This window comes from Pongo pygmaeus, chromosome 7 (genome assembly GCF_028885625.2).
Source record: "Pongo pygmaeus isolate AG05252 chromosome 7, NHGRI_mPonPyg2-v2.0_pri, whole genome shotgun sequence".
NCBI classification, from domain to species: domain Eukaryota; kingdom Metazoa; phylum Chordata; class Mammalia; order Primates; family Hominidae; genus Pongo; species Pongo pygmaeus.
The window spans coordinates 55,943,531-56,083,276 of record NC_072380.2 but is presented as its reverse complement, the minus strand read 5'-3'; the positions used below and the strand labels follow the sequence as shown (position 1 = coordinate 56,083,276).

The 139,746-nt window shown below is 37.6% G+C and overlaps 1 protein-coding gene across 1 annotated transcript; it reads right to left on the bottom strand.

The window, feature by feature from the left end:
• Positions 1-44,075: 44,075 nt before the first annotated feature.
• Positions 44,076-98,217, bottom strand: LOC134740106 (carbonic anhydrase 1). The gene is made up of 8 exons (XM_063669460.1): positions 98,157-98,217; positions 57,250-57,310; positions 53,876-54,073; positions 52,570-52,688; positions 49,145-49,240; positions 48,116-48,178; positions 45,317-45,472; positions 44,076-44,379 (listed from the first exon to the last, which is right to left on the bottom strand). Exons 2-8 carry the CDS (start codon positions 57,284-57,286, stop codon positions 44,263-44,265), a joined length of 786 nt encoding a protein of 261 aa, XP_063525530.1. The 5' UTR covers positions 57,287-57,310; positions 98,157-98,217; the 3' UTR covers positions 44,076-44,262.
• Between the last annotated feature and the right edge of the window lie 41,529 nt (positions 98,218-139,746).

Genomic DNA, 139,746 nt, shown 5'->3' with positions numbered 1-139,746 from the left:
AAGTGCTGGGAGGACAGTGTAAGCCACTACACCCGGCCACATTTTACACTTTTAATTTAGAAAATAATTTCAAACTCACAGAAAAAATACACAGCGCAAAAAAACTGTTTTTCCCATTGAATTGTTTGAAAGTAATTTGCCAGTCTGATTCCTCGTCATTTCACAAACTTTAGTGTGTATTTCCTACAAGCTAGGGCATTGTCCTACATAATCATAATACAGCTGAAACAACCATGAGATTAGCATGGCTTTATTATTAACCACCCAATCCATTCAAGAATAACTCGTCCATTTAGTTTGCATGTTTCCTTCAGTTAGGACCTGTTTCCCAGTCTTTCCTTGGTTTTTGTGAGCTTGACACTTTTGAAGATTATAGGTCAGCTATTTTATAGAATGTTTCCATTTTGAGTTTGTTCAGTGTTTTGTGATTAGACTCAGATTTAGTGTTGCTGGCAGGAATATCACAAAAGTGGTGCTGTGCACTTCTCCTTGCATCCATCCAATCAGGCACCCAACTTTGATCTGGCTCTTATGGAGTATGTTCATTTTGCCATTTGATTAAGATGGTGCATTAGTCTATTTTCCCACTGCTGATAAAGACATACTTGAGACTGAGTAATTTCTAAAGAAAAAAAGGTTTAATGGACTCACAGTTCCACGTAACTGGAGAGGCCTCACAATCATGGCAGAAGGCAAAAGGCACATCTTACCTGGTGGCAGGCAAGAGAGAGAATGAAAATCAAGCAAAAGCGGTTTCCCCTTATGAAACCATGAGATCTCCTAAGACTTATTCACTACCGTGAGAACACTATGGGGGAAACCGCCCTCATGATTCAATTACCTCCCACTGGGTCTCTCCCATAACACGTGGGAATCATGGGAGCTACAATTCAAGATGAGGTTTGGGTGGGGACATAGCCAAACTATATCAGATGATGTCTGCTAGATGTCTCTGTTGTAAAGTTATTTTGTCCTTTGTAAATGTTTGTTGGGAAGGGATTCTTTTCAGAGCATGTAAATATTCTGTTCCTCATTATACCTGTAATTTATTCATTTATTTCCAGCATAGATTTAGAGATACCTGTTTTATTTAACAGGCTGTAATCTGTTATTATCATTATTTATTCTGATACTCAAATTTTTTGTTGATTTGCCAAGCAGGAGCACCTTCAAGCTGACTTGTGTGTCCTTTTGTCGTGTCCCTATGTCCTTACTTTCTGGCAGATATCCTATGTTCCTGGCTCATTCTATGCCTTTCTTTCCCCAGCCCTAGAACCAAGGAGCCCTGGTTTTTTTAGTAGAAAATAGTATTGAGGAAACCAAGATTTGGGCGAGCTCATTGCTATTGGAACATTGCTACTCTGAGGCCCTCTTGATAAACAGTGGTTGAGAATGTATACGCACAAGTAAACATCTACATGTCTATACTTATCTATATTAAAACATGATTTCACACTCATATCTCTAATTCTAATCCAAGACTGCAGTGTTCATTCTAGTTTTCTCCATTTCTATATTTGTAATTTCCTTCTCCAACAGTGAGAAACTTGGCTTCCATTATCCCCAACATAGTTTCTGATTTGGCTCATTCTTCTGTGTGTAGCAAATACCTCATTACTACTTCACCTCTTACCCTCACACTGCACATATGCCTGTCTCACTCAGCTTGGGTTCTGGTGTCCTGGGCTAGGCTGCCTTGTCCTTCCTGTCATCCTGCAGTGTCCACCTTGCTTGGCTCTATCTTATAGATATCAGACTAAATTTTCGGGAAGGGTAGGGGAGGGGAGGGGAGGGGAGGAGAAGAGGGGGGAAGAGGGGAGGGGAGGGGTAGGGGAGGGAAGGGGAGGTTGGGGTAAGAGTAAGATTATGCTTTGAAATATTTCCTTTTTTGTTTTTCTAACAAGGTTTCTGAGAATCTAGCTTTACTTATACACATTCTATCAAAAATGGTATTGCAATGAGATATTTTGTGAAAGGGTTTCAGTACCTTGTGAGTGGGGCTACAGAAAATATAGGTCAAGAAATAGTGGTCTTATTTGAGAGGATGGGAAGGCATCCTGGCCCTCAGATAACTACCTCACCAAGCACTTTCACATTTTACTGAAGAAGACTAAATCCTGTATGTTAAGCTTTCAATATCCATTGAAATGCAAACTCCACTCAGGATAATTTTCCAGGTTACCAGCAGTGATTTGCACTTGAGTGTAACTGATCTTCATATGTCAAGTTTTGGTAGGACCGAAGACTCTGACAGAAGGAAAGTTAGCTTGATACAAGAGTGAATGATCTGAGTGTTTGGATAATCAAGGTGAACTTGAACCACTTCAAAGTTTTGCCTATGTGCTTACTGTACTGTAATACCTTACACCATGACTGATGTATAGTAAATACTCAATTTTGGTGAATAGAAATCATTCTTTTTTGAGTCAAATTAATTGGCGATTTCTCTGGTGTGGCTAGAAACCTGCCTTTTCCTTCCTAAAGAGAAATTATACCAACCAAGTACCCCCATCTCTGTCGTGGGCTGAGAGCAGTCTTCCTGCCTGAAGATCTTCAGCATTTTCTTGCTTCACCACTTCTGCCAGAATAAGTTACCCAGCAGAAGAAAGTGGGTACATTAAACTTCCTTGTTTCAAGTGAATTTGCTTCCAATATAGCTCTTCTAGGTGAAGAGAATGGTCAGTTTATCTTAGCTGTGCTCAAAGAGTGAGAGTTGCAGAAACTGTGTGGGTTTGATGAACCATAACTCAGCCGTAAGTTATTTATGGAAGGCATGACTTAGGAAAAATATGTTACACAAAGATTTTGTATTTTAACAAGGACTCCTGGAAATAACTGTGTTATGAAGGAGACACATAACTGTATTATGTGTCTAAAGGCTCCAGACACAAACACATAATGAAATGATACTGGCATTAAAAAAAAATAGATGACATAGTATCAGTCAGCTTCCAAAAAGAAGACAGAAACCACTCAGTATTCCAAACAGAGGGTGTAAATACTTCGGATTAATTATACAAGTGATGAAAGATGCTGAGAAACCAAACAGAGGACAGTGAGGCAACCAAGAGATTAGCAAGAGCAGTAGGCTCCTGCCTTCCATAGGAGGAGGTAGTGTTCCTAGAGCCTAGGAGCTGTGGAACAGCTAATATGAAATGAAAGTATGCCTGAGTAGTAGGATCTGGTTTTTTTTTAAAGACACAGTTATTATCCAAGATCTTACTTGAGGCAGAAAGGAGGGGAGAAATACTCTGGATTCTCCCTTTGTTGTATCCACTAAATTTCCATTAGTACCTATGGATGGAACCTTGCCAGAAGCCAGATACATGAAAGGCCATCCCCTTTGTGATACAGAACAGATGAGTGGAAAAGTCTAGGATTGAATCTGAGAACATATGGGCTTAAAACCAGACAAGACACCAGTGCTGGGAACCTCCATTATTAGGTCAAACAAAAGACTGTGATGCTGGGGTGGAAGTCTCCAGAGAGAGAAAATCAATGTTATACTTCTCTCCCACTCTGTAAATTTTATTTGACCACCATTAATTGGACATGTTAGATGCTAAATATAATGCTAGGGGTTAGATATATAAAGATGATTAAGATGTTATTCCTGCTCTTAAACAGCTGAAAACGTCCAAGGCAAGTATAAAAACAAAATGCCTCAATACAAAATATTAGTTTTCTTAATTTTAAGCATCTATAGAGTGCTGTGGGAACATGAAGAAAGTGAAGAAATTATTAGTTCTGGAAAAAATAACAAAGGCATGAAGATTTCCAAGTGTGCTATATTTAGAAATTGAGTTCTTTGGTTCCCTGTATGGTTTTGTACCTAGTGTCTGGGGACAGGGACATGTATCAGTGAGGACTCTTTTGTTTGAGCATAATAGGAACTCAGCTCAAAATAGCTAAAACAAATAATATAATTTATTTATTTATTCATTTAGAGAAAGGTCTTGCTCTGTCACCCAAGCTGGATTGCAGTGACTCAAACATGGCTCCCTGCAGCCTCAGATTCCTGGGCTCAGGTGATCCTCCCACTCAGCCTCCCAAGTAGCTGGGACTATAGATGTATACCACCATGTCTGGCTAATTTTTTTTCTGATAGAGGTGGGGTCTTGCTATGTTATCTAGACTGGTCTTGAACTCCTGGCCTCAAGCAGTCTTCCTGAATTGGCCTCCCAAAATGCTGGGATTACAGGTGTGAGCCACCATGCCCAACCAATTAATTATACAAGTGATGAAAGATGCTGAGAAACCAAACAGAGGACATTGAGGCAACCAAGAGATTAGCAAGAGCAGGAGGCTCCCGCCTCAATTTATTGATTCACACAACTGAAAAGTCCAGAGGTAAAGCTGGCGTTCATCATGGCAAAGCCAGGGCCTACAATCAGGTCTCAGTCTCTCTACTCCTTGGCTGACCCCCAACTTCTGTGGGCTCCATTAGCAGTGAGACTTCCCCCTCATGTTGTTAGATGGATGCCTCTACCTCTGTACATATACCACCTTCTATAAGACACCTTATAGAAGGTAAAGGAGGGCTTTTATGTCTGAAAACTTCAAAAAATGTCTGGCTTGAATTCTCACTGGCCGGGATGGAGTCACATGCCCATCCTCCATCAAGTCCTCGTGGTCAATGGAGAGAACATTGGCTCAGGGCAGCAGGAGGAGTCAGCTTCTTTAAACACTGAGCAGACTAAGAGTGGTGGGGTTGAGAGAGACACTGCAGTGGAAGAAAATGGGGGCCAGGACCCAAAGATTGGGAAAATATTCTGCACGGCAAAAGCAACAAATATCTATTTAGGCCTGAAAAAGTGGCTTGAAATAGGCCAGAAAAGAATAAAATTCATAAGATAATTCAGAGTTTCCAGGAAATAACTGTCATTCGATTAAGGGATGTTTCTCAAGCCAAAAGTAGAGTCAGCATTTCAATAAGGCACAAGATTTAATGTTTTTTTCCTGCTAATGCTTTGATAAAGTGATTAACTGGCATGAGGGAGAATAGGGATTGTCAGACCTAGGAGCTAAACCTGGAATTGCAAACTTGGCATTTCAGCAGGACAGAGCTACTGGATGACCCAATCCTGTTGGTGTCCCATGTGGGACTCACATGTGGACACTGGGTTCTGAGCATTGTGGCCTGTCTCCTGCTGGCCTCTCTCAAGTTCCAAGATGGCAGAGACACATCTGTTAGATTTCATCCTCATCTCTCTTAGCCTTCTTTGAACTTGTCTAGCAACCAGCACAGAATGATCATGCTTGCTATTCACAGTACCTTGTACTTGCAGGTGGTTCAGGAAGTATTTGTTGAAAACCCTGATGAATGAACACATGGATAAGCACTCTGATCACATGTAAAATGAGCATATTCTGCAACCTATCTGCCTCAATAAATAGCAAGTGTCCATAGATTATTCATCTAAAAACTCAAGCAATTCATTCCCTCAGGACGTGCCAGTTTATCAATTGTGAAATTACTCCAAGATGTGGCAGGGTAGATTGCATTGTGACTAAATAGGTAACCTCTCTCCCCAGGATGATCTCGGTTTTTTTTGGTTTTTTTTTTTGAGAAAGGTTCTCACTCTGTCACCCAGGCTGGAGTGCAATGCCACAATTCAGCTTACAGCAACCTCTGCACCCCAGGTTCAATTAACTGGAACTACAGGCATGCATCACCACACCCAGCTAATTTTTGTATTTTTAGTAGAGATGGGGTTTCACCATGTTGGCAAGGCTGGTCTTGAACTCCTGACCTCAGGTGATCCACCTGCCTCAGCCTCCTGTTGGGATTACAGAAGTGAGGCATGGCACCCATCCTCCCCAGGATTTCTAACCAAGTGTTGCCCTTTTTTGTTCTGGCTAAGGTTATCGCATCTCTCCTCTGAGTAAAATCTTCTGCTGCCATCATCTGGACAACTAGGACAATTTTTTTCACAGCCAGTGCAGTAGACCAGCAGTTCTCAAAGTAGGATTGGCAAATTCCTAGGGGTCCTTAAGACACTTTCACGGAGTCAGTGAGGTCAACACTATTTTATAATAGTACCAAGTGTTATTTGCATTTTTTAATAACTGTTTTGGCATTTGCACTGCTGGTACAAAAGGGTTGATGGTTTCTTACATAAATCAAGGCTGTGGCAGTAAACAATACTAGTAGTCATTATTGTCTTCACCACTGTCCAATCGCAGTTTTAAAATGTTAGTTTCTTTCAAGAATGTTCTTGTTCCTAAGTAAAAATTACTAATTTCATTAAATCCCAACCCTGAGTCTACATTCTTTTAATATTTGGTGTCAAGAAATGGAAAACCCATATGAAGAACTTCTGCTGCATATTGAAGTATAACGATTACCTTTAGGGAAGCACTTCTGTGATTGTCTGAATAGCAAACTGAATTAGCCATTTTTTTTTTTTTGGAGAGCACCCTTTTTATTTGACAGAAAAACTGACAAACTATGGATATTCAGACTTGGGTAACTGGTAAATATTTTCTTGGAAATGAACAAAGTGAGGTTGTCACTTCAAGAAAAACAAGCTAAAGTATTTGTGGGCAGTAGTAAAATAAGATTTTTCAAGATAAAATTTGGATTTTGGAAACTTTGTATCTGCCTCTGTCAGTTTGCCTGCTTTTCAAGGAATAGAGACATTTCTAATTAGACCACTGGTTATTTGAATAAATGTGATCTCTGGGAGATATTTTATAATGTATTGTGTTAGTATTTTGAAGATATGGCCAACTGGGTGGACTGATATTTTCTAAATGACCAGTGCATGATGTTACACAGGCATGCACAGAAAAATCTATCTATCCAAAATTCAATATAGAACAACAGATTTTACTGGAACAAGTATGAAAACTTTATTCCTGTGGTTTATTCATAAAGTTTATTCATATGGTTTTAAGAAACCATCACTTGTGGCCGGGCACTGTGGCTCACGCCTGTAATCCCAGCGCTTTGGGAGGCTGAGGCAGATGGATCACCTGAGGTCAAGAGTTTGAGACCAGCCTGGCCAACATGGTGAAACCCTGTCTCTACTAAAATTCCAAAAATTAGCTGGGTATAGTGGCGGACAGCTGTAATCCCAGCTACTTGGGAGGCTGAGGCAGGAGAATCGCTTGAACCCGGGCGGCGGAGGTTGTAGTGAGCCGTGATCGCGTCATTGCACTCCAGCCTGGGTGACAAGAGCTGAGACTCCTTCTCAAAAAAAAATAAACCGCTACTTGTTAGGTTTTGGTGTAGTACTGAAGACAAATATACACAATTATCTGAAAAAGCTACTAACTTCCTCCTCCATTTTTCAAGCTACATATCTGTGTGAGTCTGGATTTCCTTCATGCAGTGAAACAAAAGAGCCTATCACAGCAGATTGAATGCAGAAACAGCTATAAAAATCCAGCTGTCTTCTATCTAGCCAGACATTAAGGGATTTATAAAAAATGTAAATATCTCTTTTTATAATACCTTTTCTGGTAAAATATTATTTACACAAAATTTGTTGTTTATGCTAATTTATTATTCATTATATGAATTTATTACCTTTAAATGAATTAATAAAGAAATACTTTAAATCTTCTGTTTAAATTTCCAATTCAGTAAATATCAACAGATATAATCCACATAAACAAAAGCTCTTTGGGATCTTCAGTAACTCTTAAGAGTGAAAAGGGTCCTGAGACCAGAAGGATTAAGAACTACTCCCATGGCCAGTCACCGTGGCTCACATCTGTAATCCCAGCACTTTGAGAGGCCAAGGCGGGTGGATCACTTGAGGTCAAGAGTTCGAGACCAGTCTGGCTAACATGGTGAGACCCCATCTCTACTAAAAATACAACAACAACAAAAATTAGCTGGGTGTGGTGGTATGCGCCTGTAATCCCAGCTACTTTTGAGGCTGAGACAGGATAATCGCTTGAACCTGGGAGGCAGAGGTTGCAGTGAGCCAAGATTGTGCCACTGCACTCCAGCCTGGACGACAGAGCAAGACTCCATGTCAAAAAAAAAAAAAAGCAGCACTCCTGTAAAGCAAGCCCCATGATTCAGTGTCCTACCACTTGTTCTTCCCAGCACTCCTTTCCTCTAAAGTAGTGATCAATTCTACTGAGCAGAGTGGCATATGCTGTAATAACACCATGTACACATACACAAATATATTACCCAGATACCAAAAGGTAATAATATTCACACTGTCTCACACTATTAGACACAGCACTCGTCACCCTATTCCAGGCACTCCTAGGTTCCCTCTTCCTTTATGGCCCTTCCTCACTTTTACTGTTATCCCTTCCTTGCCCCTTTACTTCCTCCCATCAAGTCTAAAGCCAAGGGATCTATGTTAATTCCTGTTTAGATGCTGAAGGGACAATATAATTTTCATTGTGTTTGAGTTAATTCCTTGAATTCAAGTCTCAACAACTTATTGTATAGTCTCTTAAGGCCCTGGCCAAGCAGTTCCCTGGGTTCTATCCACAAAAATTCCCTATCTGGTTTTCTTCCTAACAAACTGCCACCCCTCCCATTCTAAGCATTTGGTTTTGAAAACCTGTCCCTAGTGCCTTCTATTTTCTTGCGTATTTCTAAATGATTCTGACCACGAACTTCAAGTTTCTTTGCCACGCTCTTTCCCAGTCTCAACTTTTACACGTATTGGCCTCCCACTTCTTCTCATGCCTTCTCTTCTACCTGTAGGCATTTACATCTCCAAGGCCCTACCTTGCAGTTCTTTCCTCTTCTCTTGGAAAAGAGCAGGAATCTATCTTGACAGATTTGTTACACTTTAGGTTTTTTTTTTTTTTTTTTTTTTTTTTTTTTTTGCTGGATTATAGCACTGCAATAGGCATATGTGGCCAGGAGTAGACCAGATGGCTATTTCCCTAGGGAGTCTCAGGAGTTTGATGAAGTCCTCTAGGTATAGAGTCAAGCCCTCAGCTCTGCAAAATCAGAAACCTAATTTGTCAGCACGATGTCCCTTTCTCATGGGCAGACATACCATAAGTGAGTTCACAAGTCTGAAATATAAGATAAAAAGTCAAGTTATTAATTTATAATGAGTGATATGAGTCTTACATTAGCTGGAACACTAATCAGACATGAACATTCATTCAAAGAATATTTCTTGAGCACCACTAGGAAGTCCACCATACACAGGAAACCAAATTATATAAGACGTTTACTTGGTGAGTATGGATCTCAGAAAAAATAAGACAAATAGGAGAAAGAAATTGTCTGAAACATCCAACCTGTCTAAAGAATGATTTTCAAAGTGGGACATAATAATAGAATTTTGTTGGCTGTACTTCCCAGCATTTTCTCCAAAATATGCATAGTTTTGCTGAAAGGACTAAAATACTTGGCCTGTTGACTAATGTTTTCTTAAACACTGGAATATATTTGGATAAACTAGCAATATGTGCTTCTGTGGTTTTCAGTTTTCTATTGTGTGATAAATCCACCATTTCCCTAGTTGGCACATCCTTATATTGGACATATTAACACATGCACTCAAGTAAGATTTTCAAATCTGAAGCCACTCTGACCTTTGAGGAGTGTGTTTATATTTTGGTTCTTATTCATAAGGTATATATTGCAAAGTCCAACTCTGAGAGAGCAAAAATGTAATATAAAATTTTAAGCTCATTTTACTTATTCTTAAGTTCTTGTGGGAAAGTCTCGGTATAGCCCCCAAGGACTACATAATGATATTTGTTTTTGTGTGTGTGTGTGTGTGATGGAGTCTCGTTCTGTCACCCAGGCTGGAGTGCAGGGACGGGATCTCGGCTCACTGCAAGCTCTGCCTCCCAGGTTCATGCCATTCTCCTGCCTCAGCCTCCTGAGTAGCTGGGACTACAGGTGCCCACCACCACGCCCGGCTAATTTTTTTGTATTTTTAGTAGAGACAGGGTTTCAACATGTTAGCCAGGAAGGTCTCGATCTCCTGATCTCGTGATCTGCCCACCTCAGCCTCCCAAAGTGCTGGGATTACAGGCATGAGCCACCGCGCCCAGCCACAATGATGTTGTTTAAAACTACTTATTGAATATATAAAAAGAAAACAAAGTGTTGTAATTAAAGACGATGAGACAGCATAGCCCCCAAAACTCAATATAATCTGTTTATTTTATCTGGTTTTATTTTTATAGGAATTTTCTTCTAGGAAACCTGTGTTAGCATTTGACACAGGTAGATGCAATGTTTTCTCAGCCAGCTAGGATGAAAAGCAAGAAGAGAAATACAGCGATGCAGACAGAAGGCACTGACTGAGATAAATATAAGTAAGACTAATCATAGTTTTGTCACTAAGTAGAAGTTTTACAGGTATAATGACTTTTAAAGACAATTTTCAGGGTTATTGTATAACAAAAATCTTTGGGATCCATGAAACTCCGGCAGCCCTGGTCCCAAGGGGCCACCCAAATACTGTGTGTCTAGCAGTGCCTCTTTCTCTTGGCATAAAGACTATGCTATGCTGGGTTATTCCATCTGTCACTCAGACATCCTGAGATCAAGTAAAACAACAATTCCTACACCCTCATCTATTTCCTTCTCTTATTTAATGTATAGTGGATATACTTTCTGTGTTTTTCCTCTTAGAGATTGGAGCCTGGATAAACACAAGCTTGAAATGCTCCTTCCCCAGATAATGAAAGGTTCTGTTGTGCTTTGCAGCCATCCAGAAGCATCGAGAAGCTGATCATCCAATGATCAGCTGAGCTTGCTCACTCATCACAAGAATTCGAAATTTGAGCTCCAAATATTCTTTTATGTAAATGAGTTTATTAAGAAAAAGCAAATCCAAATCTGGCTTCTCAACCAACATTAAGGAAGAGAAGAAGAGAGCTCTGTTTGTTTTATTTGTTATGAGAACATGCTTCATTTGTATTCAAGCAAAGACTTTTTGTCATATGTAATGAAAGTGTATGCTTGTTAAAAATCAGTAAGATTGAAAAGGCTAGGAGGACATATTTCATTTTAACCTTTTTTTAAGATAAAGATCTCAGCTATATCTATTTCAGTATGCTTGAATGAGTCTATAGACGGTTCATATTTCTTGTGAATGTGTCAGCTTATCATTAGGTCAGGTAGCATCTTTCAAAGGGTGAAACTTAATTACATACTCTTGTTCTGTAGTAATTTCATGTAGGTAAGCTTACATATGAAATACTTTGTAACTAAGTTATAAATCAAAACAAAAATTTATCTATGCTTTTTCACCCTTGCCCATTTCCATTCCTCTTCAGTGCTTGACACAGAATCAGAGAAATAGTGAATGCCTAATCATGAATTTAATTATTTACTAGACATGGATGTATGTCATGTTTCTATCTCTTCACTTGCCTTCTGAGATGAATGTCCTGGTTTCCTCCCTCCTCACCAGCTGTTCCTTTCCGGTCTGTTCTCTCTCTACTTCACTCACTTCCTGGGTAATATTTTTTTCTAGCCCCATGACTTTAAATGACATTTAAAAACATGGTTGATATATATATGTGTGTGTGTGTGTGTGTATATGTATATCATATATATGTATATATATATTCAGATATATATACTATATATCATATATGTGTATGTATTCATATACATGTATATATTCAAATATATATACTATATATATGTGTGTGTGTGTGCGTATCAGCGTATGTCAGATATATATATCCATTCCCAATCTTTCCCCTGAACTTGGAACTCATATACCCAACTGCCTATAAGACTGCTCCATGGAATGTCTGACAGACACGTCAACATTAGCATGTCCAGATCCCCCATTTCTGCTTCCCATCCCCTTGTTGTGTCTGCAAACTTCCCTTCCCAAGGATGCTCCATCTCAGTAAATGGCACCACTAGCTACACAAAACTCACAGTCATCTCCATACTCTCTTTCGCTCACACCCAGATTGAATCTGCTAGCAAGTCCTGTGGATGCTACTCTTAAAATATGGCTCTCAACTGGTCTCTCTGCTCCACTCTTTACCCCCTACATTGTTCACACAGCAGCCAGGGTGATTCTTTGAAAAAGCAGGTCAGAGTGCTTCAGTCCATTGAGCTCCACACTGCAGTGACTTCCCATGACTCAGAACAAAATCTGCTGTGCCTATGATGGCATATAGAGTACTCTGTGATCTGTGCTCTTGTGGCTCCTGCCCCCATTCTCTCCCGCTGTCCCACCCACCACTCTTCAGTCTTGACACCCTCCTTGTTCTTCCTCTGCCAGGCCTGTTCAAGTCTTTACAGTGGATATTCTCTTTGCCTGCAATGATCTTCCTCAGATACTCACGTGAATCACTTGCTCATTCATTCAAATGTCACCTCTTCAAAGAGCCCTTCCCTGACCATACTTTCTAAGTAGCAGCCCTGTTACTTTCTTTCCCCTTACTCTGATTTATTATTTTTCATGGCATTTACAACATCATTAACATAATATTATTTATTTTTAAACATCAGTCTCTCTTAGAAGAATGTAAACTCCTTAAGGTTGTGGTATTCATTTTCTTAATCAGAGTTTCTAGCAACTAAACCATGTTTGATTCATGATAGACATCAATAGGTGTTTATTTAATTAACCAATAAATATTTTTTCATGCACATTTGAACTAACATATACATTGACAATATAATCCTTAATTTTCCGGATAAGTTGTGTGCATCTATAGAAGATTGGGTGTAAATCTATAATTATATGTCAGCTTTCATGTTATATTGAGTTCATGGGTGTTCCTTAAAAAAACGCTTAAAAGATATTGCAGTTTTTAAGACGTTAATGCACCTATGCACATGCATATATTCACAAACTGTTTTCAGTAGTACTTTGAAATCTTCCTAAAAGTTTTCATGCAATGTTCAACAATATAAATCTTACTTTCAAGTAACTGATTCATAGTGAAGATCCTTACTCACAATATGATAGATGCCATATTTCCCAATACTCAGGTAGTCTCTTCATTATGGGCATCTTATCTTCCAGAACAACATGCTAGGTTGAGAAACAGAGAAAGGGAGTGAGGGAGAGGATGGAGAGAATAAAATAAAATGTTCTTGCAGTAACTAGTCAGTACTTGAAAGGGAGAATATGCAGTAAAGGAGAAGGAGTATTTAACAGGAATTAAAGAAGACTTAAGAGGAAACAATTATGTGAGCATTAATCTCTCTAAAAAGGAAAAAGGAAGGTGCAGAGACAGCAGTGACTTGTACCTCATCTTAACCACCAGGTGGTGGTGTCGCATCAGAAAGGCTGATTTGCACTACCTGGTAGTGGATGAGGCAATGGGGCACCATGACCATTACTTTACTCCCACCTGCTAGTGCAAGATTTCAGCCTCTTCCGAAGTCTCCTTCTCCTAATTATTTCTAAATATTCCCAAAGAGTGTCTCATTTGTGGTGATGAGTGAGTCAAGTCAGTTTGCAGTTGGTGTCTCATAATTTCTTCTCTTTTGTCCTCACCTCCCTCTCTCCTCCTCCTACCTTCCAGGTGCATCACTTGGCCACCATTCCCTGTGGGAGCAACTCTAACACCTGCTCTGGGCACTGTTAATCCTCTGGGTCCCAAACTGAATCCACTGGGCCTTGCTTTTGCTGCTGCTAGGGAAGAGAAGGCAGAGAAGTATTCATTAGCAGTAAACATTTGATGTGCTCAGCCCTTTGCAGTCTACCTCTGCTAGGCATAAAATAAGAAGTGGCCTCGGGTGAAAGCAGGTTTGGATTAAAATTTCCTAATGCCAAGGCTGCTTGAACATTGGATTACTCTTCACCTATACTTCTATAAATGTGTAATCTTGTTCTAAGTTTTCCACAAGTGGCATAGAGTCTCTTCTGTGAACACTGTTCTTCTGTGCAGGTGGGATGGACTAGATCAAGGGTCTTCAGCAGTTTTGATCAGCCAGTGGATTTCAAAGACCCATTAATTAAAAGCTTTTTAATCAAAAGCTTTCTTACAAAGGGCCCCTGTGTTAATCTTTCCTCCCTGACTTTCTCTTTGGCATGCTCCATTCTTGTCGAGATTCCCAGTGAAGTTGGGATTCTTTGAAGTTTAGCTCGTGTTCTTTCTTCATTCCTTATTCAACTCCAGGTTTTCTGCTGGGTCAAGACCACATCCCTGCCTTGAAGCCTCAAAGATTTCATTAAAAGCAATCTACAACCTTGCCCAGTCTAGCTTTTTCCCCTGTGGTACCTTATCTACCCAGTCATCCACACAAGACTCCATTCTTCAGAGAATATTCCTAGCATTAGAGAAAGTAAAACACTTATTTTGTTCATGAAAAGTTATGGGAATGTGATTAGAATTTTCTAGCCTTGAGTTTCTAGAGAACTCAGGTTATTGCTTTTTCATATAAGAAAAAATTTGGATACACCTTTGGGATTGCTGGCCCTACCCACCCACAACTGAATCACCTAAGGCCCAATATGAGCATGACTTTCCACATATTTTTAGATTTAGATTAAGGACAGTGGCCATGAGGGAAGTACTAATTCTCACCTGAATGACAGAGGATAAAGTGCGATGGCTTGTTAGAATGGAAAAGTTTCTTCTTTTCCTTTCCTTTTTTTTTTTTTTTTTTTATAAGGTCTTGCTCTGTCACCCAGGCAGGAGTGCAGTGGCACAACCTTGGCTCATTGCAGCCTCGACCTGCTAGGCTCAAGTGATCCTCCCACATCAGTCTCCCGAGCAGCTGGGACCACAGCTGCCCACTGCTACACTAGACTAATTGTTTTTTGAAGTGACAGGGTTTTGCCATGTTGCCCAGGCTGGAGGGCAAGTTTCTTAACATCTTGAGGTCTTGCTTATCTAACTCATAAAAACGAGAATAATAATAGTATCCATATAATAAATTTGTTGTGCATCTTATACAGGATGAGACACCTAAAGGAATTATCGTAGTGCCTGGCACACTCAATAAGTGTTAGCTGCTATTGTTTGAATGTGCATAATCTATCAACAGGGGAGATATAAGTAAGAACAATCTAGTAGTTCCAGATTCCTTTTCTCGGTCCAGACACTAGGTGTCACTGCTGATGTTTAGTACTTTTCAAACAGAGGGTAGAAAAAGTTCTAGCAGTTGCAACAAAAGCAAAAATTGACAACTGGGATCTAACTGAACTAAAGAGCTTCTGCACAGCAAAAGAAACTATCATCAGAGCGAACAGACAACCTACAGAATGGGAGAAAATTTTTGCAATCTATCCGTCTTACAAAGGTCGAATATCCAGAATCTACAAGGAACTTAAACAAATTTGCAAGGAAAAAACAACCCCATTAAAAAGTGGACAAAGAACATGAACAGATACTTCTCTAAAGAAGACATTTATGCAGCCAGCAAACATATGAGGAAAAGCTCAACATCACTGATCATTAGGTAAATGCAAATCAAAACTACAATGAGATACCATCTCACGCCAGTCAGAATGGCAATTATTAAAAAGCCAAGAAACAACAGATGCTGGTGAGGTTGCAGAGAAATAGGAACGCTTTTACACTGTTGGTGGGAATGTAAATTAGTTCAACCATTGCGGAAGAAGGTGTGGTAATTCCTCAAAGACCTAGAACCAGAAATATCATTTGGCCCAGCAATCCCATTATATACCCATTTGGGTATATAGCCAAAGGAATAGAAATCATTCTGTTACAAAGATACATGCACACATATGTTCATTGCAGCACTATTCACAATAGCAAAGACATGGAATCAACCCAAATGCCCATCAGTGATAGACTGGATAAAGAAAATATATGGTACATATACATCATGGAATACTACGCAGCCATAAAAAGGAACGAGATCCTGTCCTTTGGAGGGACGTGGATGGAGCTGGAAGCCATCATCCTCAGCAAACTAATACAGGAACAGAAAACCAAACACTGCATGTTCTCACTTATAAGTGGGAGCTGAATGATGAGAACACATGGACACAGGGAAGGGAACAACACACATTGGGGCCTGTCAGTGGGGGATGGGGTAGGGGGAGGGAGAGCATTAGGAAAAATAGCTAATGCAAGCTGGGCTTAATACCTAGGTGATGGGTTGACAGTTGCAGCAAACCACCATGGCACACATTTACCTATGTAACAAACCTGCACATCCTGCACATATACCCTGGAACTTAAAATTAAATTTTAAAAAAAGTTCTAATAAAAACAAGGTGGTGGGGGTGGGAGAAAAAGGGAAAGTAGAGATTACCTTCTTAAGAACACAAGCCTTGATGCATTTCTTTAAATGTTATATTAAAAGTGAGTTAACCTTAGAGAAATTGTAAGGCTTAAATCAATGTACTTAGACATCAATTAAGCCAGTATGATCTGCTGATTTAACCAATTAAAGTTGATACAAAAATAAGTAGTGATACTATATTTAAAAAGATTCTGCTTCTGCTGTAAGGCTGAAACAATGGAGTCAGCCCAGAAATTAGAGTATGGAGGAGGAGATGGAAAAGGGTTGTTAACCAACAGCTAAATAACAGGAGGAAGAAAAACAGTAAGAGACAAAACAGCCTACAGATCTTGTGTTCACATGACGGATAACATTAGGTAAATATGGATCTTTTTCCTCCCATGAAATATTTAGTCAGTTTATTCAAATGTTGAAGCCTTCTTTGAAATATTTCCCCCAGTCTCTATGTGTATAGAACATCAGATTAATAAAAATATATAGCTAAAAGTCAAAATTCCCATATTCAGGATATATGCAGGAGAAATGCAATTTCAAATTTTACTGATTTATTTAATTGCATTAGAAGTTTGAGACGAGAAATACTACTTTTTATCAAGTATTGAAAAGAGAGGTGATGGTGGGGATTTAGAAGCACACATACTCGCCGTTCACCGTAGTTAACTGACTGCTGCAGAGAGTCTTAGCCCAGGAGCAGGGCAGGCATTTACTTTGCTGAGCAAAAAGAGTAAAGAGATGGGCAGCTAAATAAATCTAAATTTTTCTCTTGTTTCCCCACTTTACTTCAAACATTTGCAAGTGAGTGTAAGACAATGATCATGTTACTAATGACAGCTAAAATTTGTGGAGGCACTCTTTTAAGCACTGTTCACAAATCAATTCATTTGAGGCTCACTATAACCCCATGATACAGGTACTACAGTTATTCCCATTTTACAGATGAGAATGCTGACAAAGGCCAGGTTAATTACCTAAAGCATTTGGGCTAGTTAATGGGTTTGATAAAACTAGTTTTCATTAAGTAGAGTGATATGTTTCTAAAACAACATAGTAAGATAAGGCTAATTATGTTCATCTAGCCAATGTCTTTCTGATCTTCTTAATTATGCATATTTTATATAGTTTTATGTATGTATAGTACACATGTTCCACTCTTCTCATTTAGCATAACTTTATGAATGTTGTCTTGTAAATACTTTTTTAATGTGACTGAACACTTATTTTTAGTGACAACAGGAATTATGTTGTGCTCCACAGTGCCCTCAGAATTCTCAGAGCTGGTTTGGAGCCAGGAGGGATACAGGTCAAGAGCACAAACAGGCCAGTCTTGGTTCTTAACCCTACCCTCTTGCTTTGTCTAGAGCAATTGCTCTTTAAACAATAAAGCAGTTAAAATCAATTTGCATATTTAGTGTATGCATACTATTCATTAAAGAAAGGATCCCATCATCAAAATAGTTTAAATATCATGAGTTAGACTGTAATTTAGAATTATTTTAATGAACCACTAGGTTAGTTCCATTTTTTATTGTTATGGAAAATATCTCTATGGGCAGCTTCGTACACACACTATTTTTGTTTCTCCTTTCAATTGTTTCCTTACTTTAAATTTCCGGGCACTGATTTAGGCCCAGAGAGTATGAACATTTATAAGCATGTTAAGCAGCATTGACAAATCGCCCTGGCTAAGTCAATTTACAATTGCAATGCACGTGTATTTGCTGTTTATCGCAACCCAACAGTGATGGCTTTGAAAAAACAAACCAAAAAACCCTACACAAATAAAAGACAAAAAATAAAACAATATAAAACCTAGCAGTGTAAATTAGTGTATTTGGATCATCCTAATTTAAAGGTAGCTTGTCTACCGTGTTCCAGGTGAGGCTGACTGGCCAAGCCCAATTGTTGGCACCAAATTTTAGCTCACAGAATGTGCTATAGTAGGTGGCTGGAAAATTAGTGAGAAAAAAAGGTTAGTTGTGAATGAGAAGCCTGTCAAGATAAAAACAAACAAACAAACAAACAAAAACAAAAAACTTCAAGAGCCAATTTAAAAAGCTATTCAGGGATCACAGAAAAGGGAAGAGACACTGGTCCTCTTGGAATCTTGAGAGCCATCCTTGAGGGGCTGCAATTTGGGGAACTAGACTTTTTCAGAGGATTTCTTCACTCTGAAATTTAAATAGGGCAGAATTTAATTAGTGCTGCTTATTCACAAGGCTGTGTTGGAGGAAATGGTAATGTATTTATTTTCTGCAGGTAATGGTTTTAAAATATCACATTACCAAGGACAAAGAAAAAACGAAAGAGAAAAAAACTCACTCATATTTTCACCCTTTACCAGCAATAACTCTTACTATTTTGCTTTTTGGAAAATAAAGAAATTAGTCTCTAATGTATGTTGCTCTAATACAATTTTGGTAATTAGTATCACTTTTTATAAGTTGGATAATGCATTAGTAAATTGTGCTTGTAAATCTCAGATATGTGTAATTTTTTTTTTTTTTTTTTTTTTTTTTTGGTGACGGGGTCTTGCTCTGTCACCCAGGCTGGAGTGCAGTGGCGGAATCTTGGCTCACTGCAACCTCTGCTGCCCAGGTTCAAGCGATTCTCCTGCCTCGGCCTCCCAAGTAGCTGGGATTACAGGCGCCTGCCACCACGCCTGGCTAATTTTTACAGTTTTAGTAGAGATAGGGTTCACCACCTTGGCGAGACTGGTCTTGAACTCCTAACCTCGTGATCCACCTGCCTTGGCCTCCCAAAGTGATGGGATTACAGGCGTGAGCCACTGCGCCTGGCCAGATTTGAGTAATTTATAATGTCCTTTATATTATGAAGGCTAAGGCTACTTTCTATCCAAAAGTGCTAGTTTGCTTAGTCAAACATATAAACCCGCCTGCAAGCTCAGCAGAGAGGACAAGGAGCAATTGTACAAATTTCTCACCTCCACATGACATCACCCATGGCAGGGTGGTGGCGAATGGTTGAAGGATGTCACACACTGCCCTGCTAGTGCTAATCTCTCTTCTCATGAAGCAGAGACATTCAGTCTATGGTGTCACATGGATGCCAACATTAAGGTTGGAGCAAACAAGGTCAGAATACGTCTGTCTTTATTAAATATGGGTTCAAGAAGACACTAGGATTTTAACTGTTAAAAGTCATAGTTTACCTTTTAGCACAGAAAAGTTGGCTTTTAGGCCTGGCTCTATAGTCAGTAGGGATTGGATTAATGAGGCCATAGGATACCCTGAATTCACACATTCACACTCAGGTCCTATGAAGGAACCTGGAAATTGTCTATGCGATATGAGGGTCTCTTTGGAAGAAGAAACTCTTCTTCACACCCATCACCCTAGTTCAGGCCTTTATTGTCATAACCTTCCCACTCTCTTGCTTCATTCAGTCTGACTCCCTCATCACTATACTCATCATTGCTAGAACGCAGAGCTGGTGGTATTTTTCCCTGGCCACATTCCTTTGATGAGGGTTACATTGACAACAGAGCAGAGTCCAAACCCTTTACTCCTGCCTTCAAGAGCTTTCTTTCACTCTCTAGCTCCAACCCCATTTTCCACCTCATTTCTTCCCATTCCCTGGCCAGCCCCCTTTGCTCTGATCTCTCCAGACAACCTTGCCATTCTCTAAGCCAGCTCTGTTTTTCTCTTCCTTTGCTCTTGTGCGTGCTTTCTTCCCTTCTATGAAATTCCCTTTCCTGAAAGAAAGCAGATTGCTCTCTCCTTTAAGGACCAGCATAAAGATAGCATCTGAATCTTCTTTGGCCATCTCTCCATTGAGCAGAATGAAGAGCTTTTTCAACTCTGCTCTGTTGTGTTTTGTTCATAGCACTGCCCACCTTGTTATGCAGTTCTTTGTATTTGCGTCCCCCATTGCTGGTAGACCGGGGTTCCTTAGAACAAGGGGGTGTCTATTACATGTTTGTATCCCCAGAAATAGCAGTGCCAGACACATAAGAGATGCTTGTTTAATACTTTGGAATAAACTCATTCATTTATAAATGGATATGGTCACTGTTAAATTAATAAAAAAAGTAAATAATAGTTGCTTCACCATATTTGTTATTTATTTATTCGACCACCCTTTACTGAGTTCCTACTACACACAAGACACTGTTATGGGCACTGGTATCGAAGATGAATAAGACATTGTCCTTGACTTGAAGCGGCCCACAGTCTCGTGAGGGAGATAGATATATAGTATGGAAATATTCATCAATTTATTTTATAAAATAGAAAACTATGCTTACATTTGGATTTCTTTCTGCATGAAATTAAGGTGGAGAGTGGTATTTTAAAAGCAAAAGTAGAAAAACATATAAAGTATATCTAATTTCTGGTTTGTACTATTCAGAAAAAATAGGTTTAAGAATAAGTCATCTTTCCTCTACTGCAAGGGTATAAATCCTGGGTGTTTCTGATAGATGTGTTGGAATTTAGACTTTTTTTTTCTACCAGAGACAGCCACTCCCACAGTAGACTGCACTGCCAGGGAAAAGAACAGTGGGCTAGGAATACACATAAATGCAGAGAAGCTGCTCCCTTTCCTGCCAGAACTCGGCTGAGATTCTCTGCTATTCCAGGAATCCACAGTACTAGCAGCAAAGCAATGGTATCTCCATAAACATCCTTGGCCTTCTGATAAAGTGAGAAGATAAAGAAGAGTTTGGCAAGATAACCAAGAAAGAGTTTTGTATCAATCTTTGATTTCAGGCTTGGAGTGAGTGCTTGCTACAGCCTTCCTCTAGTCTGGCCAAGTGAGACAAGGAGTCCCAGTTATTAATGAACCATGACATGTAAAGAGAAAACCTGAGGTAGTCAACTGAGATTTTATAAAGGTCAGAGGTTACTGTAAAAGAATGTGTGCAGAGACAACAATCATTCTTCTATTATACAAGGAGGAAAATGCAGATGCAAAGAATGGTAAGACTAGAGGAGACATCAAGAGGTCAGGTAGTTCAGCCCTTGCCTCCAGGCAGGAAGACATTCAACCATCCGGAAAAAAAAAAAAAAAAAAAGAAAAGAAAAAAGCCGAGAGGAAATAAAATGAATTCAACTCAAAACACTGGATCCTATTTTGGAAATCAAATGTTTTTCTCACAAATGGCATCAGTTAACACCTGCATTCTGTAGAGCTGATGCTCTAAAATAGCATGGAACCCTGGAGACATTTTAGAATTTTTAAAATCTGTATTATTAGTTTTCTTTACTCATTTCTTGAGAGTGAGTTATTTTTAAGATTATGAAGATAATACAGCATTGAATTTAATGAATAATGATGTATCCTGTAAGATGGGTGGCCTTCAAGATATCATGGAAACAAATGTCAGCCCTATGATAGGAGAAGGTGTGCTATTTGTCTCTTTTGGGATATGAGAGTGAGTATTGACTCCAGTTATAGAAATGCAAAACTACTAGATACATGATGTAGTGGAGAATCAGAGGAGTTTCTTATGAATATTTTTAGCAAAGCAATGATGAGCTATTCAAAGCATAAAAATAGTATTTATCAATATATCAGTCCTCCTATGATATTAATTTGAACCATTTAAATTAATGTATTATCTCTCTTCTCTTTCCTCTCAGCTTTCCAGAAGTTCAGTACAACTTCTGGAAAAAAATCTGATGCCTTTTGCTATCATTTAGCACAGAAGAGTAATAGGCACATTGAAAAATTAGTCTGTTCATCTATGATGTACATGTCTATAGAAGTTGACCTGAGTAATGACAATAAAGATAAGTTTTGGCTTGATAATTAAAGACTGTGACTTACACTAAGAGTTATATAAACTAGGTGTTATGTCTGAGATGAGAGAGCTTTTTGGAATGGATATAGGACAAAGGCCCCAAGAAACACGCTCAGAATGGGCATTGCACAAAGGTGGATATCCTCCCTTTTATAAAAGATCTTTGAACTGTTTGAAATTGTGGGGGACAGAATAATGGCCCTGAAAGATGCTGACATTCGAATCCCCAGAACCTGTGACTATATTACCTAACATGGCAACAGGAACTTCAGAGATGTGAATAAAGGTATAGACTTAGAGATGGGAGATTATCCTGGATCATCCAGGCAGACTCAATGTAATCACATACATCTTTAAATGCAGAGAATCTTTCCTGGCTGGGATTGGAGAAAGGAATGGTGATAACACAAGTGAGGTCACAGAGAGTGTGCACTTTGAAGATGGAAGAAGTGGGCCATGACCCAAAGAATGTGAGTGGCCTTTCTAAAGCTGAAAAAGTCAGAGAAACAGATTTGATCTCAGAGCCACCTTTTTGGTGGCAGGACCTGAGCCCTGCTGACAGTTGCTTTTCATGCAGTAAGAGCCAAGCCATGTAGAACTTCTCACCTAGGGAACTATAAGATAATAAAGTTGTGTTGTTTTAAGCCACTAAGTTTGTAGTAAACTGTTATGGAAGCAATAGAAAACATACAACAATGCATTGTGATAATAATTAAAAAGCCCTGACCAGACATCTTGAGTCTAACTTATAGAACAAGGATGCAATGAACAGCTGGTTGTGGCTCTTCATGGGAATGATCTGTTTGTAGGCAACTCCCATTCAGTAGTGGGCCTTAATAGAAGGGAATTAATAGTTCTTCTGGAATAAGGAGAAAATAAAATCTTCAGCCTCTCCCTGGAAAATCTTGAAAAGATCACACAAATTCTCATGGTGGAAGTTGATTCGCACTGTTTCAGTTAATTGCTTAGAATTAACATTTACTGATCACTTTATGAAATATTTCAGTTAATCTTCACACCAATCCTGATTTGTATTCTCTCATTTTACATAAGAAAAACTGCAGGTAAGAAGTTAAGGCAACTACAGGTAAGAAGTTAAGAAACATTTTTACAACTCCAAACAGAAACTCCGTAATCATTTAGCAGTTATTCCCCATTCCACCCTTCCTTCAGCCCATGGTAACCTCTAATCTACTTTTTGCCTTTATGAATTTCTCTATTTTAGATATTTCATATAAGTGGAGTCATACAATATTTGTCCTTTTGTGTTTGGCTTGTTTATTTGGTTCGTTTTCAAGGTCCATCCACGTTGTAGCTAGCATGTGCCAGAACTTCCTTCCTTTTTATGGCTGTATTATGATATTCCTTTGTATGCACATAGCGTATTTTGTTTATCCATTCATCTGTTAATGGACCCGTAGGGTTTTTTCCCCGTTTTGGCTATTGTGAATAATGCTGCTTTCAATTCTTTGGCTAGCTAGGAGTGGAATTGCCGAGTCATATGGTAGTGTTTACTTTTTGAGGGACTACCAAACCATTTTCCTATGGCTGCATTATTTTTAATTCCCACCAGCAACGTATGAGGGTTCCACTTTCTCCACATCCTTCCCAACACCATCATACTAGTTGTTAATATCTAATGGTATCTTATTGTGGTTTTGTGTAAATGAACTTACACATTTATAGCAGTTGCTGAGAATTTCGGTTACAATGAATAAAAACCATTCACATCATCTTTCTATAACATTGAAGTTGGACCCTTTCTATCTTTTAATTTTCCCTAGTTTTGTGCATGTAAAATCACTTTTGGATGTTTACTACCACTCCCCAATCACTAGTGTTCTAGCTCTTGTCCTAGTTTAGATAACCAGGTCATCTAGGAAGAGACTCAGGAACAGGGAAGAAACTATAGATGGAGAAATTTTGTGCAATAGGGAAATGCATGTGGTATATAAAAGAAGGCAAGATAGCAGTGTACATAAGGAGTTATATGGCTATAAAGGAATGTAAAAATTATGTAAGGGAAAGAAAACATGGGCGTATGGATGGAAAAGTAATGGAGGAAATGATAACAGCAAAGCAGGTACACTCTGAATATCAGCCAAGACTGGAGGAGCCATGCTTCAAAGTCATCATATCTCTGTCTTGTGGCCTCATTATCGAGAGAAAATAGATTTGGATTCCCTAAACCCCATTTGAGGTAGGGTGATCATGCCCCCTCTTTTTTTCTCTAGGGCAGAGAGGTAGCTCCTGCAACCCTGATAAGGATGGGAAATCCACTTCCCCAGCCCGCCTTGAACTGCCACAGTAGATCAGACATAATTACACAGTACATTGGCCCAGTGGATCTGGTAAAACTAGCCTGTGAGATTTAGGAAACCTGAAGTTCCACTCAAAAAGAAAAAAAAATCGTGTTTTTTTTCCCAAGGAGATGCTCTTTATTAAAATCTTAGATCCTATATTTGATTGGTTATCCCTGAGCAACAGCAAAAGTGACCCCATGATGGGAGAGCATACTTCACTGTCTCTGTGACACCAGATTTAACTTTCAAAAGAAATTATGCACCAGTAGCTTGACAATATGCATGCCATTTCACCTTCTGTAATTTATGTCAAGAGAAAAAATCAAAGCAATGTGCCAATATTTATGTGCATATTATGCAAGATGATTACTATGAAGTTGTCTATCAAAAAAATTGACAACCATCTAAATGTCCAACAGAAAGAGATTTGTTAAATAAATTATGGCTTACCCATTTACTAGAATACTATTTTCTCATTAAATTGTAAATTTAATGTAAGTAAAAATTTTCATTACATTGTAGAAATTATTAATTCACATGAAAGAATATTCACAAATTATTGACAAAAGAAGTGAATTACAGAAGAATAAGGTCTCAATTTGTAATTATCTATCTATATATTTTTATCAATCTGTATATCTCTCTATATATCTATCTGTATCTATATATCTACCTCTGTATCTTCAACTGTCTCTCTATCTCTATCTATACATCCATACATATATGTCTGGAAGATTATATATCAATATCTCAGTAGTGGTCTTTGGACAGAAGGATTGAGGGAGATCTTTATTCATTCTTAAGCATTATTTGTATTTTCTAATTTTCATACAATAAACTCACATTCTTCACCCACACTTCCTGGAAAATATCAGATGGTGGCAACTTCACAATTCTGGTAATAAAGAGGGCTCCTTCCCCTGTACAAATGCAGAATCATACCCCCTATCTTCACATTTTCAGAACAGTAACATGACATTCTGGGAGTCCTTTAAAAAAAAGTATTCTAAATTCTCCTTAGAGAAGACCAGCAAGATACAATTCTATGAGGCAGCAAATGCTGATGTGAGACTAGAGATGAAGATGGTTCAGCAATGACACATCTTACTGGTTTGGTCACAGAGAGGATCATGTTGGCAGTTCCTGCCGTCGGGATGCCTTTTGTGTTCTGGGTCTTTTTTTTAGCTCGGGGATTATCAGGGCAGTGTTTCCATGCCAGAGCATTCAATGCAACAATGACCACCTAAATTCAGAGCTCAGTGTGATTACTACCAGCTTTTAACAACTTTGCTAGATAAGAATTTATCTCTTGCCAACAGAATTTGTTCTTATGGATGACTTATTCATTCAGGAAGTAAGCAAATAATGCTACGGTGACTTTAATGCACTACAAAAGCATTTGCTCGGTGTTAATTTGAGTAGGGTATAATCTTTCAGTTGCTTTGTCAATAAAACATCCAAATTTTATTTTCCACACTGACACTTTACATACTTGGCTCCCATAGTCTATAGGCATCATGGGGACTCACAGGAGCAGATGACTAACACCAATTATGCCGTCAATAATGCTCTGTGGTAAGGATGGAACTCAATATTCCTTAGTTCATCTATACATTCATTTTTAAGATATAAATAAAATAATAATACTGTATTTTCAAATTGTTATACTACAGAGTGAAATACAGATTTTTAAAAATCAACGAATTTCTTTTAGAGATGGAATCTTGCTATGGCACCCATGGTGGAGTGCAGTAGCTATTCACAGGCATGTTCATGCCTCAGTACAGCCTCAAACTCCTGGGACCAAGTGATCCTCCTGCCTTAGCCTCCTGAGTAGCTGGGACTACAGCCGCACACCACCATGCCTGGATCAAAAGTTAATTTTTGAAGTTACTTCTGAAACATCATCCCATGACAGGCAAGGCTGAGCAGTTGTTCCACCCCTAAGTCTGTTTCTCTGGAGACTCCCACTAACAAGATCCTGAAAGAAATTAGAACAGATCTAAAAAGCATTGGGTCACAGATTGAGAAATATGTTTAAAAATTGAAACCACAGGCCAGGCCAGATGGCTCACATCTGTAATCTCAGCACTTTGGGAGGCCGAGGCAGGCAGATTACCTGAGGTCAGGAGTTTCAGACCAGCCTGACAAACATGGTGAAACCCCATCTCTACTAAAAATACAAAAAATTTGCTGGGCATGGTGGTGGGCACCTGTAATCCCAAACTTGGGAGGCTGAGGCAGGAGAATCACTTGAACCCAGGAGGCAGACGTTGCAGTGAGCCAAGACGGCGCCATTGCACTCCAGCCTGGGCAACAAGTGTGAAACTCTGTCTCAAAATAAATAAATACAAGTGAAAAATTGAAACCATGCACAAAGAATTGGGTTGTTTACTCAGTCAGGTTAAGAGTATGCAAGAATATCTTCAACCCAGTAAATAGAAAATCAATTGAACTACTTTTTTCAGGTAGAGGGATTTGGGAAATCCCTTAGCAATATCTTTTAAGTGGGTTCTTGAAGTTTCCTATACCCTAGTTCTCATCTAAACCTGAAACAACTTTCTCGTTTTCTCTTAAAAGTACCTCTTCTAAAAGACAATATTTTTTTCTTTTCTTTCCTTCTTTCTTTCTTTTTCTTTCTTTCTCTCTTTCTTTCTTTTTTTTTTTTTTTTTTTGATGGAGTCTCGTTCTGTTGCCCATGCTGAAGTACAGTGGCATGGTCTTGGCTCACTGCAACCTCTGCATTCTGGGTTCAAGTGATTCTCTTGCCTCAGCCTCCCGAGTAGCTGTTACTACAGGTGTGCACCACCACTACCTGGCTGATTTTTGTATTTTTCGTAGAGACAAGGTTTCACCATGTTGGCCAGGCTGGTCTCAAACTCCTGACCTCAAGTGATCCACCTGTCTCGGCCTTCTAAAATGCTGGGATTACAGTCATGAGTCACTGTGCCTGGCCAGACAATATTTCTATTTAATAGATTCAACAAACATTTGTTGGATATAAACTCTGCATCTGGTCTTTTATATGTGGTCCCTCAAAATATTCTGTAAAAAACAATGTTGCTCCAGAATACTTCAAAAAGTATCACCAATTTGCACATAGGAAAATGATGTTCAGAACGCACTAACCTTTAAAACTGGTCAGCCTTTGCACTAACCAGTTTTTCCTCCTCCCATCTTGTCCAACTCTTATCTATCCTTTTCTTTGCTGGTCATGTTACTTTAAGTGGACTTGTTCCACAAATACAGGTTAGGAAGTGGAAGATTTTATAAGTTAATAATAATAAAAAATCCAGTGCATTGTCTATGTAAGCCTTGCATTCTGATTTTATAATTCTGGTTGACATTGTTTATATTATTCTCATAAGTCTGCTTCTTTTTCCTTCCTCTAAGAACAACAAAATTTCACTCAGAACAAAAACAAAACAAGCTTGTCTTATTGACAAATGAATTGTCTGTATCAGTGAACAAATGTTTATTGAGTAGCTACTATATGTAAAGCAGTTAGAATATGATAATAAAATGATGAAGTCCCTGACCTCATGGGAATCTCAAACATCAATTAGTAATTATTAGTGTTATACATGCTGGGAAGCAGAGTAACATAGGAACATCTATTGCTTTCTTTTTTTCTTTTTCTTTTTAATAGCTCACCCTAAAAGTTAATGTTTCTATTTGTGCTTATGTGCATCAAATGAATTATTAAGAACTATATAATGCATTTATATAAAGAGTACAAAGTATGTGCAGAGAATACAAAGGCAACAGCTTGAGGCAGGAAGAATATATTACATTTCAGGAACTGTGATCTTGGAATCTCTCTGTCCATGTTATCTATTCTTTGAATGCTAGCAGCCCGTTGCCTGTTTAATTTTTTTCTTTTCTTTTCTTTTTCTTTCTTTTTTTTTTTTTGGAACAGAGTTTGGCTCTTGTTGCCTAGGCTAGAGTGTAATGGCCTGATCTTGGCTCACTGCAACGTCTGCCTCCTGAGTTCAAGCGATTCTGCTGCCTCAGCCTCCTGAGTAGCTGGAATTACTGGCGCCCACCAGCATGCCCAGCTGATTTTTGTATTTTTAGTAGAGACGGGGTTTTACCATGTTGGCCAGGCTGGTCTCGAACTCCTGACCTCAGGTGATCTGCTCGCCTTGGCCTTCCAAAGTGCTGGGATTACAGGCATGAGCCACCACACCTGGCCTTGTTTCATTTTTTCCTGTTGGTTAATTATCTCTGTATGGATTTAGTAGAGATCTATGACATTTCTAGTATGACATTGCCGTCTTGATCAAATTTACTTATAAGTACTGTTCTTGCTTCAGCAGAGCAAGAGATTTACCATCTTTCTTTACATGCTGATTCCTCCATTACCATTTAATCTATTTCTTAGTATGTTTTTCTGACTATACTGTCGAGTTTAAGCTGCCTAGGTAAACACAGAATTACACAACATCCCGAGGTTTGTAAACTTAAATCTCTGTCATTTCTGGCCTTGTTAACAGTGTGGCTTATGAAACTGTGCTTGTTAATTTTATTTTATTAGATTACACAGTTCTTGAAGGTAGAGATCATCTCATGAAACATTGATAAACTTGATAACATAAAATACAGTGGAAATACCCTCAAGTCCTGTGAAGTCATTTAGTAATATTTTATTCCAGGAAGAAAGAAGTATTATTGTTTCTGCTCCAAAAATGACCAGAGATAAGTGATTTAATTTCAATATTTAAAATCAGGCAGGTATCTATAATTCTCATGTACTTTCTGTACCATAGAATAAATATGAGTGCTTATAAAATGCTGCAATATCTGAGGAGCATATTGTATTTCTAACAGCTAGTGACATACATATTTATGCTCATTGCTTTTAGACATATTAAGCAATCAAATATATACTCTTTATTGACTTATTGCTCATCTACAGTTTTGCTGTTTAGATGCAAAACACATTTTTCTTCAAAATTTTAGAACATTATGACAACTTCGGAAAAATTAAACATAATTTGGCTCTAGGAAAGAGTACTATGTTTTAATAATTTATTTATTTTTGAGACTGAGTCTTGCTGTTTTGCTCAAGCTGGAGTGCAGTCACCCAATCTTTGTGCATTGCAACCTCTGCCTCCCAGGTTCAAGCTATTCTCCTGCCTCAGCCTCCTGAGTAGCTGGAATTACAGGCACATACCACCACATCCAGCTAATTTTTGTCATTTTAGTGGAGACGGGGTTTCACCATGTTGGCCAGGCTAATCTCGAACTCCTGACCTCAAGTGATCCACGCACCTCAGCCTCCCAAAGTGTTGGGATTACAGGCATGAGCCACTGTGCCTGTTTTAATAATTTATAGATACATATATATCTTTAAAGTGTATCTTGAAAGAAAGTTTTTTTGGCAGTTAAGGGTTCAAACACCACCTCCACAAATATTGGAATTCTCATTCTGGCTTTGCTACTCTCCAGCTATGTGGCCTTCTACAGAAGCAGCTAGAGCTCTCTGAACCTCAATTTTCTCATCTGTAAAATAAGGATAAGAATTGTACATAATTCACAGGGTTGGTGTGATGATGAAATAAGATATGATTTCTAGTTAAGCCTAAACAAATATTGCTTGATTTCATTTAGGTATTTATTTAGAAAATACTACCCAATGTGCAGTCACAGTTCTAAGTCTTTGTAAATATTAATTAACTAATTTTTTCATTTAATACTTCAATCTTCATAACCTTGTAAGGTAGGCAATTTTATTACATCTCTTTTATAGATGAGGAAACCAAGGGGCTGAGAGTTTAAGATAACTATTCGAGGTTAAAAGACAATACCAGAGCCAGGCTAGCAACCTGAGCCATTAGGCTCAATAACTCATTTTTAATTTTTTGAGACGGAGTTTTGCTCTTGTTTCTCAGGCTGGAGTGTAATGGCATAATCTCAGCTCACTGGAACCTCCGCCTCCTGGGTTCAAGTGATTATCCTGCCTCAGCCTCCCGAGTAGCTAGGATTACAAGCAGGCGTCACCAAGCCTGGCTAATTTTGTATTTTTGGTAGAGATGGGGTTTCTCCATTTTGGTCAGGCTGGTCTTGAACTCCTGACCTCAGGTAATCTGCCTGTCTCAGCCTACCAAAGTGCTGAGATTACAGGCATGAGCCACCGTGCCCAGCCAATAATTCATATTCTTAAACAATGCTCCTTGTTTTATTTATATATTAATTCAACCAATGTATTTAACTCCTACCATGTGTCAGAAAATGTCCTAGGCACTTGTATTATAAAGATAAAGATGTCTCCACCCTTGACAAGATCATAGTTTAGTGGTAAAAAAAAACTTGTGAACAAATAACTATAATACAATGTAGAAGAAATGTGCAGTGGGCTATGTAAGCACAGTGGAGAGAAAGTTTATTGGAAGTTCTAACCTCCACATTTGAGGGACTGTGGGAGAGGTACACATGGACACACGCATTACATATGCCCAATAACTTAAACATTATAAATCAACTTTTACACAGCTACTCTTATAATGACAAAATTAAAAGTACATGTAAAGTTATGTTTTTTTGTGACCAAAAGTCAGTACAGTGTCAAATACAACTGATTTAAATATTCGTGGATAAATCTGTGTATTCAATTGAATATTTGGTAATGTTTAGGTGAGTAATAAAATAATTCATAAATAAATTTTATTTATTTCACAAATATATTTTTCTGGCCTTAATTTTAGCAAAATAGTGAATTATAATTTATAATCGAGATTTTTACATAATTTGTGTACTGTTGACAGTAATAATGTAAATACCTAAAATATACTTGTGTTCACAATGCATATAATTTTAACATTTTAAAATCAAATTTTGCCAGATGTGGTGGCTCACGCCTATAATCACAGCACTTTGGAAGGCTGAGGAGGGCAGATCACTTGAGGACAGGAGTTCGAGGCCAGCCTGGCCAACATGGTGAAACCCTGTTTCAACTAAAAATACAAAAATTAGCTGGGCGTGGTGGTTGCATACCTGTTATCCCAGCTACTCAGGAGGCTGAGGCACGAGACTTGCTTGAACATGGGAGACAGAGGTTGCAGTGAGCCAAGATCATGCCAGTGGAACCCAGCCTGGGCAACAGAGACTTTGTCTCAATAAATATATAAAGTAAAATAAAACAATACACAAAATTAAAAATTTGTCATTTTCATATTTTTTAAAAAATTTATTTTTATATCATCTATTAAAAATAAAATGTATGATATAAAAGTATTAAATAAGAAATTTAGAAAAATTAGTTAAACCTGAAATTTATAATTCAATTTTTTGAAAATTTAATTCCTTAGTATTTTTATAAAAATAAAACAATTCCTAATTCTAGCAATCAATGTCCATCTAGTTGCCAATTGGATTGATGTGTCACACATGTTACATCTAGACCAACTTACATGCACATTTAAGAGTAATACGAATTGCTTAAAATTTCAAAATATTCCTCAGCTGCCATATGCAACTGCTATGAATACTCATTCATTTTTGAGTATCTCTGGAACCATAAATTTGAGCACATAGACAAGAAAATGTGTACTTGGCTCTCTCTTCTGAGAACTGGGAATAACAGTTTATTTTGTAAGAATCTATTGCACATATGCTGTTTGAGGAAAATGATTACTGTGTCCTCTCTCTTGCCTAAGTGCTATTACTGCTTAAATCCTCCCCATACCCTGCAGCAGTCTCCATCTCCAGTATTGGCAGTGGCAGAACCCACAAAACCTTGCCTTGTTCAGACACAGTGGCCTTTTGTTTCAAGGACATAGGACTAAAGACTTGGAGAGAGGTATTTCCTTGGGACTGAATCATTTTAGTCATGACAACAGATATTTAGGGTTATGAGTTCTGCTGTGCCAGTCTGAGCATCAGATCCAAAAAGACAGTTATGTTTATATGTTCCTCAAGAAATTTATTTTTGTTTGTTTATGATGTGTGAGGTCCTCTGAAGTGCAGGGTTAGGTCTAAGGGTCTGTGTAACTATTTCTTATGGGACCAAGGAATTTTTTAGAATGAGACAGATATTTAGTTGCGTCTTGAAGAAGATATAGCACCGTGAGACATGTTACTGACTGTGCAAAGGCACTGAGGTATGTAGTGATGTAATCTGTTAAAGGAACTGCAGACATATCTGTGTGGCTGGAGCACAGGTTGCTTGAGGGAAGTACTGCGAGGTGAAGCAGGAGAGATAAGTTAGGACACATCCCAGAGGTCTCAAGAGCCATTTTAAGGAACTCGGAGTTTGTCCTAAATCAAAGAGGAACATAAAGGGTTTTATACAGGGAAATAGTTGATTATATTGAACCCTGGATGGGGGAGTATAATTAAGAGAAGGGCAACCATAGAGGCAGAGGCACCAATTAGGGTGGTGATTATCCCTGCAAGAAGCAAGGATGACTTTAATAATGATGTGTTAGTGGACTTGGAAATGATGAGGGAAGTTAAGAGGGATCCGGGATAAGTTGAGAGGCTGGGTGTCTGCATGAGGGTGGCACATTTTAGTTGTTTAATAAATGTTGTTTGGGTGAAGTTTGCTCGTTTCCAGTGCCTCCAGCATTTTAACTACACTATCACATACCCTTGTTAACTGTGGTTGATTTGCATACATTGTTTCAATACTTTGAATTGCAAAGTGGGTACATTCTTACCACTAAGAAAAGATTCATTCCAACAGAGTGGTGCCACAAAGTTCTCAGTGAAGCTGGTCTGTTACTGTTACACAGCTGTGTTCATTCCCATTATGAGCTCCTCGGGTCCAAGTTCATCTCACGGGTCCGTCAGGTCATAGATAACTGTGATATAATGTACAATGCTCATCAACAAGTTTTCTGTACACAGAAAAAAACCTGCCGTTCAGTTACCTTTCATAAGATTCTTTGTCCACATTGCCCAGTGGGGAACATTTGGAATCCTTTTAAAATTTTCCAAATAGACTGTAACTTCACAGAATGTTTCCTTTGTTCTTTAAAGTGCTGAATCATTTATTTTAAAATCAGGTTTAACCTAACACAACTTTAGATTTGGTTTGCTCTATTTGATTTCAAATAACCTTTCAAAACAGGTTGGGGGCAGATTTATAATAAATGTAGCTTGAACTTGGCTTGGAAATCTGATAATGGAAGGAAAAGGGACTATGTGGTTCTTATATCTCTTTTTAAAAGCCCTCCTTATTTACGCCTTTTCATAGCTGGGTCGACTACACTACTTGATGCAAACTCAATCCAAAATATAACCTGAGCTTAAACAAAGGGATTTGAGAAGCCTACCCTAACAACTAGGAACTCCACACCTAGCCAACCCTCCTACTGCTATTGACCATGTGATCTGGTTCTAATAACTGCTTCTGTCCAATTCTGTGTATCTGAGTCCAGGAATTGTTAACCAAGGTTGTCTAAAATATGGACAATAACACACTTTTATCTATTTTTTTTTAAATACAGCAATTGAAGTCTGGTTCCTCAATCCCAACTTTGGGACTGGGACTCGATTTTGTGTCTACATTCTGTATTATCCAGCTGGTCTTGGCTTTTTTTCCAGGGCACACCATTATCTTGTGTCTGAATTTTTAACATGGACTTACCACTTTTTGTCTGTTGCATTATCTTTTACATATTTTAGTTTGTATGACAAGATGGTTTTTCTTCAATGGTATCTAATCTTCTTAAGTTAGGCCTATTCTTCTTGTGTATTCCTCATCCCAGGAGAAACGGCTGACAACAGCTTTCAAACCCTTCTATAGCATTCCAATTTGTTGAGCAGATTGATTGTATCCTGGAAGAGAGGCAAATTTGTAGCTCATACACCAGTAGAAAAACCTTGCTGGATAAATAGCAACAGGAAGTCGAAGTTAAATAATTATTCCTCTGCCTTCCTAGCATTTGGTTGTGTACATATTATAGTATGCATTTAATTCCAATTTGACTTACAGTTATTTAAGTCTCCCCCAATAGGATTGTAAGGTCCTTTATGACAGGGTCTATTCTTATTTGTTGCTGTATGCCCTGCAGCATGAGGGTAGTGCTTTCTAGGTGGTAAATGCATAGTAAATGGTTGAAAAAATAAAGACATAGAATAAAATTAGAATGTGTAAGATTCTCATTAGTAGGATCAGGGTCTTATTCATTTACCTGCTATATATTAATGTAATGTTTTCCACATGGTGAAATACCTAGTAAATGTTTGAATAGTAAAGACAGAATTAGAGTATCACTTTTCTAATGCATATTTACTCTTAAATTTTTTTCCTGCATAGAAATCAGCTGTCATATTGGCTTTCTGTGCTTGTTTCTTCACACAATGTATTATTCTGTTTTTTTTCTTGAAACGGAGTGTCACTCCGTCACCCGGGCTGGAGTGCAGTGGCACGATCTCCGCTCACTGCAACCTCTGCCTCCTGGATTCAAGTGATTCTCCTGCCTCAGCCTCCTGAGTAACTGGGATAACAGGCAACCACCATCACACCCAGCTTTTTTTTTTGTATTTTTTAGTAGAGACAGGGTTTCACCATGTTGGCCAGGCTGGTCTTGAACTCCTGACCTCGTGATCCGCCTGCCTTGGCCTCCCAAAGTGTTGAGATTACAGTCATGAGCCACCGTGCCCAGCCCGTATTATTCTTTTTTTATGGTGAGAACAGCTACATCTCTGTTCAAGTCAAATACATTGAGTGCCCACTGTATGCTTTAACTTCTCAAGTTCTTCAAGAGATACAAACATGAATGATAAGATGAATCACTGCCTTCCTTAATTTTTTCCTCTCATCTGCTCTTTTTGCATTCTATTATCTAAAAGAAGAGATATAGCTATTTGGGAAGTAGTGGCAGGAGGATCTCTTGAACCCAGGTTTGATGCTGCAGTGAGCTACGATCGCACCACTGCATTCCAGCCTGGGTGACAGAGTGAGACCCTATCTCTAAAAGAAGATAGGGTCTTTTTATATGTTTATCATATGCCTTATTATAGCTAGATCAACTACACTGCTTGATGCAAATTCAATCCTGCTGGTCTCCAAAACAAGAAAAAAAGAAGAGAGAAATCAAGTGCATCAAAATTATGAAACATGAGAAAGGGAAAAAGCTTAGGTAGATGCTCATCTGATGTCCTGGGGGGAGTGCTATGCTGGGAAAGGCTTTTATCCAGCTGTGGGAACTTTCTAGAGGAGTGGCATTTGAAATCAACATGAAAGTATGGCCAGGATTTTGACTGAAGAAGTAAGAGACCATTGGAGAAGAGAAGAACATGAGTAGAGACAGAGAAGCAAAATATGTCTAGAGAATGTCAAATGGGTTTGTCAGGCTTAATGTACAAATAGCAAATAAGTGGGAGATTAGTCTTACAAGGTCAAGGTAGATGGAATACATATTATGAAATTTAGGGAACCTGTACTTAACTTGGGAAGACAGTGGAGAGCCATAACCATGTGTGCGTGCATGCATGAGAGTATGTGTATGTGTGTGTGTATGTGTGTGAGTAAGGAGAGAAAGAGAAAGATGGGGGTGAGGGGAGGGCTCCAAACCATAGCAGGTTATTAAAACCACTTGAGTATCTTGGAGAAAGATACCGAATCAGCCCAGATCTCTAGAGTGAGAATATTAAGGTGACTTCGGAAACTGTACTTAACAAAACCCCCAAAATTCCTCAGGTAATTTTTATTTCCCAGGTTTGGGAGTCAATTGTGGATTATAGATTACTGGCCAGGAGATTCTGTTCACTCATTTGTCAAAAGTCTATTGAGGCCAGGCTTGCAGTGGCTCATGCCTGTAATCCCAGCAATTTGGGAGGCCGAGGCAAGTGGATCACCTGAGGTCAGGAGTTCGAGACCAGCCTGGCCAATATGGAGAAACCCTGTTTCTACTAAATATACAAAAATTAGCTTGGCATGGTGGTGAGCACCTGTAGTCTCAGCTACTCCAGAGGCTGAGGCAGGAGAATTGCTTGAACCCGAGAGGCGGAGGTTGTCCTGAGCTGAGATTGCACCACTACACTCCAGCCTAGCGACAGGGTGAGACTTTGTCTCAAAAAATTAAAATTAAAATTAAAAAAAGTCTGTTGAACACCTACTGTGTATCAGACATTGTGTAATTACTGGAAATATAGAAAGGAAGACAACAGGCACCATCACTGATCTCATAGAATTTACAGCCTAGCAGGATTAACCAACACTAAATGAGTAATTACACAAATTATAACTGTACTAAGTACCATTGAGGAGAAGCACAGGGTACTGTGAGAAAACATAATGATGGGCCTGACAACTCTGGTTAGGGGAGATGACCCTGAGGAGGTAAAATTTTAATCAAAAGCTCAGGGGCTCAGTTAGGTGAAAGGTTTCAGAGTCACTGTAAGTAATTCAGAGTGAAATAATGACTTGAAATAGGGATGAGAGTGAATGGGGAGATGGATGAGCTTCCGTTTCTGTTTGCTTTGTCCAGTAAAATCAAGGGGAAAAATATGCCAAAGAAAATCATCAGAAAGTAAAGCAAAACGTGAGCTATCCTTTTGGCAGAACTATGGATTTCCCAAGTTTTTAATAAAATTGGTGCCATTTCCCAAGCACTTAATGCTTGGCTTGTGGGTGGTCTCTGGAATTGAGTCTTTGTTAACTTCTCCTTCAGTGCAACAGAAAATTATATTTCTGCTGAAATAAGGAATTTAAAGTTTATATACTCTTCTTGAACATTGCCAATGTACAAAAATACAAAAAAAAAAAATCTTTTCTCAATTTTAGAAAGAAAATAAATACCTGAGAGATCTCTCAACTCTAAAATATTTCTCTAGGTACAACTTCTTTATCTCTTGTTGAATCTTAGCTATCTAAGGAAGCAATAAATGTTTCCAGGAACTTCCATTTATATTCTTTTACATGTTATTTAAGCTGCAGAGCTTTCTGAGACTCTTCGTTTCTGCAGAAGTAACAAATGCTGCTGTTTAATCCATGTTCCACCTGAAAGCTTAGATTTCTTTTTGAGTTGATTTTCTGACTAACACAGTTAATTTTCTGATTAGTATAGGGATTTATTTTCCTGGAAATGGCTTAATGATTAGCTCTAGTATTTACAAAATAAAAATAACTTCCTGACCTGCTATTCAGTTCATATGGTGGGTGGAAGGAAAATGCTGTTTTTGATATTCAATTGACATACTAGGGTTCTACCATTAGAAATTTCAGGGAAAATTCAGATTTCAGAATTGGAAGTGTGTTTCTCAAATGAGCCCAGTTCTAAACTTTATCTAGATTCACCTAACTTTACTCCTAGCCCAATCTTTTTCCTCTCTCATCTTTAAAGAAGTGGTAACACATTTTAAAGTTTCCACCTGGTTCACAATGGCCTGTAAGCTGCATCTGCTCCTGCAACCTATCTTCCTAAATGTCAGTGAATTCAGTGGGATCTCCACCCCATTTCCAACCACAGTTGATAGGACCATAGCTGGGTCCCATCCAAGCCAGCTGGGGTCCTTTTCCTGGGAATATGGAACTGGGACTAGAAATACATCTGTTTCTTCATGTGGTAGGTATCATCATTGCTGTAAAAGAAAAATGTAGGAGGTAGCTTGTGACATAGGAAGTTTAGTCCAAGAACACTGCTCTTGATAATACAAAAAATGAGGAGGATAATGATAAGAAAAATATTATGTTTGAAAAATTAGAAGGAAGGGGTCACATCAGTCTCAGTGGTGACATTGATTAGGGCCATGGTTTATGGATTTCCACCATGACAAGCAGTCCCTGAGCTACAGGAAGCTCCTCCTGCCTCATCATTTCTGTGCACAGTGGGGCTGGTGGGAACCAGCTTTGAGAGAGCATCATGACCCGTGTTTTGAATAGTTTGAGATGTTCTTGTGCCATCTAAATGGAAATATCAAATAGGCATTGGACGTGGGCATTTGAAACAGTCTTGCATAAAAATGTAAATTTAAGATCATAAACCTGATAAAAGGTTACATAGCCTTTGAAGCCAAAGTTATGGATAAGCAAACCTTATTATAGCAAGTTTAAAATTTTGCCACTTAACTCTTTTTTTTTTTACATTGAACCTATGGTTTTTTGTTACATGATTTTTTATAATAAGACTTCTTCTGGAACACACCCTTTGTATTAATAGTGAACAGATGGTACCAATTTATGCTCTTCTCAGCAACTTATGACAGTTCTTATTTCTTTGCATCATTGACAGCACTGTGTATTATTTAAAAATCTTTAGTGATTTAAAGAATGTAAAGATTGATAGAGCATTATTTTAATCTGTACTTCTTTAAGTTGGGTCATTTAAAAATGTATTTATTTATTATTTGTATTTCTTCTTTACTAAATTGCCTCTTTATGTCTTCTTGACATTTTCTCTTGGAAATTCAATTTTTATGTTAAAACTTGTGAAAGCTTTTTACATAGTGAGGACATTGTTCCTGTAGATGCCATTTATATTGAAACATTATTCCCAGTTGTCATTTTCCTTTTTATTGAATTTTTTTATTGTTGCTGCTTTTACCAACATATTTAATTTTTCACAGTTCAATCAATTATTCTGCCATTTCCTGGGTTTGCCTTTGGTGTTTTTGAATAAAATTCTCCTACCAGATATTATTTAAATATTTATGTATTTTCTAGCATATTAATGATTTCCTTGAAAAATTTAACCCGTCTTGGACATATTTTGATATATGAGATCAGGTTCTAACTATTTTTTTTAAGTAGATAAATGTTATTCTAGCAGACTATGATTCTGTTATGCATGTTTGCTTCTGCTGGTGATTTAGATAATCTAATAACATAGTAGAAGGTAACATACCCAAATAGCATAACATGCTTCTACCTGTAAGGGGTATTAAAATATTTATTAATGACTTGGGATAGATATACTCTAGTTTTTGAGAGAAAAAAATAAAGCCATTTAAAGTTTGTTCCTCTGTAACATAACTGCTATTTCTGTCTTCTCATAGTTAGGGGATTAGCATACAAGATGCCATTGTGAGAAAACTCTAGTTATTGGGGGAACCTGCCCCCAATATTTCAACGTAGGTTCTTTCTATTTTCCATAAGTGTCAGCTGGCTGAGAAACAAAGAGAAAGAGTACAAAGAGAGGAATTTTAGGGCTGGGCTGCTGGAGGTGACATCACATATTGGTAGGACTGCAATGCCCACCTGAGCCTCAAACCAGCAAGTTTTTTTATTAAGGGTTTCAAAAGGGGAGGGGATGTAAGAACAGGTAGTAGGTACAAAGATCACATGCTTCAAAGGGCAAAAAGCAGAACTACTAATAAAGGTCTAACAAAGATCACAGGCTTCTGAGGGAACGGGACAAAGGGCAAAAGCACTGATAAGGGTCCAACAAAGATCACAAGGCAAAGGGCAAAAGCAGAACTACTGTTAAGGGTCTATGTTCAGCGGTGCACATATTGTCTTGATAAACATCTTAAACAACAGAAAATAGGGTTTGAGAGAAGAGAACCGGTCTGACCACAAATTTACCAGGGTGGAGATTTTCCCCACCCTAGTAAGCCTGAGGGTACTGCAGTATCTCAGTCCTTATCTCAACTGCACAAGACAGACATTCCCAGAGTGGTCATTTATAGACCTCCCCCCAGGAATGCATTCCTTTCCCAGGGTATTAATATTAATATTCTTTGCTAGGAAAATAGTTTTACGATACCTTCCCTACTTGCACGTCCGTTTATAGGCTGTCTGCAAGAAGAAAAATATGGCTCTTTTTGCCCGATCCTGCAGGCAGTCAGACCTTATGGTTGTCTTCCCTTGTTCCCTAAAAATCGCTGTTATTCTGTTCTTTTTCAAGGTGCACGGATTTCATATTGTTCAAACACACATGTTTTACAATCAGTTTGTACAGTTAACACAATTATCACAGTGGTCATGAGGTGATGTACATCCTCAGTTTATGAAGATAACAGGATTAAGAGATTAAAGTAAAACAAGCGTAAGAAATTATAAAAGTATTATTTGGGAACTGATAAATGTCTGTATTAAAATGAAATCTTCACAATTTATGTTCCTCTGTCATGGCTCCAGCTGGTCCCTCCGTTCGGGGTCCCTGACTTCCCACAACATCTAGGAAGTGCACCTGTGATCTGAGCATTCTAAAGTCTTCAAACACAATCCCTTTGTTCACCAGTTCACTGTTTTGGTACATGGTGATAGTGTGCACATATTTTTAAGACTCTAAGGTTACTCCTTATAACTTACTTCTTTATTGAAAGCAAGATTTTGTACAAGAATCCTATGGCTACTTCTCCACATTTCTTTCAAGCATGTTATATTTCTATTAAAATATTTTTTATTCTGTTTATTTTTTTCCTTAGCTTTAAGTCTAGGAACACAAAATCAGCTACCTTTTGTTAATTGGTTAAATACCCACATCCATAGTTCCATTTTGCTGAAGTAGATATACTCATGTATACAGTAGCTATGTCTGTCTGTCTGCCTATCTCTTTGTGTATCTACTGAGATTAAGAATTGGTAAATCTATTAAGAGTAATAAGAAAATCTGTGCAGTGTCTCATGAAGATGAGTGGGTAAATAAACATTTGGGGTTTACAGATAATCAAGAAGATAATGCTTATAAAATAAGTATTTCCTTATGCTTTCATGGTCTTGGATGCAGAGAATATTGATGGCTTTTAAAATGATTTTGGCCCTTTATTTATCCAATGATATCTTCCTCAATCAAACTTTCTCTTCTATGCCCTTTTATTCTCATTTGTAATCTTTTATTACCTACTAATAAACAATTCACTAAGGTTTGGGTTCTCTTTCTGAAAAAAATCTTTTTATATCTCTTCTACAATGAAACCTTATATTAACCCAAAGTAATATTTTTAGAGGAAAAAGAAAAAAAAAGATAATTCATGAATGATATCAGAAATATACTGTCACTCCATTTGTAGGTATGTGTTATGAAGGATGACACAGAAAAGCAAAAATAAATATTACACTAGGATGCAAGATCAAGAGAGACTTGGAGTCCATTTTTAACTTTTTAAATAGTTTAGAGCAGGTGTCTTTTCCTGAGGTCCAGGAATGACTTTGTGATGGGGAAGGAAGCAAAAGGCTGAGTTTCTAAACATTCTAAGACTCAGTGCAAAATTTTGGCTATATTTGATTATGTAACATTTTTGGTAAGGGAGAGAAGTTTCATAGCTTTAATCACATATTGGTAGGAATCTGCCACCACAAAACAGAGAAGGACCAAGGATAGGGAGTTCCTAGAGTTATAATAAATAGATATCTGCTCTTTTGAGTCATGTAAGGAAATTAAATTTAATGAAAATATTTCTTTTTCTTTCTTTCCTTTGCCCTAATTCCTATTATGATGAATTTAATGTATTTTGAGTCATTTTGCTAAACTTTACTTAAATGAACAAAGTAGAAAATATTTTGGTCTACTTGGACTCACAATTCAGCAGAAGGGTGCCATAGTGATAAGGGTACATCAGGGTGTTTCTGAAGGGCAAGTGAAAAGACAGAAAACAGCATGGAGTAGGAGCACTCTTTATCCTTGAGCCCACGCTGGGCCTCACCAGCTGGCTTATCATTCTAGATGCCAATAGATGTGGTATAAAGAAGGTCAGCTGCCAAACATCATGGAAAAACCAGAGAATCCTTGCAGGATGTTTAAATTCTTTACGTAAGTTGACAAAGGATGAGGACATACAAGAGGAGGGTGAGTCAGTGACACATATGAGTTACACTCTCAGATGATCCAGTGCCTAGTTTTCATACCTTCTCTCAAGAGCTGTTTTTATCAGCTACTTCAGAGAAATTAATAATGCATCTCATGAGTTCTGCCAAATATATGAAATTCTGGCAGAGGCAGTAAGGAGAAACATGCTCCCCATTTGGCATTTGCGTTAGGGATAATGTTTGATGGTCATCATGTATTTTTTGTCACATCTTTGCCCTGTCCATAATAAGACTTACAGACTTATATCTAAATGCTGGAATCCATTTTAACCTTCTTAAAAAATATATGGACCATCAGGTCAATTGTTTTTCAGATCCTTCCTGTGAAACTTATTTCTAAATTGTTTAATTTCTTTTCAGAAAATGTTTTCAAATGAACATCTTTTGCAAATGTGTTTCTCAACTTCAGCTCATATCTCTCTTTCTTTGGGTCTCACCTTTTGAGAGACTTTTATAACTTTGTAATTAAAATCCTATCAATACAACTCATGTGAAGTAATAGGATCCTAGGCCAGGTATAAGTGTTGCAGGCTTTCTCAGTATTTGACAATTACAGAGTATCATACACAGTTGGATTCCTTTGCAAATAAAGTATTTTATATTTAGAGATTGCATTTGGGGGCAGAGCTAATGTGTTAGTTGACTCCATTATATTTGTATTTATTTTTTTCAATTAATAAATTCTAAATTTCCCATCTTTGTGTAGAAAAACAAATCAATTTTGATTAAAAATAAAATAAAAACAAATTACATTTTAATAAAGAGGATTCACCTAAATTCTAGGCCCCAAGTCAAATATTTCAAAAGAAGTCTCTTAGTATGGTTTTTAGGTGTAAAACAAACACAGCCTTTGCAGAAAGGCTTATTAGGGCAGTGAAGAATCTGCTTAATGTTTTTAAAGTAATTTTACTAAAACGTACAGAAATGAACAACTGGGCTTGGTCTCTACTAGTTCAAATGAGATAACTAAAGTAAATCACAAGATTAAACACCGGACACAGGATTTGTAGAATTCTGGATGTAGATATGGCTTCGGCAAAATAGGAGGAATAAGTTCTAGTGTTTTACAGCATAATAGGGTGACTATAATAAACAATACTTTATTGTATATTTTAAAATAGCTGGAGGAAAGGATTTTGAATATTCTCAACACAAAGAAATGATAAATGTTTAAGGTGATGGATATGCTAATTACCCTGATTTGATCATTACACATTGTATACATGAATCAAAATATCACACTTCTAGCCTGGGCAACATAGAGAGACCATGTCTCTACAAAAAAAATTTAAAAATTAGGCTGGCATGGTGACATGCATCTCTAGTCCCAGCTACTCAAGAGGCTGAGGTGAGAGGATCCCTTGAGCCCAGGGGTTTGAGGCTGCAGTGAGCTATGATCCCACCATCGCATTCCCCCTGACTGGCAGAGTGAGACCTTGTCTCAAAAAACAAACAAACAAAAAACACCACACTGTACTCCATAAACATGTACAATTATTGTGTGTCAATTAAAGATAAAAATAGCATAAGGTGAAGTGCACATCTGACTAAAAGATTGCATGATGTTTCTATAGGATTCTAAGCACAAATGACTTCTTTAGCATTTTTATAAACCATTCACTTGTGACTTTTCTTCCAATTTTAAAGTAAGGATTCTCCATGCAATCTAACTAGTTGTAATAATGGCAGAGAAGCATTGTCCTTGCTAACGTGGGGAGAAGAAGTGAAAGCAATATCTAGAAGCATCATCTTCCTATATAAAAGATAATCATTTTGATCACAGACAACACAAATGGTGGCAATGTTGGGCCAGCATAACGATATTAAATCCAGTTGTCATCTCAGCTGTATTTTTGTCTTCAGGAGTAAGCAAACTAATTTCTCAATATTTCATCTCCAGCTGCTCCTAGGTTGTTATATTTGAGGCAAAATACTCTTGCAAGTAAAGTATTTAAGATTTTTGAATGTAAATGGAGTAGAAACTTAATGGTTTTAGAAACTGCACAATAGAAAGAAAGAGATAAAATTATTTTATTGGTTCAAATAAACTGGAAAAAATAGACATACAAATCACTTAGTTGTAATTTTAAAGAATTCCTCAAACTAAACTTGAATTTAAGCATAAGCTTATGCTTACAGATTACTGTTTGCTAGCTTACTAATTATTATTTGAATTAAGCAGTAAGAACTAAAATTTAAGTTTCTTAGTTTTACAGATTGATTTGAAGGCATGCTGTCTTGCTAATATTGAAATAAATTTATTTCTTAAAAATTATTATTTTACTGGATTATGTCAGAAGCAGGGCTGTGTTCTTGAGGAAGGACAAGCTTCTTCTCAGACTCATCAGAATGAAGCTCTCACTGTTCTGCCCTTCAGAGGTTGGGTTGGGCGGTTGTTGTGCTGAATGGGGACAGCATTATCACCTTCAACATTTGATAGAAGACTGCGGAATTGTGCCAGCTGGAAGGATAAAATATTTTTAAAATACAAAGTTTTTAAAGTTACATAAAGCATTTTATTTACAGGATTACCAACCACTGATATTTAGAAAACTGAGTTAGAAATTGCAGTAATATCACTAATAGGAAGAGAGTAAGCCCCAAATCCTTTATATTCATTCCTTTGAACCAGGCATTTTGCTTTAATTATTGATAACTGGGTTAAAGTATCAACTTTTCAATTTCAGCTGGGGGTACATTGGGTGAGTGACTTATTAGCTTGGTACCTTAGTTTCCATATAGTACTTACTTCACTGTGTTGTTGTGAAGATTAAATGGGTTAATACACGCAAAGCCCTTAGAATGTTGCTTGACATATAGCATGTGCTCATTAAATGTCAGTTAGCAACAGGCTGCAATGCTTGTCCTGTAGGTTTGTTATGAGAATCGGCTAATAAAATATATGTAAGGCACCTAATAAACGTGGTTGAGCAATGAATGATACTATAATCACCATTATAAACAACAGTTAATGAGATATTTTGTTGAATATTTAAAAGTTTAAACTCCACAAAAGGAATAAAAATATTTTGCCAACTATCAAGGTATGCCAGCTGGGAGCCACAATTCCCCAAAGTCTTATTGAAATGTCCAGTCACAGTTTTTCCTTTATTTCTGAAATGCTTAAGAAGATATTTAACAAGGTTGGACTTTTCCTTATTAAGGAGGAAAGAGTGGTGGGAGTCATTTTTTTTTTTCTGCCAAAGGCAAAAAAAAGTATTATAATGCATTTTTGGATAGTTTAATAAACCTATGTCCCCAAATTAATATTTTTAAGTTGGGAGGAAAAATGAACTTCTCACAAAGCTGACTGAAATAATAATCTCTCTCACTGATACTATCAATTAAAGTAATATTCCTGCTACGCATTCCCAGTTCCCATTCATTCATAGCTCTACCTGCTCTGAGCTGACACTGATGCTCTCCTTAAAGATGATCCAAGTTACACTCTCATAAAGAGGAGGATGAGTCAGAGAGCCAGGGTAGGTCCAGAAATCCAGGGATGAAGGAAGGAGAGTAGAGGGGTCAAAATTTGTGAATGGGGCTCGTTTGCCCTGGAAGAAAAGAATACATCATTACAGCATGATATAAAATACTTAATATGAATATATGTGACATATATATGCTATATTATCTTGTTATACATTATTTAGAGATTTTAGCTAAGAGTCATTGATTTTTCTACTATTTAGTATTTAATGACTGGTGTGTTTGTGGATATAAACAACAATATCAACAGAAGAAAAAAAGATGAAAAATGTGTTATATGTAAGTTTTTGACCAAGACGTTTCCTTCTTCATTTGGTTGCAGATAAGCAAAGATTCAAAAACCTTTTTTACAATCTATATCTTTAAAACATATTTAATTTCTAGTATAAAGCTTTTGTTTTTTCTCTAGGAATGATGCCAGATTCTATTTCAATGGCAAAAATCTTTATTGACATGCATATTGGTTGTTTTAGTTTTATTCTATTTATTCCTATCATCTTTTCTGATTATTACTGGTGTATAGGAAATATACTGATATTTGTATGCTAATCTTTTATGCATTCTGTATTTTAGATGATTCTTCTGGAGTTTTCAGGTGGATGTTAGTGATGATATCAACTGCACACAATGATAGTTTTTTTTTGCTATTTCAATATCTATCATAATATGTACTCTTTCATTATTTTGTTGCACTGACTAGGACCCTTATTATAATTTTCAATTGTGATGGTCACAGTGGCACCTTGGTCTTGTCCCTGATTGAAATGAAAATGCTTAAGTGTTTCACTATGAAGTTAAATGTTGATACAAGTTTCTAGGTAAATTCTTTATCAAATTCAATAAGTTTTCAGACAGTTTTCTTTCATTTTGTTTCATCCTAAAGAAAGGGCATTAACATTTATCAAATGATTTTAAGCATTTAACAAGTTGATCATGAGGTTTTCTTCATCTTTAACTAGTTAATATAATGAATTAATTTAAGATTTTCTAATATTGAGTCATTCTTGTATTTTCCCAAAAATACTAGTTCAGAAACTCTACGAGTTCAGAAACTACTCTTTTAATACACTGTTGAATTTGATTTGTTATAATAAATTTTAGGATTTCCTTTAGCTACATTCCTAAGAAAGTTTATCCTATGTTTTTTGTTTTGTCTGTTTTGTAGTTTTCATACCCGGTTTTGGTATCAGATTCCATTAAATTGATGGGAAGTTTTCTGTCTGTTCCTTCATCTGGGCAGTTTAGTTAACACTGGCATGATTGTTTCTTAAAAGTTGAGTAACCCTTTTCCATGAAGTGGTCTGGGCCTAGTCTTTTTGTTTAATAGATACATTTTGACTACTGTTTAAATTTACTTTTAGGTTCTCAGTCTATTTAGGTATTCTAACTCCTTTTGAGTCAATGCCTTTACTTCACATTTTCTTGGAAAATTATCCATTTTATCTAAATTTTAAAATTTACTGCCATAATGTTATAAAAAATTTTGTCTCTTAAAATTCTCTTCTATATCTTTAGTCACAACCTATTTATTTCTAATAATGTTTCATATGTACTGCTTTTTTTCTCTTTATCCAGCTTCCCCAAAGTCTGACTTTTTTGTTGTTCTTCCAAAGAATCAACTTTTCAATTTATTGATAAAATTTTACCCCTTACTTAGTCATCATTTTTCTTTTTAAAATTTATTTATTTATTTATTTAAGATGAAGTCTTACTCTGTTACCCAGGCTGGAGTGCAGTGGCACAATCTTGGCCCACTGCAACCTCCACCTCCTGGGTTCAAGCGATTCTCCTGCCTCAATCTCCTGAGTAGCTAGGACTACATGTGTGCACCACCACGCCCAGCGAATTTTTTGTATTTTTAGTAGAGACAGGATTTCACTATGTTGGCCAGGCTGGTCTTGAGCTCCTGACCTCAAGCAATCTACCCGCCTCGGCCTCCCAAAGTGCAGGGATTACAGGCATGAGCCACCACACCCAGCCATCATTTTTCTTTCTTATTTTATTCTTTTCTGCTTTTATCTTCACTAATTATTTCCTTATATTTTCTTTTCATTTTTTTTTGATAACTCTTGAGTTGAGGGCTTATTTTTTATCTTCTGTCATTTATACTTTATAAGACACTCATTTAAGTTTAATCTTTTCTAGAATCAGCATAAATCAGATTTATTTTACACAAATATATGACAGTTCTCCATGCTGCAAAACATGACAAATCTCTGATTTATGGTTTAACTGCTTACCATTAAAACAATAAAGCTGTTTGTGTATATCACAAAATCCATATTTTTTTGAGTTGACAAGACTTACGGTTATCAAAGATTGTATATCAATCATATCTCAGAAGAATGCCCTTTACTTCTGAATTTTTGTACTGCTAAAAAACTAGAGATATCTTTATTTATGAAATGGAAAATTACAATTTTGTTAGATATAGTTTTTCAAGCAAATTTAAATGGCTATGTAATCTGGTTTTCTACAGGCCATATTCTGCTGAAATAAAGAAACCATAACTATGAAAAACAAAAAACCAAAACAATTCCCTGCATTAGAGACTTTCTCAGAGGTAGGCAGTATTGAAGTAGCACCTTGATTTTCAGCTGGTAGCTTTTGCTATGGCCTTCCTACTCCCCAGTTTTAATACTTCATTAAATGATTTCCATAGATCTGTAAATTCTTGATCTCTGATTTAAACTACTTAGTGTGTTTACCTTGGTTTTAATTGCTTGGAGGGCATCAAGTACTTTCTGCAGCTTTGGGTTGGCCTCACCAACCTGGAGATTTAAGAAAATAAAGTATGCGATAAAGATTATTATCAATCGAACACTGCTTAACTAAGTTTTGAATTTTTTTTCAATTAACAACTGACAAGAGGTAAGGTATTTTCTCTCTGCTTTAGAAGGGGAAATTTTTCAAGCTGTATGTCTTTGAGGGCCTTTGTACTCTATAAATTGTTTATAATATGTACCTACAGATAAAGTAGCAAACTAAAAGCTTGATTTAAACTTAATTATTGGCAATATGTTCAAAGTTATACAGGGCAAAATCTAGTAATTTATCAAAACTGACACAAAAACAAATCTCTTATTTTGGTCTGTTATATTAGTTTTCATTACTACAGTATTTGGCATATTGTAAGTGCTCAGTAAAGGTTAAGTAGAGGTGCTATAATTTCAAGAGTTACTTGGTTACCCAGGCATACCCAATTTAATAATAACTTTTTCGTGGAACTTTTCAGGGATTCTTCTATAGAGGATTTGAACAACATCTGCCATTTAAAAAATCAATTGAATGTTCTTTGCAAGAAAAAATTCTCTTACTATTTCTTTCCTAATGAGATATTAAATTGTTAAATTTCTGAATCTATGATTTCAGGTTTCGTTATTAATATTTAATAATATTTCTTTCCTGATGAGATATTAAATTAATAAATTTCAGAATATATGATGTAGGAAGTTTAGAGGAAGAGGAATTTGGAAGAGATGGAAAATAGAAATTCCTTTTTCCCTATGAACACCGTTCTATCTCACCTCCACCTGAAACTCATTTCTCTCTTTAAGAGGGCAGAGATAAAACCAAGCAATAAAATACTAGGGAACTATTTGTTCACCTGTAGTCATCAGTTAAATGGAAACTTTAAAATAAGAAATTCTAAAATATATGTTACCTTATATCCTTCTATTTTGAGGTCTAATTGGTAAGACAGTGGAAGCAGAGCTGTGTAATTATCTGTAACTCACCTTCATCAAAACACCAATAACTGCCAAACCATCAGCCTTTGAGACAGCTTCAGCAAGGCTGGAGTACTTTGCAGAATTCCAGTGAGCTACGTGAAGCTAAAAATGATACTATGGTTAATTAATTATTTATACCAGTGTGATGAAAAAAGGTAAGTTATAAGTTAACTTGTTACCATATGATGATGTATCTTGGCTTAGACACATAAAACTTATGTGAACCTTTATCCACTGGATTAGAAGAGTTATGTTCTCACTCGTAGGAAGGGTTATCTGTGTGCCAAGTAGAGATTACAAAACCTGGAAGCAGTAAGCAAAATGTCCTTTCCTATGATACTGTTATTGGATATTACGCCTTTAAATGTATCTCTCTTTGTTATGAAAAGATCAGGAAATATGACTAACTAGTTTTTGAGAAAATAATTGAAGTAATTTTCTCTCACATGAGGTACTTTATAGTAAATTTATGAGAAAGGGTTCCTGGAGTACCTGGGAGTCTTGGCCAAGAACAGATTCTTTCGGGCACATTAGTGCCCTTTCCAAACACCTCTCAAATAAATATCTCCAGCTTAATGTCTCTGCAAACTCTAGATTTGTACATCCAAGTATGTATATACATATTCTTGATTTATTCTTGATATATCTACATGGATGTCTAATAGATATTTCAGACTTAATCTGGCCAAAATAGAACTCTAGATTTTCTTCTTGCCATACCTGCTTAATTTTACCTTCTTAGGATAAGGTTTTTAAATTGCTCAATCAATAAGTACAACAATTATCATTCATTTCTTACTTTCCCCACCTATTAACATTCACATCTTACAGATTATACTTCGTCACATGTTCACAACTTTGAGCCTTTGCATTAGCTTCTAACTTTCTCTGGAATTTCCTTCCCCATGATCTTCAAATGGCAGACTTTTGTCTTGAATTAGGGTTGAACTCAAATGCCACTCCTTAATTCTTTTCTGATCATCCAATATAAAGTAACCACCACAAATAAAAACAGTTCTATCCATATCACTTATTTAATCTCTCTCCTTCCTGTTCTCCTTCCTCCCTTCCTCCCTCCCTCCCTTCCTTCCTCCCTCCTTCCCTTTCTTCCTCCCTCACTTCCTTCCTCCCTCCCTCCCTTCTTTCCTGCCTTCCTGCCTCTGAAATTTTTATTTTCCCTATCAAATGCAAGTACTGATAGCAAGTACTTTTTAAAAACAGTATCTCCCGCCTGTAATTCCAGCACTGTGGGAGGCCGAGGCGGGCAGATTATGAGGTCAGGAGTTTGAGATCAGCCTGACCAACGTGGTGAAACTCCATCTCTACTAAAAATACAAAATTAGCCGGGTGTGGTGGCACATGCCTGTAATCTCAGCTACTCAGGAGGCCGAGGTAGGAGAATCACTTGAACCTGAGAAGAGGAGGTTGCAGTGAGCCGAGATCGTGCCTCTGGACTCCAGCCTGGGCAAGAGAGCAAGATTCTTTCTCAAAAATAAATAAATAAATAACAACAAAAAATAAATAAAGACGGTATCTGGCATATTGCAGGTGTTCAATGAATATCTGATGAATGAAAAAAGAATGATTAAGACAGTATATTAAGAGGGATCACTTATTGCAATTTCCTCTGACCATGCCAGTGTAGATTCTGTCCCTTCTTGTAATTAATTATTCTTACATCTGTATTCCCATGCTTCTTTGTGAATAGTCATACTGCCATTTACTGCTATATTTAATCACAATAATTTATGCCTATACTTCCCTGCTTGAAAAGCGTTTGCTTGTGTCTCTATGGAAATGTTAAGTAACATTATTCAGCACATGCAACATGAAAGGTGCTGGTCTAAGTGTGCTCTGTATGGGTTGACTCTTTTCATGCTGTCAACAATTATTAAGATAGATACTAATGCTATATTATCTAGATTCTCTATATAGGAATATTGGAGTGTAGAGTGATTTGTTCGAAGTTGTACAGCTAGTAAGTGGTCGAGCTTTGATTCAAACCCTGGCAGTCAGCTGGGTACTTGCATTCTTAAGCAACAGGCTGCACTGCCACTCAAACCTATTGTCTTATAGGTATCCCAAGAGGGTTTATTGAACTGAATTTAATCATATGCTAAACTTTGTGGCTGTCTCTCATATCTAGCATGGATTATATTGATTTTTCTCAATTTAGATGAGAGAGTCACTAATTTAATTTTCTTGGATACTACCAACAATCCTTCCAAAAAGATAATTCTAATTTAGGCTCTTAGTCCATTTCATTTTAATCTGCATTCAATTTTATGGAGGGGAAAACCCAATTAACAGATTTCTGTGCATTGAAAGGTGTTAGTCATGCTTTACAACACAAGGTAAAGCAAGTTTTATTTGTATACAATCTGCTGATATTCTATCATAATAAAAGATACACATACTTTGTAACGTAGCAGTCTTCCCTGTAAAAATCTATCCTACATAATTACTTTCACTAGTGCACAAGATATATGTACTGATATATTCACTGAAGCATTTTTAAATAAAAGCAAAAGAAACCAATATAACAAAAATCATATGTTGTGATTGTTCATCAATAGAAGGCAGTTAAATAAATTCTGATGCATTCACCCAAATGAAATACTATGGTGACAGTAAAAAAGGTGGAATTCAATCTTCTGATTTTTAAAAATTGTCATGATAATTGAGTAAATAGAAAAAAAGCAGATTGCAAAATTATATATATTATAGAATTCATCTGATGAAAATAAAACTAAAAAGTCAACCTGCATATATGGGTACACATGTATTATATAATTCATACATCTAAAGTAAAGAGCAAAATTTCTCCCATTTTAATCTCCCAGACCCTCTGTTGACAGTTTGGTGTACATGTCTCCATTTTTCTTTGGATATACTGATAATAATGTCCTGAAATAAATCACAAGCTTCCATGTGAGAGCAAGTTAAGAGCCAGGGAAGCTCAGACCCTCATCTAGGTGTATGCTGTTCGGTGACCATTGCTATGACCATTGCTCTTAGTAGAGTCTCATTGAATTGTCCTGGCTTGACCACAACGATACTGCTGGTGTATCCAAACTTGAACATTTAAATAAAGAGGAAATGGTGGTGTGTTCCATTTGGGGTTACAGCTTTAAAGGAGAGCAGTGCCACCCTTTGAAGCTAGCTTTGATATCAAGGTAACAGTTTTTGAGGCATTCTCAGGGAAAGGTGAATCTTGGGCTCAGTAGTTTAGCTGCCTCTTTCCACATGAAAATTTTCCCTCTCTTGCCAAACATTATGTGTCTGTGCTTGATTTTAATGGAACCTGGGAGTTCCTTACTGGAATACCCATTCCTTTGGAGTCATTATGATGTTGTCTTAGAAGAGAAGGGAGAAGCTGCTTCTGGGAGTACTCTCAGGGTAATTATCTCTCACTTACTAAATTACATTACCTCGGCAGAATATTTGACTCCATCCACTGTATGTTCTGAACCATGCTCATTTGTACTGCCCCAGTGAAAATGGAACTGAAAAAGCCTATAGCTGTCGGAGAGAGATCCACCTTTCAGCACTGGAAGTAAAGGGAACCGATTGTTAGCCTGATGCTCCACAAACTCTAGCTTATCTTTGCATTTAATATAAACTAACACTAAATTGTGTTGAGTAGAAGTGAAAACAAACATTAGTGCCTAGACTTTCATCTTGTTTTCCCCCACATCCATGAGGATGACAGTCATATGTATGGTGCACCCTTGACTGTGGCATTGATGAGATATTCCATGAATTATACACATTTCCCAGCACACGAGCTACAATTTTACCTGTTTCTAACTCCTAGAAAGCATATTGCCATGTGAGTGAATTACATCATTACAGGGCTGTCCTTGAATCTCCTTTAATTTGCAAGTTTATTCCTTCATTCTTTCAACAAAGACAGTATGCATCAAAAATCTTTAGTAGTTTATTTTGAGTAATGAACCATTCATCACCTACTATGTAACTGATGAAGACACAACAGTATATCTTGACAGCTTTGTTGAGAATCCCTGCCCAGGGACCAAGAGAGAGTACCAGTGGGGCAGTGGGGCACTTATAAAACTTTGTTTGGAGAGACTATCCAATGATAATATTAGTTAAATGCACATAATACCAGACCTAATCTAATATTAATAATGGACATAGCCCCAAGGTGCCTAAAATATAGGCCTCAGAAACTAGTAAACAAATTTAGCATTTTAAATCTGTAGAACTCTTTTATGGAATTGTCATTTAATAAAATATTCAATAAAACTTCATGAAAAGCTAACTCTGTAGCAAAATTTGTTCCAGATTCTGGAGTATAAGGATAATTCAGTTACTGCTTTGTTTTTCTTTTCTACTGTGCTCATTCATACTCATCCCAATTAGAAAATATTTTTCTTTTTAGTTGTTCTATTTGTAATGACTGGTTCACAAGACCTTTCTGGATAAATGCTGTTTATTCAGAGACAGTGAAGTGAGCATACAGATACTGGAATGACGAGAAGAGATGTGATGGTGACTTTGAAAAGAAAGACTGAAAATAGAGAGCTGGGAGTTCCAAAAATTTTCTTTACCACCTGGGAGTTTTCCAGAAGTCCAAGATGCCTCAGTAGATTACAGAATGCTGCACACAAGCACAAAAGACTTAGAATGGGTGTCATATTTTTCGAGTACTGTTTTTTAAATTTCCCCAGTAGACTGTAAGAAAAAAAATATCAGAAGGGTCCTTCAGCTCACCTGATCGGTTATCGTTGTCCTCAAAATTTACATGGAAGGAATGTCCCACATTGATAATTTCTTTGGCTGTGGCTGGGTTGTAGGAGACACTAATAGGTTTCAGAGAGGTGTCATGTTTGGCTTCACTGGTTTTAATGTCAACAGGGGACTGGTTATTTCCATTGGCAATGGGGTACAGCTTGCTCCATTGTTCAGGACCTACCAGGACAAACACGTGTAAAATCAATGCTTTATCAAATGCTTGATTCCAAGTTTTAGGAGTATAGTTACCTGTTTCCTTATTAGATTAGGGTTTATTTAAGTGTATTAAATGATATTCTCTTAAGATTAATAGAAATTCTGTGTTTGAAAATGTCCCTTTTCTTTCTTTCTTACTCTCTCTCTTTTTCTCTTTCTTTCTTTTGCTTTCTTTCTTTCTTTCTTTCTTTTCTTTCTTTCTTTCTCTCTCTCTCTTTCTTTCATTCTTTCTTTCTTTCTTTCTCTCTCTCTCTTTCTTTTTTTTTTTTTGACAGAGCCTTGCTCTGTCACCCAGGCTGGAGTGCAGTGATGCGCTCTCGGCTCACTGCAACCTCCGCCTCCCAAGCTCAAGCGATTCTCATGCCTCAGTTTTCCAAGTAGCTGGGATTACAGGCACATGCCACCATGCCTGGCCATTTTTTTTTGTATTTTTAGTAGAAATGGGATTTCATTAAGTTTTCCAGGCTTGTCTTGAATTCCTGACTTCAAGTGATCCACCTGCCTCGGTCTCCCAAAGTGCTGGGATTACAAGCATGAGCCACTGCACCAGGCCCCTTTTCTATGTTGTACTATAAAATAGTGTATTTGTCAATACTACTAATATAGATGTATACTTATAGTCTATAGAATCAGACCATACATATTTTATTATTAGCAATAGATTTCTAATACAAGCTTACCTCATTTTGTTGCACTTCACTTTATTGTGCTTTGCAGATATTGCATTTTTTACAAACTGAAGATTTGTAGCAACCTTGCGTCAAGCAAGCTTATTAGGGGCATATTTTCAACAGCATGTGTTTATTTCATGTCTCTGTGTCACATTTTGTAATTCTCACAATATTTTAAACTTTTTAATTGTTCATATATCTATCATGGAGATCTTTGATGTTACTATTATAATAGTGTTGTGGCACCATAAACCATGTCCAAGTAAGATGATGAACTTAATCTGTAAATGTTGCGTGTGTTTTAACTACTTTACTGACTGGCTATTCCCCATCTATCTCCCTCTCTATAAGTCTCCCTATTCCCTGAGACAAGAATATGGAAATTAATCTGTTTAATAACCCTACAAAGACCTGTAAGTAAGTACTCCAGTGAGAGGAAGAGTCACATGTTTCTCACTTTAAATCAAAAGCTAGAAATGATTAAGCTCAGTGAGGAAGGCATGTCAAGAGTTGAGACAGGCCAAAAACTAGACCTCTTGTGCCAGTTAGCCAAGTCATGAATGCAAAAGAAAAGTTCTTGGAGAAAATTAAAGGTGCTACACCAGTGCACACACAAATGATAAGAAAGCAAAGCAGCATTATTGCTGATATAGAGAAAGTTTGAGTAGTTTGGATAGAAGATCAAACCAACAACCACATTCCCTTAAGCCAAATCCTAATCAGAGCAAGGCTATAGCTCTCTTTAATTCTGTGAAGGCTGAGAAAGGCAAAGAAGCTGCAGAAGAAAAGTTAGAAGCTAGTGGAGGTTTGTTCATGAGATTTAAAGAAAAATGCCATCTCCATAACATGAAAGTGTGAGGTGATGTGGCAAGTGCTGATACAGAAGCCACAGACAGTTATACAGAAGATCTAGCTAAGATAACCAATGAAGGTGACTACACTAAACAACAGGTTTTCAGAGTAGAAAAAACAGCCTTCTTTTGGAAAAAGATAGCATCTAGGACTTTCATAGCTAGAGAGGAGAAGTCAACGCATGGTTTCAAAATTTTTAAAAACAGCCTGACTCTTTTGTTAGGGTCAAATGCAGCTGTTGACTTTAAGTTGAAGCCAACACTCATTTAACATTCTGAAAATCCTAGGACCCTTAAGAATTATGCTCAATCTACTCTGCCTGTGCTCTATAAAAGGAACAACAAAGCCTGAATGACAGCACATCTGTTTACAGCCTGGCTTACTGACTATTTTCAAGTCCACTGTTGAGCTCTACTCCTCAGTAAAAGAAGATTCCTTTCAAAATATCACTGCTCATTGACAAAGCACGTGGTCACCCAGGAGCTCTGATGGAGATGTACAAGGAGATTGATGTTATGTGCATGCCTGCTAACACAACATCTATTCTGCAGTCTATGGATCAAGGAGTAATTTCAACTTTCAAATCTTATTTAAGAATATACTTTGTAAGGCTGTAGTTCCCATAGATAATAATTTTTTTTATGATGGATCTGAGTAAAGGAAATGGAAGTTGTCTGGAAAGGATTCACCATTCTGCATGAACATTTGTAATTCATGGGAGAAGGTCAAGTTATCAACACTAACAGGAGTTTGGAAGAAGTTGATTCCAAAGACATGGATAACTTTGAGCCTTCCCAACCTTCAGCAACCACTATCCTGATCAGTCAGCAGTCATCCACATTGAGGCAAGACCCTCCACCATCAAAAAGATTAATACTTGGCTGAGTGCAGTGGCTCATGCCTGTAATCCCAGCACATTGGGAGGCCAAGGAGGGCAGATCATGAAGTCAGGAGATTGAGAGCATCCTGGCTAACATGGTGGAACCCCATCTCTACTAAAAATACAAAAAAATTAGCTAGGCGTGGTGGTGGGCACCTGTAGTCCCAGCTACTCTGGAGGCTGAGGCAGGAGAATCACTTGAACCTGGGAGGCAGAGGTTGCAGTGAGCCTAGATCATGCCATTGCACTCTAGCCTGGGCGACAGAGCAAGACTCTGTGTCAAAGAAAAAAAATTAATACTTCTGAAGGCTGAGATGATCACTAGCATACTTCAGCAATAAAGTATTTTTAATTAGAGTATGTAGATTTTTTAAACATGCTATTGCACACTTAATAGACAACAGCATAGTGTAAACATAACTTGTAAATGCCCTGGGAAACTCCAAATTTTATGTGACTTGCTTTCTTGTGATATTTGCTTAATGATAGAGGTCTGCAATTGCAACTTCAGTATCTCTGAGGTATGCCTGTATATACATATCAAACATGTTTTGTAGTCAGCCGTGCCCCAAAAGACAATGCTAAGAATACGTGCAAAGATAGTATAATTATTTAAGGCAGACAGTTCAACAATTAACCTATGGCTGTACAATTACTTTAAATGCTTAATATCTCTTCTGTTGGAAATGGGAACAAGCTATCATTTTGATCTATATAAACAGGAGAACTCTTACCATTTTTGTCATCATATCCCCAGTCTGGACTTGCCATTATCTTCTACTGAGTTTTCTTTTCCTGAAAACAAAAATAATACCTGGAATAATTAACTGGAACTGTGCATGCAGGAGATGCCTTAAATCCATGCTTGGGCATTTTTATAGAAACTTATTTGCTTTTAATAGGCCATTATTTCATCATCTCTGCTTATCAGGAAGTACACATATCTAAAAAAAGGTGTTGTAAAAAATTCTACAAGGGCTATGTTAGTTTCAATTGCTTAATTTTCTTATATTGTAAAAGAGAATTATCAAATCCTAGATTTTATAAAGCCAAGTCCTGTTTCACTCATGTTAGCAGAAGATATGGCTTAATATTATAATATGTAATTCTTTAGATTTTCTAAACGAAAAATATTTTGTACACTCAAGATTTCCAACTCTACCTTTGTTAGTTACTTAAGCAGTATAAGCAAAAGTAATTTATCAGGAGAATAATTTGTGTGTTTACAGGCTGATCTGAACTAGTATCTTAATGTTAATTTAAAATCAGATAATTAAATTACTAATCATTTGTAATATATGTTATTTATAATGGCACATTTTATAGATATGCAGGGTAAGAATAAAGTCCATTTTGGAGTAATATTGGAATTCATAAATGGAGAAGATTTTATTAATATTAAAGTTAAATATAACACAATATTTATTTTATAAATCAAATAGGTCTACTAGAATAAAAGTCTTATTTTTAAATAGCTCTATATAATTTATAAACCCCTTTCTTATTATTTTATTTCACATCACACGTACATACAAATGCTATATAGTAAGAATTAGCATTTGTAATTGAGAAATGTTGAGGTACTTTGCCACAACTGGCAACAAGCCAAGAAGCCAAGACTTCAGCCTCCTAATCCAGTTCCCTTCTTCACTATACCTCCACCAAATGCCACACTAATTCCCCTCCTATGCTCACAATACTCTTAAGTCCACGTTAAGCCTGGACCAAGATGAGAACTGATGCCAACTGAATGATGAGAAGGTACACAGGACTTTTCAGGAAGGCAAAGAAAACTGATTAGGATGTGCCAGACTCTGGCCAGTTCTACATGTTCAAAGCTCTAAACATGCTCAAAGAAAAGAAAACCAGAAAAATAAGCTTCCATAGTGATGCTTTTTTCATGCCATGACAGTATTCCTCCTTTCACACGGTAAGGATTGTCTGAGCTGCTGCAACCCCTGAAAGAAGAGAGGGATCATGAGCAATTTTCACCAAGGCTGACTGGAGACATGTTGTTTGCTCCTTTGCAGTTAGTGATGGTTCATTATCTCATATGCAGAGTGGGCTGTGGTCATGAACATCCACAGAGTGGGAAGAGGCTCAAGCTCCCATTCTATGGCTTTAGTAAGCATAAGAAGGTATTGTTTAAAAGGGAATTCCTTTTTTTTTCAAAGTACTGTTTATTGAAGGCCCAATAGGGATCAACTGCTGTGCTAAAAACTTTACGTGCATTAATTTATTTAATTCTTATTGTACCAAAATTGGGCATTAAAATCTGTGTTTTAGGCTGAGGTGGGAGGATCTCTTGAGCCTAGGAGGTCCAGACCAGCTTGGGCAACATAGTGACACTCTGTTTCTGAAAAAAGAAAAAAAATTGAGTTTTACATTAAAAAAAAATTGAGGCTTAGAGAGGTGAAGACACCTCAGGGTTACAAAACTTGCGAGTGGCTGCTTATATCCCATAAGCCTAGGGTTTAAACCTAGATCTGTGTAATTCCAAAGCTAATACATTTGCTTAGCCTTCCACTGTCAACAATTGTCCACTGACCTCCAGTTGATTCTATTTTCTGGAGGATTGGATTAGGTGATGTAGCTTGGTTTGGCTCAAGATGACCAAGAGTCAGCTTCATCCTTGGGCTTTCTTCACTCCAGAAGCTCATGGAATGACAGGAGCAGGCTACCCCCTGCCAGGTAATTTACCTCCTAATATTGTATACTTTGTAAAAAGTAACTTTAGCTTGAACTACTCTATTAATCAACAGATTTGAAAAACAGCAACCCCCTTTCATTACACAATTATGCGATGATTCATCACATAAATGCTTTAACATCCATATGGAATGGGAATTTATTTAAAGTTTTAGGTGCAGAATGACACTGGACCCTCACTATTATCACCTTTTATTTTATTGTGTACCCAGGGTGTGTTATTGTACTGGCAGAAAATTATTTAGAGAAAGGATATAAAGTTTAATGAGCCTTTATAAGTCCAAACACCCTTCCCATTTACCTTTATCCTTCTTTTTCTGCTTACAAATTTTGCTTCTCTCAGCTGAATCTATGCCAAATTCAAGATGTTTAGTTTTGTATTCACTTCACTTTCACCAACAGCCTCCTCCCAGTATACTTTTCCAGAATGATCTTTGGGTTACTTTTGCCTACCAAGAAGGAGTTTAATCTACACAGACTCTGCTCTTCTAAACTAAAAGTGTATATATATATATATATACTTTTAAATTTTATATATAACTCTTAAATTTAGATATATAATATAATTATATATTATATATAGTATATAATTATATATTATATATAGTATATAATTATATATTATATATAGTATATAATTATATATTATATATAGTATATAATTATATATTATATATAGTATATAATTATATATTATATATAGTATATAATTATATATTATATAGTAGATAATTATATATTATATATAGTAGATAATTATATATTATATATAGTAGATAATTATATATTATATATAGTAGATAATATAATTTGAATTTATACATATATAATATATATATTAGATTATTACATTTATTTATTAACACCAATTAATTTCACCTAAAGATTTTTTAGTAACCTAAAATGTTTTTCAAAAAAGCATTTCTTCAGTGTTTTTAAGTATATATTTAAGTCAGTTTTAAATTGTATTTGAGAGCCTTAGTATTTCTTATTTTAGCTTTTGTTCTTCTAGTTCCTTTGATACTTTTCATCTAATTTTTATTTTAATATTTAAAAATTAAAAACATGAACTCTTCTGGAAGCAAATAAATTATGTTGAGTTTCAAATTTAAATTTGTACTTAGAAAATAACTCTGGTATAAAAGGAACAAAAAGTGAAAAAGAGTGCCATCCGTGCCTAGTTACGGAGGAGATCTGCTAAATGCCACTGAAAGGAAAAATCCACACCTTGGCAGGACCAAATTCCAAAAAGCCATAGCTGCTCTACAATGCTTAGAGTTCCACAACAATAAGTGGCTTTCCTGGGATTCATATTTTCCCTAAAATGAGGAATTATATATTGTGAAAATAAGTGTCATTGTTGACTATTAAATTTGGCCTGACTCTCACATTGCCTCCTAAATTCCCTGCCCCTCCAGAAATGGTATCATTTGGGGTGGCAAGATAAATCTTATTTCCAGTGGAGAAGTGGGTCACGGAAAATGGTGATGTTAGCCTAGACATTTCTGCATTGAGACAACTAGAAATTCTGATTAATCAACTGAAGTGTCAGGATGGGTTATCTGGATTTCACAGCTATCGTTTTCTCTCAGTTGGGCTTTCTCATCACCTGTAACAAAGCTGTGTTGGTAGCTTTATTCCTTCCAGGGTTTGTATTTGTCTCCATCCATACCGAGCTTGTTCCCATTTTAGGACCTTTGTGCTTGCTGTGCTGCTGTCCAGATTGCTCTGTACCCAGACCTTTGTATAGCCTCAAATATCTCCTGCTTAGAAATGACTTTCCTGAACTCCAAATTCACATGTCCTCCTTTTCCCAGTCACTCCATGATAGCATTCTGTCTTATTTCTTTCATAGCATTTGTCACATCTTGTTTGTATTGTGAAATTAATTTACTTGCTTAATGTCTATAACGATCTCTAAAATGGCGTCTCTATGATATGATAAAGCCTTGATCATTTTCTTCACCACCATGTTCTCTTCACCTATAATATGCCTGGAAAACAGTGGCGCTCAATAGACACTTATAGAGAGAATAATTAAATGGTCATTTTTAATTTAAACTATTGTATATTTTTAAAGATGTAGAAGAACAGAATGTTATCAGGGACTATGCTTACCCAAGTGCACTGGTCTGAACTCAGGTTGTGTGGTACATTGATATTTGGGCATGTGAATGAGATTTGCTATACTCATGTTTGTTTTTGGATTAAGGAAAAAGCCTTTCCCCTCTCAGTTCTATTAATGGGAGGAATGAAGTGACCCGTCTGTGTCTGTCAGTCATTACTGGGAGAATGAGAACACTGATCTTTGTAAGTGTCAAGTTTATGACACTTTGTAAGTGTCAAAATCTAACTCTTCAAATATAGTTTGAAATTTGACATATAAATTTCAAAAATCCATCACTTTTATGGCTTTTATTGCTGTAACTAAAGAAAAGTTTCAACCTTTTATTTCCTGTCTTGGAATATTTTATTTTTAACACAGTTGTTAAATCTGCTAATAGGTGTTTTTTATTAACAACCAAGTCAACTCTTTATATGTAATCATTTTAATACACAGCATAGAGGCATTCACAATGTCCTACAATTTCATGCTTTTGAAAATATTAAATTTTAAGTATATCTCATTGACTGTCATGCTTATTGAAATTACCAGCTAGAAAGACACACTGTATATTCAGAGAATGTCTAGTGAACTTTTATGTTAATAATTAGGAATCTCTTCTACTGCATGAATGGATAACTTGGGCAGGTTAATAGTACTATCCCTGTATTTATTTTTAAAATTGAGAATATACTATTTGTATCTTATCTTCTATAACTATTTGGGAAATTAATGAGTCTTGTAGAACAGATGATGACACTATTAAGTAACATTTTTCACCTAAAAAGAAAATAACATTCATTAATGATTTATAAAGCATAAAATTCTGCCAGGCATGGTGGCTCATGCCTGTAATCCCAGCACCTTGGGAAACTGAGACAGGTGGATCACCTGAGGTCAGGAGTTTGAGACCAGCCTGGCCAACATCATGAAATCCCGTCTCTACTAAAATACAAAAAATTAGCCAGGTATGGTGGCAGGCACCTGTAATCCCAGCTACTCAGGAGGCTGAGGCAGGAGAATCGCTTGAACCCGGGAGCCAGAGGTTGCAGTGAGCCGAGACTGCACCGCTGCACTCCAGCCTGGGCAACAAGAGTGAAACTCCGTCTCAAAATAAATAAATAAATAAATAAATAATAAAATTCTGCACAAATATAAATGATCGACATAAGCCTCAAAAAAAAAAAAAGAGTTTGATTTTAACTCTCAGGCAAATAGATGATGATATAAAACAAAATAGTTCAAATATTGCATGTGGCCTGAAATTCAAACACTTGCTACATAGATACATGTTTGCTGTAGATTAAACTAAATCTTATATGTAAATATGAAAAGAGATAAGTTCTCAAGTGTAAATATTAAGGGAGGTGAAAGTCAGTTCTATTAGTTACCTTGTAGTAACATTCTTCATGCATCTGTTTGGGGGTTCTAGCTACCTAAAATCATTTTAAGATTAAAAAAATGTCTTATTACTCCTGAAATCAGCTCTTAAATCCTTTTATCAAAGACTAGATTTCTAAAATACATTTGTAATGACATGTCTTTTCTTAATCCAGTGGTTCCCAGTGTACGGTTTGTAAATCACCTGCTTCAGAGTCACCTGAAGTGATATTAAAACACAATGTGTGTGTCTCAACCAATCCTTTATTTTTGTGAATGGCCTTGGCCAGTTTAGATGATCAACAAATAAGCTCTTTTAGTAAGTATTGGTAGCTTTGTTAGAGGTATCTGGGAGTTAGATGGCTCCATCCTCACAATCTAATTACCAAGAGGTGTATTTCAGTGAAAGCATGTCTTCAACAATCGAATTTCCCAAGTGTACATGTGTTATAAGCAAACAGCCAGAAAATAGTCATATGTCTTGCCTGTAATTTCAGGCGGGCTGGCTGCAAGTGAGGATCACCAACCAGCACCTTGCATGAAAAGCTCACTCCAAACAGACGTCAATGACATCAAGACCTCTTTTGGGTCAGGCAGCTGAGTTCAGTGGGGCTTAGACCTCACATAGTCCATCAATGACATTTTAGTGCTGGGCTTCTCCACTCCTATGTCTTGTTCATACAAGACATTTTCTGGGTCCAGAAAATTTTTCCTTCGCAGTTACTACTCTTGATACCTCTAATTGTACAAAATTCTTTCTAACACCTTTTATAGTAAATAACAAAACTTTAGGTGTTGATTTCACTACAAATAGCTAAGTAGCCACCTCTGAAGAGGGCAGGTCCTGATTAGGACACTATCAAGCATTCCTATTAGGCATTAGATTATATGAACACAAGTTATTTATACTGAAGTGATGTATGATTATAACACTACTGAATCAAAATCTCTGCATGCAAGACCTGGGAATCTATGTTTTTAACAAACATTTCCAGGTAATATATTAAAAACATATTTGTCGACTTTCACAAACATTTTTAAAAATCCTAAATGCTGTTTTCTTGACATGCTTTCTCCTTTAGGAAGAATACTGAATTAATATTCACTTCAACAGCCACTTCAAAAACTACTCACTGTTTTTCTAAATTAGATTTCCCCCATAAGATTTCTTGAATTTTTAATGCTTTTACTAGTACCTAACCCCAGTGAATAAATTTTTTTTCATTCATTTTTTGTGATACCCTTTTAACTATTAAGTCAGTATGCTAAATACAGGGTGGTGACTTGCTCTGCAGTAGTTTTTAAATCAAATGCTCAAGTCAGAGCCATGATTAAGTAAAGACAGATACAATAACTAAATGCCTTCTAGTAATGGAAATACCAATTGTTGCCTGCAGGAGATTGTCATTTTAATTTACTCTTATCTGATCTTTGTCTTAGTAGATCTACCAAAGAAAAGTGGCAAGTGCACTATTTGAACTAATGATTTTCAGAATGACTCATTACTCAAGGGCAGGGTTCACAGAAAAAGTACATTACAGAGGTCCTCTTTACTGATCTTAAAAGAGCAAACAAAGACATAGAATGAGGATGAAGTAGTATCTACAATGTTCCTTTAGTCTCTAGACTGTCTTTTGCTTCAGAGTTATTTTTAAGAATTAGCATTAACGGTAAAATTTTTAAAATCTGTCTAACCCAATTTCTTTGAGTAATGCTGTTTCTTTGTGATAAACCTGGGTTAATAAGTATAAAATACCTAAAAATATTTTCTAAATGAGGATTAATGATTAATTGCACATAGCAGATGCACAGTAAAAGATGGCTTTTATTTTTTACTGAGTGTGCTACTACTAATAGAAAACTGTGTGGGCTATGGTTGAAACTTAAATGCAGCCAGGTGTTAAGGAGGACACATGGCTATGTCTGAGCTTCCAAGGATTTCATGATGTACATTAGCTGCTCAGCCTTGAAATCAAGGGACATAATCTGACCCCCTCACCCTGGAGTTTTTCTAATAAGTGGGGAAGGAATAAACGGAATGATTACAAGTGCTTTCTGATTTTTAAAAAATCTTTTTATTTTTAGCTTCTACACTAAGGACACAACAGGTGCTTTTAAAGAAAGAAATATAAATAGTTTCTTTTAGAATAGCCCAATAGAATGAGACCATTTTACTCCAGTACTTTTTTTAATCACATGATCTTAATTTATAATTTTAAGAAATTCAGAGGCTGAGAAAAACAAATATCAGTATTTCCATTTCAAAAGGAAGAAAGAGGCTTTCACAGATGAGAAAATTAAGCCACTTGTCCAAAGTCAGATGAAACTGTTAAAAGTGGAATGTCAAGTCTTTAAACTCTGGGTCAAGAATTCTTCCCACTATGATAAATTATAAAATCAAACTAACAATAACTTTTTTTCATTACTTTTTACTTTATTATCACAAAAGGGTTTAGTCACATGGGAAGCTATTACCTCAAAACAGTCGTTGTAGTTTCCCTAAAACAGACCCCATAACTTTGGCTTGATTTTGTCCATGGGTGCTGGTGATGGGGTATGGACCATCTTTGGAGAGAATGCATGCTGCATGCTGTGGTTTTTGCATCTCCACAGCTAGTCTGCCCAGCCCACGAAGCTATCACATGCATCCCTACTGAGGCTCTTTCAGGGCCTACCATTTCCACATTTCTGTGGAGAGACCAAGCTACTTGTGATTTATGCTTCCTGATTCCAATGTAGCTGGTGAATGCATATTCTATATTTCCACAAAAATCTACTTTATTTCTTCCAGTCCTAAGTGTAAAGGATCAGCCTACAGGATGGAACAAAATAGGTCCTCCTCCCTTCTATTTCTAGAATAGGAAGGAGAAAAAGGCAAAATTATTTATTAGGGTCTTCACAGAAAAATTTCAGAAAAGAATCCTGTCCTCTTAGCTAAAGGCAAAATAGCAAGGTTTGAATGAAAGTCCTTCCTGATCCTGTTTCCTTTATGCAAAAGGTTACTTGGGCAATTAATTTAGCTGGTCAAGGCCATGTCTTATTCTGAATTTCCTGTTTTACTTTCTAAAAAATTTTTTTTCAAGTTGCTCCAGGCAAATGAGAGTTACCTAAACATATACAATAAGCAGATTTCTAAGATGGGTTTAGCTCTAAGTAAGTGAAGAATTTTCAGGCCTCTTAAAGATCTTTGATATCGAGTAACTCTTCTGTCCTCAGTGACTCCCACAGAAGGAGTGCAGGGCAGCTTCTCCTGTGGTTTCTTAGGGCTCTTTTAGCTTCTGGAATCAGAAAACTCTGGAGAGGCTGCTTAGGCAACAGTTTTCAAGTGTGACTTGAAAGGCTCTGCATTTCAAAACCCCAGGGTTATGAGTGAAGAGGTGTTGAATGAAAGGCTCTTAATTGCATCACCTTGCACCTAGTTTATCTGTCCCTGTGATGGAGTTCCTTAATATGCAACACTTGGACATTGCAGTAGTCCTAATTCCTTTAAGACTGTCCCAGACTCTGCCTTTAACTAGTTGGTAAAGTTCCACATAGCCTTTGTGCAACTGCCTGAGGGTTGCAAAATGAGGGGATGACATGTTGGCAAGTGCCTCAGTTTTCCGTCATCACCCAGGAGGCAGCCAGAACCAGTCTGGTGAGAAAGAACTCCAGGAAAAACACCTCCCCAGGTTCATGTCAATAATGCTTTTAAAATGGAGATCCGCAGATTCCAGAGGAGTTCTTATGGGCCTTATAGGCTAAGAACCAAGCTCAGTTAAAATGAAGCTTATGAATGTGGACTTCTTAGAACAAATAGGGCTGATTTCATGCAGTGATTCGATCTGGGGAAGAAGAATTCTTGGCAATGTTCTCAATTCCTCCTATTGGTAATTCCTAGCTTGCTAGCCAGGGTTCACGTTTGATGTTCTTACAATGCGATCTTTTGTCACTCCTATCTCAGGCTCCAAGAGTCCTCATACAGTCCCCTGCAGAGTTGGACAGCATTTTACTGCGTGGTTGCTTGCAGCTGGCAACAGCTGTTACTACACTTTTTTATCCACATTTATTTTTGTGTGTTAAGATTGTGTTTCTAGTCCTCCCCCAACTTCTGATAATACACACTTGACAAATTGTTTGCTGGTGAACATGATATTATTAGTAAAGGCCAGTGACTTCTTCCAAGGGAGCATTGACTGTTTATGTAGTGGTTTTATGTAGCCACTTCTGGGTATGGCACTCACTGTGCCATTTATTTTGGTTAATGTTTTTAAAAGGCTCATTTTAACTTTAAAATCAGAGGTGGCAAATGAAACTTTGCTTAAGGATTCATGTCCCTAAAGTGTAATGTTGGAGTGGCAAGGAAAAAAGGAATCATCTTTTAGCAGCAGCTAGGTATAATGAAGTTTGCAGAAAAGAAAAATAGAGTGTATTTTATTAGATCCAACATTGACAGCACTGCTCTAGCATGATGGACATGCCTTCTGTATGAGATGAGTATGACATCCACTCAAAAAACAGCCCAGTGGGGAGAGAAATGCCAGCAATAATAGATGTGACCTTTTAGTGCCTTGGCCATTGGCATCACCTGAGGGTAATCCTAGATCACCCATTTTTCCATTTGGATGTAGCTGAGACTGACAGGGCAGGTGTCCTGCCTAAAGCAACTGATTTACTGATTTACGAGCAGCTTTCAGTCTCCTTCCTACTTGCCTCTTGCAAAGTGAACTTGAAAATCCAGTTCTTTTCACTACCTCTGTGGAAAACCTAGAGGCAAGCACAGGATTGATTCTTTGTTACTTGTAAGGCTGCTGTTGAAGTAATGCAAAGGTCGATGATTAAATGACATACCATAAAGATTTTTAGTATTGTTATTAAACCCAGTAGAATTAAAATGCAGCTACTGACGAAAGACTTGAACTGCAGTGTCTAGATGAAGCTGATTCGAGCACAACTTAATCCCCTCATCATAATATGAACAAGGAAAAAAACAAATGGTACCATGGCAGTTGGGCACTGTCTCAGGCACCACAACTTCTGGTCGTTGAAATTAGCTATGGGTTTACTTTGTAACTCATAGTTGCATATTACCATTAATGTCACCAATCTGTCTCCTTAAACACCAGGTCTGCACCCAAATCATTCAACCTAACCTCAAGGGGTGGATGGAGACAGTGTGTTTTGAACTCAATGATCCATGGCTTCTTAGGGTGTAAAATTTGGGCTAGACAGCACTGAGTGTGGGAGGGGAGAGAATCACATTTGGCCCCGCTACATGTTAAAAGTGGCACTTGCAGAATCCTGGCTCCCTCTCTCTACATCCTCAGCAGGAAAAGTGCTAAAACCATTTGAGGGGGCATACCTTAGTAACATCCTGAATAGATATGTGTGAGCCTGTCTTTTCTGGAAGCTAGATTTAGGTTAGCTTGAATGTCCAACCAACACCCGTATGCCTGCTTTCCATTCTGTCCTGTGCCATCTGGAGCAACTCAGCTCTCTGGACCTTAGCCCCAGTTTTCCAATCTAGACTGTGACCTTGCCTGTGACCTGTGGTTGGTCTTATTTCACAGCCACTGACTGCTGCCTGTGTCAGGATGCATGCCCCTGCTCTGCCCATCCCCTTCCTGCCAGCTCAGCCCCCAGCTCCATTTTTTTTTTTTTGAGACATAATCTCACTCTGTTGCCCAGGCTGGAGTGCAGTGGTGTGATCTCAGCTCACTGCAACCTCTGCCTCCCAGATTCAAGCGATTCTTGTGCCTCAGCCTGCAGGTAGCTGGGACTACAGGCATGTGCCACCATGCTTGGCTAATTTTTGTATTTTTAATAGAGACGGGGTTTTGCCAAGTTAGACAGACTGGTCACAAACTCAGCCTAGCTTCTAATCCAGGACCTCTTACACCATCCTATTCCATGATCTAATGCTGACCGCTTGTTGAGTTCAGGCTCAAGTGACTGCTCAGACCAGAGGCTGAGAGTTTAGGCCTGAGAAGAATACTGCTGAAGGACCCACGTCCCAGAGGGGAGAGTACAGGCGGCTTTGAGCCAGAAACAAAGGGCACTGTGTGCTCTCCAGTGGTCAAAAATTTGAGGAGAAATATCTGGCTTAAGTGGGAGAAAAGTGAAAGCAAGAAGAACATGAGCCAGTAATCTTGTGCTACACTAATAACTAACATGAGGCTATAAACTTGCAACTCAGCTCACTTGGGCAGCATTTGCATCTTGAGTTTCTCACACATTGTGAAAAATCACTCAGGGATATTTTTATTTATGATCTTAATTTAATTTTGTTGGACGGGTACTGTGTTCATGTGGTTTCAAATTCAAAGGTATAAAAGGGTACAAAGTAAAAAACAATCTTCTCCCATTTTCTGTCCCAGTGAAAACTAAAGTTATCAATTTATTTCATACATTTAAAGAGATATTTGATGCATATACACGGGTATAACTGCATGTATTATTTTGCTCTTTTGAAAAAAATACAAATAATACATACTGTATATGCTTGTTTTGTCCCTTACTTTTTCCCCTTAATACATTAGAATTTGGCCCTATTACTACACAAAGAGTAATTTTATTTCTTTTTGTTTTACATGTTTTGTTTTACTTTTTTTCCTTAACTCATTATCTTGGAATTTGGCCATTATGCAAAGAGTATTTTTTTATTTGGCTTTGCAATGTTCTTTTTATGGATTGCCGTTGTTTATTTAGCCATTCCTCAATCAACGGGCATTTAGGTTATTTCTCATTGTTATAAACAAAGTTGAAATGAATGGTACATTTCCTTGTATATGGAGAGGACTTGCCCTGGATACAGGAAAAGGGGCCTAGTAATATGAATACCTTATAAATAAATACACAGATTTTTGTTCTTCTCAATGACTTCTCACTGCTTAGATTCTAATAACTATCCTGACAGGGAGGGAAAGGTAATACATACTTTTTTTTTCTTTTCTTTTTTTGAGACAGAGTCTTACTCTGTCAACCAGGCTGGAGTGCAGTGACTTGGATCTCGGCTCACTGCAACCTCTGCCTCCTGGGTTCAAGAGATCTTCCCAGCTCAGCCTCCCAAGTAGCTGGGATTACAGGCCCGTGCCACCACATCCAGCTAATTTTTTTTTTTTTTTTTTGTATTTTTAGTAGGGATGGGGTTTCACCATGTTGACCAGGCTGGTCTCAAACTCCTGACCTCAAGTGATCCGCCCACCTTGGCCTCCCAAAGTGCTGGGATTATAGGTGCGAGCTACTGTGCCTGGCCCATTTTTCTTTCTTTTTTTCTTTTTTTTTTTTTTAACATAAGGAAAAACATATCTAGAGAGAGACAAAGTAACAGCTTTCTTTAAAGGGAAAGTTGAATGGAAGGAAATTCATCTCTTAGATACACCCCAGAGTACCACTTTTTAACAGAGAAGTCCATTCTTCCTTCCAGAAAAAGTGCTAAGACAAAATCTTGTTGGGATGATCTGTTTTTAGAGTGCTTTAAAAAATATCTGATTCCTCATACATATACAAAGTAAAGGAAAACAAATAGCTCATAGAACAAGGATGACTTTTACATGATTGATAGCAGATTCAAGATGGAGTCACCAGTGGAAGTCACTGAGACAACAGAGAAGAGAGATCTTTCATGGTGGCGAACCAGCTTCTGATTGAAAGGTGTGTGTGGTGGTGGGGAGGCAGGAGCAGTCTCATTGTCCTTATAAATAGCTCTCCAGGACAACTTTTGTGTTTGATATAAAGAGAGAAAACAAGTTTGTGAGCACAGTCTTAAAACCAAGGGAGCATACCTTAGTTACATCCTGGAATAGATATGTATGGACCTGTCTTTTCTGGAAGCTAGATTTAGGTTAGCTTGAATGTCCAACCTGTACCTGTATGCCTGCTTTCCATTCTGTCCTGTGCCATCTGGAGCAACTCAGCTCTCTGGACCTTAGCCCCAGTTTTCCAATCTAGACTGTGACCTTGCCTTTGACCTGTGGTTGGTCTTATTTCACAGCCACTGACTGCTGCCTGTGTCAGGATGCATGTCCCTGCTCTGCCCACCCCCTTCCTGCCAGCTCAACCCAGCTTCTACTCCAGGACCCTCTTATCTCACCCTTTTTCATGGCCTGATACTGACCACTAGTTGAGTGCAGGGTCAAGTGACTGCTTGAACCAGAGGTTGAGAGAAACGCAGCCAATCAGAGCACTGAGATCACTGACTGCTGTGCGAGAAAAACTGTAGCTGCAAAGGAAGAAATGGTACACATGAACACTGAGAAACATCACCCCAAAATTGTTTTTCTCTAACTGAGGTATGAAGGTGAATATACAAAGAAAGAAACTTTAAAGCTCAGTGAGAAAGCAACTAAATGTACCTGTGCACTTATTTTTTCATTTAAAAATTAAAAACAAATTTTTAAAAGACAGGGTCTTGCTCTGTCACCCAGGCTGGGTGCAGATCACTGCAGCATCCAGGTCCTGGGCTCTAGCGATCCTCCCGCCTCAGCCTCCCAAGCAGCTGGGACTACAGGTGCATGCCACTATGTCTAGTTCCTTTTTTTTTTTTTTTTACTTTCAGTAGAGACAGAGTCTTGCTATGTTGCTCAGGCTGGTCTTGAACTCGTGGGCTCCAGGAATCCTCTTGTCTTGGCCTCTCAAAGTAGGGGCATTATAGGCATGAGCCACTGTGCTTGGCCCAGATTTAAATTTTTACTTTAAAAAGTATATATTTTTTATTTTAAAAAAGTGATTAAGTGTATTTTATTTATTTTGTTTTAATGTAACTTGAAGCTAAACTTACTGTGTGAACCAAGCCATTTTGATCAGTGATAAATGGCAGGTCTAGTTTTTTTTTCTTCTTCTTATTGAAAGATCAAGAACCTCAGCCTGCCATGACTTTCTTGGCTTCCTTTACTAGCATTTAATCCTTCTAGTATTTGACATAATTCCCATGAAAACGTGCGGACTGAATATAATGTCCTTCATTTCACAAATGAGTAGATTTAAGTTGAAATATTTTGTCACTTGCCAGAAGTCAGGGTGGCAGTGTTGATATTTGATCCTACTTTTTGTGCCTCCAGCCCAAGAGTTTTTTCCATGACAATCAGGAACCTTGAAATTAAAAACACATTGAATGTTGTCATATGTTGGTAAGAATAAAATACCAAATAGTAAATGCCTTCTACACACAGTTTTTCTCAGGTACTCACTCTAACCTTCTATTTGTGCAATTGGAAGCAAATATATCAGCCTCATTGAGCTTCAATTTTCTTGTTTGTGAGGTAGAAATAATAATAACAACCTTAAACAGTTGTGAGGATAAGTAAATAGTATATATAAAGTGTCTCATGAAAAGATAGCACTCAGTGAATGGCAACTTTCCTATAATGATAATAATAATTATTATTGTATAGGAGATCAGGTAGGTGAAAATGTTTTATAAATTGCAAATTAATAAATGCAAGGTACTCTTATTATAATTGTTTTCTTACATTTAAAAATATTTATTCACTATTTTTAGAATACGTTTTAATGGTTGGATCCATTTAGTGTATTCACTTTAGTGCTATTCTAAGCCATTATTTTAGGAAATTAAAAATTTAGAGTTAGTTTAAGTGAAGTGAATACGAGTGCTTCTGAAAAGTGTTTTCCTTTTTTTTCATTTCTCTTAATCTTAAAACTAAATGTCTTTCTGCAAGAAGAAATAACTTGAGACTTCTGTTGGGATCAAGTATGATTAATAGCCTGAAATCAGGAATAAAGCTGCTTTATGGAAGAGTAAGAAAATAAGGTGCAGATAAATCTCCTAAATTACTCTTTGTGTACTAGAGGAAAACAAAATAAAATTTCCTCAACCCTTAAAAACTTTGTGAGCTCTAAAACCATTCACAAACATAATTTATTATTACAGAATCCCAGTTGCACACCTGAAAACCCTGGGGCCACATGTGTTTCAGAATTCAGAATTTCTCAGATTTTTGGAAAGCAATACAATGCAAACACTATATATGAATTCCCTTATCAGGGTCTGGGGGAGTACCCTGTAATTGAACATGTTACTATTTTTGGAGCAAAAGTATGAATAGTCATAGTACAGGGAATAAATAAAGACTATAAATAGCTTCGTGTCAGGTCAGGTTAGGCCCACAGATGAGTTCAGGTCACATCAGGTCATGTGTTTTCAGGAACAGTTTTGGTTTTCAGAAATTTTTGGATTTCAGAGCTGGAGATAAGAGACAGTGGAGCTGTATTTTTTTTTTCTTTTATTATTATTATTATTATACTTTAGGTTTTATGGTACATGTGCGCAATGTGCAGGTAAGTTACATATGTATACATGTGCCATGCTGGTGTGCTGCACCCATTAACTCATCATCTAGCATTAGGTATATCTCCCAATGCTATCCCTCCCCCCTCCCCCCACCCCACAACAGTCCCCGAAGTGTGATGTTCCCCTTCCTGTGTCCATGTGTTCTCATTGTTCAATTCCCACCTATGAGTGAGAATATGCAGTGTTTGGTTTTTTGTTCTTGCGATAGTTTACTGAGAATGATGATTTCCAATTTCATCCATGTCCCTACAAAGGACATGAACTCATCATTTTTTATGGCTGCATAGTATTCCATGGTGTATATGTGCCACATTTTCTTAATCCAGTCTATCATTGTTGGACATTTGGGTTGGTTCCAAGTCTTTTTTTTTTTTTTTTTTTTTTTTTTTTTCCAGCATAATCTTTTTTATTATTATTATTATTATTATTATTATTATTATTATACTTTAGGTTTTATGGTACATGTGCGCAATGTGCAGGTAAGTTACATATGTATACATGTGCCATGCTAGTGCGCTGCACCCACCAACTCGTCATCTAGCATTAGGTATATCTCTCAGTGCTATCCCTCCCCCTTCCCCCCACCCCACAACAGTCCCCGAAGTGTGATGTTCCCCTTCCTGTGTCCATGTGTTCTCATTGTTCAATTCCCAAATGTTCATCACATCTGCAAAGTTCCTTTGCCATGTAATTTCTTCATAAGTTCCAGCAATTAGGGCAAGGATATCTTTGGGGTACATTTTGCCTATCAGAATATTTAATCTAAAAAATTCAAGGCATTTTTCTTTTTTTTTTCTTTTTTTTTTCTTTTATTGTAATTATTATTATTATTATTATTATTATTATACTTTAGGTTTTATGGTACATGTGCCCAATGTGCAGGTAAGTTACATATGTATACGTGTGCCATGCTGGTGCACTGCACCCACCAACTCGTCATCTAGCATTAGGTATATCTCTCAATGTTATCCCTCCCCCCTCCCCCCAACCCACAACAGTCCCTGAAGTGTGATGTTCCCCTTCCTGTGTCCATGTGTTCTCATTGTTCAATTCCCACCTATGAGTGAGAATATGCGGTGTTTGGTTTTTTGTTCTTGCGATAGTTTACTGAGAATGATGATTTCCAATTTCATCCATGTCCCTACAAAGGACATGAACTCATCATTTCTTATGGCTGCATAGTATTCCATGGTGTAGATGTGCCACATTTTCTTAATCCAGTCTATCATTGTTGGACATTTGGGTTGGTTCCAAGTCTTTGCTATTGTGAATAATGCGGCAATAAACATACACGTGCATGTGTCTTTATAGCAGCATGATTTATAGTCCTTTGGGTATATACCCAGTAATGGGATGGCTGGGTCGAATGGAATTTCTAGTTCTAGATCCCTGAGGAATCGCCACACTGACTTCCACAAGGGTTGAACTAGTTTACAGTCCCACCAACAGTGTAAAAGTGTTCCTATTTCTCCACATCCTCTCCAGCACCTGTTGTTTCCTGACTTTTTAATGATCGCCATTCTAACTGGTGTGAGATGGTATCTCATTGTGGTTTTGATTTGCATTTCTCTGATGGCCAGTGATGGTGAGCATTTTTTCATGTGTCTTTTGGCTGCATAAATGTCTTCTTTTGAGAAGTGTCTGTTCATGCCCTTCGCCCACTTTTTGATGGGGTTGTTTGTTTTTTTCTTGTAAATTTGTTGGAGTTCATTGTAGATTCTGGATATTAGCCCTTTGTCAGATGAGTAGGTTGCAAAAATTTTCTCCCATTTTGTAGGTTGCCTGTTCACTCTGATGGTAGTTTCCTTTGCTGTGCAGAAGCTCTTTAGTTTAATTAGATCCCATTTGTCAATTTTGGCTTTTGTTGCCATTGCTTTTGGTGTTTTAGACATGAAGTCTTTGCTATTGTGAATAATGCCGCAATAAACATACGTGTGCATGTGTCTTTATAGCAGCATGATTTATAGTCCTTTGGGTATATACCCAGTAATGGGATGGCTGGGTCGAATGGAATTTCTAGCTCTAGATCCCTGAGGAATTGCCACACTGACTTCCACAAGGGTTGAACTAGTTTACAGTCCCACCAACAGTGTAAAAGTGTTCCTATTTCTCCACATCCTCTCCAGCACCTGTTGTTTCCTGACTTTTTAATGATTGCCATTCTAACTGGTGTGAGATGGTATCTCATTCTAAGCCAAAAGAACAAAGGTGGAGGCATCACACTACCTGACTTCAAACTATACTACAAGGCTACAGTAACCAAAACAGCATGGTACTGGTACCAAAACAGAGATATAGATCAAAGGAACAGAACAGAGCCGTCAGAAATAATGCCACATATCTACAAGTATCTGATCTTTGACAAACCTGACAAAAACAAGAAATGGTGAAAGGATTCCCTATTTAATAAATGGTGCTGGGAAAACTGGCTAGCCATATGTAGAAAGCCGAAACAGGATCCCTTCCTTACACCGTATACAAAAATCAATTCAAGATGGATTAAAGACTTAAATGTCAGACCTAAAACCATAAAAACCCTAGAAGAAAACCTAGGCATTACCATTCAGGACATAGGCATGGGCAAGGACTTCATGTCTAAAACACCAAAAGCAATGGCAACAAAAGCCAAAATTGACAAATGGGATCTAATTAATCTCAAGAGCTTCTGCACAGCAAAAGAAACTACCATCAGAGTGAACAGGCAACCTACAAAATGGGAGAAAATTTTCGCAACCTACTCATCTGACAAAGGGCTAATATCCAGAATCTACAATGAACCCCAACAAATTTGCAAGAAAAAAACAAACAACCCCATCAAAAAGTGGGCGAAGGACATGAACAGACTCTTCTCAAAAGAAGACATTTATGCAGCCAAAAAACACATGAAAAAATGCTCACCATCACTGGCCATCAGAGAAATGCAAATCAAAACCACAAGGAGCTGTATTTTTATCCCCACTGTGGAGCGGGTCAACACAAAGGTAACGTGTCTGGTAGGAAGATCATCAGATCTGGACTCAAGTAGGCCTGAACACCTGATCTACATTTTAATCCTCGGATTTATTGTGGAAATTATTTCACCTCTATAAGCCTCTGTTTCCTTATCTGAAAATGGGGAAAAGAATCCTATCTTGCAGGATTGTGGTGAGGGTTAATGATAATATAGGCCAGGTGTCTAGTTACCTGGTACTTACAGTATGATTGATAGCTGCTATCATTGTTCATGAGAGGTGGTATCTAATGAAATAGAATAAAATCTCTTTTTTTATTATTTCAAATTTGAAAGTAGCAGGGAAAAGGGGTAGAAATTTTGTATATGAATTCTAGCAGACTTCCTAAAGGGAAAAGGGGCAAGGCCCCAAAGCTTTGTCTCTGGGACTTAACATTTATTGAAACCTATTAGGCTGGACAGAATAGCAACTGTTCTCAGCTCAGAGTCAGGGAAGTTCCAAAGAGTCCAAAGAACCCCTGAAATGAAACACCCAGGAGGGTAGAAAGAACTTGCACAGTGGGTTGGTCCCAACTGAGAGACAGGAAAATGTAGTCTGGGCCCATGAGGAACTGGACATAGGAACCTGTCTCACCCTGAGCATCTGTGGTCATGTGTTCAACCTGCATGAGTGACTATGTGAATTCATTCATTTATTCATTTAGCAATTGTTTTTGAATGTCAACTAAGCATAGATCTATGAAAATATCCAAGAAACATACAGAAACAACTCTATCTTCATTAGCATTATAGTTTATGAGGGACTTAAACAAGGAGCAACAGCAAATCACCCAAAATTGTGGTGAATTTTCTAAAGGGATAAACTAGGTGGGCAGTGGTAAGGGCAGGAATGGGCTACTTACAAGGAGGAAGGCAAGAGGAGACAGGACAGCCATGACCAAGGTTGAGGTATGGCCAGAACACTCCTCCTCTGTGACACCTCACTGCTGTGCTTTCTTATCACCAGCTTTCAGATGGAGTGCCATCCCCTCAGAAGGCCTTCTTGACCTGGCTGAACTTCATTTCACTCTGCACTTTTGCCAATCACTTTCTACCCATTAGCCGAGTTTATTTTTTCGGAGGTTTTATAACCTTCTGAAATTATCTTTTCTAGTTTTGCATATATTTATTATATGCTTTCCCTCTTTAGAAGGAAAGACTCTTGAGAGCTCTGAGCATTTTGTCCAGTGTCTGAGGGTGCCTAAATATTTGTTGAATGATTAAAAGGAAGACTATGAAAAGACCTTAAAGCAAAAAAGAGCCCGGTGCATTCTAGGAAATAAAATGAGGCATTTGGGTCTTGTTGATGCTAATGGCCTCCAATGAATCCTGCCTTCTCTTATCCATGCCCTTATGTAGTCTCCTCCCTTACTGACTCAGGGCACGGCCACATGACTTATTTGGCCAATGGGACATCAGCGAACAGCACAAGCGAAGGCTTGATAAGTGTTGTTCAGAACACAGATGAGCCATGTGAGAAAGTCCTGCTTGGTCTGGTCTCCTTCAAGAGGAAATACCACTTGGAGAGCAAGGTGCTGGCATTCCAGCTGTCCCAGCTGAAATTCAGCCACCCAGCTGAAATGCGCTCAGTGAGTAAGTCCAGGTAAAACCAATAGAAATATCCACCCATCAACCCCGTAACAGTGAGAAGAAAACAAAAGTTGTCACTCTAAGCCACTGAGTTTTTGGGTGGTCTGCTATGTGCAAAAAACCTGAAACAGAGCCGAGGCATAGCGAGCAGGCGAAGGTAGTATTCGATGGTTTAGAAAGCAAAACAATCGTTCAGAACCTTACACACGTCAAGTTACTGTATGTTAAACACAATGGAAATTAACAGGTTTGAAGGAAGGGAAGACTTATTACTGAAAAGATCAGTTAGGAGGCTATTCCAGATATCTTTTGCTGCTTTGAGTAATGGGATATGGTGGAAGAGACCCGGCACCAGTTCCCAGGCTTAGGCCTTATCAGACTGGTAGCCTCTACTTCCCTTCTTTAGGAACACTCTCTGGGAGGCCTGAGCATCTGTTTAGAAAGCTAATTATTCTGCTGGAGCAATTACATGGAGAGGCCCATTTACCCGGCTCTGCCCCGAAATTCAAGAGGAGGAGATATACCTTATCTTTCTATGGGAAGAGTGCAGTCCACCATAAGTTCCCGGATATTGTCTCTTAATCCTCACAATACCAGTATCATGTAATTAATATCACTCCAATTTTTACAGATGAGAAAAATGAAGTTTAAATGATCTATATAGCTTTGTCCAAACTTTCACAGAAGTGGAGGCGGCATTTTAACTTAGGTCTTCCTAATTCCAAAAGCAAGCTATTGTCAATATAAGATCTGGATGGGCTCTGGGTTGGCAATATATGAGAGTTTTGGTGGCAGAAAGAGAGGAGGTGAAAAGTTGTGTTAGAGTTAGGGAGAAGATAAAAGGAAAGAAAGCGATATTCCAGGAAAGCAACTTTTTCTTCTTACTACTCTTCTGCCAAATTGTAGATGACCCTCTGTGACAACCATAACTAAGTATGAGCTCTGAAGAACAACACATCCTTATTCTATCTGGTTGGTGTACAAGGGTAATTGCCATTGAACATAATGGCAGAAACCATAATTACCCTTTTGCACCAACCTAATAAGTTTTCCACACTTACTATTGCTTCAAATCCATTTAAAAGGAAAAATACTTATTGAAGCATAGTCATTAGTAGCTAAAAACTAGAAACCACTTACATATCAGCAACAGGAGAATAGACAAGTACACTGTGGCATTGTTATACAGTAGAGTATAAACAGAACTATATGCTCAACATACATAATTCTCAAAAACATAATTAATCAAGAAAAGTTAAATTGGAGAACAATGTATATAGCATAATACCAATTTTATAATGTTTAAAAATATGCATAGCAATGCAACATGTAACTTACAAATTCAGACTAGGTAGCAATCACATGAACAATACACTCGAGAAAAATAACTACCTGTTCAGGTGATCACAGTTGCCTCCAGGAAGGAAAAGATAAAGCAAGAAAATGGGAAATCTAGATTAAAGCTTTAATGGTATCAATAATTTATTATTATTATTTTTAAATGAAGCAAATGTGGCAGGTAGAAACAAAAGGAACTCTTTTCAAGGTGATTTTGGTGAGATCAAAGGCCAAAGCAAAGTTGTGTGAAGGCTTAGGTGGTAATTTGCAAAATCTTTAGCCCATTAGTTCACCAAGTACAACATAGGACCTTGAACACAGTGAGAACTGAAAGAAATGAAGTGTCACTTTGTACCTTGATGCTGTGCAGTTGGGAAGGCACCCACACACTGTACCCTACTCAGCAAAGCCATATTCTCTTAATGGTTTTCAGAAGCCAAGGTAGAGAGGAAGTGCCTTTTAAAAATAGCTTTTGAGGCAAGAAAGGCCATAACTGGAAGGCCAGATGGAAGAACATGAGCAGACTTGTTTCTGAGCACATGAAACATCCAAGAATTAACATGGTGGGTTTTGACTGGAGTGGAGTATGGGGAGAATCTATTCCTGCAGGCCAGATCTATGAGTCAGTGACTTCGTTCGGTGGATGAGTCCTAGGGAAATTCAAGTAACTCTTAAAAATAGAAAGACCTGGAACTGCTAACGAATGAAAAATAAGATTCAACCACTTGTAAATGATGATATCAGGACTCTTCTTGTGTTAATTGGTGGAGAGGGTTTGGAAGAAGAGACACTGAACCTCGAATAAAAAGGAAGCCCTGCATGGAAATGACATGAGACAGGACAGGGCAGCTGGAGAAACAAAAGACTAATTTCATCAACAGTTATTTTCTGTTTATCTTTGTTTGTGCAAGAGCACAGAAGAAGCTGCTTGCAACAGTCTTTCACATATTGTTGATAACTTGGTAGGTGCTATAACAAAGGCTTATTCCACTAATGTGCCTAAAAATGTAGGCATGTATCTTATCTCTGTGCACTGGCCTCTTTGATATACTCTGGGACATCCAGATACCCTGAAACCTGAGTCCCGGAGCTTAAAACCCACTTATTGGTATTGTGTATGATTTACCAATAAGGAGATTAAATTCCCTGGAAGACCATGGAAAACATGTGCTGATGTTCCAGACAAATTATGTTTTCTGGTTGTAGCATTTGGTTAAAAAGAAGACACTGAAAAAGCAAGCTATGAACATATAGAAAGAACGGTTCAAGTCCCATTGAATCTTTGTTAGCCAGTCTTTGGGAACAAATTCCATAGCCCTTCTTCCATAAATCCTTCTAGAAAGATAAAATATGAGATTTTGTAGTCTTTTACCTCCTCTAACCCTAACTTGCTTGAAATATCTAGTAATTTTTCATATCTTAAATAGAAAAATCAAGCCAGCCAGATTTTATTTATAAGAAGATGAAATACCAGTTTTCCCTGAAAGTAGGCCTAAATGTGAAACTAAAGACACTGCTGACCTTTCCTTGTCAATCTAAAAGATAAAAAGTTTTTAAAATGGCCTGGGCACTCAACAGTAAAGCCTTTTTAGAAAACAACACAAGCGTTGGCTGGGTGTAGTGGCTCAGGCCCATAATCCTAGCACTTTGGGAGGTCAAGGCAGGAGTATCACTTGAGCTCAGGAATTCCAGACCAGCCTGGGCAACATGGCAAAACCCCATCTCTACTAAAAAATGCAAAAATTAGCCAAGCGTGGTGGCATGTGCCTGTAGTCCCAGCTACTTGGTGGACTGAGGCCGAAGGATTGCTTGAGCCTGGGAGGTCAAAGCTGCAGTAAGCTGTGTTTGCAGCACTGCACTCCAGCCTGGGCGACACCCCCTGTCTCTAAATAAATAAATAAATATATGAATAAACAGTTAAAAATGATACAAGCATAACTCTTGTTTCTCATCTCCGGTAACTGTAAATGGCATTATACCATTCCTATTTCTTAAGGAAGAAACCTAGGAGTCCTCTTTGAATATTTCCTTTCACAAAATCTATTTATCAAATCAGCAGCAAGTTTAATAGCTTCTTCCTCCTAAACGTAATTTAAATCATCTACTTTTGCACCACCATCTGCCATCGACCATTTCTCTCTTGCAGAACCACCAGGCCCTGGGGAGACCACACTCCTGGAGAGAATGTGGGTTCTGCAAGAAGTAATTGATCCTTTCAGGAAATGCACCTTTTCCCTCTAAACACAAAGCAAACCCCCCCAAAACTGAGAACTGGACCTTAGAGACACATGGTGTCCCATCCTGAGAGTGGATGCCAATAATAAATCTGAGGCTCAGGCCAGTGGGAGGGGAAATCTGAGTCTGTGACTCTTCTGCTCAGACACTCTCAAGGGAGCTGAACTGGTTCATGGTTGCTGATGACCACTGGCTACTGATCTCTTTAAGGAAAGATTGTCCAGTTTAGGAATTTAGGACTCCCCCAAATCATCAAATAATGAGTTTATGAAGACCACCAGATACCCAAGAAGATAAGCACTGTATGTGTCAAATACATTTGAAAAAATAATAAAGAAGAAAATGTTAAAGAGATATCAGATGTGGCCAGGCACCATGGCTCACACCTGTAATCTCAGCACTTTGGGAAGCTGAAGCGGAATGATTGCTTGATGCCAGGAGATTGAGACCAGCCTGGCCAACACGACGAAACCCTCTCTCTACTAAAAATACACAAGTTAGCTGGGCATGGTGGCAGGCACCTGTAATCCCACCTACATGGGAGGCCGAGACATGAGAATCACTTGAACCCAGGAGGCAGAGGTTGCAGTGAGCCATCACACCACTGCATTCCCTGGGTGCAATGTGAGATGCCCTCTAGGTGACAGAGCAAGACTCAGAGCAAGACTCTGTCAAAAAATAAACTAAAATAAAATAAAATAACAGACGTGAAGTATTGAGCTTGATGTCTAACAATCAGTGGGGCTTACTATGTGGAAACTCCATGTGGATTGCACCTCATCCTTTCTTCACTGGACCAGCGCTATTAGCACCAATTCACCAGCTACTATCATCTGAAGGTACACATCGATCATGCAAGTTACCTTCTCTGGGCAGGCAATCCACATCTTTATGGTATTGAGTTTATGGCAGACCATACAGAGAGGTAATATAGTAGTTTTCTACTGCTGCTGAAACAAATCACCAAAAGTTTAGCCTCTTACAATACAAATTTATTCTCCTGACACTTCTGGCAGTCACAAATCCAAAATATGTTTTTGGGGCTAAAATCAAGGGGTTGGCAGGGTTGCATTCCTTCTGCAGTCTCTAGGGGAGAATTTGTTTTGTTGTCTTTTCCAGTTTCTATATGCCTCCTACAGTCCTTGGCTTATGATCCCTTCTCCATCCTCAAAGCAAGCAGTATAAAATCTTCTCTCCCTCGTCTTTTCTTCCTCCTTCTTATAAGAATCTTTGTGATTATATCAGGCCCATCTGGATGAATCAGAATAATCTCCCATCTCCAGATCCTTCATTTAATCACGTCAGTGAAGTCCCTTGTGTTGTGTAAGACATTTTCAAAGATTCTGGGGATTAAGATGTGGACATCACTGGGGCCAGTTATTTAGCCTACTACAGGTAGGAAGCAAGGGGAAACTTCTCAAGGACTCGTTTAGTGATGGTGGCGTTTGAAGGTTGTGGTGGTTGGGGTATTGAGGAGGAAACAGGCCAAACAGGAAATAAAAGATGATTTTTGGCCCTGGGTGTAATTGAATTGGCATATTTTGAGGGGGTGGGATTCAAGGAAATTAGCTTCACTGAGAGCTGAAAAAGATTCAGGGATTTTGCTTTCTAAAAAGCAAAATTGGGAGTATAATTGTGGTGTGTAGGGGGAGAGCAAGGGGAGTTAGTGATGGTTGAAATAATAAAATGTACAAATAGTTTCATTACTAAAGCTTATCATTCTCTGGATATTGATGGATATCATTCAATTGGCTGTAGTTGATGTAGCAGAAAAGAGTCATCCATCGATTCTATTGATTCTATTGAAATTTTTAGGCAGATAACTTATCATATATTATTTTGATGAAAATATCAGTGCTGATATTAGCAATAGATACATGAGAAGAAGCAATTAGAAAGAACTAAAGATGTGTAGTTTGGCAGAATGATTATCAATATAGTCATCTATGTGAACTGTTTGCCTGCAATTCCCTTTTGGCACAATAGCACGAAAGCAAGTCAGGGTGATGTGAGTTTTATAAGGGCTGTTAAGTCTACATAGGTTTGCTCAGTCATCATGGTTGCTGTTTTGTGTCATGTCCATTCACTTAGAATTTAAAGAAAAAGTAAAGGGAACATGTTTCTTTCTCAACACTTTTGCTTTTGGCAACCTCTTGTTGCTTTTACTACTAATGAGAGAAATTCCTGTTCTTTAAGAGTTAATTTTAAAACAAAACTTTGTCCACATCTTTCCAATTCCTGGAATACCATTCACAGGAGCACAGCACAATAAATAATTCTGTTCATGCAGGTGATAAATGCTGTTGAGGGCTCCGCTTGCTAACCATTTAAGAAATACAGATTTACATATTTTCAAGGCATATCTGTGAAAATGTCAGTTCTTTAACTAAACACTCATCTACACAGCCTTTCTGCTGAAGGGAGCACCACCTGAGTGACTTGCTCACACTCTGAGCTCTTCCTGCCTCCAAATGAATTGGTGATTGTTCCCTTCCTGCCTCCAGTGTGTTGGTTACTGTTGCCATCCTTATCAATGGTAAGGGTCTAGGCCCACTGGTTTGGAGTTATCTGTGTCTCCTTCCCTTTCCTTAGGCTCTCGTGGTAAATGCTGCCAATTCTATCTTCACAACCCCTCTGGTGTTCTTTCCTTCCTTCTCCTTTCATCACCATTGCCTCTTACCTGCTGACATCAAATCACATCCTAACTGATCTCATTGTCTAAGCCTTTGCTCCCTCATATACAGCTAAAGACCTACTGCAAGAATGATAGCCCTGAAGCCCTGTTCCAGTCACCTCATTCATTGTCAGGGAATTTTCGACAGCTTCCCAGTGCTTTGCATAATAGGCAGACACCACAACCTAGCAGGCAAGGGCCTCAGATCTACTTTTCCAGATTTTTATTTCAATAGTTTCCTTTATACTGTTTATTTTTCAGTAAAGCAGGACTATATGTTGTCCCCAAATTCCTTTTCTTTCCTTTCCCTTCTTTTCTTTTTTCTTTTTTTTTTTTTTCAATAGATACAGGGTCTCACCATGTTGCCCAGGCTGGTCTTGAGCTCCTGGGCTCAAGCGATCTGCCCACCTTGGCCTCCCAAAATGCTGGAGTTACAGGCGTGAGCCACTGCACCTGGCTATTAACCCCAAATTTATTCTGTGTCTTTCTCTCTTTACCTTCAGACTTTGCGATGTGCTGCTCTTTAATATGAAATGCCCAACTCTTGTCCCAAACACACATATCCACTTGTGAAAATCTAACCTATCATCAAAAATACATCTCAGATGATAGGTGTTTCTTGAATAAAGTCTTTCATCTTTGCATTGCCATAGAGTTTGTTTTACATCTTTCTTATGACAGCACTCACACGTTGAAACCGTGGTTGTATTTATGTGTATACTTGTCTCTCCACCAGATGGGTAGTAAGACTCTTAAAATCAGAGTCTGAATTTTATCAATCCTAGGAATCTTCCATTCTCTTCAGTAGATAATCAAAAACTTTTGTTAAATATTGGAATGAATAAGCAAGTGAATTGATTTTGTTAATTTATTTCTATGGAACATTAGTGATGTGGTGAACAAACACTTTGAGCACATCCAAAATAAAAACCATCTGGAACTGGAGTAACAGAATTTTTAATCAAGCTACACTGCTGTAATACCCACTGAGCTATGAAAAATCTCATGCTGGAAAAGGTGCCAGAATCTTAGTACACTATTTTCAGGAAAGAGATACCATTTCTTTCCCTAAGACATGACCTCGTCTTAGTACCAGAAATGTGAAACCTACCTGGAGAATAAATAAGTTTCAATTTTTAATAGCTTATAACTCTGACAGGGCTGGGAGTATCAAATTAACTTGAGCATTATCCACCCTGCAGTGCCAGCCGAGGGGCATGTGGAGAGAAAGTTGCTGAGGGTGGGTGTAGGTGTTCAGCTTCTAGACGGTACTGGCAGCAGCAGCTGTCTCTTGGCTCTGGAGGCAGCCCTCTGCTCTCCCTCTGTGGGCAAGAGGTCCAGGATGAGATGGGGAGGTGGGTGGTCAGATGGGGTAGGGGCTTAAGAGGAGGCCTCAGGCCCTGGTTGGAGATACAGCTGAGCTATATGAAGCAGAGTAATTAGTTATGGCATCATCGGTATATAAAAGGGTGAGGGAATCTCAGAATTGAGTTATAATACCTGCTTGTGAGACAATATTACATTAATGATGACAAAGGGTGACTTCCATGAACTTCCAGAAACAAAGGATTATCTGGGGAGTAAACTTAACAGGCACTTCATTTCAGAACAACATGAAAAAATTACAGGCACATAAATCTAGAAGTAGGTAGCTCTGTCTCTACCAACATGGATGATGAAAGGTGAGATTAAATGATTCTGAACTTTGCCTGACATGATAAACCTCTATGACTTAAGAAAGTGAGCACTGCTTGGCTAGACAGAGCCTCCCTAATATTATTATGGTAAAAGGAATCTCTCACATTGCAGGCTGGGGAAGCCAAAGATGGACTTTGTGCCACAGTGTTCTGCACTCATTCGTACACAGGGCTTTTGCTTTAAAATGAGCATTTGGAAGAACTGGTAAATCATTTTATGCACTTTGCTTGTGTTATATTCTAAATAAATTTATAAATTGTTGATTCCCTTTAAAACTTATTTTAAAACCATCTCCTCTTCACCTTCAGTATAGCCTGTGCTTGTTAATTTATTTTTAAGTTCAGGGAGAACAACTGTGGCCATACACATGAAGAAAATACAAAATATTGGGACAGATGACAATTTCCTTGCATATCCATGACCTCCCTCTTCTTGCTAGTGCCCTGCAGGTGAGAGTCAATCAGTAGAATAAGCAAGGCCTAGGGACCTCCAAAATAATGAAGGCTTTTATAGACCCAGGCAGAGGGCAGTGTCTCCTCTAGGTACAGGGTTGATGTTTTGCCCTGGGATAAGGAACTCAGAACCCTTGGCTCCCTGAGTGAGTGCAGTCAGTGAAACCCAGTAGATGTCTCTTGGTCTTTGGAGAAAAATTGCCTTTGCCAATGTCCTATGTACAGCTTGCTTCTGCAGGCCAACTTTAGCAGCCCTGGAGAGGAACTGCAACTTTGAGCAGAACTATTGTTAATCCACACAGTTAAGGAGGGAAGAAGCCCCACCATGCTCTTTCTTCTTTTTTTTTTTTTTTAAGATTCCTTGTAGAGATGAGGTCCCACTATGTTGCCCAGGCTGGTTTCGAACTCCTGAGCTCAAGTGATCCTCCCACTTCAGCCTCCCAAAGTGTTAGGATTACAGGTGTGAGTTACTGTGTGCTACCCATCATGCTGTTTCTCACCCTGAGCTTCAAAAGGTCACTTTTCCCCCTTAGCCTCCAAGGAAGACTTTTGACCTTTTGCTCACAAAATAGCCAATGGCCAACAGTGTGAGAAAAGATCATCTATGTGACCACTGTTTAGAGAAACGTAGATCAAAACAATGAGAGACCATGGGAATGGGAGGCAAAATTCAAAAGACTGATAATATTCCTGTGGAAACACGAAGTACTCCAATAATTCATTTGCAGCATTTAATTAAATTATAAATGGACATAGAGTTAGATTCAAATATTCCCCATTTAGGAGTCTGTGTAATTGAAAAATTAACAAGAGTAATTGGAAATAAATGTGCAAGGATGCTAACTGAATCAATGTTTATAAGAGCAGGCATTTCAAAATAACCTAAAGGGGAATGGAATTAAATAGTGATACTAGACAAGTGCATTTGTGATACTTTAAGTGTAAAAAGTGAATTGAAGAGCAATGGCATAATATGATCCTGATTTTGCATATAAAATTGTTTTGCATCTACACACTTATGCATTCAGTGAAGAGAGATTAGAAAGAAACACCAATCTGGTAACATTTGTTGCCTTGAAGAGACTATGATTTTAAAAGATGACAGATTGTTAATTGTTACTTGATTTACATCTGTATTGTTTGATAGTTGCAAAGAACATATATCATTTTTGTAATAAAATTATTTAAATTTTTTCTTAACCTCATATTTAAAAGTTTATAAGATTTTGAGATATTAATCTGAAGAATTTCCAAGAGACAGATTATAGAATTTAAAAATTAAAAATTTCTTGCCTAAAAATAAGCCAATATTTTAATAAAATCTTGTTTTAACCAATAAAAAAAGTTTATAAGAGGAAAAGAACCATTTCTATAGTTTCTACATGTCTACTGACATGTCAATATAGCTATTGTGCCCCCTTTTGAATACTATTTTATTGCCTTATAAAATTGGAAATCTCCTAAGCAGATGAACACATGGAGAAGTTATTTTATTTTGTACGATCTACATGATAATTATACTCCTAAGAGGAAAAGAAATGTACTTGTTTGAAAAAAACCAAGGGAGTCAGGGAAATCTCACTCAACTCTGTGGCATAAGAGAAAACATCTAAATTAAATGATTGAAAAGAGAAAAACAAAGCTAGGGATAAGTTCTGAAGCATGTAAAAAATATTTGCCTTGTGGTTCCTTTAATTGAGTGGTTCTCAAACATTTCTGTGCATCAGAGGGCTTTGTTAAAACACAGATTGCCCAGCCTCACCTTCAGAGTTTCTGATTCAGTAGGTCTGGGATGGAAGCTGAGAATCTGCATTTCTAGCAAGTCCCAGGTGATGCTGATACTGCTGCTCTGAGGAACACACTTAGAGAGCCACTGCTTTAGAACTATTCCTTGTATACCCTTTGCCAGAAATGGCTAAGATTTCCAGAAGCAAGAATAGGAATAAAGGCAAGATGTACACAAGTGATATCTGATACTGGGGTTGAGATTATGTATTATATACAATTTTTTGAAAAGTAAGATTACGACTAAGCTGTCTATTACACTACATGTGCTGCGGTAGTATTTTGTATGTTGTATAAAACAAAAGCACTAAATAAATAAAAAGCATTAAAGAATAATAGAAAATTATTTATATATATTAAATCTCACTTATTTTCTTTTCATTACTTATAAAAGAATATGAACTGTACAATTTTCCAGCTAGTTATACATATTAGAAAATAAATAAAATATTGAAAGAAGAGAGGACAGAATGTTTACGAATCATTTGTAATTTTAAAATTAAAAAATTAAATAAAATAATAATAATTATTATTTTGAGGCAGAATCTCACTCTGTTGTCAGGCTGGCGTGCAGTGGCGCAATCTCGGCTCACCACAAACTCTGCCTCCCAGGTTCAAGCAATTCTCATGCCTCAGTCTCCTGAGTAGCTGGGACTAGACGAGTGTGCCACCATGCCCCGGTAATTTTTTTGTATTTTTAGTAGAGATGAGGTTTCACCATGTTGGCTAGGCTGGTCTTGAACTCCTGACCTCGTGATCTGCCCTTCTCTGCCTCCCAAAGTGCTGAGATTACAGGTGTGAGCCACCGCACCCGGCCAAATTTAAAATTTAAAAACTCTACCTGTCTTTAGTTGTGGTACATGATTGCTTTAACAGTATGGAGGGTTTTTTTTTTCACATTTTCTTTGTGTGAAACATAATATCTTTTTAATGATTGTTTCATTGTGACTGAAGTAGCTGAAATGCACAGTGTGCTCTTTTGGGTTTCCCTATAATTGTTTAAGATTGATTTTTCATTGTTCTTAAAATTAAACTTTTTTTTGGAGAAAGAGAAACAGGTAAAAAAAAAAAGAGAGAAAACTTTAGATAATTGTAACTTTATACTATCTTGGGGGCAATGCTTCATTTCTAAGGGAGTTCAAGCACTGTGCATCAGAGCCAGGAGGTTCCAGACTTGTCACTGTCATGTCAATCTTGTAACTTTCCAACAGGTCCTCCTTCCCAGAAACCAAATCAGATTTTCTACTTGAAGCAGTACCAAGCCTCTGGACAGAGTTTCGAGGGAAGGATTTTGGGGTCATGGGTTTTTTCCAGGGAGGCTCGAAAAAAGCTTCCCTTGCAGTTTGAGTTTGAAGGCTGTAGCTCAGTGGCAGATCAGGACACCTAGGAACATTTCCAAGGAAGTAGCCACTTCTCTCCCAGCCTTGAACCCTGATCTCTGGGTTCTTCCCTCTGAGAATCTCCCCTGCCTCAGTTAAACTGTGCATCATAACTGCATGGCTATTTGAGATATTATTTTTAAATAACATGTTTACTTTGTGAAAGCTCTTATGTTAGGGAAACCAGAGGTCAGCATTGCAGTTTGTTTACAGATCTGTGAAATGGCTTTGCCCTGCTACCCCCTTATTTATATCAGATTTCATCTTTCATGCTACCCTCTCTTTTCCAACTTCAGTTTCCTAATGCTCTTGGTTACCCCACTTTGGAGATCACCCCGGCTTGCCTAGGATGCATCTGTCCAACTTTCAATGCCTAACCTTGGCTAGTTAACAATCTTGACACAAATTCATATCAATGCATTAATGACAGAAAAGAGCTTAATGTGGTAACTTCCAGTCACATCTTTGCTTTACATAGTGATTTTCAACTCCAACGATCTTAAGTAAAGAAATGCATTTTGAACAATGAAATGCGGTGGACTGGTAGGACCAGCAAGAAGGAGATGTTTAGCCAGAGCAGCTTCCCGTGGTCCTTTGCATCATAATAGCTAGTCCACGTTTGGTTGATGCAAAAGTTGTACTTAAGAGAAAGCATGTGAACAGGGTTCTCTTTTAAAAGTATACTCCAAATGGCTACCTGAAGGGGAAATGAATGGGAACCCTGGCACTATGGTGGGTTAATCTTGATGTTTTTCATTCATCCCTTATGCCTGTTACCCATGTTAGTCTGTTTCTTATTAATTGGAAATTACTTTTACTTATGATTAAGAAACTGTTATAGTCCTGGACTTGTATGTAGAGGATAGGATTACAGTTCAACAAGTAGCCAAGTAATATATGACCAAATAAGATCACTGGAATTTGGCTACGTAGGGTTTAATGTGTCCAGCAAACTTTTTCCTCAGTAGTGAGAAATAACATGACACCAAACCTTTCGGAATCAGGCCAGGAACTGAAATGGGGAGATGTTGAACCAGCTCTCTTTGAAGCTGAACCCTGTCATTAAGGGCTAGATGGCACAGCCATAGAATAGGTTAGGACTGTTCTAGAGAACTAGTGATTGTTGTATATTAATACCTGTAATTTATAAGCCCATAAAGATTTATGCTTCTTGTATTTTATATGTTTATTTGTACTGTTTTTCCTTCACTTTGACAGTCTCAGCCTATCTCAGAATGGCAGGAAATCAATTGAAGTAAACTTTTGTCAGACTTCATTCAAACCTCTGGGGATACAAATGGTAGTGACTGGTTATCATGGGAAGAGTGAAATTAAGAGGAAATTGAATCAAAACTCTCTAAACTTAGGCATTTTTTAATAGTACTAAGACCTTGGAGTTTTTTTTTTAAGTTTTAAAATCTTTTAGCTTTGTTCTATTTTATTTTTATTTTTTAGAAAGAGATATGGGAACTTTATGATCACCTTGGGTGATTTTATTGTAGTTAGAGAGTAAAACATTCTAGCTCATTTCTGTAAATATGGAACTCAGTAACCATGTCTCAGTAGAGATGCTTTATATTTACAGAGAGTAAATAGAAAGTAATTTCAATTTTCTAAAAATTACAAGTACTGTCAAAATGTATGACAACCTGTAGTATAAGTATGTACGGATACACTATTTTAAATTTATGTCTTAGATTTTCTTTTCTCAGCTAATATTTATTTTTATTGACTTTTCTCAGAAATTATTTCATTCAGTCCTGTATTAAAAGATGCACAATTTCAAATTTCTTCTTATCAGATTAAGACACAAAATAGGTTAAAATATAATTTGCCATTGTGTTTAAATGGATCTTAGAAGTGCTAAATTTACATTTTCATACTATTCTGGATACTTCTAAGAATTTTAAATTTGATGTCATAATTCTATCACCTTTGGTTGTCTGCATTTAACATATGACACACTGTGATATTTGAATGCCTCTCTGAATAGCTCCCAGCTATAATGACTACTGCCATCTTTAGGATGGATCCACAGATTCTGGATCTAACTTATGTGCAGTTAGAGGGAGTTTAAAGGAGATTTAAATTGCCCTGCCAACTCCAATGACTCTTCATCCTTGGAGTTTGGTTAGCTGATTCTGTGCCTTGGTCCTAGTAATTGGGGGTTCTAGCTCCCCTAAAGATCTGAACTCATGCCACAAATTGTTTCAAGACCTGTTTCTTTTCCTAAAGGTAAGCCTCTGGCTTGATAATGATTCTGCCACCCTAGGCTTTCTAGGTCTGTTAGTCTTAATTCTTTTGGTCATGCATTCCTTTGAAATTATGACAAAAGTTAGGTTTGTTTCCTTTGAAAGTGCACATATTCTCAGATGTGTGTGCGTATACACACATGCTCACAATTTTGAATACAGTTTCTGGGCTTTCATGAATCCTAAGGCAACCCCCAAAGAATGGGGTCTCTGAATATTGCAGGCTTTAATGCCATGTGTAGTACACCTAAGCAGAAATCAGCCCAGCTGGGGCAGCATCCTAAATCACATGCCATTGAAACTTTCTTGCCCTTTGGTGCACCAGAATCTTGTCAGCAGTAGTCAGGTAGGGTCCACCCAATACAAATATTTGTCTAAAGCAATACCCAGAGAGGTAATATGATTTACAACTTAATGAGAAAAATAAAATCATTTGCTGAGCGTGAGTGAAGCTACTTTAGAGAATGAGAACAGTAAAGGTTTTACTGTGTTGATAAAGACTTGATGGCACTCAGTGAATTACAGAGCAGCAAGGTTCTGATATTTACTTTCAGTTCCTCTTCACTGAGGAAGTTTTGACTTCTATATGCATTGTGACTAAAAGAATTGTGGCCTGTCTTCTATGGATGATTTTAAGCTCAACCATCAAACCTCCATTAAACACCAAGTATATGTCAGGTCCTATGCTGGGTGTTGAGGACAGAAAATGAGTGAGGAGCTCATAATGTTGTACAGGAGAAAGACAAGTAAGTAAATAATAATGAAAGGGATTGCTACTTTTTAAGTGTAGACTACGTGCTAATGGTTTCACATATATTATTTCACCAAATCTTTAAAACAATCCTAGAGTCATGTTTATTTTTATCCTCATTTTACAAGCGAGGAAACAAAATCATGGACGATGGACCATATGCCATGGTAGAACTAAAATTCAGACGCGAGCACAGAGAAGACCCAGGTTTTTGGGAGGCCGTCTTTAAAAAATTATGCACTTTGTACTCATCAGATGGCTACTACAAAACAAAAAGAAAACCAACCAGACAAAAATACAGCAGAAAACTAGTGTTGGTGATGATGTGGAGAAATGAGAACCCTTGTGCATTTCTGGTGGGAATGTAAAGAGCTGTTGCCATTGTGGAAAGCAGTATAGTGATTCCTCAAAGAATTAAACACAGAACTACCTTATGGTCCAGCATTCCACTTCTGAGTATATATCTGAAAGAACTGAGAACAGGGGCTTCTACAGATATTTGTACACCTGTATTCATAGCAGCGTTATTCACAATAGTCCAAAGGTGGAAACAAACCCAGTGTTTATCGTCAGATGAATGAATAAACAAAATGTGGTACTATATATACAGTAGTTTCCCCCTTAACCAAAGCTTTGCTTTCCTCTGTTTCAGTTATGTATGATCCACCACAGTCCAAAATTATTAAATGGAAACCTCCAGAAATAATTAATACGTTTTCAATTGTATGCCATTCTGAGTAGTGTGATGACATCTCACAGCATCCCACTCCATCCTGATGGGGCCGTGAATCTTCCCTTTGTCCATCGTATCGCCTCTGTACACACTGCCCTCCCCTTAGTCACTTAGTAGCCTTCTCAGTTATCAGATTTGCTGTTGCCATGTTGCAGTGCTTGTGTTCAAGTAACCTTTATTTTACTTCATAATGGTCCCAAAGCCCAAGACTTGTGATGCTGGTAATTTGGATATGCCAAAGAGAAGCCATCAGTCCTTCCTTTAAGTGAAAATTTGAAAGCTTTTGGCTTAATAAGGAAAGGAAAAAAGTCATATACTGAGGTTGCTAAGATCTATGGTAAGAACAAATCTTCTATCCAGGCAATTGTGAAGGAGGAAAAAGAAATTCATGCTAGTGTTGCTGTTGCAACTCAAACTGTAAAAGTTACAGCTACAGTGGAAGATGGGTGTTTTGTTAAGACGGAAAAGACTTTAAATGGGTGGGTGGAAGACATGAATAGAAAACATGTTTTGATAACAACCTGTTGCACCAGAAAGCACTGAGCATCTACGAAGACTTCAGCAAGCAAGAAATGAGTGACACCACACCGCAAAGGGCTGGATACACAGATTCAGAAATAAGGAAGATCAGTAGTAGCCTATGGCTACATCACAATGCTTACATCATTCACCTCCTGTCATCTCATCACAGAGACATCACAGCATCTCCCATCACAAGAAAGGTGAGTACGGTACAATGCAATATTTTGAGAGAGAGAGACTACATTCACATAACTTTTATTATGATATATTGTTATAGTTGTTCTATTTTATTATTAGTTATTGTTGTTAATCTCTTCCTATTCCGAATTTATAATTTAAACTTTATCATAGGTGTGTTTGTATAAGGAAAAAAAACATAGTGTTTATAGGGTTCGGTACTAGCCATGGTTTCATGTATTGTCTTGTAACGTATCCTCACAGATAAGGGGGACTACTGTATATACAAGGGAATATTATTCAGCCTTAAAAAGAAATGATACATGCTGCAATATGGATGAAGATTGAAGACACTGTGCTAAGTGAAATAAGCCATATACAAAAGGACAAATACTGTGTGATTCCACTTATATGGGATAACTAGAATAGTCAAATTTATCGAGCTAGAAAATAGAATAATTGCTGCCAGAGCTCGGGGAAGGAAGGAGTGGGGGGTTATTGTTTAATGAATATGGAGTTTCCATTTGGAAAGATGAAAAAGTTATGGAGATGATGCGCGATGGGGGTTGCACAGCAACGTCAATGTACTTAATGCCACAGACCTGTATACCTTAAAATGTTTAAAGTAGTAAATTTAATTTTACCACAAAAAGAATACAAAATTAATAATAAAATTAGTGACAAAAGTGAATATCTATTTAGAACAAGAAAATGATTTATAATAAATCAAATATTTTATAAAGTTAAATATCAAAAATATCACATAATCAAAAAAACAATATTTTATATTCAGCCAATGCCAGACAGAATTCTCTAATAGCTTTTATCTATATTTTAATTTCATAATTCTGGATTATCTCTTCATATAACAAAAATTTTATATTATTTTCTGTAGAGAGAATAGAAAGATATTTCAGTCTTATTTCAAGCACAGTTGATTAAAATTTATGTTTGTTCTTATTAATACTGGGATTCATAAAATTTCACACACATTTGAAGTACTGCTATAGGTTTGCGTCTTAATACACAGGATTCTTTAATTTTGTACTATTTTCATCAAAAAAATTTTGTAACGTATGATGTGGTTTTAATTGTACATAAGACATTATCAGATACATTCCTGACAGAACCTGTCTTAACTAGGTTTTCTGGTCAAATTCTAAAACCAAATTCTCTGTCTGCAGCTTTACACACTGGATGATTGAAATTATTTTCCCTGGATTAGCTTTGTCTCTGTGCATTTCACCATCTGCTTCTCTTCAATAACCTACAAATTTCTGAACCTGGGAGCCATTGGGAAGCACACTTTCACTTTTTGATATGACTTCTGGCCCTGCATATTTGTTTTGGCATAGTGGATGCTACCCTGAATGGCTAGCAATAAATTATCAATATACAGATATGACTGACACCCACATAAATATGTCCCACTAAAGCCAAACTGAAATTATTCTCAACTCAACTTCCCCCATTTGGGTCTCAAAAATGCCCACAGACCCTCCAATACCACCTGATACAGGAAATATGATGCCGGACAGTCAGAGTAAAATGATAATGGGGTTGACTGATTGTGGTTAAATATCTTTTGCAAATTTTATTTAAAACATATGATTGTGTGAACACATTTCTTGTGCCCTTCTGGGATCTTGGAAGTAAATCAAGCAATGAATAGTCTTACATCTTAAGCATCATTATTTTTACAATATTGCCACCTCTGCCTAAGTCTGTCTCACTCCAATATTTTTGCTTCTCTCCACTGTGCTATTCCACCTTAGATAACTGTAAAACATTAGGACAAGGGCAATGAGAGAAACCTAATTAGACAGGAAGGACACACTAAGGAAAGGCACATAAAACAGCCTGGAAGGAAGGCTTCGGAGGGAAGAACTCACCTATCTCATGCTGGCCTGTCCTGGCATTGCACTGTTTTATTTTATGTATTTTGTTACCACTTTCAGAAAATTAACAGCACAGCTCTGCTCAACTAGCACATCTAATGCCATGTCCCACCCACCGGCCCTACACTGACCAGTGGTGCCTAAAATACCTGTTTTTTTCCTTTTCTTTTGAAAAAAAAAAATTAGAACAAATAGAAAGATTAGAACAAATGTTGGCATGATAGAAACAAGGAATAAAATAGGCAGAAACATCCCAAGGGAAGATCTACATGCTCTAAATGAGTTTGTGTCTCTTGGAGAGAAATAAAATCCAGAGCACAGAGAAAGTTCAGATAAGATGGATGAACCTCAAAATAACTTGAGGTGCAGTGAAGACTCAGGCAGAACAACTGTATCCTGGCAATTGCTATCCCAAATTTCAAAAATAGAATGGTGGATGTAGGTGAGCTATAGATCATGAGCTTGATGCAAATGTGGGTAATATTCTAAGATACAGTATTCAGTAGATAGTGTTAATCACGTAGGGAATGGCCAATAAAATGACAAAAGGATTCTTGATATTGAACTGGATATAAAACACGTAAAACGCAAGTTGACCCCAATCAGGCAATAAAGAGATTAAATTCAGTCCAGTACTGAATAATATCCTACAGAGGGAATTTCAACTATCAAATTACACAGTTATAAGTTATAAAAGAAGCTGGGCATGGTGGCTCACGCCTTTAATCCCAGTACTTTGGGAGGTCCAGGCTGGTTGATTGCTTGAGGTCAGGAGTTTGGGACCAGCCTGGCCAACATGGTGAAACCCCATCTCTACTAAAAATACAAAAATTGGCTGGGCGTGGTGGCGCATACTTGTAATCCCAGCTACTTGGGAGGCTGAGACATGAGAATTGCTTGAACCGGGAGGCAGAGGTTGCAGTGAGCAGAGATTGTGACACTACACTCCAACCTGGTTGACAGAGTGAGATTCTGTCTCAAAAAAACAAAAAAGTTATGAAAGAGGTAACTTTAAAAATTGGGTAAGGGGGCCGGGCACGGTGCCTCACACCTATAATCCTAGCACTTTGGGAGGCCGAGGCAGGCGGATCATCAGAGGTCAAGAGATTGAGACAATCCTGGCCAACATGGTGAAACCCTGTCTCTACTAAAAATACAAAAATTAGACAGGCGTGGTGTCACATGCCTGTAGTCCCAGCTACTCGGGAGACTGAGGCAAGAGAATCGCTTGAACCCAGGAGGCAGAGGTTACAGTGAGCCGAGATTCCACCACTGCACTCCAGCCTGGCGACAGAGACACTGTCTCAAAAATAAATAAATAAATAAATAAATAAATAAATAAATAAATAAAATAAAACTAGGTAAGGGTACACATGATATACTAGACTGCATGAAACATTGTGAGTTTGGAAAGCTCTGTTACCTCAAGGAGATGCCCAGCAGATTGACTTTTGGGTTGTGTAGAGGCACCCTGGCCATGTGTGGTACCTAATTATGTCCCTGACCCTCTCTCAAATTCTTTAACTGACACTTCAACCCTGGCCTTGATTCTCTGATACAGTATCCTCAGCCCAATCAGATCATACATCTTTCTATTCTCTTTATTTGCATAAGTGGCTTTACAATACTGGGAGAAGAGAGAAATAACTATAAGAATGTTGAAGTTAGTCAAATCCACAGTATTAACACATTTGTATTAACTTTAGAAATTTAATTATTTAATCCTTGAGATAACCTATGAAAGATTGTTTGTTAAGTTACTTGAAGCATTTAATATAACCTGATATATTAGAAAATCAGATATATGAACCATATAATTTCAATTTTAAAGTACAAGAGCATTTTCTTCAGTCTATACACAGTGTTTGAATGTTCAAGAGAACATAACTTACTACTGCATACATTTGGTTTATTACTTTTACTGGAATTGCTTTAATTATTAGAACCCCCTCCCTCCTTTTGTAAACTTGCAAGATGTATAAAAGATACTAATGTGTCAGGCATTTGAAATGTTTGAGAGATTCAGGTAGAATAAATTTGTAATTGATATAATATATAATATTTAAAGGAACTTAATTAACCAAGTCTATCAGTTGCATTAATTGTTTAGGGGAATTAACGTCAAATTGAACATTAGTCATGGAATAAGTTTAAATGGTAATTTATATTGGCCGGTTGCGGTGGCTCATGCCTGCAGTAGTCCCAGCACTTTGGGAGGCTGAGGAGGGCAGATCACCTGAGGTCAGTAGTTCGAGACAAGCCTTGCAAACATGGTGAAATCCCCTCTACTAAAAATACAATAATTAGCCAGGTGTGGTGGCATGTGCCTGTAATCCCAGCTACTCGGGAGGCTGAGGCAGGAGAATCACTTGAACCTGGGAGGCAGAGGTTACAGTTAGCAGAGATGGTGCCACCGTGCTCCAGCCTAGGCTGCCAAGTAAGACTCTGTCTCAAAAAAAAAAAAGGTAATTTATATTATCCTTTTCAGATTTACAGATATCTGCTTGATAAATATAAAAGGTTTAGAAAAACTATAAAGGCTTTTTAAACTTTACAGCTTTCATTCATTGAATAGTAATTAAGATGTAGGTACGACTGTATTTTATAAGATTTAAAGATTCTTTTGGCTGTCGGACAAAACACTTCAATGCTCAGCTAGATGAAAGGCAGAAGTCTTTGTTACTTACAGCTCCAAATGAGAGAAGGCTGCCACAGAGGACCACGCAAGGGGTTGCACCTGAGGACCGGGTACCACAAGCTGGAGGGGGAAAGGGCAGCTTATGTAGAGCAAAAAGGGTGGGGTTAGCTAGGTTGAATAATTTGCATAATTTTGGCAGGCTTTGGGGCATGGGCGCTGTCCTTAATTGTCTGATATCTGGCCCTGTGGTGATTAGAGTGGGTACATAGTGGCCCCGGAGTGTGAGAACCTGATAAGGGAAGTGGTTGGGTTGTGGATTTAATCAGCTGCTCAAGAGAGGAAACTGACCAGCCTCTAGCAGAGGCCTCCATACTAGGTCAAGACAGCACAATAATCAATAAAAATACCATATATAAAATATATTTAGTCACTGACTCCTTTATATCTTGATGTCGATTTTGAACTCAATTATTTGGGGTATTTGAGTGGCCTGAATAGTAGAGGAGACTTCTACAGAATAAGGCCTAAGTTGCACCAAACAGCATAGAAAACATTTTATTATGACAATAACAAGGAAGAAACCAAGTAGAAATGTGACAAGTCCCTGAAGGCTGACTTGTAACCAGGCTCCCATTTGTTTGGTGTTGGCCGGGAGAATACATCAGTCATGGCAAGGGCCTTTAGTCATATTTTGACTGGATTTCAGAGTGTGTTAAATATGTAAGGCATGTTTTTTTAGGGTGATGGTTTTGTGATCTAGGCTTTCTGTTAGAATGACCTCTTGACTGGTGGTGTTAACCCACCTACAACCAGAAGCTCTAATAATGTTACGAACACCTCTTTGACTAGTTAACATATAATCAAGGACAAATTTACTGTCAAAAAACATTTTTGCCAAAGCTCCCTGGTCTAGCAGAACTAATATTTGTTGTAATTTAGAAATATGATATACTAGAATTTTGGACATTTGTAGGGTAGCATCAATTATTTTTGACTGTTGGGCTAAAGCAACGGTCCTTGTGGCCATTGCAGCAAGTCCCAGAGCAGTGGTGAGTCCCAGTATTATAGGTACGAACGTGGCACATCAATGACATTTGGCTGGGTGGGGAAAGAATAATTAACATTTATATAAATAGGAATGCCAAGAGAGGCCAGAATGCATCTCGTGGCTTCCAGTTTCAGAGTAATGGAAGGGCAAAGGAGAGGGGATAAACACCCTTGTTGGTTGGGGCACAATATTGTTTTGTGGCATTACCTTTAGATTGGAAAATTGTACCTTGATTTAGGTAAAGGGAAATTACTAAAGAATAGGACTGGAGGAAGACAGTGGCTTTTGTTGGGCACAAGGTGAGAATATGCAGTTGTTCATTGGGTAGCCCATCTGTGGTATGTATTGAGGAAATATGAGTGCAGTTGCCACTTGCCATGAGGGGGCACCACAATACAGGAGAAAAGGCCGTTTGGAAGTGGTTTTCATTTCTCAGTATTTTTCATCTCTGGGGAAATTATCAGTTGGGTAAATGTGTGGTGTGGGATATGTGGAGGCAGGGTGATGAGTTATGGATAGTCAGTGCAGAAGAGTCTACTTCAGTCAAATGTGTTTGTATTTTGGATGTCCATATAAATATCAGAGAAGCTGGGACAGTGGGTTTGAATTTTACTTATGTAGTCTTTTAGAGAGCAAGAGGAGAAGATGCTGTTAGGATGGAAGAGATGGGGGTGGGAGTAGGGATACTGACAATGAGAAAGTGAAGGGGAAGAGGATGGAAGGGAATAAATGGTTTGACAGTGGGAGACCAGCAGATGCTCCTTTTACTCCTAGGAGAGCACACAGAGTAGATACTTCAGTTAGGTTACCCTTTAGTCAGGAGAAGTGGGTGGGATTAGCAGGAACCCGAATCTTAGAAGCATTAAGGAGGCATTGGACTTGGTCTCATAAGGGCTTAACCTGGTAAAGAGTGGAATTACAATCACAGGGAGCAGAACTTAGAGTTTTATAGGTGTCTGTAAAGTCTGGAAAGTTACTCCAGTTTTGTGGGTCTTGCTTTTTTAAAACAGAAGTCAGCAGTGTAAACAGCTACTGGAAAACCAAGAGCCTCTGGTCTCCTGTGAATGGCAAGACATTCCATGTGCTGGTGTAGTTGGCACTGCTCGTAGTTGGTTGGGAGGCAGGGGGCATGTCATCTTTAATGGCGTGGTCTTGAGCTAGGGCAGTGTCGGACTAGGGTATCCTTCCCAAATTGATACCCACTAGGGTTGATGTGGGCCGTATTTTTGTGGCTCTGTTGTGTTATAATGAGGCTGAGTCATTTGTAGAATTTGAATACAATGTTGGGTCCTGGGAGCTTGATTCGCAAATGTCTTTTAAGTCAAAGGCTTTGTGGGTGCACAGCTAGCAAAGATGCTGACGTCCAGAATACTGCTATAATTGGACCAAAATGCCACAATCTGAATGGTACAATCAAAGTCTCAATTAAAGGCAGCTAAGTGTCCCTACAAAGGACAGGATCTTGTTCCTTTTTATGGCGGCATAGTATTCCATGGTGTGTATGTACCACATTTTCTTTATAGTCTATCATTGATGGGCATTTGGGTTGATTCCACATCTTTGTTATTGTGAATAGTGCTGCAATGAACATACATAAGCATGTATCTTTATAATAGAATAATTTATATTCTTTTGGGTGTATATACCCAGTAATGAGATTGCTGTGTCAAATGCTATTTCTGGTTCTAGGTCTTTAAGGAATTGCTACAATGTCTTCCACAATGGGGGAACTAATTTACATTCTCACCAACAGTGGAAAAGCACTCCTATTTCTCCATAGCCTCGCCAGCATCTGTTGTTTCTTGACTTTTTAATAATCACCATTCTGACAGGTGTGAGATCATATCTCATTGTGGTTTTGATGTGCATTCCTGTAATGATCAGTGATGTTGAGCTTTTTTTATGTTTCTTGACCACATATATGTCTTCTTTTGAGAAGTGTTTGTTAATGGGCTTTGCCCACTTTTTAATGGGGCTGTTCTTTTTTTTCTTATAAATTTGTTTAAGTTCCTTGAAGACTCTGGATATTAGACCTTTGTCAGATAGATAGATTGCAAAAATTGTCTCCCACTCTGTAGGTTGCCTGTTTGCTCTAATGATAGCTCCTTTTGCTGTGCAGAAGCTCTTTAGTTTAATTAGATCCCATTTGTCAATTTTTGCTTTTGTTGCAATTGCTTTTGACATTTTTGTCATGAAATCTTTGCCTATGCCTATGTTATGAATGGTATTGCCTGGATTTTCTTCTGGGTTTTTTTTTTTTTTTACTTTTGCGTTTTACATCGAAGTCTTTAATTCATCTTGAGTTAATTTTTGTGTAAGATGTGAGGAAGGGGTTCAGTTTCAATTTTCTGCATATGGCTAGCCAGTTCTCCCGGCACCACTTACTAAATAAGGAATCTTTTCCCCGTTACTTGTTTTTGTCAGGTTTGTCAAAGATCAGATGGTTGTAGATGTGCAGTCTTATTTCTGAGATTGCTATTCTATTCCATTGGTCTATGTATCTGTTTTTGTACCAGTACCATGCTGCTTTGGTTACTGTAAACTTGTAGTATAGTTTGAAGTAGGGTAATGTAATGCCTCCATCTTTGTTCTTTTTGCTTAGGATTGTCTTGGCTATATGGGCTCTTTTTTGGTTCCACATTACTTTTAAAGTAGTTTTTTTCTAGTTTTGTGAAGAAAGTCAATGGTAGCTTGATGGGAATAGCATTAAATCTGTAAATCACTTTGGGCATTTTGGCCATTTTCATGATATTGATTCTTCCTATCCATGAGCATGGAATGTTTTCCCATTTGTTTGTGTCCTCTCAGATTTCATTGAGCAGTGGTTTTTAGTTCTCTTTGAAGAGGTCCTTCACTTTCCTTGTTAGCTGTATTCCTAGGTACTTTATTCTCTTTGCAGCAATTGTGAATGAGAGTTCATTCATGATTTGACTCTCTGCTTGTCTACTGTTGGTGTATAGGAATGCTTGTGATTTTTGTACATTGATTTTGCATCCTGGAGCTCAAAGCCATTATCCTCAGCAAACTAATACAGGAACAGAAAACCAAACACCTCATGTTCTCACTTATAAGTGGGAGCTGAACAATGAGAACACGTGGACACAGGGAGGGGAACAGCACACACTGGGGCCTTTCTCAGGAGTGATGGCAGGGGGAGGGAGAGCATAAGGATAAATAGCTAATGAACGTGGGGCTAAATACCTAGGTGATGTGTTGATAGGTGCAGCAAACCACCTTGGCACAGGTTTACCTATGTAACAAACCTGCATATCCTGCACCTGTGTCCCAGAACTTAAAATAAAATGAAATTGATAAAAATAAAGGAAGCTGAATATAAAAGCTCTCAACAGTCCCTGGTTTTTCTAGACGTGTGATGAGAGGGGTTCTGCTGTACACAGGTTTTAAATCATATGGCCTGATTTGAGTGCATATGGTTAATAGGGTGTCAGGTTGTTTGCCAATTAATATATCTACGGCTGAGGCTGTAACTCCAGTATTAGTCTGTAGGAAGCCCTCCAATTTAACCAATTTCTATGTTCCTTTATAGTTCCTTTATAGTAATTGGTTAAATTGGTCCAGTTGACAATGAGACCGGGGTGCCATTTCTGTGTTGTAGGAGAGCCCAACCAACACTTTCCTCCACAAAAGTTTACCTGAAACACTCAGACAAACAGGATTCTGCCCTACATAATAATAAAGAAACACTGCTTCCAAAGAAGTTACAGACTCCTGGAATAGGCTTCTCTCAAACACAGGCTATGAGCAGAAGCATGGGGAATGCAGACCCTGCAAAGGGCAGCTCAAGTGGCTCATCACTCCTAATGGTCTAAGGTGGGCCCCAGCTGTACTAGTGTATAGCCTTGGAGTTTAGCCACTCAGCACTGATCATTTTTAATGTTCCAACACAGGAATGTGGATAAGGAGAGACTTGGAAACCACCGGCAGGCACAGCAGCACCAGCTAAAGTGCAGCTCACCAACAGGCAGCAGTTGCATCCCTAGTTGTGCTGGTGCGGGTCTGGAGCCAATGAGTAAGCCAAGAGCAGACCCTCACACCCTGCACCCTGCCCCCGCAAGGAGCTACCCAAGAGTCCACAATCACTGCCACACCTTCCTGCTCACAGTACCATTGTTTATAAGATTTGAAGACTTTTGATGGTGGACACTTACAGGAGTTGTGTCGGGGACCGAGTAACTGAGTAACTGTAAGCTACAGGAGGCAGCTTACGTATGGCACACAGGGTGGGGCTAGCTTGGTTTCATAGGCTGTCTGTGGATCGGATGATTTAAATAATTTTGGTGGGCCCTGGGGTTTAGGGACTGTCCCTAGTTGTTTGGTGCTAGGTCCCAGGGCAGATTAGGGCAGATGTGAGTGTGAGAGCATGATAAGGAAAGTCTTCAAGGTGTGGAATTACTCAGCTGCTGGAGAAAAGGAATTTATCAGCCTTTAGCCAGGGCTTCAAACTGGGTCAAGACAGCACAATTACAGAAAAAAAAAAAAAGAAAAAAAAAGAAAAACAGAGTAAGAAAGAAAAGAAAACCCTATATTGTAGACTAAGAGACTATTTCTGTGCATAAATACCCTCATAAACATTACAAACCAAAAGATGGAGGTAATCACCAAGAGCCAGCATTGGTTCACTAAGAATGAATGATACAAATTTTGTGTTTTAGATCAGGAGTCCCCTGATCTAACAGGTCACAGTACAGGTCTCTAGCCTGTTAGGAACAGGGCTGTACAGCAGGGGGTGAGTGGCAGGCCAGCGAGGGAAGCTTCATCTGTATTTACAGCTGCTCCCCATCACTCACATTAATGCCTGAGCTCTACTTCATGTCAGATCAGCAGTGGCATTAGGTTCTCATAGGAGTATGAACCCTATTGAGAACTGTGCAAGCAAGAGATCTAGTTTGTGTGCTCCTTATGAGAATCTAATGCCTGATGATCTGTCAGTGTCTCTCCGCACCACCAGATGGAAACTTCTAGTTGCAGGAAATCAAGCTCAGGGCTCCTACTGATTCTACATTACAGTGGGTTGTACAATTATTTCATTATATATTACAATGTAATAACAATAGAAATAAAGTGCAAAATACATGTAATCTGCTTGAATCATCCCAAAATTATTCCCGCCCCCACATCGGTCTGCGGAAAAATTATCTTCCATGAAACTGGTCCCTGGTGTCAAAAAGGTTGAGGATCCCTGTTTTAGATTACCATGTACTCTCTTGTGAACTAGTGAGTTTCCTGCCATTCAAATTACATTAGAAAAAGCTAAAAGATTACTAGTTACTAGTAACTCTTGTAATGTAATATACTATTTGTACATCAATTTCACATACTTTATTTCACAATTTTCTTTCTAAGCCAGATTCACAGTAAATTCACTGACCACATTTTAAACTTATTCCTTTGTAATTCCACAGACATTTATTGAAAATTAAAGATGTGCCAGTCAGGAAACAAGTGTTGGTACAAAAATATGTCAATTCATTAAAATCAAGCAAGACATAGCTATATAGAACAACATAGCTCATTTAGAAAATACATGCAAACAAAAAGATACATATAGTTGCATTATAATGAATGCTTGTGCAGGGGAGAAAAATGGGAGATGGTTATGGGGATACAAAAAAGAATAAGTTAAAAAGTAATATAACAAAGGGGGAAAAGAAGAAAGGGACTTTCCCAGGAATAATGGCAATTTCCCCTGAACTGAGATGTGATTAACTTGACCTTCTGCACCTGCAGAAAGTACATAAATAAAGGAATAAAACATAGTCCCTGTCCTCAAGAAACTCACAGCTTGGTAGGCAGACATAGGTAGAGACAAGTGATTGTAACACATGATTAATTCGATAAGCACAGAATGTTTAAAGAGGGTACCTTAGACAGGCTTCAGGTGCCTGGGGTAGGAGGCTCTTGTCAGGAGAGATTTCTCTGGACAGGTACTAGTTAACCAGGTGAAATGGTGCAAAGGCAATCCCAGGCAGAATATAGGATATGCAAATGCACAGTTGAGAGGAAGAGAATGATTTGGAAAATTACAAGTACAACTTTGAGAGACTGATGTTGTTGTCATATTTATTCATTCAAAATTATGTATTAAGCACTTACTATGTACCCAAGTACTTAACATGTTCAATTGAGGTTCAGAGGGTTTGTATTTTGCTTACACAGAGGTAGAATGAACTGGAGTTGGACTCAGGCCCAGGCCTTCTGACTTCACAAATATTGTGTGCTCTTTCCCCTCAGGCCCCCTTCCACGAATGCTGGAGAAAGAATTTATTAAATTAGATAGAGAGTTGGACTAGATGACCTGCAAACTTTGAGACTGTGTTCAATGAATAACATCACTAGAGTGCTTTGACTTTGCAAATAATGCTTTGATGGTTTCTGACATTCGTGGATGGCCCATTTATGACACCTGTCTGCAGACACTTTAAAGATAGAGCAGTTGTTCTAAAAAGTTTCTGAAATAATTGTGCAGTGAGTATCAACTTCAAACACACACAGGGAATGTTTTAATATCCTGTTCTTATGTATATGCCAGGACCAGGCTGGCTGAAGGTCACGAGAGAGGACACAAGCTAGGCTGAGAGATTTTGACCTGGGCAATATTTGAGAGCCATAGACAACTGCACTTGTTAGGGGTAATGACAATGCATTGGTCTAAGACTGAGGCAGACATTCAAAGGACAGGAAAAGGTTCAACATCAAGACAGTAGGAGTCTTGATGTTGGAGATTACTGATCCATTTGTCACCAAAAATAAAAAAGGACTCTGACTCAATCCAATGATTTTTTTCCATATATTTTAGTGATTTCCCTGTTGATTTCTTAAAGGGAATGTGTGTGCTCACTAAAATGCATCTTTATATAAATTTATTTATATTTTAGGACACAAGTTTAGATGTATGCTCAATGAAGTCTCTCTAAACTTCTTTAGAGGTTAACAGGAATAGGCAACCAGCACATAGAAAATTTAATCCATAAATAATTAGAATGCAATCAAGTTAACTTCAAGTTCTCTTCTTTTTAAAAATAATACCTGCAAAGCTATTTTCTTCTACTCTATGCAGCTTTTAACAACAAGCCAAAAGCCAGGTAGAAACCACAGGAGAAGAAACAGAGAATCTAAATAATTTGCACACTGTATGTTGAGCTTTTACTTTAGCCTAAAGTTGGTTATAAATACCCAGAAGGTGATTTATCCTACTTTTATTGTAATTATAATGCTTTAAATATGTGTTATTATGCAAACATATTAAAGACTTTAGTGTGATTTTCTGAATTAGTTCTGAAGTTAGAGTGTCATTAAAACTAAGCATCCCTCTTCTGTAAGAAAACAAAAACAAAACAAAACAAAACAAAAATACCTCCAAGACTAAATATGTTCTCCATAAATCTCAGAGGAAAGGAAGAGGTGAAAGTTGATTACCCTAAATCGTCATCTCAAAAGCTGCCAAGTCTGCAAATGTACAATCAATCTTGCTCTTGGACTCAGTGCCATGACTTGATAGAATTCACACTAGGCTCTGACCTCAGATTTTAACTGCCCATTTGGAACTATCACTCAGAACTCAGGACTCTGAAGCTAGGGTCTAAAAATCTTTATCAGCAATGATGGCATTTCTCTCAGCAGACAAGTGACTCCACCTGAAATTTAAGTCTGGCTTAAGGCTATAGTTAATGTCCAGTATCATATCATCATCACTGGCTTTTTCTGACTACCTTGCCTTTTGGGAAATGTGATCATATTTTTATATAACACTGAGTTTGCTTCTGACAAAAGAGAGACAGGTGAAAAAGGATCAGCCAAATCTTTAAGAAGATAAATAATAAATTAAAGCAATCTAAGATAAACAATATGGTGAAAATGTTCCTCTTTTATATACACAATTTTACATTTTTAGTTATTTTATTCATTGGTAACATGTCGAGAAATATTAATTATTGGGAGCCCTGCTATGTGAAAGCAAGTCATCTGCTAAAGTAACAAGCTCAACCATGGACTAGCTGTGTTTGTGGACCATTGACAAAACTCCCACTGCTTCTCACATTTAGTTTCCTTATCTGTAAAGTAGTGACTATAAACAGCAACTGCATTAGGTGCTTGTGAGGCTTCAGTAATATAACGTTTTAAAGTACTAACACAACACTTAGAACCTAGCAAGTTCTCATTAAACTGTGGCTACTATTTTTTTTAAAATATAAAGACTGTACGTTTGCATGCATGACTTTTGTGCTTCACTAGTTTTTCTGTCTCAAATATTTGATGAAGAATGGCAGTTTTTCACAATCACAATTTTGAGGCCAGAGTCCATTTAAAGATTAAAGAACTCCTACAAATTTTCATTTTGTTCGTAAATTTAGTGATTCTCACATAATTCTTTCCTTACCTTCAACAATCTCCTGAAATCTGATATAATACAATTTAATAAGACACTGTATATTTCTAGTTTAAGTAATTTGGAAGAATTATAATTGTAACTATTACCATAAATATGCATATTATGGAATATTCATGCTAAATTCTTCAATAGCTCTTTTTATAAAATTTCTTTTAGACTTTCAAGAGTTTAGTGGCAGATAAAAAGATTAAGTAGTTGGGAACTGATCAACTCGCTCTTTCCTTTTTTATTTTTATTTTTGAGATGGAGTCTTGCCCTGTTGCCTAGCTGGAGTGCAGTGGCACCATCTTGGCTCACTGCAGCCTGCCTCCCGTGTTCAAGTGATTCTCCTGCCTCAGCCTCCCCAGTAGCTGGGATTACAAGCGCTGGCCACCACACCTGGCTAATTATTTGTATTTTTTAGTACAGATGGGGTTTTGCCCTGTTGGCCACGCTGGTCTTGAACTCCTGACTTGAGGTAATCCACCACCCCCGTCGGCCTCCCAGAGTGTTGAGATTACAGGCGTGGGCCACCGCACCCGGCCAACTTGCTCACCCCTTTCTGAAAGTCAGAACTATGCAGCAGATCATAATTTCCTTTCTGGCCCTGGCTTCCATTTGTCCATTCTGTAAATGTATGGTTTTATACCTAGACTCTCAATTCTATTTATTTGGTATAGATGTCTATTCTTGTAGCAGTATCACACTGGTTTCATTACCATTTCTTCATAGACCGTTTTAAAATCAGGAAGTATGCTGATTTCTTCTTGAAACAAACAGATTTTTAAGGCTCAACATAGTTGTAGATTATTTTCCTTCAACTCTAAATAACATCACATACCCTTGACCAAAGTACAGCATCCTCAATTAAGCAATGTCATCTGTCACAATGTCTGTAGTATGTAGCTTTCAAATGAATGTCCATGGACTCAGATAACAAAACAATTCAGTAATGTAGCAGGTTATAAAATTAATATATAGAAATAGCATTTATACACAAAATAAAAATAGCAAGCTAAAAGATACAATGATACAGAAAACTTCATTTACATAGCAAAAGAAGATAAATACTTAAAACTGAACAGAGGCCGGGTGCGGTGGCTCACGCCCGTAATTCCAGCACTTTGGGAGGCCGAGGCGGGCGGATCACGAGGTCAGGAGATCGTAGTCATCTTGGCTAACACGATGAAACCCCGTCTCTATTAAAAATACAAAAAGAAATTAGCTGGGCATGGTGGCGGGTGCCTGCCTGTAGTCCCAGCTACTCGGGAGGCTGAGGCAGGAGAATGGCGTGAACCCGGGAGGCGGAGCTTGCAGTGAGCCAAGATCACGCCACGGCACTCCAGCCTGGGCAACAAAGTGAGACTCCATCTCAAAAAATTAAAAAAAAGAAGAGATATCCATTAATTTTGGGTAAGATGACTCAATCATAAAGATGTCATTTCTCTCTACGTTAGTTTATAACTTTAACGCAATCTTAAAACCAGAATAGCCAGTAAAATACTGGAAAAAAAAAAAAGCTATGAGGAGACTTTCTTTACCATCTATTAAAATGTGCTAGAAAGCCTCTGTAATTAGCACCTGTGGTACTGTCACATGAGTAGGCAGACAGACTAGTGAAATAGAATAAAAAGTCTAGAAATAGATCAAAGTAAATATGGAAATTTAATATTAATGAAAGTAATGTCTCAAATTACTAGACTAAAGATAGACTTTTAAATAAATTGCTGGGAAAAGAAGAAAGTTGGCTAGGTGCAGTGGCTCATGCCTGTAATCCCAGCACTTTGAGAGGCAAGGCAGGCAGATCACCTGAGCCCGGAAGTTTGAGACCAGCAAGTTTGGGCAACATGGCGAAGCCCTGTCTTTACAAAAAATACAAAGAGTTAGCTCGGTGTGGTGGCATGCGCCTGTAGTCGCATCTACTCTGGAGGCAAGGGTGGGAGAATCACTAGAGCCAAAAGGTTGAGGTTGCACTGAACCAAGATCATGCCACTGAACTCCAGCCTGGGCTACAGAGTGAGACCTTGTCTCAAAAAAAAAAATAAAATAAAATAAAATAAATAAAATAAATTTAAAAAAAGAGTTAAGTCATTTGACAAAAGATACAGTCAGACCATTTTCTCACCTCTCACACATGAACAAGAGAAAAAAAGAAAGAATCCATGAAAGTACTAAAGGATGGATGAATTCTTCTATAATCTAGGTATAGGAAAACACTTTTAAACTATGATTAAGAATCCATATTCAAAAGAAAAGATTGATGAATTCGAAAGCATAAAAATTCTGTCAAGGCAAAAACACCTTAAGTTAATTGTACAAAAACCAAATAGCAAATTGCGAGAAATATGGATGTCAATAAAAATAAAGCAACTTGAGTGGGAAATTATGGAAGCAAATTCTTATTTTATTTAGTGTACCTACCACCTCTTCAGAATCTTTTGCCTTAAGTTTGGCTCACCTCAACATAATTACTCTGACACATGCTTGCAGCATTTGTATGTCAGGTTATTTTATAGGTCTATAGGAATTTCTGTCTGACAATTGCCCTCTCTCAAAGTCTTCTTAGAAATCAGTGCTGTGCCTCTCCAATAGGAAGCTGAGAGCACCAGCCCAACCTGGGCTTTTTTCTTACCAATCAGGTTTCTTTCTCTTCTTCCTGAAAAGCCATTGTTCCTTCTCTCTTTCGAATGCTTTCTTCTAATACAGTCTCTCCTCAGGGGGAAGAAGAAAAGATGAGCGGGAATAAGGAATATAATTTATAAGATAAATATGCATATATTGAGTTATGAGATGATATAAACAGCTTCTTATTACTTTTAGATATAAAAAAGTAAAATATGAATATAAATTCTTATTAAAAATAAAATGATCATATGTGAAATCATACATATTTAAGTGTGTACTTCATTCTGAATTGAATTAAGTTTATGTTTGCTATATAATATGAAAATAATATTTTATATTTAACACCAGAGCTATATTTCCTCATTTAATTCACTATAATTATGAAAAAACAACCACAATAAAGCAACATATATTCTTGAATTTATGAATAATAAAACTTGTATTCTTTGATCAGTTGAATAGCAATTGAATTGAAGGGCAATTAGGGAAGTTTCAGGAATTAGAGTTGTGTGTTTTCTTTATTTTTTATTTTTTTGAGATAGAGTCTCTTTCTGTTGCTCTGGCTCAAGGGCAGTGATGTGATCTTGGCTCACTGCAACCTCAGTCTCCAGGGCTCAGGTGATCCTCCTGCCTCATCCTCCCGAGTAGCTGGGACCACAGGTGCACGTCACCATGCCTGGCCAATTTTTTGCATTTTTCATAGAGATGGGGTTTCACCATGTTGCCCAGACTTGTCTCAAACTCTTGGGCTCAAGTGATCCACCCACCCCGGCCCCTCATACTGCTGGTCTTACAGGTGTGAGCCACTGCATTCAGCCTGTGTGTTTTTTCAAAGGGTGAATTCAATTTTTTAAAAATGTGCTATATTTGGGAAAAATGACTTTATTATTTTCCAGAACTTTTTTGCATAATAGTTTATTTTTATTCATTTTCCCATTATTGGTTGAGGAAAATGAAACTTTGCTTTGCTCATTTTGGATAGTTGCTAAGAACATTTTTCCTTACCAAATTCAACTCAGTTTTGGCTTTAGTTTCCAGAATGCACATTACCTACGGGGTGCCTCCTTGACAAGTTACTGAAGATGAAACATACTAGTTCAAAATTTCAGTCTGTTTGCTCCTCTTTTAGTGAGGTGCCATTAAAACAGTCATTTGAAAACTCACTGTACAGATTTTAAAATACTATTGTGGATTCTAGAACCTAGGCATACATGAAAATCTTATTATTTAAAATATGTTTAGGTCAGAAACTAGCATTTCTGTTTATAACTTCTATTCTGGCAATTATTAAAAAGTTAAAAAAACAAACCAAGCATCTCTTGGGTCTTTCCCTCCCTCTGAAACTCCTTCCTTCAATATATTCCTCCCTTCCTTTCAAATTGCTTCTGAGAGCAGAACTCTATTAATTAGATTTTGACACCTGGATGAGATCTTATTTTCCAAAGTGTTTCTAAATATAGTACATCTTAATTCCATAAGGAACACACACATTTGGGAACAAAAATCTCTTCTTTCCCCAGATTCAGTACCTCTTGTACCACAATGCCTGTTCACTTGTCCTGAATTATCACTTCCTTGTTCATTAGTCTCTGAAGAAATGTATAGTTTTTTTCTTTGCCTACAAAATTAAGTCGTCCACTCCTCAGCCTCGTTGATTAGAAACTGATTAACTCAAAGATCTTTAGAGATAGAGCAATACAACGTTAGAACATGTCAGGAACACTCCTACATTTAGTGATGGGAGAATTCGAACCTAGGGTTGAATATATATATGTTAATCTTATTTCTTCTGACCATCACTACCTGTGGAGAAAGCTAAACATTTCTTATTGAATGACACCTAGAAATTAGCTTGGAAGTTGAAGGACCGAGAATGTGGACACGATCAGCTTATACTACGCCAGGTACAGCAATGTTAATGGCTCAAATGGCTGCTAAGGGCAGTCATGATTCTTGCAGCAGTGTTTCAGCAGACTGGAAGAGAGGAAGAAAATAACTTCATTCTGTTTGTCCTTTGAGAATATTTGTGCTAAATTCTTTATGGATTATCTCTTTTAATCTTTGCAACAAACTTACGGAGTAGGTACTCTGATAGCCCTATTTTGTGCATAGTAAGGTTAAGCAGTTTGATCAATTTAAACACTTAGAAAGTAATAGCATTGAATTCAAAGCAAGGCAGTCTGACTTGAGAGTCAATTTCTATATGAATACTTTGTGTAGCTAGAGAAGGCCACAGAAGACCTCCCCCACCAGGACAAGACATGGGTTGGGTTAGAAAATGCATATGAGTTTCTGAAACTGGTCAGACTGAAGGCTCTGTCTGATATTTTCTCCTTTTGATGCCAAAGGGCCAAAAAGACAAATTTTAGGCTCTTATTTTGCAAAGGATCTTAGAAATTGTCTAGGAGACAGAGAGTCCCCGGGAGGCTTAACGATTAGTCAAAGTCACCAAACCAGTCAGTTGAAGAGCTAATATTGAAATGTCAATTTTGGGGACTTTCTTTTCACCATTTCACTGTAGTATACTTTAAGTATCAAATGGGACAAGAAAATAATGTGCAGGAATAATTTTATGGGAGGTAACAAGAGTCAGTCTGGGTCAGCTGAGGAAGGAGAGTGAGTTACGCACATTACTTTGAAGAACAGGTGGACTATTTACAAAAGAAAATGTGGAGGGAGATTTCAAGCAAGAGAAAGCCCCTTTCATTCATTACTCTACTCAGCAAACTTATGATACAATCATTGATATCTTCTATAAATTTCCATTCTATAGTCTTATTTGCCTTTCTACTAAAAATGCTTTTATTCTGTCATTTCAAATCCTATCCCTTAAGGTCCACCTCAATGCTTTCTTCCATGAAACCCTGCATAGACCATTTTAACCCTAAACGTTTTTTTTTCTTACCTGAAATTCTCCCAACCCTCATGCTCAAAAATGCAGACTATCATCACATACGTTACTACTCACCTTACAGTAGTTCCCCCATTGCACCATGTGTGAGCTTTCTGTAGTTCTCTCTTTACCTCTTTTGTTTCTCAAGATGTTTTTATTTATGTGTTCACAAACCATTTATTGTCTCAAGCACCGGTCCAAGTGCTCGATACATGAAGGTGAATCAGACCCTGAGTTGGTCCTCAGTGAGGTGCAGAGAAGTGGAAGGGACAAGAATGCAAATACATTATTATAATTCAGCTATGGAAAAATTTATTGTGGAGCTCTGCTCTAGAGACAGCAAAGGGAACAAATAAAGAAGTTGTCAACTCTACTTTTCCTGTAACTCTATGCTTCATTTTAGGTTGGGACACAAGAAATATTTTTGATGCGAATGACTTATAAAGTGACTATAACCATCTATTTATATGGGATCCCATGTAAATTCACCAAAGTATAATATTGGAAGGATTTTGACTATTGTTCACAAAATTTGTACTAGAAGACCTGCCAAAAGCTGTACAATTTCTTTATTTCTCTAGTTTCAGTCCTCTGGAGTCTCTTTGTGACTGGTAAACTCTCAACAAATCTCAAAGGTCGGTAAGCTTAGATATAGATTCCATAATTGGAAGGGGCAAAAATGAACTCTAACTCACTTCTGACCAGTCTTTATAGATGGCTCTGGTCTTCCTAGAGAAACCAGAAGCAGAGAGCACTAGCATAGTAAGAAGAGGGTGGTGAATCCATTAGGCATATTCAAAGTCAAATAGGGAGCGGGGGACAGAGTTCTGGGCCCATAGTAAATGTTTAATAAGTGCTTGGTCAGTGAATGACTTTATGGAATTTGCCTCTTAGAACTCTCTCCTGAGTTACGACTTTTTAAAAGGCTATCAGTCTTCTTAACCCACTGGCTTAGGGGTGTCAATGCGCAGAGGTTTAATCTGTTCTGAAGTAGCCTGCAGAGCATGCTCGCATGTTCTGGCACAGAGACCAGCTTTGTACTGTAGGAAGCCTCCCACATGGGGTGTCATAGAGATTCGAGAAATCAGATTTGTAAAAAAGAGAAGGAAGCTGCCAGCCCTGGACAGGTTCCAGAGCCACCCACAGTTGGCTGCCAAAGCCTGTATTGGGCATTCAATAATAGCACTATGAGGATTAGGAGGGGAAGAGAGAGATCAGCCTATTACACAGAAGAGTGTCCATAAATGGCCTGCGAACAGACTCTTTTCTCTACCCTGGGATTATAGAGGCTCATGAAAAAGGAAAAAGTCATTTCAGATCCCTCTATTATTACTTATATCTATGTATATTCAAGCACTAGAAAATGATGCTAGTTAAGCAGAAAGGTGATATACTGAAGGAATATTGTGTAGCTCCCAAACCCTCTGGAAGTCTAAAGAATCAAACTCATAATAAAGGAAGAACCAGGACAGACTGGATGGCCAGAGCTGGTAGAGATGGACCCTGGCTGCCGCCACTGGCAATCCTGCCATGAGTGGCCCTCTGTTGCTGGTCACCATTACTGCCTGTTCTGAGACCACTCCCCCTTAATATTAGACTCTTCTGCTGCCAGAGTCACAACTGAAATGAATTCTGCACTGTCCCCTCTTGATTGCATCATTCACTCTAGGAATAATGTCTCAGATGAGAACCTTTCTCTGACTGAACATAGGTCCTCTAGCTACAGGGAGCTCAGAAAGGGAGTAGCAGCTTCCCACCTCCTTCGTCTTTCAGGATGAGATGCAGGGCTCCACTTTCTACTAGTCTTGATGTTTCTTCACATACAAAAGTTGTCTGGATGCTGGTTATTAAGCAATTGTCTCTTTGCTCTCTGCTTAGTGGCACTGGGGCTGGGACTGTGGGAACCACATTCCTCCATTGCCAATTGGCCCCCTGTCAGATTCTGCCAATAGGGGGCCACTAGAAGGAGATGAAAAGGCTAGGGGAGAGGGGAGAAACTTGTTCCTTCTTCATTTGCTCCATGTGCCTGTCAGGATCTCCCCAGGAATGACTATTCACCCTGTCTGGGGCAGTCGATTCCAGTCTGGAGCTTCTTCCCATATTCCAAGAACCAACCTCATAATTCCCCACATCCTACCTTGAGAGGCCAACTCCAATCAGCCCGTGCTCCATCTTCAGTGACCTGGGCCTTAGCTCAGTGGTGACCCCCTTCTGAGCTACTAACACACCAGGGAGGCTGTCCTTTCTCCTAAGATGTTTGGGTTCCAACTCTACAGGGCCTTCTCCCTAAGTTTTCAGGTTCTCATAAGGCCAACCTCTTCCATTTGCTGCTCCAAGCACAGAGGTGGCAAATGCTCCCACAGTTATTATCTCTGTGTCACTTCAGTTGTCACCTTTTTCTTCTTTAGACCCCAACACCCATTTAACTAATTCTTATGTTACATTCTTCCTGTTAAAAAAATTAGTAAGCTTTCAAAATATTAGAGCTTGAATAATATAGCTTCCAAAATGACAAATGTCCTCCACAGCACGTATTTATAAATAATTTAATATTTCTGGAGCATAAAGTGTGAAAGTGACCTTGGCAAGTGATGAAGCTGGAGAGGCAGAGAAGGGCCAGATAATGGAGGACTCACTTTCCTTCAAGCAGTGTATGCTTTATTCCTTGGGTAGCAGAGGGCTGGCAAAGATTTCTGAATAAGAAAGTGTCAGTCAGGTTTGTTTGTTAGTGTACAACTGGCAGTGCATTAGGGGATGAATTGGGGAGGGTTAAGTTTAGAGAAAATCATAGGAGACAATTGTAATAGCACTAACACTATTTGCCTTAGGCTGTTCCTGCTACTATAACAAGATATCTTAGACCAGGTAATAAAAATAATAGAAGTGTATTTTCTTATAGTTCCAGAGGCTAGAAAGTCCAAGATCAAGGTACCAGCAGATTTAATGTCTCGTGAGGGCCTGTTCCTCACAGAGAGTGCTTTTTCTGTGTCCTCTCATGACTGAAAAGGCTAACAGTTTCTTTGTACCTCTTTTATAAGGTCATTAATCCCATTCATGAAGGATCTACCTTCATACCTTAATCACCTCCTGAAGGCCCCACCTCTTAATACTATCACATTGGCAAATAAATTGCAGCATAGGAATTTTGAGTGGATACATTCAGACTATAGCATTACTGAAGCAAAAACATAACTGGTTTGAATGACAAGAAATCCATTTATAAAGAAAGAGAATATTGGAGGAGGCACACACATATGGAATTAAGATGAGGTGATCAGTTTGGGACATGTGAAATTTGAAGTTCTTGTGAGACATACTGGTGGATGTTTCTAAGAGACATCTAGAGACATAAATTTGTGATTCTTCAGTATGTAAGTGGGAGTTGAAGTAATCTGATGAGATAATAGAGAGATGAGGTGTCCTACCACCCATCTGTGGGGCTTGGGTGTGCTAGGCTGGAGTGTCAGCAATGCGGGTCAATCCTATAGGATCATAGCTAGGTCTAAGCAGCTGTCTTGAAACCTCGAGGAGAAGAAAGAGCAAGAGGAGAAGAGTCTGTAACATAAATATATAGGAACCAGGAGAGCCAGGAGAGCCAAATCAATAGATGAGATCAAAGGGTAGGAGTGGGTAAAAATTGGGAAATAAGTCAAAATAAGCACTCGAAATAATGGGAAGAGAGCCAGAGCAAAGCTGAAAAGTATTCATTAGGTTATGCTTTTAGTAGATAACTGCTGACCTTACAGAACACAAATTCAGAGGAATAGGGGTGCAAAAGTTTAAAAAAGTCAAAAACGGGTGCAGAAAACTGGATGGTAAGGGAGAAAGTTGAGTTAACAGGATAGACCCACTGCTGCTATACAGGAAAGAAGAGAGAAGGGAAGAGAGAGTTATGGCAGGATGATAGGAGGCCTTTGTTTGGCTTCTTGTTTTCAGATGTAAGTGAAGTAAGCTTGTTTACATGCTGAGAGGAAATAGATGAAAAGGAAATTGTTAAGACATAAAAAGTAAACTGTAGAAAAGTATGTGTGTAAGATTGAGGTTCAGAGCTCAGATGGATGGATTATGTTTGGTTGGAGAAGAGCTATGGAGTGTGTGTGTGTGTGTGTGTGTGTGTGTGTGACAAAGTGAAAGGAGATAATACAAAGAGGCAAAGAGACAAGTAATTTTGCATCTAGGAGATGTTAAGCAGTTGAAGAGTCTCAAGTCTGTAGCCCCATTTTCTCTACAATCCCAGTCTTGGATGGTAAATGAGTGGTAGGTAAGGCATGGAGATTGGGAAGATTGTGGTGAAGAACAAGAAGAGGTAAGAAAGGCAATAGAAGAGAATTTTTGTGTCTGATTAGAACATAGTCAAATTATTTTATGTGATTGCCAATTCTAATCCTCAGAGAAGAAAGTATTAGTGTTTGAGAGCAGAACGTTTTGAAGTCAACAAATTGGAAGACAGTTTGGCAGTTTCTTACAAAATTAAATGTACTTTTACTATATGACCTGACAGTTGTGCTCCTTGGTATTTACCCAAATTAGTTGAAAACTTATGTCTACACAAAAATCTGTACATGAACATTTATAGCAGTTTTGTCATAATTGCCCAAACTTGGAAGCAACCAAGATGTGCCTTTAGCAGGTGGATGCATAAATTGTGGAACATCCTGACAAGGGTCTACTATTTAGCACTAAAAAGAAATGAGCTATGAAAGCATAAAAAGACACAGAGGAAATTTAAATTCTTATTACTAAGTGAAAGAAACCAATATAAAGGGCTACATACTGTATGATCCAACTATCAACCATACAACACTCTGGAAAAGGCAAAACTATTGAAATGGTAAAAAGATCAATGGTTGCCAGGGGTTGGCAGAGGAGAAGGGTGAATTGGCAGAGCTCAGGGGATTTTTAGGGCAGTAAAACTACTCTGTAAGGTACTATAATGGTAGATACATGTCACACATTTGTCAAAACCCATAGAACGTGCAATTTCAGGAGTGAACCCTAATGTAAACTATGGATTTTGGATGATAATAGTGTGTCAATGTGCATTCATTGATTTTAACAGATGAATCACTCTGGTGAAGGAGGCTGACAGTTGGGGACCTGTGCATGTGTAGGGGCAGAGGGCATACAAGGACTTTTTATAATACTTACTGCTCAATTTCACTGTGAACTAAAACTGCTGGTATAAAGAGTCTACTTCAGAAAAAGCCAACCAATCAGGATCTTAAAAATTTTTGTTACAGTTCTTGTCTTTGAAACAAAGGCTAAGCTAATGGTGTGTATTAAAGGCCCCAGAGAAAGTGTGAATTTCACTCTTCAGTCTTGTGCTGACACAGTGTTCCCTTCCAGAGGAGGAAGGTAGCCAATATCATGGCTGGCCCATAGCTTGTTAGGATACCTGATGTGGGAAGCCTTAGCCAAATGTGAAATAGTTATGCCGTCATGTTATTTCTCTTAGCAATTAGAATTTAGAACCATGCAAGGAATCAGTACTCTAACACAAGAGCAGAAGCTGATCAGCCATAGTGAGAGAGGCCATGAGGCACGCTGGGCCAAAGTCATGAGACTTCTAATTTAGGTGTAAGCAGAGACCTTGAGGCAGGGAGGAAGAGAGGAAGTAATGGTGGGTGGAACGAGGAGGGTGGACCGGAGCTGAGTTAATGGCATCTGAATTCCTGTTGCTGATGACAAATCATATAAGTTGTCACTTTTCTAGTTCCCTTCCCTGTGATACATCTGTCCTATGGTTCCTTTCCTCAGATTTATTCAAATAAGGTCCTGTCAGCCTTAGACTGAGAATTCTGATAATTCCTCTGTCACTTCAGCTATCTTGATAGAGTCTTTATTCCACACATCCAAAATAACCTGCCTAGCATGGTTATCATAAAAAAGAAGAGAGTACATTGTAATATTAAACAAATTTAATCTACTTTATGAATTTAGCAAGTCATCTCTCCTGGTCATGAGATCTGTTCTTTGAGAGGAATTCTATATAGGAATCAAACATTTTTGCCAAGACAGAATTGCCTGAACCTTTCTGCCTCATATCCTCCTTCTTAAATGTATGAGTTCCAAATAGAATATACCTTTTGGTTTCTGAATGAAGTAAGAATTGGATAAACCAAATCATGTGGGGGGTTACCTAACCCACAAATCTTCCTTTTCATTTTTGAAACAGGGTCTCTGTCTGACACCCAGGCTGAGTGCAGTGACATGATCATGGTTCACTGCAGCCTCAACCTTCTGAGCTCAAGCGATCCTCCCATCTCACCCTCCCAAGTAGCTGGGAATACAGGAGCACATCACCACGCCCTACCTGGATAAATTTTTAAATTTTTTTTTGTAGAGAGAGCGTGGGCTCGAACCCCTGGGCTCAAACAATCCTCCTTCGTTGGTCTCCCAAAGTGCTGGGATTACAGGTATGAGTCACTGTACCTGGCCCAAACCCTCAGATCTTTATGATGACCTTAACCCATCCTTTTAATAAAGGACTTAATTATTATTTATATTTTATTTCCTTCATGCTACCATAGTACCTGGCATCTGATTGAAAATAAACTTAAATATTGTCTTCACTTATGTAGAGTTATATTCCATTTATTTATGAGTACAGAGATTCATTGATAAGAAACAAACTCACAGTGAGTAGAAAATTAATGCAGCCATGCAAATGTGAGCAGTGCCTGTCTCAGGCCCTGGCTACTCCAAAATAAATGGTATGGTCTCTCCTCTCAAAGAGCTTACTGTCCAGTGGAAGAGACAAAGATGTAAAATAAATGCAAAATAATGTGACAACTGCCAGAATGCATATAGGTGCAAAGTACTAAGCAGCATAGAGGAGAAAGTGAGTAGCTGTGAGGTGAGAGAGAGGAGGAGGAGGAATAAGGCCGATTTCAGTTCTCCACACTATTGCTGGTTTGAAGGGGGATTCCAAGCTGCAAGATCTTGATATCCAAGTAGGGTCAACCCTGGCAGATAAATTCCCCGGGAGAAAAACACTGGAGAATATGGGTGACATATTAATGACTATGGACTGAATTGAGACTTATTCCATGTAGAGATAATAGCATCTTTAAAAGGAGTGATAGGGTGAAAGAATATTTTTGTTCAGGAACTATAGGTAGTTTGGTGTATGTATCAGTTGTCTTTTTGCCACAAAAAGCTGTGTAAAAAACCATCTCAAATCCGGCTGCTGAACAACAATCATTCATTCTTTCTCATGTATCTGTGAATAGGCTGGATGCTTCTGCTGATCTGGTTGTAGTCTGCTGATCTAAGCTGAATTCTCTCCTGAATCTGTGATCAACTGGCCTGAAGCTGGGAGCTGGCGGGTTTAAGATGGCCTCAGTCAGGATGACTTGTCACTGCTCTGTGTGAACTCTCCTCCTCCACCAAGTTGGACTGGACTTGTTTTCATGGTGGAGGCAGGGTTCTAAGAGACAGCAAAAGGCCCCTTGAGGACTTGATTAAGAAACAGCACACCATCACCTTCCATAAGGCAAAGCAAGTCAGTAAGCCAGTGGAGATTCACAGAGGGGGAAAATAAGTCACTGCTGCACAGTCACATTGCAAAGGATGTGGAGGGGTGGGGAACTGAGGTCATTTGCACTATCAATCCATGTCACTATGTAGGAATAGAAGGTACATGTGACTGGTGAGAGGAGAGTCTGGGAAGTTATAGAGGACCCCAGGCTTTGTAAATGGAGGTAAGAAATGTGGACCGGTAGAGGAAGAGAGGCTTGGAAGAATGGGAGGCAGAGCAGAGACAGGGTCAGTTTCTCACTTTAGGAAAGTAACACTGGCTGCACTAAAGAGGTTGAATAGGAGGGATCCAACCTTTTCCTTGTAAACGAATATCTGGGATAGAACTCTGCATAGCTATCTGTTTATTTATATCCCACTTCATTCCAAAAATGATATAATACCACAACTCTTCCACAGTTGCTATCAAAAATATATGTATTTATGCCCTGTCTACTTCTAAAAAGAATTTGAAGCTGCTCAATTTGAATTCTTCCCAAAGGCCACCTTGGAAGTATGTCGTTGTCTGACTTAACTGAGCAACCAGTAAATGAAACTCCCAGAGCTTCTAGCCAAAGAATATTCCTGGAGGCAAAATAAACAGAGGTGAATTTGGCTGTTTGAAAACACATGTAAGCTCTTTATTTAGAGCTCTGATTCCATGGTAGCTGAAGAGAAAGAAAGTTATGGCTGGCAGCATGAGTTCAAAAAGAATATTTACCATTCCAGGCATCTTAGGAAATGCTGCAATAATTTCTGCTTAGCAGACAAAAAAATAAGCTGGTAAAAGTCATAGCTTGCCTGTACAACAAAGCTGAGATAACAAAAAGGCCCTGCACAGACTGAACAACTAACCGGCAAAGTTTAGTTTGCTTTTTAGCTAGTTGCTCATATTGGAACAAATTTGAAAAGCTATGCTTTGCTTTCACTCTCACATCTGCATAAGAAAGAAAGTATAAGTGATTTTCTTAGATTTTCATAGAAGAGTCTTCCTGAAACTCAATGTATATTTTTTAAACCAAGAGACAAATTTATTTCTTTTGTTGCTTTTTCTTTTTTTTTTTTTTTTGTGGAGATGGGGTCCCACTCTGTGGCCCAGGCTGGAGTGTAGTGGGGCAGTCTTGGCTCACTGCAACCTCCACCTCCCAGGTTCAAGTGATTCTCTTGCCTCAGCCTCCTGAGTAGCTGGGACTACAGGGACACACCACCATGCCCATCTAATTTTTTTGTATTTTTACAAAAATACAAAGCCACCGTGCCTGGCTGGGAAATTTATTTCAAGTTCAATGTAAGTAAATGTAGTAAAATCCATAGTTTCAGGATTAAGAAAATTGATCCTACCATTTTCACTTGCTCTATGTACATTTACAGAAATGCATTGTGTAGGTCTGTGTTAAATACCGGGGCTGCAGAGATGAGTAACATGTGATCTTTCTTCTTAAGTTGTGCATCGATAGAGACAGAATAAGGTAAATGGCAACAGATCTTGCTAAGCTCTAGTTCCCAATTGTGAACAAAATGCTGTGAAACCATAGGTGAGAGAGTGAAAGCCTTAGTTTCTCTATATTAGTCCCTTTGTCTTGGAGTTCATATTCTCAAGACAAAAGGCAAAAGAGGAAAAGTGTTCTTGCTTGCAGCACACTAACATTTTCTGAGGATCATTTAATCATAGACTTCTGTTACCTCCAGAATAGGCTCTGATTCTAGCTAATACCAACACAGAGACTTCTTTTAAAGGAAACAATTCCAGGGAGATTGTAGCACTACATAGTGCATATTTATCCTTTAGATGTTTGTCTTCTCATTTGCAAAGATGATACTAATAGCTGGTGTAATATAAGTCCTTCACTCATTTGTGCAACTCCAGTTTAGGCCTATTATCCAGACTTTTTTTTTTTTTTTTTTTTTGGGATGGAGTGCAATGGCATGATCTCGGCTCACTGCAACCTCTGCCTCCTGGATTCAAGTGATTCTCTTGCTTCAGCCTCCTGAGGAGCTGGGATTACAGGTGCCTGCCACCACGCCTGGCTATTTTTTTTTTGTTTTGTATTTTTAGTCAAGATGGGGTTTTACCATGTTGGCCAAGCTGGTCTTGAACTCCTGACCTCAGGTGATCCACCCACCTCGGCCTCCCAAAGTGCTGGGATTACAGGTGTGACCCACCGTGCCTGGCCTAGAGGATTTGTTAATAACACCCCCCTCAAAAGAGTTATGGTTTGGATAATAAATTACATGGCCACTGTACTAACAACACATTTTCAGCAAAATGAGCAACTGAGCTGGTTTCCCAGCAGTGATTCTTTATTTGTGGATGCCAAATTATCCATGCTGTCTTGCACAATCCCTTCTCCTTTTTCATCAGCGATGTGAACTTTTATGATGTCTGGCCTAGACTGAAAGTGCTGTTTGTGGTTGTGCAACCCGTTTTCTCAGAGTAGAGCTAACTACTCTGTGTAGAGATCATGACCATGGGAACCCATCAGTGCTCTGCATGAGACAAGAGGGAAGCTGGCTCTGTTTACAGCTTGAAAATTGCAACTTTGGCAAAGGGAAGGAGAGACACTCCCCTCAGTACACTTTGCACTAGAATTCTAATTAACATACCAGCTTTGAATTCTCACCACCATGTCAATTTCAATACTTGGGTAGTTGTCTTGCTTCCTAAAATATACTGGCAATACTTGTCGTGCTTCCTAAAATATAGTGAAAATAAAGGTTTTAAAGATAATTTTATAAGGTAATAAGGCAAAACATTTTGTGCTTTTGTGGGTCAGGGGCGGGGCTGGGTTTTGGCTCTTTTCCTGTCACTAATCATGCGTTTATTTTTCTCATGTGTATTAATGGTTCTTCAATTAACTATCCTTGTGTACTTTACAAATTGCACTTAACTCAGTCACTCTCTGTTTGGTTAGTAAGCTTTTATAATTTGGATTTCTATAACAACTACTCTTTGGGATGAGCCCAGTTTGAGTTCTATTATGACACCAACTACTAGAAAAATAGACTATGGTCTTTAGAGCCAAACAGGCCAGATTTAAGTACCAGCTTTGCTGGTCTATAGCTTTGTGACCTGGAGCGAGTTACTTACCTTTTCAGGCCTCAGTCATATCGATTGTCAAATGGAGACATTAAAGTTCAACTCTTTATGTCATTGTAAGACTCATTACAAGGCTTTATATCTAGCAAGTTGCTCAACAAATAATTTTCTTTTCCTTTGCATCCCACTAAAGAAAATATAACTCAATCTCTGGAATGCTCCTATTTTACAATTTTATTTGTTTTTGTTTGTTTGTTTTATTTTGTTTTCTTTTGTTTGAGACAGAGTCTAGCTCTGTTGTCCAGGCTGTAGTGTAGTGGCATGATCTTGGCTCACTGCAACCTCCGCTTCTCAGGTTCAAGTCTCCTGAGTAGATGGGATTGCAGGTGCGCACCACCACACCTGGCTAATTTTTGTATTTTTATCAGAGATAGAGTTTCACCGTGTTGTCTAGGCTGTCTTGAACTCCTGAGCTCAAGCAATCCACCTGCCTTAACCTCCCAAAATGCTGGGATTTCAGGCATGAGCCATCGCACCTGGCCCTACTCTACAATTTTAAAAATTTATCTTACCCCCATAAAACTTCTCATTAACAACAACAAAAAAATTCTTGAATACAAATATCTTTAGATACTATAAATATCCCTGGAGGAACACCAGGTTTCTCCAGGTTTCTGATTTTAGGGACTTTTTTGGTAATTCAATAGGAGGTGTCTGTCTTAAGGAAATTAAAAACAAAAACTGGTAGGCTGCTTTCTATTTGTACATATAAAATATTGAATTTAACACTTGTTAATTAAATAGCTTTTCAAAATTAGCTGGAATTGAAAACATTTTAAGTAATTAAAAATAATTTAATTATTATTATTATTTGCCATGTGAAAAGACAGGTTGCTCTAGCTGTAGAGAATCATGGCCCACATGAAAATAATAGAAATTGGCAACCTTGTTTTTTAATATATGGCAGCATGTGAAGAAGATGTAGAAGGGTGAACTTGGAGAGCACATCCCAAAGGGAAAATTCTTCAGAGGACATATATCTATTACAAGAGGCTCACAATATAAGTCAAATACTTTTTTAAAATGTCACATAGAGGAACAAATGTCTCTCCTGCTGGGAGGACACATCCTCCATAGTAAGCACAGTGGAAAGATATTTGATGAGGACTGGAAAAGGGACAAGTATGCATGGAAGTGTGGGAGGTGGAAGAGCGGCACATAAGAAACAGTGGGGTGCATGACGGGGGCAGGAAAGCAGATGCTGCATGTCAAAGGGAGACTTTGAAGGAGGAAACCTATCATGATACCAATTTCAACAGGGGAATCATATCATCAAAAGATCTTCCAGTTATTTGTGCAAATACCACTTTTTCAGGGAAGCAAATGAACACGCTTTGTGAAATTATTCTGACACTTCTGATTTCTTTTCCTTTTTTCTCCAAACCACTAGTTGCATTTTGATATGCTATCAAATTTCTCTATCAGTTTTGTTTATTGTCTGTCTCCCCTCAGTAGAACGTAAGCTCCATGAGGACAGGTGTATCTGTCCATTTATTCTATTGTGCACCTTTGTATTCCTGGCATATGGCAACACAAATTTCTTGCATCAGTCAATAAATGAATGCCCACATGAATAAACTGTTGTGGGTAGAAGAGGTGGTATCTTCTAGGAGGAGGGAATTATACATGTGAAGTCTATTCAACACATTTATTGAGTTATACATTCATGTGCATAAACATTGGCAGAATGTGAAGTGGAGCTCTCCCAAAAATGAAACTCTCATTTTAAGATACCCAGAAAAAGTAAGAGGGAATTATTTGTCAGGTTGCTTTTGGAACATTTTGTTGTTTGTTCTTATTTCCCAGTGTAAATGTTACTGACATGGCACATCTGTCTCCATTTGATACATACAAAAATGGCAGCAAGCATGTCCCAGATATAAAAAGACCAAAGCAGAAAATCCTGGAGGAGCACACAAATACTGGGAATCAGTATTTCTCAAAAGGAGAAGGAGAGACACACAAACAGATTTCAATGCGCCATATATTGTAAAAAGGCAATTTCCACTTCCATCTCCACCTTCTGCCTGCTGCAAAAAGACAGAACTGTAAAAAGGACCTGCTTATAGACATTAGTAAAAAATTCATAAATTTTATCATTCAATAAATATTAGTAACTGTAGTCCAGTTTAACAAATTTTGTTTGATGAAATTTTAAGGGAATAAATTAAAAACAATCAGCTATTCTTTTCTAACAAGGAGAATGATCTTTAAATTGTAAAGGATAGAACAAAGAAAAGGATTATAAAATAATACAATGAGCAACTGTGTGCCAACAAATTAAATAACCTGAATGAAACAGACAAACTCCTAGAAGGACACAAATTACCAAAGGTAACACCAAAGGAAACAGAAAATGTGAATAGACCTATAACAAGTAAAGAGAATGAATCTGTAATTTGTAAACTTTCTACAAAGAAAAGCCCAGAACCAGATGGCTTCCCTGGTGAATTGTACCAAACATTTAAAGAATAATTAGCACCAATCTTTTCAAAATCTTCCAAAAAGTGGAACAGGAGACAACACTTCTAAATGCATTCCATAAGGCCAATAATATCATTATACCAAACTTAGAAAGATAGATCACAACAAAAAAATACCTTCAGATAAAAATCCCTTGTGAATGTGGATGTAAATAATAACTACAATGAAATACAAGTTTATACCCACTAAGATGGCTATAATTTTTTTAAAAAAGAAAGGAAAACAGTCTGGCTGCTCCTCAAAAAGTTAAGCATAGCATTACTACCTGATTAATCAATCCTACTTCTAGTTATATACCCAACAGAATTGAAAAGAGAGACTCAAAACAGATACTTATATACTAGTGTTTACTGAAGCATTATTCATCATAGCCAAAAATGTAAACAAGCCAAATGTTCATGAACTGATGAGTGAATAAGCACAATGTCATATATTCATACAATGAAATATTATTCTGCCATAAAGGGAGTGAAGTACCAATAAATAATAACATGGATGAACCTGAAAACTTTATGCTAAGTGGAAGAAGCCAGACAAAAATCCATGTATTGTATGATTTCATTTATCTAAAAAGTACAGAATAAGAAATTCATAGAAAGTAGATTAATAGTTGCCAGCGCAAGGGGATAGTGGAGGGGAAATTGGAAGTTACTATTTAATAGGTATGAAGTTTCTTTTTGGGGTAATGAGAATTTTCTGGAATTAGTGGTGATAGTTCCATATATTGTGAATATACTAAAAGACACTGGATTGTATGTTTTAAAATTGCTTAAATGGTGAATTTAATGTTAGTCACATTATCCCAATACAATAGATCACAAGGTTTATGAGAAAATAGGATTTAAGAGATAATACTCAAAAACTTATCAGTGACACATAAGAAGCAGGTAGGAATTTAATTAAACAGAATGGAATCTAATAAAATGGGAACACAGTTTACACATTCTAAATGGTTAAGAAATAAATGGCTACTATAATAGTTATGGTATTTTACCTTGAAAAATATCTAAAATTTCCTTGTGGAAGTGGGTGCCTGAACTCCCACTCCCACCAGGCTTGCCTGACTGGCTTCCTTACCCACCATCATGCATGCAAGAATAAAAGAACAAGCCAGCAAGGGTAAGGAGAGAGGAAGAGAGATGAGAGCAGAGAGAAGAAATGTATAATAAGCCGAGAGGAAATGGGAAAATGAAAGAGTCTTTAGGGCAGGGGCTTTTCCGTATAATTGTGGCTATATTATCCTAAAACTCAAGCTTGTAGCTAGAAAGTTTTTGTAAAGGGGTGGCAAGAGGTGATCTGAAATCACATGGAACAATTGTGACATTGAATGCAGATGATGTGGCTCAATGTCCTCATGAGGTATGTGTCTGGAGTTTTTGGGTTCTGCATTCACCTAATGGTTCTCTTTGGAAAATATTCAGGCCTTCAAAACAAAACAGATTTGTTTTCTGGCTTGCACAAATTCAGATTTTTCTGTGTGAAAGCAGAACTGACTGAATTAGCTTTTAGCTTTTCCATGTAATTGTGGCTATTTTTGATATTACCCTAATACTCAACAAGTTGTAGGTTCCTAAATATTAGATCCAGTGTAGAATCTAAAACCATATTAATAAACTATCCACACTCTGTTCCATTAAAATCCATGGCTTTGGATTTTATCTTGTACTTTAAATAGGTTGTTTACCCATGCATGATTTTATAGTATCATTCTTTGTTCATTTGGAAAATATTGGTTCACTGAATTACCAGTCAGCTGAATCCAAAGACAGAAAAAAAGATTACATACTTAACTAAGTAGGATCTATCCTAGAATATGAGGTTGTTACATCGTGTGAAAATGAATCAACATAATACACCATATTAATAAAATAAAGGACAAAACTCATATGATCATCTCAGTGGATGTGGAAAAGTATTTGGTGAAATTCAACAACCTTCCATGATAGAAACATTCAACAAACCAGGAACAGAAAAAAAAATTTCCCCACCTGATAGCATCTACAGAAAACCCACAACTAACATTATACTTAATGGTAGAAGCCTGAAAGCTTTCCCACCAGAATCAGGAACAGGGCAAGGATGTTCACTGTCACCACTCTTTTCAACATTGTACTGGAGATTTTTCCATGTAATTTGGCAAGAAAAGGAAATAAAAGGCATCCAAATCAGAGAGGAAAGAGTAAAACTATTTCTATTTGCAGGTGACATGATCTTATCAGTAGAAAATTCTAGGGAAGATACAAAACAACAGCTACTAGTGATAATAAACAAGCTTAACAAAGTTGAAAAATACAAAATAACTATGCAAAATTTAATTCTATTTCTATGTAGTAGCAATGAATAACCTGAAAGGAAAATTTTTAAAAGTCAATTTATAGTAGTGTAAAAAAGAATAAAATATTTACAAACAAAATCAACAAAAGGAGTTTAAGACTTGTGTGTTGAAAACTAAAACATTGCTGAAAGAGATTAAAGAAGATCTAAATAAATGGAAAGACATCCCATGTTTATGGATCGTAAGTTTTAATATTAAGATGATAATTGATCTACATAATCAATGCAATTCCTATAAAAATTGCAGCTGTTTGCTGTCTTTTCTTCAGAAATAGACAAGCTTAATTTAAAATGCATATGAAAGTGCAGGAAACCTAGATAGCTTAAATAATCTTGAAAAACAACAAAGATGGACTCATACTACCAATTTCAAACTTCCTGTGAAGCTACAGTATTCAAAACTATGTGGTACTGGCATAAAAACAGATATATAGAGCATTAGAAAACAATTGAAAGTCTAGAAATAAATCTCAAGTTTATGGTCAATTGATTTGTGGGAAGGGTTCCAAGGATATTCAATGGAGAAAAAAATAGTTGTGTCAAAAAATTGGTGCTGGAACAACTAGTTGTCCACATGCAAAAGAATAAAACTGTACCACTCACACCACATACAAAAATTAACTCCAAACAGATCAAAGACCTAAATTTAATAATGAGAACTATTAAACTCTTATAAGAAAACATAAACCTTTCTTGAATAAGGCAATGGTTTCTTAGACATGACACCAAATCATAAGCAGCAACAAAATAAATAAATAAATTAGACTTCATAAAACTGAAAACTTTTGTACTTCAAAAGACACTATTAAGAAAGTTAAAAGACAACTCATGGAATGAGAGAAAATATTTGCAAATCATATATTTAATAAGGGACTAATCTATCCAGAATATAAAAGACCTTTTGCAACTTCACGATAAAAAAGACAGTGCAACAGAAAAATTGGCAACTACTTTTAATAGACATTTTTAAAAGAAGATATACAAATGGCCAATAAGCACATGAAAAATGTTCAGCAGCATTAGTCATTAGGGAAATGCACATAAAAACCACAACGAGATACCATTACACATTCACTAAGATGGTTATAATAAAAATATCAAAAAATAAAAAGTGGTAGCTAGGATGTAGGGAAATTTGAACCCTTTTATATTGCTGATAAGACTTAAAATGGTGCAGCTGCTTTTGAAAAACCTTTCCTCAAAAGGTTCAGTATAGAGTTACCATATGACTCACCAATTCTACTACTAGGTATGCAACCAAGAAAAATGAAAAATATGTTCACACAAAAGCTTGTATGCAAACATTATAGCACCTTTATTCATAATAACCAAAAAGTGGAAATAACTCGAAAGTCTATCAACTGATGAATGGTTAAATAAAACATGGTACATCCATATAGTGGAATATTATTTGGCCATAAAAAGGAATGAAGTACTGATACATTCTAAGTCCTTGATGAACCTTGAAAAGATTATGCTAAGTGAGAGAATATAGTTGCAGAAGACCACCTAGTAACTGATTTCATCTATATAAAATATCCAGAATAGGCAAATCTGTAGAAGCAAAAAGTAGATTAGTGGTTGTCTAGGCTCACAGTTTAGAAAGGAAATGGAAAGTGACTGATAATGGGTATAGAATTTCTTTTCATACTGATGACATGTTCTGAAATTAGATTCTGGCGATGTTTGCACAACTCTGTGAATAAAAGTCAGTAAATTGTACAGCTTAAAAGAATATGCTTTATAATATGTGAATTATGTACCAATAAAAAATGAAGAGATATGATGATTATTAGGAACCAGCAATGAATCACTCAATAATAACTTGACTAACATAATTTATTAACATTTTTTCATAAGCAAACTAGACAAGCAGATTAGAGAAACAACCTACAGACAATGTATCATGATTTAAGTAAGTAATTTGGATCCAGTCATTGATTGTTTGCTTGTTTAGTAATTCATTATCTGTTGGAAATTTACTAAGAATGTACGTGAATTGTGCTGGCTATTGGAGATTCAGAGATCAATATGACAGTTCTTTACAGAACTAGCCTACTAATTAAAAATTATGCTTTAAATATGGAAAAAGAAGCTCAGAGAGGTTAAATAACTGTCCTGATGTCACACAGCTAAAAAGTAACAAAGTAAGAATTTGAACTAAGTTATATAGGGCTGAAAAGTCCACGATGTTCCATTATGGCATGCTTCCAACAGCAGTGTGTTTGTGGGTAAGAATAGGAACTGAGTGATGATGTAATTCCGGATATTCACAAAGAGTTGAATAACTGAATGCAGGGAATGTTAACTCATGGACTGATCTCAATCTTGAGGGACATCCCCAGAGTTGTCACAGGGCTCTGAGAATGGCTGGATCCCATTTGATAATCTTATCAACAACATAAATGAAGACAGAGGATAAGATGACCACATTTGTTGTTGACACAAAGCTGGAAGTGATAGTTGGTATGCTCAAAGAAAGAATCAGGATTTGAAAAGATATCATCAGACTGGAACCATGGGCTGAAATTAATACGGGATTGAGGGAGAGCTGGATTAACAGGAATTCACATGAAAAAGACTTGGATATTTTAATTGACAGCAAGCTCAATATGATTCAAAGGTGTTAGCCAAAAAAGCTAAGACATTCTTATCCTGCATTAAAATATAGTGTCCAGGAAAAGGAATGTAATTGCACTCTGGTCACTGCTATTGTCTGACAAATTGTGAAGAATCTTTTTCAGTTTGGGGTGGCTATTGTTAGGAAGGATATTGACAAACCGGAGCATTTTCAGAGAGAGACCAGAAGAGTGAAACTGTGTCATGTGAAGACTGGGGGTGTTTAGCTTGGAATAGGAAGATCTGGATGGTGCAGTGGGAGTGGGGAGAAGGGAAGTAAAATAGCTATTTTCAAAGATTTAAGGGGATGTCTTGGGGCTGATGGTTTAATTCAATTCTATTTACTTTAGTAGAATTCAAACTCAAACAAGACAGGGAGACAAATTTCTGCTCACGAATTATTTTCAGATAATTGGGAGTTGTAGAAAATGGAATAATCTACTTTGTAATTTAGTGAGCAGTTTTTCATGGGAAATATGCAAGAATAATCTATATGAACACTATTAAATAATTGAGAGATATTACTGAAACTTCATTGAAGATTGCCTCAATGTCTTACAAGATCCATTTGAGCTCAAAGAGCCAATAATAATTATAACATTATTGTTATAGTATCAGCTAATATAAATTGAGAAAACTATTATAAAAATATTCTACATGCATGATCATATTTAGTCTGACAAAAACTTAATATTTTATTACTCCCATTTTATAGATGCAGAAATTGAGGCCTTAGACAGGCCGAGTAACTTTCTTAAGGATACATGAGTTGTAAATGTTAAAGCTAGACTTCCAACTCAGGTCACTCTAATTCAGAACTTCAGCTCTTAACTGCTTTCCTAAAACTCTTTTGGTCTCTATGTTATTTAATGTGTTATAATAGGTTGATTGCCGTTAGATAATCTGGCTAGAATTCTACCTGCTTAGAGCGCATACATATATGGGGAGGGGTGTTGTATTGTTAAGACATTTGAGTAACTCAAGGTCAACAGGGACTCTTATCTTCATGGAGAGTAAATGCCTGTCTAATGGAATCTCAGGATCGACACATTCAGTGTTTAAAAAAGCACACATCTTAGCTCATATTTTCATTCTTGGATTATTTTAAATGAGACAACGCCAGAGTACACATAAGTAGATAGCTTGGTTTCAGATTTTCATTCCTGAATTGAGATTTCAGTATGCATGCCATGCTAGGAGATGCCTACCAAAGAATGGAAGGAGTAAGGGATGGAAATTACCGTATTTACTCATGTTAGGCAAAGGACTTCTCTGCAACTTTCATGGTGATTTTATTTTTCTGTAAATAGTGAATGAGTGCCCAACAGGTGCTCTATGGTATGCTGTTTTGAAAATATCTGGTTGATTTCAATTCAAAGGCCCTGCTACAAAGTTTAAGTTTTTGAATGAAGAAAAGAGCAGTATAGCATTTTTCCTCAATAAATTATTTCCTTGTTCAGAATAACTTTTGGACAGGCAGACCAGAAACAAATTGATTAATTCATTCAAGGAAACAGACAAAGGAAAAAGTATAGATTTTGATAAGTGGAAGGAAGAACATAAATACCAACTCTCAAAAATTAAGAGGGGGAATGTATTTAGATAGGATAGTAAGAAAAAGCCAATCTGTGCTAGTGACTTTTAAGCTGAAGACTTAATGTTGGGAAAGAACCTGCAGGTGCAGAGCTTAGGGCAGGATCAGTCTAGATAGAGAATGCAGCAAGCTGAAAGGCCCTGAGGCTGGGAGGAGTTTAGCACATTCTAGTTACACGCAGAACAGATGGCAGTGGTCCAGATGAGGGATGTCTACAGCTTGGACTAGGATGCTAGTGGTGGAGGCATATTTTGGAGGTACTCACACACTGGAATAGACTCTATACGTATATGTCATATTTTAGGTACATCATACATACATACAAATCATTCTCCAATCCCTATTCAGTTCTGTATAATCTCAAAAGTCTTCAATACATTTCCATCTTTTATCAGACAGTCTTAAACAGAAGCCATTCCTTTTCCTTGGTGTGAGAGAGGATATTTCTTCAGACAATTCACTTTCTGTTTGTTAGAAATTCCCTTTCTCCCTTCTTCCCTTTCTTCCTGCATTCCTTCTTCTTACCTGCCTGCCTTCCTCCAACAATATTTAATATATGCCTACTTGCTGTCAAGCACTGGGCTAGGTATTGAATACATAGTTATGAACAAAACAGTCCTGGTTACTGCTTTCATGAAATTTTCATTTAATTAGGTGTTGATTAACCTAAACAGAATTTTATCTACTTTACATTTCTATTTTGTAAGTTAATAATTACTGAATGCTTACTAAATTCTAGGTAGCATGTTGAGCATGTTACTTTTATTTTTTGTAAGCAATTTTCATTTTACTAAATAAATTTTATCATAAGGATTGTGTTTAATGAATTGTTCATTCCTTGAATCTATACTATTCTTAACCATTCCCACCTGTTGAACCTTGAGATGATTCACAATCATTTATAAAGACTGGCCAATTTAGTGGACATGTACAGAAAAAGCCTTAGGGTTCAAATACATCCTGAGAACAAAAGGAACACACACTGCCCAGAATTCAAAAGGCAAATGTTGCCTTTAGACTTGAATCATAGCTCTATCTGACTTATCCATTTTTAGGAGATGAAGTATAATAATATCTTTAAAATAAAAAAAACTTTTGTATTTAAAGAGTTTTTTGTCTTTTAAATTCTCTACTTAGTGATGATCTAATTTTATTGACACAAAATTGTATATATTTAAGGTGCACAACTTGACATTTTGATATACATATACATTGTGAAATGATCATCTCTTCCCAGCCAATTAAGATGTCACCTTTATATAGGTACCCGTTTTGTGCCCTTTGACCAACATCACCCCATTTCTTTCTTCCCTTGGCCTCTCTCTGCATCCACGTTTGACTATTTTAAATTCCACGTATAAGTGAGAACCATGCAGTATTTCTCTTTCTGTGTCATGTTTATTTCGCTTGGCATAATGTCCTCTAGCTTCATTCGTGTTGTCGCAAATAGCAGGACTTTCTTTTTTTTTTTTTTAAAGGCTGAATAATATTCCATTGTTTGTGTGAGTGTATCACATTTTCTTATCTATTCATCCATTGAAGGACATTTTAGTTTTTTCCATAACTTAGTTATTGTGAATAATGCTGGAATAAACATGGGAATTCAGGCATCCCTCCATGATCCTGTTTTCAATTTCATTGGATATATACCCAGAAGTGGGATTGCTGGATCATACAGTATTTCTATTTTGAATGTTTGAGGAAGCTTTATACTGTTTTCCATAGTGGCTGCACTAGTTTATATTCCCACCAACAGTGTAACGGGTTCTCTTTTCTCCACATCCTTGCCTACACTTGTAATCTTTAGTCTTTTTTATAATAGTCATACTAGCAGGTGTGAGGTAAATATCTCATTGTGATTTTGATTTTTCATTTCCTAATAATTAATGATGTTGAGAACATCTTCATATGCCTGTTGGTCACTTGAATTTCTTCTTTTGAAAAGTGTCTATTTAGGTTCTTTGTTCATTTTTTAGTCAGGATATTTGTGTTTGGGGTATTGAGCTAAATGAGATGCTTATATGTTTTGGATAATAATACATTTTCCACATATTATTTGCAAATATTTTCCTAATTCTATAGGTTGCTGTTATTTTCTTTACTGTGCAGAAGTTTTTTAGTTTGATGCAATTCCACTTGTCTGTTTTTAATTTTGTTACCTATGCTTTTCATACTCAGAAAATTATTGCCAAGACAAGTGTCAAGAAGGATTTTCCCTATGTTTTCTTCAAGGAATTTTACAGTTCCAAATTTTATGTTTAAGGAAGTCCTAGTCAGAGCAATCGGGCAAGAGGAAAAAATACCTCCAAGTTGGAAAAGAGGTAGTGAAACTATCTCTGTTTGCTGATGATATGATCTTATACCTAGAAAACACTAATGATTCCTTCGAAAGACTCCAAGATCTGATACATGAATTCAGTAAAGTCTTAGGTTACAAAATCAATGTACGTGTATCAGCAGCACTGCTGTACACAAACAAAAACTAAGCTGAGAATCAAATAAAAAACTAACCCCTTTTACACTAACTACCAAAACAAACAAACAAAAAAACAAAAAAGAAAAACAAAAAACAAAAAACAAAAAAACCCCTAGGAATATACTTAACCAATAAGGTGAAAGAGCTCTACAAGGAGGACTATAAAACACTGCTGAGGGAAATCATATATGACACAAACAAATGGAAACACTTCCCATACTCATGGATTGGAAGAATCAATATCATGAAAATGACCATAGTACTCAAAGCAATCTAAAGAGTCAGTGTAATTTCTATAAAAATACCAATATCATTTTTCACACAATTAGAAAAAAAAACCTAAAATTCATACGGAATCAAAAAAGAGCCTGAGTAGCCCAAGCAGTCCTAAGCAAAAAGGAGAAGTCTGGAGCCATCACATTACCTGACTTCAAATTATACTACAAGGTTATAGTAACCAAAGCAGCATAGGACTGGTATAAAAGTAGATACATAGTCCAATAGAACATAATAGAGAACTCAGAAATGAAGCAAAATACTGAAAACCAACTGATATTTGACAAAGCATACAAAAACATAAATTGGGAAAATGACACCCTATTATTCCTGTCTCTCATAATATACAATAATTAACTCAAGATGAATTAAAGACTTACATCTAAGATCTGAAACCATAAAAATTCTAGAAGAAAACCTAAAAAAATCTGTTCTGGACATTGGCCTAGGCAAAGAATCTACTAAGGCCCCCAAAAGCAAATGCAACAGAAACAAAAATAAATACTAGGCTGGGCTCAGTGGCTCATGCCTGTAATCCCAGAACTTTGGGAGGCTGAGATGGGCGGATCATGAGGTCAGGACTTTGAGAACATTCTGGCCAACACAGTGAAACCCCATCTCTATTAAAAATACAAAAATTAGATGGGCATGGTGGTTTTTGCCTGTAATTCCAGCTACTCCAGAGGCTGAGGTAGAAGTGCTTGAACCAGGGAGTCGGAGGTTGCAGTGAGCCGAGATCACACCATTGCACTCCAGCCTGGCGACAGAGTGAGACTCCGTCTCAAAAATAAATAAATAAATAAATAAATACTAATAAATGGGACCAAATTAAACTAAAAAGCTTCTGCACAGCAAAAGCAATAATTATCAGAGTAAATAGACAACCTAGAGAATGGGAGAAAATATTTGCAACTTATGCATTCAACAAAGGACTAATATCCAGAATCTACAAGGAACTTAAATCACCAAGAAAAAAACAATAATCCCATTAAAAAGTGGGCAGATGACATGAATGGACATTTCTCAAAAGAAGATATGCAAATGGCTAAGAAACAGATGAAAAAGTGCTCAACATCACTAATCATCAGGGAAATACAAATTAAAACCACAATGAGATACCACCACCCTAGCCAGGATAGCCATTATTAAAAAGTTAAAGAGCAATAGATGTTAGCACAAATGTGGTGAAAAGGGAACACTCATACAGTGTTGGTGGGAATGTAAATGAGTAAAATCTCTATGGAAAATAATATGGAGATTTCTTAAAGAACTAAAAGTAAATCTTCCATTTGATCCAGCAATCCCACTACTGGGTACTTACCCAAATGAAAAGATGTCATTATATCAATTATATATATATGCATAATATATATCTCTACATCATGGAATGCTACTCAACCATAAAAAAGAACAGAATAATGTCTTTTGCAGCAACTTACATGGAATTAGATGGAGACCATTATTCTAAGTGAAGTAACTCAGGAATTGAAAACCAAATACCACATGTTCCCATTTATGAGTGGGGGCTAAGGTATGGGTACACAAAGGCATATAGGGTGGTATAATGGACATTGGAAACCCAGGAGCGGGGAAGTGGGGAAGGCGGTGAGGGATGAAAAACTACCTTTTAGGTACAATGTACATGACTTGGGTGAAGCGGGATTTTAGTGCACAATTTGTCCATGTAAACAAAACCCACTCCTACCCCTAAAGCTATTAAAATTAAAAAATTATGTTTAGATAAATGTAAGACTTTTTGTGGTTCCATATGAACTTTAGAATTTTTGTTTCCTGTTTCTGAAAACATCATCAGAATTTTGATAGCGATTATATTGAATCTGTAGGTCACCTTAGGTAATATGAACATTTTGACAATATTAGTTCTCCCAATCCATGAACATGAGGTGTTTTTTATTTATTCATGTCATTTTAAATTTTCTTCATTAATGTTTTATAATTTTCAGTGTTCAGGTCTCTCACCTCTTTGCTTAAGTTAATTCCGAAGTATTTTATTTTTTGGTTGTTGCTAATGTAAATGATCTTGTTTTCTTAATTTCCTTTTTGGATAGTTTGTTGTTGGTGCATAGAAATCCCATTGAATTTTGTATGTTTATTTTGTATCCTACAACTTTACTGAGTTCATTTATTTGTTTGAATAGCTTTTTTGTGAAATCTTTAAGGTTTTCTACATAAAAGATAATGTCATTTGAAAACAGATAGTTTTACCTCTTCCCTTTAGATTTGGATGCCTTTTCTTTTTTTTTCTTGCCGGATTGCTCTTGACTTCCAGTAATATGTTGCATAGCAGTGGTAAGAGTGGGCATCCATGCCTTGTTCCAGATTTTACAAGAAAATTTTTGTATTATTTCTCTGTTGATGATTACGTGGGTTTTTCATATATGGACTTTATTTCCCTAATGATTATGACGCTAGCTGTGGGTTTTTCATCTATGGCCTTTATTGTGTTGAGGTCAGCTTCCTCCATACCTATTTTGTTAAAACTTTTTATCGTGAAAAAATAATGCATTTTGTCAAATGCTTTTTCTGCATCCATTGAGATGATCACATTGCCTTTGTCTTTCATTCTACTACTGTGGTGTATTACATTGGTTGATTCTCATAAATTGAACCACCATTGCATCCCAGGGATAAACTCCACTTGATCCTGCTGCATGACCTTTTTAATATGCTATTTAATTTGGTTTGCTAGTACAGTCTTGTGTTGTTTTTGTCTGGCTTTAGAATCAGAGTGATGCCGGTTTTTTAAATGAGTTTGGGATTGTTCCTTCTTCCACTTCATGGAAGTTTAAGGATTGGTATCAGCTCTTCTTTAAATATATGGCAGAGTTCACCTATGAAGCCATTTAGTTTGAGGCTTTTGTTGGAAGGATTTTTGTTTTCGTTTTTGTTTTAAGCCTGAGACTCTCTCTGTCACCCAGGCTAGAGTGCAGTGGCAGAATCACAGCTCATTGTAGCCTGGACCTCCTGGGCTCAAATCCTCCTACCTCAGCTTCCTGAGTTGCTGGGACTACAGTCATGCACCACCACACCCAGCTAATTTTTAATGTTTTTGAAGACATAGGGGTCTTATTATGTTGCCCTGGCAGGTCTCAAACTCCTGGGCTTAAGCTACTCTCCAGCCTGGCCTCCCGAAGTGCTGAGATTGCAGGTGTGAGTCACCGCACCAGCCTGTTGGAAGGTTTTTGATTATTAATTCAATCTCCTTACTTGTTATTGGTCTGTTTAGCCTATTTCCTTTTGATGCATTTGCAGTGGGTTGTATGTTTCTAGGAATTTATCCATTTCTTCTCAGTTATGTAACTCCTTGGTTGGCAAGTAATTGTTCACAATAGTCCCTTATGATGTTTTTTAATTTCTGTGATATCCATTGTAATGTCTCCTTTTTCATTTCCAATTTCATTTATTTGAGTCTTTTTTTTTTCTTAGTCTAGTTTAGGATTTTTTAAAAAATTTTATTATTATTAAACTTTAAGTTTTAGGGTACATGTGCACAACGTGCAGGGTTCTTACATATGTACACATGTGCCATGTTGGTGTGCTGTAACCATTAACTCATCATTTAGCATTAGGTATATCTGCTAATGCTATCCGGCCCTGTCCCCCCACCCACGACAGGCCCCGGTGTGTGATGTTCCCCTTTCTGTGTCCATGTGTTATCATTGTTCAATTCCCACCTATGAGTGAGAACATGTGGTGATTGGTTTTTTTGTCCTTGTGATACTTTGCTGAGAATGATGGTTTCCAGTTTCATCCGTGCCCCTACAAAGGACATGAACGCATCCTTTTTTATAGCTGTCAAGTATTCCATGGTGTATATGTGCCACATTTTCTTAATCCAGTCTATCCTTGTTGGACATTTGGGTTGGTTCCGAGTCTTTGATATTGTGAGTAGTGCCTCAATAAACATACGTGTGCATGTGTCCTTCTAGTAGCATGATTTATAATGCTTTGGGTATGTACCCAGTAATGGGATGGCTGGGTCAAATGGTATTTCTAGTTCTAGATCCTTGAGGATTCACCACACTCTTCCACAATGGTTGAACTAGTTTACAGTCCCACCAACAGTGTAAAAGTGTTCCTATTTCTCCACATCCTCTCCAGCAACTGTTGTTTCCTGATTTTTTAATGATCGCCATTCTAACTGGTGTGAGATGGTATCTCATTGTGGTTTCGATTTGCATTTCTATGATGGTCAGTGATGATGAGTGTTTTTTCATGTGTCTCCTGGCTGGATAAATATCTTCTTTTGAGAAGTGTCTCTTCAT

Coding starts and splice junctions, on each gene's coding strand:
- LOC134740106 (XM_063669460.1), bottom strand. CDS start 57,286: ATGGCAAGTCCAGACTGGGGATATGATGACAAAAATG. Junction 54,074..57,249: donor GGGATATGATGACAAAAATG/GTAAGAGTTCTC, acceptor TTGTCCTGGTAG/GTCCTGAACAATGGAGCAAG. Junction 44,380..45,316: donor TCAGTGTCAGCTCAGAGCAG/GTAGAGCTATGA, acceptor TTATCCTTCCAG/CTGGCACAATTCCGCAGTCT.